At 40.5% G+C, this 122,620-nt stretch overlaps 4 protein-coding genes across 6 annotated transcripts; all 4 read right to left on the minus strand.

Moving 5' to 3' along the window:
- Positions 1-26,589: 26,589 nt before the first annotated feature.
- il2rg.L (interleukin 2 receptor subunit gamma L homeolog) lies at positions 26,590-73,791 on the minus strand. Of its 2 annotated transcripts, XM_041572686.1 has the most exons (9): positions 73,215-73,791; positions 66,032-66,125; positions 37,816-37,903; positions 36,816-36,994; positions 35,220-35,365; positions 34,522-34,678; positions 29,520-29,619; positions 28,950-29,034; positions 26,590-27,182 (listed from the first exon to the last, which is right to left on the minus strand). In XM_041572686.1, the coding sequence occupies exons 3-9, from the start codon at positions 37,872-37,874 to the stop codon at positions 27,057-27,059; spliced, it is 852 nt and encodes a 283-aa protein (XP_041428620.1). In that variant the 5' UTR covers positions 37,875-37,903; positions 66,032-66,125; positions 73,215-73,791; the 3' UTR covers positions 26,590-27,056. The 2 variants fall into 2 exon arrangements, with proteins under 2 accessions (XP_041428620.1, XP_018085229.1); XM_018229740.2 differs by lacking the exons at positions 66,032-66,125; positions 73,215-73,791 and adding an exon at positions 48,053-48,247.
- An 8,655-nt stretch (positions 73,792-82,446) lies between these two features.
- On the minus strand, positions 82,447-95,133 carry foxo4.L (forkhead box O4 L homeolog). Of its 2 annotated transcripts, none has more exons than XM_018228569.2 (3): positions 94,405-95,133; positions 84,618-85,647; positions 82,447-84,421 (listed from the first exon to the last, which is right to left on the minus strand). In XM_018228569.2, the coding sequence occupies exons 1-3, from the start codon at positions 94,825-94,827 to the stop codon at positions 84,402-84,404; spliced, it is 1,473 nt and encodes a 490-aa protein (XP_018084058.1). In that variant the 5' UTR covers positions 94,828-95,133; the 3' UTR covers positions 82,447-84,401.
- Positions 95,134-102,988: 7,855 nt separating this feature from the next.
- Positions 102,989-103,590, minus strand: LOC121397012 (serine/threonine-protein kinase N2-like). The gene is made up of 3 exons (XM_041572687.1): positions 103,505-103,590; positions 103,331-103,411; positions 102,989-103,189 (listed from the first exon to the last, which is right to left on the minus strand). The coding sequence occupies exons 1-3, from the start codon at positions 103,565-103,567 to the stop codon at positions 102,989-102,991; spliced, it is 345 nt and encodes a 114-aa protein (XP_041428621.1). The 5' UTR covers positions 103,568-103,590.
- Positions 103,591-105,739: 2,149 nt separating this feature from the next.
- Positions 105,740-106,610, minus strand: LOC121397013 (serine/threonine-protein kinase N2-like). Its single transcript, XM_041572688.1, has 2 exons — positions 106,558-106,610; positions 105,740-106,330 (listed from the first exon to the last, which is right to left on the minus strand). Exons 1-2 carry the CDS (start codon positions 106,603-106,605, stop codon positions 106,040-106,042), a joined length of 339 nt encoding a protein of 112 aa, XP_041428622.1. The 5' UTR covers positions 106,606-106,610; the 3' UTR covers positions 105,740-106,039.
- Positions 106,611-122,620: the final 16,010 nt, after the last annotated feature.

A 122,620-nucleotide genomic window follows, 5' to 3' on the forward strand; every position in this document is an offset into this window, starting at 1 on the left:
GAGCCTTACATCATTAGTCACATTGGATATACAACCTAATGAATATTACAGTTTCTCAATAACACCAGTGGTTTGTTCAGCATACCGCAAATCAGCCTGGTAGGCTTCCTCTTATGCTGGTAGGGATTTGTGCATTGATTTATTATGCTTTTAACAAAAATGGCATTAGGCTGTAAATTCCCAATATACATGTCACTTCCTTATTGTGAACCTGGCCTTTTAATACATTAATTAATTGCATGCATTTCCCATAGATTGCTTTGATATGCTTTGTGAGTTCATTGTGGCGGTTTAGGTCTCCTTAATAAGTACCACATTTGCTGTAGTAGTGAAGAATACTCATGGGGTCAACTCATATACCAACACTGCATGTGAATATGTGGCCTATATGTAGCGTAGCAATTCTCAGCTATTTTCTGTCACAGGCAACACCCATCTAAAGATGCCATAAAAGAATGAGAATAAAATTCTGTGTATGCAGATTTCCACCTGACTTGGATGGATTCTGTTCTCAAGCTAGCCTTGGTCACTAGTACCCTGGTCTTGAGGCAGTACCACCTGTTTGGCTCTAAGAGCAGTTCTTTGTTTTTTGTGTGCCATGGAGTGATATCTCTATGCTCTCCCACTGGTAACTCCCTTTCATCCCCATATGTGTATGTTCTCACGTCATACTTTCCCAAGTCAATCTCTATGATTCTTGTGTTCAGGGTTGTGACTCTTTGTGATTTCAGAATCCACGGAGCTCATGTCAAATAAGCTACATATTTTACCTTAAGGGGTCTCCAGTAACTGAAATTCCATGATAACATCAATGCTGAAATCACAATTAAGTATAGAGGTGACTGCAGAGATCATGGGAATTGAGTATGAGTGCATTAGCTCAGTAAACTCAGCTCAGAGAAGAAGATGTCAGTTACAGGGAGCAAGGAGTCAAGTCAAGCCTCGGTGGATCTAATAGTGTGCTTGCAAGTGACAATTGCCTCGCAGTATGAGAAAGACTGTCAGCATTTATTAAAGACAGACAGGTCTTTGGGGATGCTCCATGTCTCACACTCCCCTTTCTCCTTGAACTGTTATGTCAATGCAGTCATCAAATTTCCAGTGGTTCTCCATTGCAAATCCTTCCTGCTTGAAAATATTAGCACCTTGACCGGGGGCCACAAATTGTGTATACTTGTTTTGTGGTTCCTTTATATTTTACTCATACATTCAGTCTTACTCCATCCATACTAATGCCTCTCCCCTGGATTTACTCCAATTGATGTATATCAAGGTTTCAATCATATCACTTCTCTCATGTCTACGCTGTATATATTCATGTCTCAAAGGCTTTCCGGTTGTGTTTTGGTGATTATACCATGCACCATTTCAGAAGTTCTCCTCCTGCTGTTTTATTAATGTCCTTATGTAGATCAGGCCTGTAGAAATGAATATATTATTCACAGCAAGGATTCGCCAGTGACCTGTGAAGTTATACAGTATAATCTCGCTATTTATGATAGTGACACAATGAAGCCTAATACTAATTTTACTTTTCTTACAGTATCTTAACACCTGCATCAAATTTTTTTGTCTCTAATGTCCATGGTTGCGGCAGGTCCTGGGACAAAACCAATAGCCAGGGCTCATTATATAGTGAATAAACTCCCCCCCTCTTGTAAAATATAAGGATATAATACACAAAAGCCATGAATATCTTGTAAATTATATCCTTATAAACGGTGAGTTCTGATGTCATCGGTTATAAACGGTGAGTTCTGATGTCATTTCTGTCACATGACTCACTGAAACTTGTGTATTATAATAAATAAAGTACCCCCAGTTGCAAAATATGAGGATATTAGAAGTTACCTCAGAGTTCCATGACCTGTATAAAAACACTCAGCCTTCGGCCTTGTGTTTTTATATGGTCATGAAACTCCTCGGTAACTTATAATATCCTTATATTTTACAAAAGGTGGTACTTTATTCACTATATTATAAGTCACTGAGGAGTTTCACAACCATATAAAAACATGAGGCCAAAAGCCGAGTGTTTTTATCCAGGTCATGGAATTCCGAGGTGACATCTAATATCCTCATATTTTGCAAAATGGGGTACTTTATTTATTATAATACACAAGTTTAAGTGAGTCATGTGACTAAAATGACATCACTACTCAACGTTTATAACTGATGACATCACTAGTCACTGTTTAGAAGGATATAATTTACAAGATATTCATGGCTTTTGTGTATATATATATATATAGCGTCCATGTTGGGCCGGCACTACTCGTAAGAAAAGTGTTTGGTGTCTGGGTGCTATCAGCAAAGTGAGTAAGAAAAAAAAAGGTGAGCACTCACAGGTCTTAAAATGCAAATAATCTGTGAAATTTATTACAAATAAATAATATATATATATATATATATATAGTGAATAAAGTACCCCCTTTTGTAAAATGTAAGGATATTATAAGTTACTGAGGAACTGGAAGTGACAATATCGGAAGTAGACGTGATCAGAAAAAAGGAGTAAATATCGCTATTGAAAAGACCCGCAGCCCGACCCGCAAACCCGCAGAACTGCCGACTCATCTCTTTACCCGAACCCGGAACTTCTACCCGCAACCTGCAGGGTACCGCAGGTTTGTACGGGTAACCCGTGGGTACCCGACCTGCTACAGGATCTGCCTGTGCACACCAGAACTCCAAAATTTGGCCATTGGGGCAATTTTATTATAGTTTGAAAGGTAAATTTGAATTTTCAAGTTGGATTTTTGGTCAAAACTCACAAAATTGAGTTGGGAAAAATCCAAATTTGGATTCAAATTTGAGATTTATCATACGTTGGCCCTGGGAAAAAAGAATTTGTACTCTACCTAAAACCTGCCGAGTTCGTATAGAAGTCTATGGCAGAGGTCCAGTGACCCATTTTAAGATGTTAATAGCCTTCCTGACATTGGAAATTTTTTTATGGGAGTTCCATTCGAATTCGAGTTTTCAGGTTGCTAATATTCGTTCGAGTTGTAGACGTTCAAGTTTTAGACGTTCAAGTTTTTTCTTAAAGGAGAATTCAACCCGTAACTAAAAAAAAACCTTCCCCCCAACCCTACTTAGACCACCCTCCCTCCTCCCCCCCAGCCTAGCTCCCCCCCCACCCGGGGAAATGCCCCAAACTTTTTACTAACCCCTCGGTGCAGATTCAGGGATCGCTGTTCACCGCAGCCATCTTCCGGGTCTTCGGCCGGCGCTTCTGAAATTTCCATCCATTTTGGCGCATTCGCAGTTGTAGCAAACTGGTACATTGCTCCTACTGCTCATGCGCCGCTTCACTCAGTCTCAGCTTATCAAAGTCCCGGAAGGTGGCTGCGGTGAACTGCAATCCCTGAAGATTTTGATTGACAACCTGGACCTTCCTTTAAGCTGGCCATAGATGTTGAGATTTTTAAAAGATCAGATCCTGATCATGAGACCACGATCTTCTCAGAACGATCGTACGATCGTACGAATTTACCATCAACTAAAAAGACCAATTTACCAGGAAAATAAAGGGGAGCTGCCTGCTTGGCCCTGCAAACATAGAGAGATTGCACTGGGACCGACAAAGATTTTTTGACCTGGCCGATCAATTTCCCGACAGATGTCGGCCGAAAAATCGTAAGATGTACGATCGTTCGAATACCGCTAACCACACGATAATTGGTCGGGCTTCCCTAAAATCGGTCGTTCGGCAAGAAGAATCGTCGCGTCTATGGGGAGCTTAAGTTCTATTCCCATCTGTCTGCCTCCTGGGGGTCCTGACCTCATAATGGCCAAATACTTTAGATACTCTATGCAAGGAAAAACTTTGCCATGCACTGGCTGGGTCCTCTTCTACCATCTGTTAAAACATGGCAACAACTGGTTAATAAAGCAATCCCTGTAATTAGACTCACAACAGAAGTAAGAGGGACACGTGAAAAGATCGGGACTCCATTGCTTGAAGCAGGACTGGACTCCACTCTATCTAGTTATTGTGATACCTGATGCATTTCAGTTAGTTAAGGGTAAGGTCACACAGGGAGATTCGGGGAGATTTAGTCGCTCTTCTTTGGGGCGACATCTCCCCGAACTGCTTTCCCCTGCCTTCCGCCTGCTAGAATGGAAAATCGCCAGCGGCATGGCACTTGTGGCGCTTCATTTTCCGAAGTCGTCTGAAGTTTCCTCATGAGGCAATGTGGCAACCCCAGTCACAGGACAAAACAAATTCTAGTAAAAAGGGGGCTCTTTACATTTTTTATGGGACTCTTTACATTTTTCATGGGACAGTCCCAATTTTGACAGCTTGCTCTGACGCCAGAAAAAGATACAAAGTTTCTGAAACGATATTAAATGAGTGGCTTTTTGGCAGCGAGCCCACAATACTCAGCACCTGCACTTAGATACAATTGTAACTATTCCAGACAAGTAGGTCTCTTGGGAGAACTTTGACTCACAACTTAAAGGGGTGCTTCACCTTTAAGTTAACTTTTAGTATGTTGTGGAATGGCTAATTCTAAGCAACTTTTCAATTGGCCTTTATTTTTTATTTTGTATTGTTTTTTAATTATTTGCCTTCATTTTTCTGATTGGTTCCAGTTTTCACTGGCCCCAGTTAATAAACAAATCTCTGCAAGGCTACAAATGTATTGATATTGCTACTTTTGTTACACGTTTTTCAGTTCAGGCCTCTCCAATTTATATTCCTGTCTCTTATTCTTATTCAGTTGGTGGTCACTGGGGCACATGAGCCTTTAGCTACACACCATTTGCTCTACAATTCAGAATTAAATCTCCCAGCATTCCTTTATTGTATATTTGGTTGTTGCAGTTGTATGCCCTCCTAATTTGGTGTCCAAGGGAAATATAAGGGAAAAAAAGTTGTTTTTTTTAAAAAAATAAACGTTACATTTCCCCTTTAGCTTGTCCTTTAAGGACATCATTCCCCTTGCTTATAAAAAACATTTTGCAGACATTTCTAATAGTTTGGCATGTGTCCATTAAAGATAGATAGTAATGTGTTGCACTTGCCAGTGGGAATGGTGTAATATAAATTGCTCGCTGTAAGGATGTGTGAAGAACATTTTTCCTGACAGGCCAAGCGCACATCAGGGAGTACTCTCTCATACAAATGCATATTCCCCACGTCACTCTCCCTGTGGATTGCAAGCTCTGCGTTTATCTTATACACAATCCTTTCAGTGCAATTTTTTTCCTTAAAATTCACCCTTTTCACTTTAGTCCAGTTGTATTAGTCTGTGTAAGGTGTTATCCTCTCCTCCATTCATCATTTTAGATTGTAAGCTCTTTGGGGTAGGGCCCTCTTTAACTCTTCTATTGGTTATTAGTTGTATTTTGTATGTAAATCTGTATGCTAATGCTTTATTTACCAGTAGGTCTTTCCAGCTGACACGAGGTCACCCATTCCGTTTAGAAGAAAAGAGGTTCCGCCTAAATATTCGGAAGGGGTTTTTTACAGTGAGAGCTGTGAAGATGTGGAATTCTCTCCCTGAATCAGTGGTACAGGCTGATACATTAGATAGCTTTAAGAAGGGGTTGGATAGCTTTTTAGCAAGTGAGGGAATACAGGGTTATGGGAGATAGCTCATAGTACAAGTTGATCCAGGGACTGGTCCCATTGCCATTTTGGAGTCAGGAAGGATTTTTTTCCCCCTCTGAGGCAAATTGGAGAGGCTTCAGATGTTTTTTGCCTTCCTCTGGATCAACTAGCAGGCAGATTAAAAAAAAAACTAAAAGGTTGAATTATATGTACGTGTTGGGGGGAGGGCGGCCAGTTGGACAGCCCTGCTTTACAACATCCTAACTGAAAAATTGAGTTTGGTTCAAGATTTGCTGATTATGAAACATCTGATGCTTTCTGTTCAAAACTGCTGGACTGTGATTCCAAAACCCAAACAAAATTTTACAGCTTGGACCCATCTCTTACTTCACTGCCTGGCCCCTAATGTCATTGTCCCATCCCCTTACATCATGCCTGCTCCCTTTATTTCATCCATCGGTGCAATGTATAATATAAAGGGAGCAGGCATTTTTGTTTACAAAAATCACGTGAAAAGTCATGCTTTTTTTTGGATTATTCACGACAAAAAACCTAACCTGGAAAATTAGAGGTTTAATAAATGTGCCCATAAGTATTCTGCATAATAGATACCATTACTGTATTTACCCACCTGCTTAGAAGAGAATCTCAATCTTCTTGCATCACCCAGGCCCCCCCTAATTATCTAAGCAGTGACAGTGCTAATCCTCAGTTCCACTGTCACTCATGCGACTTCAGGTGGAGACCTTGCATGGGACTATATAGTAGGTAATATGTTTTAATTGAGCAGTAAGAGATTAGAAACCCTGCTTATCCAGCAGACATTTGAGCAGTTTGATCTGCAATACTTATGCTTTATCAAAATGATGTCTTTGAGCAGTTGAGTTTGGCTTTAGGGGTGGTAGTGCTGGGTGCTGCTCAACAGCATGACTGAGCACTATCACCTGTCCTAATCCTTGTTCTCCAGCCCAAGAGAAAGGGTTTGGACAATTATTTTCCACACTTGAACTAATAATTCCAGTGCAGAAGCATCACACACAGCCACAACCCTTTTAACATGAGTGGCACTTTTTGTACTGGATGCATCAATACATTCTGCTCCCTCTATGCTTAAAACGAAGGTGTGGTTTTCTGAACCTTAAACTGTGTGACAAACCGACATCTGATTATTATTGTGTCTTTCCTGAAGTCCACCTGCTTTGTGAATGAAGAATCCCTCTGTGTGATGTTTTAGAATGTCATTAAGCCAGCACACTTTGCATATATCTATATATTCACATAGCAGGCTGCTGAGAATGATCTGACAGTAATCTCTCATGTTAATATGCTGTGTATCATATTATGCCTTCTGCTTCTAACTCCCACCAGGAGATGTAGAGCCGCATATTAATACATTTTCCTATTAGTCTTTGCACATCCTCGGTCTATGATAATAAATGCTACATGGAATAACTGCTTTTTCTGCTGTTCAGCTGGACCAAATAGAACACTGTTTGTGCCTCCTCCCCCCGATCATCACAATGTGGCTTCTGATTTATAAAATACCCCAAGTAGAAACAGCAGAAATACAGATGGAGCATATAAAAAACACATGTGATACATACAGACACCCTTCTTTTTTATTATAATGAACTTTGTGCTCCATTTGTAGTCTTTTGCTGCTAGTAAATGTAAGAGGGTTGGGTAAGAGGGTAAGGGGTCGGGTGTTCACCCTTAAATCAAATTTTAGTATGATATAGACAGTGATATTCTGAGACAATTTGCAATTGGTTTTAAAGTTTTATTATGTGTGTTTTTCAGGTTCAGCAATCAGGTTGCTAGGGTCTAAATTACCCTAGCAACCATGCATTGATTTGCATAAGAGACTGGAACATGAATAGGAAAGACAAGTAATAAAAAGGAGCAATAACAATACAATTGTAGCCTCAGAGAGCATTTGTTTTGTAGATGGGTCAGTGACCCCCCATTTGAAAGCTGGAAATAGTCAGAAGAAGAAGGTAAATAATTCAAAAAACGAATGTAGACCAACTGAAAAGTTGCTTAGAATTAGTCATTCTATAACATCCTAAAATTAAACTTAAAGGTGAACCATCCCTTTCATTTTTACTTAGGGGATGTCCTACCTGCATGAATTCCAAAGATGGTGGGATTGGTGGTTCAACAAGAGTTGGAGAGCCACAGGCATGTTGTCAATGGTTTAAATGAATGTCTTTCTACTCAAGCCCTGAATTCTTTCTTCAGTAACTCAGAATCAGACTCCTCCCTATTAATCTATAAAAGCTTGTGTCCTTGGTTATTGAACATAATGATGTGATGTACAAGTACTGAGGAAAGATGAGAACAAGACATTCACATCTGATGATTCTTTCCTACAGTGGCAAGAAGAACTGTCAAAACACAATGTTTCAATTAGATTTCAGTGGGAGCAGCAGATGGGACTCCTGTCTAATCTCACAAGGTGGAGGTAGGACAAATGAGCTTTTAGGTGAGACCTATAACCGATGAGGGTGTTTACCTTTGTTATCTTACTCCATACCAATGTGTTCAGTCTGTAAAGGGCAGGCCCGGATTTCGGGCTAGGGTGCCCCTAGGGCTCTGGGTCCTAGAGCCCGGCACCCTCGTGAGTGCACCCCCCCTCCTGCATGTGCATGCACTGGAGCACTGGGGATTACGCATACAGGAGTACACATCCCCTGTGCTCCTTACGCAGGGTCGGACTGGGGTGCTTGGGGCCCTACGCTGCTACAGAGTGCAGCGTTTGTCCATACGCGCACTGAGCTGGGTTATGCGCGCACTGTGACGTCAGTGTGCACACGCAAAAATTTTATTTGATCAGCGGGGCCCACAAGAGCCGGCCCAGTCCGACACTGTCCTTAGGTTGCAGCTGGGTAGCATGGCACCCCTAAAAACTTGCTGCCCTAGGCCCGGCCCTTTGTAGCTTCTCCACAAATCCAGGGCTGGATTTACATAGCAGGAGTTATGTTTTGGTAGCCGAGGATGAGAAGAGAATAACAGTGTTTTATTAGCAGTTTCATTGCAGCCATTACACAACATAAGCAACTCTAACACCACAAGCTGTATAGAAAGTATGCACAGTATAAGTCTTGAGCACGGTGACATCTACAGGCCATTTGTATAAACACCACACTAGGCCCGCTGTTGCTCGTCGCCCCTCCCTTTTATTTGCTCAAATTTTCATCCTTCATCATCATTCATCGTTTTCATCAGAGCAATAGGGATTCGTGGCCGCTCCACAAATCCAGGCCTGGCAAAGGGTAACTTATATTAGTGCCTTTACTTCTGACATATTTCAAAGTCTACTGCTAACACCTTTCAGAAATCAAAATAAGTTCATTTTGATCAATCCCCATGAGATTGGCGTAGTACTAGAACCCCAAGCTATATCTGGCAACTACCTCCTCCCAAACCTATGCCAATGTAAACACAAGAGGTGGTTCACCTTTAAGTTAACTTTTAGTATGTTATAGTATGTTTGTCTTCTTTGTTTTTTTTATAGTGTTTTAATTATTTGCCCTTTTCTTCTGATTCTTTCCAGCTTTCAAATGGGGGTCACTGACCCTATATTAAAAACAAATGCTCTTTAAGGCTACAAATGTATTGTTATTGCTACTTTTTATTACTCATCGTTCTATCCAGGCCTCTCCTATTCATATTCCAGTCTCCTATTCAAATCAGTGCATGGTTGCTAGGGTCATTTGGACCCTAGCAACCAGATTGCTAAATTGCAAATTGAAGAGCATCTGAATTAAAAGCTTAATAACTCAAAAAGCACAAATAATAAAAAATTAAAACCAATCGCAAATTAATAACGACACTTTTAAAAGGCGATAAACTTTATAGGATTAAATCTTAGGTTAATGCATTTGAAAGCACTTTGAGCATTATGTTTAAAAAAGTACAGATCAGGGGGTGAAGAACTGGAAGGGGTATGGTACCATCAAACTCCAGCTCAATTCAAGGCATCCCTTTTAGCAAAGAGTTGACTGATCCTGTTGTACAGAGTGAATATGTTGGCACTATTTAAATACGTTAAAGGAGATGTTCATCTTCAAATGCTCCTAACGTCTTACTTACCCCTAGTTGCAGATTCAGGCATCAGAGTTCACAGGCTCCATCTTCAGCTGCTTTGGTAATCTACAAATTGAGACCGGAGCTTTGGCAATTTTTGTGAGTTTCAGCGCCACAGAAAATTGCTCCAACTGCGCATGCGCCGCTACTCCTGTCTAATTCCAAAGATAACAGAAGAGAAGAAGATGCCACCTGAATTACTGTGCTGCCTGACTCAAACACCTGAGACAGGAACATTAGAGTTTAAATCCTCAATTTTGGAAAAGCTGCAAAAAAATAAAACATGGAAAGCAAATAAATTATATATATCTATATAATACACAAAAGCTATGAATATCTTGTAAATTATATCCTTATAAACGGTGAGTTCTGATGTCATCATGTATAAACGGTGAGTTCTGATGTCATTTCTGTCACATGACTCACTGAAACGTGTGTATTATAATAAATAAAGTACCCCCAGTTGCAAAATATGAGGATATTTGAAGTTACCTCGGAGTTCCATGACCTGTATAAAAACACTCGGCCTTCGGCCTCGTGTTTTTATATGGTCATGAAACTCCTCGGTAACTTATAATATCCTTATATTTTACAAGAGGGGGTACTTTATTCACTATATATATATATTTTTTTTTTTTTTTTTTCCCCAGGCCCCCAGCAACGAGGGGCTTAATTCTGACCATTGTTTTATACATTTCCAACACTGTGCATGTTTTCATCTTTATGCCCTGTTAAATACCTATGAAATATTTCAGTTTTATGCACTTTTTATTATGGTCGAGCAGATTTCATATACATACTGTAGGTATTTTTTTTTTAAAATCACCGTGAACTTGTTTGGTTTCCATTGCTAAGCTTCTTCTTACCTCAATCATTCTGCAAATGCTGGGTAGGAAGTGTTATGAATTTTAGCTTCAAGCTCTCCTTTGAGAGACAACATTTCTATAGGGTCAGAGCAATGACGTAACTATAGTGCACCGGGCCCCCCTGCAGAAATAATGTTCAGAGGAGCCTGGCACAGCCTCCCACCCTTCCTCCCCTTGCATCCCGGATATCTGCCAGGGAGGGGAATTTTTCTTAAACTATAGAGGACTCAGAACCCGCAGTTGTGCCACCTGTTCCTCAGGCCCCCAGCAACTGCAGGGTCTGCTTCCTCTATAGTTACTCCACTGGGTCAGAGGCATAACTACCTGGAGGGGGTGCAACTTCACCAGTGTCCACCCCTCAATGGTCCCCAGCAGTGCTGTGTGATATCAATAAGGGGATGGAGGATGGTGTGTGCTTTGTGGAGGTCACTGTACTTGGGCCCATTGGTTTTAGTTCCACTCTGGTTACACTATCCTTCATTTATAACAACAGATGTATATGATAATGTAGTCAGCATGGCTGATTAATAATAGTAATAGAATGACAAGAGATCAGCTGGCTATAACACTAAACCCCATACATTGTATTTAGTCACAAATGCTACCTTTGCCTCCAACATTCCATAAAACATCCAGGCAGATTTACTGGCTCCTGGTGTAATTGACCCCAGTGTGTGTTGTGAGATAGGGACATTAGACTGTAAGCTCACTGGGGCAGGGTCTGACGTGAATGATGCATAATATCTGCATAAATGTTTTTGTGCTGTGTATACAAAGCATAATATTTATCATATATGAGTTCAGACTATAGCATGAGGAGCAGTAAAGGATAATGAAAGTATCATGCAGCACCCACCCAGGTGCACTGAAAACCTACTTTGGCCTTTTTTTTTTTTTTTTTTTAAGGCATTGGCACAGGTTGATCAGACGTGAGATAATTTGATCTGACAGATCCAAGTGCGCTCACATTGTGATGTTGTTCAAACCTGGAAGAGGTGTGAGGGTTGAAGTTGAGAATTGATTCTCTGGTGCATTCCCTACTACCCTCGAGTCATGACCTCAATTTGCAACTATTTATAACAGTCCCTTCATACTGGGAGAACTTTCTGGCAGCTCTTTGCTTTAAGGAGGTTTTACACTCAAAGCCATAAGGAAGTTTTACACTCAAAGCAATGTGTTTCTCCCTGCGCTGTCTGCATTATCAGATGTTAGCTACATCCTTATTCCTTATGTTTTAATATTATCATACCTCTGACTCTCCCCTCCTAATAGAAGGACCCATACTGGAGTGTTGGAGGGAGGGGGCTCATCAAAAGATATTGGAATCCCAGCATCCAGTGGGGTAGGGGTGGGTCACAGGATGGACTCTAAACTTACTCTTTCTTAAATGTGTGTTCGTAGAACCCTCTGCCTTAGTTAAACAAAGCGTTAAGTCCTCATTACACCTAAAAAATCATGAGGGAGAATTTATTAATGTAGTGTGCAATGTACAATTATGTCTATACACAAGTATAAATTGTGCCAATATGTTTCATTCCATTGAGTCCACTTTAGAAAATAGCTGTCATGAGTGCTCCGGTGATGAATCCAAGATGACAGTGATGTCAAAACGTGACAACATCGTGCCTCAGTTTGGCAAAAAATTTAAATAACAAGATGCCACAGACCCAGGTTCAATACCAGAATATAAGTCTCTCTTCTGTGAGTTCCTGGGTGTGCAATATTTTGCTACTTGACTGGTTCCTAACCCTTTTGCTTTGTTGCTGATTCCTGCCTGCTTCTGACTTTTGCCTAGAAATTTACTTTGAGCTTCTTAACCCCTTGTGCACCACAAATTGGCCTGTTCTACCTGTCTGTATTGCTGCCATCAGGCCTGGACAATACCCTATAGTGTGCTTTAAAAAATACTAATAAATGTTGTTAAAGGAGAACTAAACCCTAAAAATGAATATGGCTCAAAATGCTATATTTTATATACTGAATTTATTGCACCAGCCTAAAGTTTCAGCTTCACAATAGCAGCAATGATCCAGGACTTCAAGTTTGTCACAGGGGGTCACCATCTTGGAAAGTGTCTGTGACACTCACATGCTCAGTGGGCTCTGAGCAGCTGTTGAGAAGCTAAGCTTAGGGGTCGTCACTAATTATCAAGCAGAAAATGAGGTTGGTCTGTAATATAAGCTGATGCTAAAGGGCTGATTATTAAATTTTGATGCTAATTGCACTGGTTTCTGTGCTGCCATGTAGTAATTATCTGTATTAATTACTCATCAGCCTTATACTGTGATATTTCTACCCTATGTGTACTGTATATTGTGAGTGGGTCCCTAAGAGCAGTAACTGACATCAGCACAGAGCATGTGCAGTGAATCAGCAGAAAAGAAATTTGGGAGCTACTGGGGCATCTTTGAAGACACAGATATTTACTGCTAAAATGTGGTGATTGCCTTGGGCTGGTACAGAAGCCCAAAACATAATGTACAGTATTTGTAGCGACTTCTTTAGTTACACTTTAGTTCTCCTTTAAACGTGATGCTACCGAAAAATACCGATCCTGTGTTTGGCTGGAAGTGTTTGTGAATTCCCTTTTAACCTTATGTCTTCTAAGAGCTAATCTTTAGTTGAGCAGAGATCTGATTGTTTAGATATCTTAAACAATGTGTATGTGTGTGTGTACAGGCCCGGACTGAGAATTCAAATAGGCCCTGGCATTTCAGGTACACAGAGGCCCAAACAGCCCCCACCAGCCCACTAAATACTGACTTTCTATGGGACCTTATAGCAGCCCCTCTGGCATTTGCCAGAACCCACAGATTGCCAGTCCGGGCCTGTGTGTGTATGTGTTGTGGGTTAAATAATAAGCACCTAAGGATAAACTTGTCTCAATGGGACCTCAGAGGAAGTCGTCAACCTTTGGCCCTGCTATTTCCTGTTCTCTCCCTAAATACAAGATGCTGCAATGGCTACACAAAGAGATAGCATTATATGAGATCTTTTGAGGACAGCAATTAAGTGCAGAAGTCTGTGGTGGTATGAGCCCCCGCTTCAGTAATTGCTACTGTTCATGTTCATCCTGCAGTGTAGCACCAATTACTGGCGCTGAACAGAGAAGCACTAGGCACACTGTCCCTGAATAACAGGTGTGCTAACATGTGTCTCTGTCACTAGAACTCAATAGGAAAAACAACCTAAAGGCAAAGAATAACTATTATGGTTTCACTGAGTGTCAAAACTCAGGATGAAAACATTTTACTCTCAGGCTAGTTACATGCCCTGTGCTTTTCTAAAAGGCAATATAAAAATATGACAAATATTCTTGTTAACAGCTGAAACTGGCTGTTTTTATATTCAGCGGTCTCTGTAACGGCCTATTTCTTACAATCATAATCCTCGTTTTCTACTTCCAGGGTCAGACTGGGCAGCCAGGACACATGGGCCCTTGCGACCCAACCTGCTCCCCCACCCAGAAAATAGCATCTCTTCCACCCAGAACATAGCTTCTCCCCCACCCACAACATAGCCTCTCCTCCACCCAGAACACAGCCTCTCTCAGAACACAGCCTCTCTCAGAACATAGCCTCTCCCCCATCCAGAAAATAGAATGTGACTGAACTTGGCAATGCATCTATTCCCAGCTAAAGTGGATGGATAATGCTACTATACGGGAGTAGGTTACACCAGACAGGGCTGACTTAGACACCTGTGTAACAATGGCCTTAAAGGACATGTAAAAACCCTCCACAAAAATGTAATTAGTGAACAGCATCTTTGAAATCTTTAGATACCTGACACCTGGTTGTTAAAAGGTCAACAGTAAGGCTGCAGCACCCCCTTAATCAAATAGAAATCCTTCTCCTCCTCTAACCCACTCTGCCTCCTCCTTCAGAAATTTACTTTGGCTGTTGGCTAATGAGCATGCTCAGTTCTTCTCAGCTCAGATTACTAAACACACTTTCCAGTCTAACAGCCAATGAAGAGATAGCATTGCTGGTTCCCATAAAAACTCAGCTCTAGCTGTCTGATCCTATTTTTATCTCATAACCACCTCTCCTGAGCTCAGCTTAACCATTACAGTGCTCAACCCCAGCAGAACTTTCTATCAAAGTTGTGCCTGTGTAACCCTCTGCATTGCATGAACTTTACAGCATACATGTTACTGATGATGTGTCAGAGGAAAATGGCCGCTGGGTGAAAGCCACTATTTGTTTTAAGGAAATGTGATGACACTGGCAAGTGGAGGGGGTGTATGCAGTACAAATGATGTGGCTTGGTGAAGAAGATATGCCCAACTTATATACATGGTAGGAAAATGTAGGCTTTATTTGTCCTTTAAGGTGTCTATACACTGACAAATAAAATTGTATGAAGCCATACAGGGCTGGAACTAGGCGTAGGCAGGGACCTCTTCTTCCGCCTTCCCCTAGCTCAGACCCTTGTGTCTCACATCTCGGGCAGCTCCTCTTGTATTTTTAGTGTGTGCCTGAGTCCTTCCGTGCACGCACACATCGGAACTCGTGTCCCGTAGTGGAAGAAGACTTGGTCCATCTGAGTTATAAGCCATTTTACCTGAGAAATTCAAAAGGCTCCACCTTCCCCTGCTGTCCTAAATGCAAAGATAAGAATGTTTCTATGCTCCACTAGTGTGCGAGTGCCCTATCATATTTGCACTATGGGGAAAACATAGGTGTTTTCTTAATGAAAAAACTGCATATTGACCTTAAGTTATCTCTTGAATTTGCTTTGCTTGAATTTCAAATGAACTCTACAACTAATCTTATCCCTAAGAATATGAGTAGTGTCACATGGGGAGATTTGTCTCCTGCGTTTTTTAAAAGCGAGTTTCTGCAAAAGAAACTCGGCTATTCAGAAGTAATTGCTAGCAAAAAAAACACAAGGAGATTAGTAGTCGCAATAGTATGCAAATTCTTGTGTGCGCGCGGTATGTAAGAACGTATGGACGTAATTTTTAGGGTGGCAATTTCGCATTCTTTGTTCCAGTGACCACACGCTCACTCATTATTCGCATACGAAGATACACACAATACTCGTGCGACAATGCCTTTATTAAAGCATTTCTTTGACACAGATAGGCTGTGTGGGCGGAGAAAGCCCATGTGGGTGGAGAAAGCCCTGCGCTGCACAATGCGATAAAAATCGCTCCTATGCTGAAGTTGCCTGAAATCTTTGCTTGTGATCACCTTGCTTTTTAAAAATTGTGGACGACAAATCTCCCCAGTGTGTCACTACCCTAAGCGTTTTGACAAAAACAAACATTTTATTCACTTGGTCACTGCACAACCCATTGTTTTGGATTCCGGAGAACTCTCCAGACTTAAAAGTCCTATCTTAAATCTCACTGGGGCAAATTCACTAAACGCCGAAGCGCCTAACGCTAGCGTGAATGCGCCAGCGCATTTTCGTTAATTCACCAATTCACTAACGGACGCTGGTGTAATTTTGCTACTGTTACTTCGCACCCTTACGCCTGGCGAATTTGCGCAACAGACGTAACTACGCAAATTCACTAAAGTTCGCATTTTTCTGAACGCTACCTTTTACGCCAGACTTTCTTCGCCACCTCAGACCAGGCGAAGTGCAATAGAGTAGATAGGGATTGCTTCAAAAAAAGTTAAAAAAGTCCCAAAAAACGCTGGCGTTCTTTCATTTTTTATGGGTGATAGGCTGAAATTTTGGGGGCTCCCCTCCTTCCCCCCTACATTTCCTAACTCATGGCAACTTAACTATACAAAGGGCACATGTGTAGGGCAAAATAAAAATTTTATTTGCTGTTTTGAAGGTTTCCCAGGCTTGTGTAGTGATGCTACATATACCTCCATTGTAACTTCAATTTGGCGCTGTATGCAAATTAACGATCGCTAGCGTAACTTTGCTTTGCTTGGCGAATTAATGCTAGCGCAACTTCGCAACCTTACGCTTCCCCTGAGCGCCACTTCGGATTTTAGTGAATTTGTGTATCGCTGGCGAAAATACACCTGGCGAAGTGCAGCGAAGTGCGGCGAAGCGCGGCGAAGCGGACGCTGGCGCAACAACGAATCTTAGTGAATGTCCCACTTTGTCTGCCAGATGCAGATATGGTTTGAAATATTTTATTTGGTTTTCACAACAAACCATAAAAATCAAATAGTATGCAGAATAAGAAGATTAATACAATGACATATTAAACAGAATGTATAATTTTCATTATAGATATGGGAGCATTGGTTTTAGGAAAAATGTTTTGAAACAGTGGTCCCCTAATTTTTTTTTCCTTTTTTGAATAATTGTAGTCTGTAACTTATTCTTTCTTATGTTTTATTTTTCACTGGACTGCAATGTAATGGTCTTTCCCTTTTTCTCACATAAGCGGACAGACTTTTGGTGCAATGTTATCGTTTTGTCAATTCTTGTCATACTGTGTCTATAAAATGCCAAACTGAAAAAGAAAGGAGCACTCTGATCTCCCTGCTACCTGAGGTGACAGACTGAGGTGACTAGAGCAGAGAGCACATCTAAAAGAGAAACATTTCCAAACTGTAAAAAGTTTTAATTTTAGCTCTTCCAGTTTCTGCCCCTGGTAAAGTCCTACGTGAGAGTTCTTGTCTCGTTGCAGAAGCAGCTCTGAGGCGGTTGGGGGGGAAGGTATGACGTTTTAGTGTAAAATGAGGTCAAATAAGTCAGAATTTTTCCAGAAAGTCTGAATTGGGCAAATAAGAGTTGGGCTAGAGGGTTCTTTTTTGACTGTCAGATCCTCAGCTTCTGTAGTTGGAGGGGAGGGGGGAAGAAAAGAAAAAACACAGGCTCTGAGAACAGAATGTGGAAAAGTAAATGACCTATTTTTATTTTTAGGCATTCTCACCTTGCAGCCTTTGTCTCCACACGGCTGGTACATGCTTAATGGCAGGGCTGATGCTGAACTTGCTAAGGATGATGGGAGAAGTTGTTTGGCCACAGCTGCGGGGCTGCAGTTTTGTTCGGCTGGTGGCTGCTTTTTCTTTGCGTATCATCATCAGCCGCAGAGCAGGAGACATTCCGGCAGTCACCCACAATCCTTGTAATGTTTCTGTCAATGCGGAGACTTCGCACAACCCTCGTTGGCAGCACCAGTGCAAGTGTTTGCAGAGCTATGTGTCAGGTCACATTTTCTCACTGATGGGATTTCTGACTCAATGTATGCCTTAAGCACTTGAGCTTTTCCTTTTAAGCTTTGCTTTTCTTGCCAGAGTTCTCCATGGTATTGCTCTAATCATATTCCTTTCTGCCTCCATACATGCTTTATAATTAATAGAATGAACAGTGCCCTGAGCACATTGTAATTCTTTCATTTCTAGTTTTGTTTTGCTAAACTGCACCTAGAGGAACCGTCTCTCTTGTGCTGAAATAGAGAAATATTCCATATGTATTTTCTTTGCATGGCTAAGCCAATTAATAAAGGACATGGAAATCCCTTTTGCAATTTATATTGTTTGGTTTTGCAGATATTAGTCAGCTGCATCTCCCCCTGCCCCTAGTTCCAGCCCTGAACTTGTAAATTAAAGGGTAATCACCTGCTCAATATCCAAATATTTCTAACTATTTAAATAAATTCTTTAACTTCTTTAAGTCACATCATCCTTCCTATTTGTTTTCCTTTATTTCCTGCATTACTAGTACCACTCTTACTTTTTGTTTGCTTTGATGTTGGAGTCTCCTTTTTCCTATACTGTATTTTCCTTTTCCCTGTTCCCCACTGCACAGCTCTTACTCATACAGTATGCTTTCCTTCCCTATGCTCTATAGCATGAACCAATGTGCCTAATGGCTAAAAAAATACAAACTGTAGATTGAATATCTGCTATCTTCTTAAACTTCACCCTTTCTGTATATTTCCTTCGGGTTCCCAGCTGTGCTGCTTTCTTACATGCCAAAAACCACCAATGGTATCCTAGTGTTCTTCAGATCTGCCCTTTTGGTGCATTTGTGGCCCTCACTTTCCAGCCCCGTATTAACCCGTTCCTTAGTTCTGCTACATTCTGAATCTCTTTACAAAGGCAACACAGTATGGCAAGGGTGCAACTCTTAGAGCCAAACTGTGTCTTTGCAAAATGAACTACAGGTATGTTGCCCATTTAAAAAGCTGTAGTCCTCTCTGCACCACCAAACTCACAGTTACTTTATTGTGCAAAATGGAGTTAACGTTTCGGTCCTGCACAGAGGACCTTTATCATGGGTGCAGGACCTAAACGCTGACTTACACCATTAAAGCTTTGCACATAAATTATGTCCCATGTGTTCTCTATACTGATATTACTTTTTGCGGCAGCACCTAAGCTTTTTTTGCCTTTTTCTAGGGGTAAGTGCACTGCTGGGACCTGTTATCCAGAATGCTCGGCATCTGGGGTTTTCCGGATAATGGATCTTTCCATAATCTGGATCTTCATACCTTAAGTCTAATAGAAAATAATTTAAACATGAAATACACCCAATAGGCTGATTTTGCTTCCAATAACGTTTAATTATACAGTTAATTAACAGTACAAGCTACTGTTTTATTATGACAGTGAAAACAGCTGTCATTTTCAAAATTGTGGATTATTTGGATACAATGGGTCCATGGAAGAATGTCTTTCCATAATTTGGAGCTTTCTGGAAAACGGGTTTCCGGATAACGGATCCCATATATATATATATATATATATATATATATATATATATATATATATATACTGAAGGAATACCAGCAATACTTATACATTTTACAGCTGTTGCTCTGAGGGACCTCACTATATGCCTATAGTAATTGCCTTTCCTTGGAATCTCATAATTATCAGTCTGGGAGCAGTTCTAGTTCATCCCCTGAAGGTCTGGTGTAACTTCATGAGACTTGGCATCGGCATTACTGAATTCGATTTTCAGAAATGAGCTACTTGTCCTAACTGAGACTACAGGTACTTCATAAAATCATTATTAAACTTCTCTGATTGTTAATTAAGGGTAAAAGGAAAAATATTAAGAGTGATTCCTCACTTATTCTCTGCTGTTTAGTGACACTACTTCAGACCCAAGAAGAATCCTAGAAGGATAGTAAAAGTCCCTCTTCTTCAGTACCAACATGGATTCTAAGTTGTTCATCTGTTCTTCTTCCCTGATCTTCCAAGTCGCAGACCCACTCCTCAACCATCCGGCAGAGGGAGTCCATCCTACTTGTTCTGTCCTCTGTTAAAGTTGTAATATGTGGGCTCTCTATGTGATCTCTCTAACCCAATTTATTCAAAGTTATAACATCAGTTACACAGATATAAATTATATAGGGAATAATATACCCCCTATTATAAAATATAAGGATATTGTAAGTCACAGAGGCGTTCAAAAACCTTATAAACCACAAGGCCCGAGGAGCCTTCTGAAAGTGATGCAGTAAAAATGGAGCACATTTCGGGTTGAAGCAACTTCTAGCATGGTTGCAATAACACTGGAGTTCTGGGAGGGGGGAACATTGCATTGTGAGAAAAAAGCTGAGACCCACAGTAAAATACTTTTAGGGCCACCAAACATCAAGAGGTCGTCCTGTTTTACCGATATACATGAAAATTACCCATTAATTAGGGCCTCCTATACCTCCTGTGCCCCCCTGCAGCTGCAGGGTCTGCTTCCTCTCTAGTTACGCCCCTGTTCATATGTTGGATTTATATATCTAGAAAATCAGCTTAGAGCAGGCTTTTTTTGCGATTAATAAAAACACTGAGAAGCGGCCTGGAGGGATTTCCCATTAATCAGAGATTAGATAATTGTGTCTTAATTTGATAGTTATGGGGTGGGCCCTTCCTTAGTCTAACTTTCAATTCTTCTCAACTGAAGGAAAATAATGACATCTTTTAAGTATTTTTCTCTGTGACCCACTTTCACTTGCGAGGCATTGTAACCTTAAAGGATGTCTAATCAGAGGATGGATGACTCTTTATTATATAGAAGGGAATAAACACAGCCACTCCAGAGATTGGCCCAGTGTGTTGCAGAAAGTTTATTACGTTTAGGAAATAAGAACTGAATTAAATATTTGTTCTGCTGTCTGTAAGATTAGAGTGTTTTAGAGCTGCTTCTTTCAGAGGGGAAAACTGAGTACATTTAGTTCTTTTCTAGAGGACTAATAGTCTTACAACAGGACACTGATGGTTATATAAGGAATATTGTACATTATAAGGAATATATTAGAAATCACAGAGAAGTTCCATGGCCATATAAAAACCGCCAAGTGTTTTTATACAGGTCATAGGGTTCTAATTACATTATTTTTTTATAATACACACATTTCAGCACTAAGCCTTGATTATAATTGCTGACATCTTTAAGCACTGTTAATAAGATATATGTTCCAGGATATTCATAACAATATAATGCACAAGGGCCAGAATATATCCTTCTACATGTTGCCATGTAATGCCATGTAATGGCACTGAAATTTGTTTATTATAAGAAAGGTACCATCTCATGTAAAATACGAATTAACTTGATTGAACTCTCAGCTCAAATGGTTTCTTATTTAAGAAAAAACTTGAATGGCAAAAACCCGATTCTGCGAGTTCGAGGTGCCAAACCCAAAAAACTTGAATTAATCAAATTATTCCAGTTTTCAATGAGAACCCTCCAAAAAAACCCAAACATCATGAAGGCTAAAATCTTCAAACGGTTCAAGGGGCCATTGACTCCTATGTAACCTCCTATATGATGGTGGATTTTTGGATTCAAGCTATTTCCAGGGTTGGGGTATTATAAATCTCAATAAATTGTAGGTTTTTTTTAACCCGAAAATGTGAGTTTTGACCAAAAAAAATCAACTCCAAAACTCGAATTTTCGTGGAAAAAAACAACTCAAACCTTAAAGGCGACCCGTCACCCAAAAAAAATTATTCTTAATTCTATTTTTTCATGTTAGTCAAGCAAAATGAACTTTAATTACACTGTATAAATTATTTGAATCTTGTTTCCATCAGTCTGGGAATTCATAATTATAGCAAGCAGGCAGGAGCCATTTTGTGGACACTGTTATTAAGGCATGTCTTGTATCATCTCAGAATCTTGTTTGTACACCAGAATGGGGGACCTGATGTCCATCCCCATGCCCTGGCTACACAATTAAATGGTGAAGAGAACTGGGGGAATGTGTGGAGAGCAGTGACATCTAGGAAGTGCTGAATGGAAAGTGAAAGTAATTGCTTGCCCGGCCCCTTCTCTATGCCTTAAGCTGGCCATAGACACAACGATCCAATCGTACAAATTGAGGATTCATAGGATTTTCGGACTGTGTGTGGAGAGTCCCGACATTTTTCGTCCGGCGGAGATCGGTCGTTTGGTCGATCGGACAGGTTAGAAAATTTCTGTCGTCTGCTGATAATATCTCTGCGTGTATTGCTGATCGTACGATTTTCAGTGGGAGACTGTCACTAGCTTTGTCAGATTGCTGTCAGAGGTAGAACATTGATCTGTTCTTCTACTACTTTATTTGATCGGAATGGTAAGACTTTGATCTGAATGGTTAGAGGTGGGTCGGGAGATGGGAAAGTCCATCGTACGTTGATTCGTACGATCGGATCTTTGCGTCTATGGTCAGCTTAAGACATAGAGGAGGGGCAAGCAATATTTGATTGACAGCTGAGATTTTTAAATGAGCTTATAACAGTTATGGATGTTTTAATTAAAAAAAAAGAATTTGGATTTTATGTTTAATTTGAAAAGGACTTTTATTATACAGCTTTTTATGTCTGGGTGACAGGTCCACTTTAGTAAATAACCTGCTAGAAGTTTTCTTGGATATCTGCGACTTGTATAAAAGTCCTTAGCCGGTAGCCGCGTGCCTTTATATAATTATGAGACAAAATATTTGCCAATGCAGTTGTGGCCACGTAAGAATGGATGTAAATGTTGCTTATTGCAATTCTTTAATGAAACTTCTATACAAACATGCTTCTTGCACTCCTGTATAGCTGTCCAAGCCTCACTGCAGCCATCCTGATCAAAGTCATCTGAGGTTTCTCATGTCTTTCCCTAACAGAGCAGCAACAGAACAATCCTCTAGTTTTTGTCTATGTTCTCCCACCTGAATCACAGTTGGAAGGCCTGGCCAGCAGGTAGTGTTTTAAGTAGCTTACCTTTTTCTTTACTTATATCTTGGAATCTTCAAAAAAATAAATATAATTTGCAAAAGTACTTAGAAGAGTACTACAAGGATTTTTTCATTAATTTCATTTTCAAGATTTAAGAGCGTCTTTCAATATATACACAGTATGTGTGTGTATATAAATATATATATATATAAATATATACATATATATATATATATATATATATATATATATATATATATATATATATATATATATATATATATAGTATGTCATGTTTTTCAGAATTCCATGTTGAATGCAGGAGACTAGTCCCATCCAGTCACTGCATTTCCAATCACTGAACAGAAGAGGGCAGGCAAGTGACACCAACCATCACATGATCTCACCCAGTTCATCTTATTACTGTCATCTTAATAATGGCAGCTTTGGAGAAAATATCATTTGAAAAGATATCAAGCCAAGGGAAAAGCTGGGCTAATTTTATTTCCTTATTTAAATAAAGAAAGGAAAGAAAATCATTCATGACGGAGGTGTGAGACATAAACCTGAATTAAAGTTCAGCAGCAGGATATATATATTTATTTTGGTACCCACAAAATAATGACGGTGATCGGCGTTATTACCAAAAATCTACTTATGTTTCTGCGGATCTGGGTTGACATATATGTTTTATTGGGTGTGTGGGGGACTGTTTGGACAAAACAGTGGGCAGAGCAGTGATGCAGTTGTGGGTGAATTTTGGAAAGATCAGGGAAGAGAAAGGGTAAGATTGGGGTGGGTTTGGCCTTCAGTAAGCAGGCCAGGGGCACAACCAAATTACACATTTACTGATTGCTCATTAGCTATTGAGCACTCACACATGATTCCCACCAATCCCCAGTATTTCAAGCTGCTCCTGAGCCTTGGGCACACTTCAATGCCTCTACCAAGGGTATTCCATAAGAAAATGCATCCTAGGCCTCATTTGGGGGTACTGGGCAAAGCAAACTAGACCTGCCCATGTTAAAAATACCCCAAGAGCAGGGTGTTTTGGCTCATCCTTTTAGGTGCCTGCACCTTTTATTTCCTGAGGGCTCCAGCTCTGCTCTCTACACTACATGGGTCTCAATATTTCCAAACTATATGTCAAGCTCACAGGCTCTAATCGCCTGAAGCAGGCAGCAACACCGAGGGACCAGTCCTATTCTGAATATAAAAATACATGAATATTATGTCACACAAATTCAGTGCATATTATGTGTCTTTATTAATAAATCTTACTGCCAAAGATACAATATAATCATCACTTTGATTCAAACAAGATTGTCAGAAAATCAGCTGATGAGAAAGAGATTTGTGGGATCATGTAATGAAATTTTTGGGCTTGTGCGAAGGGCCACAGATATTCATTAAAGGAATTGTTCAGTGTAAAAATAAAAAACTGGGTAAATAGATAGGCCGTGCAAAATAAAAAATATTTCTAATATAGTTAGTTAGCCAAAAATGTAATGTATAAAGGCTAAAGTGAGACTGGATGTCTAATATAATAGTCAGAACATTACTTCCTGCTTTTCAGCTCTCTTGGTTTTCACTGATTGGTTACCAGGCAGTAACCAGAGACTTGAGGGGGCCATAACTGCTGCTTTTGAATCTGAGCTGAATGCTGAGGATCAACTGCAAACTCACTGAACAGAAATGTACCATGTGGCCACCCTTCAAGTCGCTGACTAACTCAGAGTTATAGAGCTGAAAAGCAGGAATTAGTGTTGTGGCTATTATGTTACACATCCAGTCACTCCAGCCTTTATACATTACATTTTTGGCTAACTAACTATATTAGAAACTGTTTTTTATTTTGCACAGCCTATCTATTTACCCAGTTTTTATTGTCACACTGAACTGTTCCTTTAATGACCTGTCACAATGTACACTGTGCTGTGTCGTGAGTACTGAGCGTTACTCATCTCACCCCAAGCAAAATATCTGTTCCTGGAATTCATTCAAGAACTGAATCATAACAAGAGAAATGTATGCACCCGCTCGAATATCAGCCCATTATTGATATCCATCTAAGATGTAAATATGTACGGGGGAAGAACCGTTAACCTTATGTAGGAGGAAAAAAAGCCCCGCCTAGATTCTGCTGATGTCACCAGCACCCACTCCATCTAGTAAAGAAGTTCCTGTGGAACAGTGAGTGTAAAAATAACACAGGCCTACGCTTTTCTGTTAATGCTAATATTGTCTTCTCTGCACATTTTTCTGTGTTTATTTCTTTTTTTTTTTACAGCAAATATTCAGTTTATCACTAACTGGTGCTGATGTGACATTTTTAAGGCTGTGACAGGCTGTGAATGGCAACACCACGAGACTAATAACATAATAACTTGCAACTAAGGAATGTTATACCCACTGATTCAAGGCTTCCCTCCTTAATAGGCACAGTATCTAGGGGAAAGTATTATAGCATTATTAGAAATGTAGGGTCATATGTCAGCTTGGGAATTCTCCATAAAATTCACTTGGGTTACTATCCACTGGTTTGGGTACCCGTGCAAGGGGGTCCAACTCCCAGCAACTCCCAGTAGGCACGATATAATTAGACTCTTTATCTTCAGGTGGGGCCCCTGCTTATGGTATAAAGGAAGGGATTACCACTTGGCATAAGCACACACACAGTATTCACTCTTGATCAAATAAAGTTTGGGCGCCAGTGGTTCTTTAGAACACTAGAACATTTATTGAACTGATGATACACTTCTCAATACTCAGTCACATATTCAAGATGTGTGCTCAGAGGATACACTCCATGTAGTGGCAGCAGGTTATTTACATACAATATGTAAAGGATCTCTCTGTCCCTGAGCTTAACCACTTAAATCCCTAACCTGGCGGCAATGTCACCGCAGGGTGCTAACCCTTCACTAAACTCCTCATTGGAGCCTTGGCTGCTCACTAACTTTCCTGAACTTATCTGTCACTCCTATAGTGACCTATTACATTTGTTGACCTGACACTGGCTTGCTCCTTTACTGAGGCCTACCTCCACCTCAGGCCCTCCCAGACACACACCACCTCCTCCAGCGAGTGGGTGCACTAGAAAGAGAGGGAACACATGGCAACATCCCTTTTAATAACCTCTGGGGAACTACTCCGCCTCCCGTATGGGAAAAAGGATCCAGCCTAGCTGGCTAATACATTTCCTGGGGTGGAGGAAAACCTTACAATCCTACATTAGTTTGTTTAATTCGTGCATCATTTCCACCGTTTTCTCTTCTGCCATTTTTCTGACTGTAATTTTAAAAGCTGAAAACTCAAGCAATTCTAAATAAATCCTTGAATCTATAGGGGGTTGCTCTGGGACATCCAGTGCCAAATATTCCTTAAAAATGTTTGAATTTAAATTTTTGCCACGATTCAAAAAAAAAATGTTTGTTATTTATTAGGGATGCACTGAATCCAGAATTCGGCCTTTTTCAGCAGGATTCGGATTCGGCCGAATCCTTCTGCCAGGCCGAACCTAATCCTAATTTGCATATGCAAATTAGGGACAGGGAGGTAAATCCCGTGACTTTTTGTCACAAAACAAGGAAGTAAAAAATATTTTCCCCTTTCCACCCCTAATTTGCATATGCAAATTAGGATTCGGTCTGTATTCGCCCAAATCTTTCGCCAAGGATTCGGGGGTTCGGCCGAATCCAAAAAAGTGGATTCAGTGCATCCCTAGTATTTATTAAGCACAGAAAAACTGAAATGTAAAACTTTGGCATTTAAAAGCTTGGAAGTTCATGTAGTCAATGGTAGTCGTCATAGGCAAAACTCAAGCCATTTTTTTTTTTTTTTAATTTGAGATTTTCAAGGTTTTTTTGAGCATGTAAACCTGCATGTGCTTATAAACTTACAAATTCGAGGTATCAGTTTTTTTTTTTTTTTTCAAGATTGCATTCAATTGAGTTTTTTCTACTTGGATTTTTTAATAAATAAGCAAGCATTCAAGTTTTCTTAAATTGTAAGTTTATTCATAGTAGAAAAAAAATTCTAAAACCTCACAAATTTGACTATTGACAAATCAACGACACAAACATTTTGACACCTGTGTAAAATCTCCCCTCGGTTTCCTCAATTGTATTTTTGGGGTGATTTGCTGTAGGGAGGTACACAGTGAGCACTTTGTAAAATGTGTATTTGCATCATTGAGGTGCCATTGTTTCAACGCAACAAATGCTAAATAAAAGGTCCCTTTAATACAGCCAGCCATACACTAAATTCAATATAATAGTAGCACAGAGCAGCTGATTTATAGATAAGGCTAAAATATAATATAGATATTTAAGCTGGAAGAAAAGCAAAACACATTCCCCTTTAGTTGCCATTGTTTTATTGCCATGCAGCCATTGCATACTGTACGTCTTTCTAGAGAAAATCGAACATTTTGCTCAATCTCCGTCCCAAATCCCAGTTGATTTAGGTGGGTGGAGGCTTCTTGTTCTCTACCACTGGGCATTCTGTGTCCTCGCAAACGCTGCATAAAGGCTCCGTATAATTATGGTTCAAACTCTTCACAACATCTTTGGAAACTCCAATCCATTCCTAGATGGAAGATAAGATGGAAATGTTTCAGGCAACAGCAGAAATTGTTATAATTTACACATACTGGCCATGTATTTGGCAAATAACTTTTATGTCAGCATTCATCTTGATGCTTCTGTGATTGGCACATGACAAAATCACCCGGGGGGGGGGAGGGGAATTGTGTTGACTGCTTTTGTCACACCATACACACACTGGTATTTGTCACAGCTACTACTGGCACTGCCTGGGCGGCTCTAGTCAGATGTTTGTGAGGGGGCACAGTATTCAGTAAAACCTCTGCTTGGACAACATAATGAAGTGTGTGTGATTGGGTTTCCATGCTATGATCGCCTAAAAAGTGATGTCACAAGTGCCTGTCAGGCACTGTACATTAAAGGGGTTGTACACCTTTCAATAAAGTTTTATTATGATGTAGAGAGTGATATTTCTAGACAATTTGCAATTGGTTTTCATTTTTTATGATTTGGGGGTTTTGAGTTATTTAGCTTCTTATTCAGCAGCGCTCAAGTTTGCAATTTCAACGGTCTGGTTGCTAGGGCCCAAATTACCCTAGCAATCATGCACTGAATGTGAACAAGAGACTGGATTATGAATAGGAGAGGGCCTAAATAGAAAGATGAGTAATACAAAGTAGGAATAGCAATACATTTGTAGACTTACAGAGCATTTGTTTTTTTAAATGGGGTCAGTGACCCCCCATTTAAGGCTGGAAAGAGTCAGAAGAAGAAGACAAATAATTCCAATATATATAAATTAGAATCAGTTAACAATTCGATTAGTACAAAAATAGAAACAAATGGCACACTCACTTCAATGCTCCTGCATCAATTCAAACTGTTGACATTTTTATTTCGGTGAAATCTCAGCTGAGATTTCACCGAAATAAAAATGTCAACAGTTTGAATTGATGCAGGAGCATTGAAGTGAGTGTGCCATTTGTTTCTATTTTTGTACCATTTGATGAAAGCTCTTTTTTGGCAGCAGAGCTAACATTTGAGCACCTCTTATCGATTTACCCACATATAAGAAGTATAAAAGTTCTATCAGAAGAAAGTTGTGATACTTTGTACTAACAATTCGATTAGTCCAATTTGGCCATGCACATGGGCAGATCTACATGTATGACCAACTTTAAAGGAACAGTAACACCAAAAAATGAAAGTGTTTTAAAGTAATGAAAATATCATGTAGTGTTGTCCTGCACTGGTAAAACTGATCTGTTTGCTTGAGAAACACTACTATAGTTCATATAAACAAGCTGCTGTTTAGCAATGGTGGAAACTGAAAAAAGGCTACTGTATATGGCACAGGTTAAATAGTGGATAACACCATAATGTTCTACAGAGCTTATCTGCTGTGTAACCAGAGCCTTTTCTCCTTTAAATAGCTGCCCCCATTGGTACACAGCTGCTTATTTATATAAACAATATAAATGTTTCTGAAGCAAACACACCAGTTTACCAGTACAGGGCAACACTGCATTATATTTTTATTACTTTAAAACACTTTAATTTTTTGAAGTTACTGTTTCCTTTAATTTTAGGTGCAATGCAATAACAAGTGCAAAGATTGCAGCAATTCTTGCAACCTCTAGTAACCAATCAGCAGGTAGCATTTTCTGGTTTCTGATTGGTTGTTGTGAGCAACTAATGGGTCTGAAATTGGATTGCATGACTTTGTGCCTAGGTATCAGCAAGCTTTTAGGTGAGCTAAAAGGATAACTACATTGGGAATATGGAGGAGTCGAGTCCACTCTCTACTCACCTGGAAGTCCCCGTCGTACATTTTGTAAAGATCCTGAAGACCCTTCTCAGGGTTTGGAATCTGAGGCACTAGAATCACCCAGATCCTGAAGGGAAACAGCAGGAAAATAAGGGGTCAGGCAGAAAATTAGAGATGGGAAAACTTCAGAAGGAAAGGTGGAAAACACAATATAATACAGAAAACTGACATTATCAGGATTATAGCAGGAAGAGAATCAACCGTAAGATGTGCTGCCGACTGCACTGAAAGTCATGGGGCTCATTTATAAACACTGGGCAGAATTGCACCCAGGTAGTAGGCCATAGCAACCACTGGCTTTTTCAGCCACCTGCAGGTTGAATAATGAAAGCAAACCTTTGTTGGTTGCTATGGGTTACTGCCCAGGTGCAAATTTGCCCAGTGTTTATAGAGGAGCCCCAGAGTGTTTATAACCTGGTTTCTAGTCAGCCACACAGCAGAGGTTGTTCATATTGTAGCCAATATTTAGGGGATGTTGCAGGAGTTCTATTGGAGGGTTGCAGCTCACTCCTGCCTGCTGTAGAGCCATGACACTACAGGGGGGAATCTCACCTCTCCGTGCGAATAAGCATAGCCAGTACACAGAAAAACGCAATGGAGAATCCAACGCTGATGATGGCTATGATCGGAAGTGACGTCTCTGTGATGGGAACTCAATGAGAAAAAGCATAATGGAGAGAAATGAATAGAAAGTGTAAAATGGAGAACAATAAAGAGGTTAACGGTCACTATTATAAATAGAAACACCCCATAACTCAGGATGTTTAATAAAGCTGTTTCAGGAATAGTTGTACCCCTCTTTCTTTAAAGGGGAGCAATCGCAAAAACGAAAATTTAATATAAGCTTCATAATAATGAAGTAAGAAACTTTCTAAATGCAATCGATTTCAAATTCTACATTGTTTCTGAAATAATCAAGTTTATCTTCACTATCCCTCTCTTCGCATCTGTATCTCTTCATTCTGTCTTCATGTAGGAGTAGGGTGTCAGACGAATGATCCAATATATCTTCCTTTTCTAGCAGATGAATTAGAGCTCACTCAAATAACTGATTCCAGTACAAACAAAATCTAACAAAATAACTGCCTTTTGCACAAATCCTGCATATAGAGAGACATGATGGCTGGTGATTTTAATAGAGTGAGCTCTAATACATCTTCTAGGCAAAAGGAGTCCCCCCCTATAAGATATATTGGATTATTCCAGCTCCTAAATGAAGACAGAATGAGAAGAAACAGATGCTGAGAGATGAATAGTGAAGATTAACTTGATTATTTCAGAAACAGTACAGAATTTTTGATTGATTGTATTTAGAAAGTTTCTTATTTTAGTTTGCTGAAGCTTATATTAAATTTTCATTTTCACAAGTTCCCCTTTAAGCCATTTGTACATTAAAAGGGGATATAAAGTCCAATATAAAAATGTGGGCTAATGAAAGTAAATGTAATTCCAAGCAACATTTCCGTATGCGTTAGTTAGAAATGATCAGTGGTTTTAAAGTTCTTTGTCAATGTACTTTCAGCAACTGTCTGTCCCTTTGTGACTCGTAAAACAATAAAGCTGTCCTCCGGCCACCATGCAATTCCTGCAATTCCTCCTGCAAAGCTCTCTGTTAATCAGCTGGCTTCGGCTACATCGTTTCAATAGTCAGGAACAGCAATGTAGAGAATTGCAATGAACAGACAGGTACATGAATAGCTATTACATTTTAATATAACTTGTAATGTGCAATGGACAAAAAATGGGAAAATTGCTTAGGATTATATAGTCTTTCATTCTGTAAAATTAATTTTTTTTTAGGATAAGATCCCCTTAATCCAATGACCCACAACCAGTAGCTCGTGAGCAACATGTTGGCTCTCCAACCCCTTGGATGTTGCTCCCAGTGGCCTCCCAGTTTTGGTTTCATAAAAGCCAGGTGCACTGCCAAACACAGCCTCAATGTAGGCGGACAATCCACATAGGGGCTATGAAACAGCCAATCACAGACCTTATTTGGCATCCCAAGAACATTTTTCATGCTAGTGTTGCTCCCCAACTCCATACCTCCCAGCATTTTGGAAATAAATAGAGGGACAAAGAAGTTGCCACGTACAATGCTGCAACAGTTTTTTTTATCACGCCCATTTTTGTGACCACACCCCCTAATTATGTTCATTTTACAAAATGTCAGGTTATGAAAGTTTGAACATATTTCTGTGTTTTTTTCAGTTATTACAGTTTTGCTAATGAAGGTGAATTGCCCTTTACAATTACTTATTTGCTTATCTTGAAAGTATCTTTTCTGCTGCTGTGGCTGTTCTTGCCAAAAGCCAATTAAGTTAGAAACTTTGTTTCTTTTTCTGGCTGTTCAGTGCAGAGAAAAACGGGACTTTCCAGTACAAACGAAGGACTACGGGTTGAGCTGTCAAAAGAGGGACTGTCCCTCTAAAAACGAGACAGTTGGAAGGTATGCCCAACTCCTTTTACTTCTGAATGTTGCTCACAGGTTCTAAAGGTTGAGGATCCCTGCCTTAATCTAATGTAATGACTATTTTAAAAAGGCAAAGTAGCATTTGTATTAGAGTCAATGGGAATGCAGAATCCCATGCATTTTTTACTTCGTAAACCGATACACATTACCACAACATGGTGGATAAAATAAGGCTCCCATGCTGCTAAGGTGATTTTTGACACTGGTGGACTGATAATGGTAACTATATTGCTGTTTACCCAAAATGTTCCATTTAGATTTCTTTTTTTTTTTTTTCAAAAAGCTTTATTGTAAATTATCAGCGATACAAAGCTGTAAATGCATTAACAGTACCATGTAACATACATCTATAACAGTTGAGCAAACATCTACAGTGTCTCATACAAGTTCGCTTATGATTAGGGTTTGCAAAATGACAAACTTATAAGTACGAGTCAACAGTGTTTCACATCGTAACAGCCAGAAATTAATATAATCCAAAATAGAAAGAGTCATACACAAACGAAACAACAGTAGAAGTGTAATTAGAAAAGAAGGTTAAGGTGGGGGGGGGGAAAGAGAGGGGGGTGCAGAGGGGTGGTATTGGGTCCACAACTCATGAAAGGTAGGTTTTGTAAAGATCAGTTTCCTTAAATAGGAACCATCTTATCCAAGTAGTAGAGAATTTTGTGAATTGATCAGGGGTATGGGATGACATTTCCTCAAATCTGCATATTTCCGTAATTTTGTTGAACCAATCTTTAACAGTAGGCACATATGTAGTTTCCATTTAGATTTTATTAAATATATTAATAGTTTACAATCTAACAAAAAATAAATCTGTTCCCAACAGAGTAATCTCTGGGCACCCTGTATCCCAAATGGAATGGAAAGGAATGTATCATACACCTTTATGTGTGAGTATACTGAATCTGAAATACTATGTAATGCAGGGTTGGACTGGCCCACCGGGGCTGCTGCCTATGGGCCACCCTCTGCCGTGCTGCGCCGCGCGTCTTCTGCCTCCAGCTTCCACTCTGGCCCTGCTGCTGCCATGCGTGTGCTCATGCGTGCACGCGCACTGTGTTTTTCCGGTTGTGGCAGGAGGAACTGCAGAAGTGCTAGAAAAATTCTAGAAAATAGTGGATATTTCCACTATATTTGGTCATGTCCTATTATCAAGACTTTTTGGGAGAACATACCGGAATTTACAAAGAAAACTAAATTTAAAATTAAACTTGTCCCACGGTTCGCTCTTCTTGATCTTAGAGACTATTTCAAAGTATATAATGTTTCTGCTGAAATGATTCATTTTTGTTTATTGATTACTGCAGCAGCACGTAAGACAATTTTTTGGATTAAAGATACTGCTCCTGTTTTGGAAGTTATTTTTCAATGTATTTACAATCTCTTTTCTAGTTTTCACTGGTTTTTACTAGTATTGGTTAATATACTTCTATTAATTTATCAATTATTTATTTAATTTGCTTTGAAATTGTCATGTCAATTTACTAAATGAATTATTTATTGATGTATAATTATTGTTATAAAATTCAATAAAAAGAAATTGCAAAGAAAGAAAGAGAAACCACTATGGAGGAGAAGGAGGAGGGTTGGCCAAGCGTGCCAATATCTCTTTCATGTGTGCCATTCACTGTTCCATGTCCTTCATCTCCAGCAGCATCTCTATGGCCCCGTTTCTCCTTGGTTCATGTACATGCATGCTGAACTGCAGGTGGTGCTTGCGGCAGGGGTGGGCCGGGTGATGAAGGGGGTGGGAAGGTCGTTCAGACAACAAAGCAGTAGATGCCGGTGCCTACGGTGGGGACAGTGCTAGTGTAGCTGTCTTCTGGTTATCGCTCCATAATCCTTCTCTTGCTGTACCCCTTGGGTCTAAAAGAGGAATTCATCATAATCTGCCCTGAGCAGGAATGGGAGCAGGTAGCATAGGCTCAGAAAAAAATTATACAAGTCATTTTCACTGGAAAATGTTTTCCACTCTAACATTCTAGGCTGGGCATCAGCTATTTAACCGGATGACAAGCCAATTGATGCTTGCGTCACACTATCAGGGGTGCTTCTATAATGAGGCAAAATCGTAGCAGTCAGAAGGGGCGGCAGTTGAGCTGCTGTAGTATCTCCAAATTATAGCAAACAAGTATAGTGTGCGTCAAAATTTTTTTCACATACTGCTTGCAAGTGTGCCTCCATCTGCCTCCAGGGGCGACTGTCCAACTTTATCCAGTCAGCTTGTTGGCAAAGGAGAAATTGAGCCAATCAGAGAGCCCAGTTTGAGTATGTGTAATGCTGCGCAGCCCTCCGTTCAGCATACATTGCAGCAAGAGGGACAGATTGTAGTGCAGGGTGTGTGGCGGCACCCAACCCGCCCCAGCAAGAAAACACTTGTGTGGGAAAGCAAAGGGGTAGGCAACAATTTGGCTGCATTAAAACTCTGAAACACCCCTGTACATTGTGCATTTTTATTTACTTTATTTATTTACTTATTATTTTTATTTAGGTTTGCCTTCATCTACACTGGTGGCAAAACATGGAAATTCACAGAGAAACCATGAAAAAATGTGCTCATCACTCAATAACTGGCATTCAGTGCACTCCCCCCGTCAAATGTAGCACTACTGCACCATTACTTGGTGACTGTCAGTTAGTGGACTGACAGACTAAATTAGACAGGAAGTAAGAGGAGAGACAAGGAACTTAACTCTGCTGCCTACCCCTAGTAGGTAACCAACACACTCATGCTATAAGTCGCTGACTGATTTCACCTGCTTTAATTGGCTGGTTCCAGGATGAGGCAACAATTTGCAGGTTAGGTTCTTCTTAGTAGGAAAAGGGGAATTCTTACAAAAGTGATGCACTCTCTTTCAAATTAAAATATGTGTGTCTGTGTTGATTTATTTGCCTGTAAACATGTATATGTTACAAAGTGTTATGTTATGTACAAAATAATTCAACCCATAAACCATGAATGGAAAGGTGCACCTTATCTCTGCCTCTTTTTACGCTGGCTTCAGTGTTTACTGCATGAAAACGAATGTGCCCTTTACTCTCACAAATAGAAATATATACATTTTTGTCTCTTACTTGTATCATTTCTGCCCCAGGATACTCCTACGCTCCACTCGCTCCATAATACAGCGGAGGCACACAAATCGCTCAGCTTGCTTCTCACATGAAATGTGTAGAGCTTGTCACGGCTATAGCTGGGCAAGGAAAACTGGGTGCTAGTGACATTCTTTACCTGGGCAGAAAGGAGAAAGCTGCCATTAGAACGGGAGAGGGTGGCATGGCTGTATAGGCTAGGGCACAAAACAGGGAATAGTTGTAAGAGAAGGAAAGGTAAAGAAATCATCCTTACTTTAGCATAAAGTTCTCTATAAAATAGAAATGAGGAGAAAAAAGCAAAACGGGTGGAAGTCAAAAGTTTGTGTTTAATATTTCTGTGAACGTGAGGTTAATAAACAGAAGTAGGAACATTGCGATCAACCCGGATCCCGAGATAGGAATCCTTAGGGATTCTGGACAGAGGTGATTGAGCGACACATTGGTGATCATTTTTTAACTGAAGCTTTATTCTGCTGGTTAGCAGGGCCCACCACCCAGGAAACCTGAGTAAATAATGGTCTATTAAGCAGGACCCCCTGGAGTAAATAATAAATAACTTTTAGATTGTAAGCTTTGTTTGGGCAGGACCCTCTGTACCTCTTTGTATCAGTTTTGTTGTACAATTTAATCATGTATTCCGCCTGACACAGTGAACAATACAGTTTTATTGTTATTACCGTCCACGAGTCACTGGCCAGGCTGCGATATTTCACTTGATAAGTGAAACAGAGCAGCCTGAAGCCACGGGATGGCTCCCAGCTCAGGAGGAGTTCCAAGTCACTTGTGTTCTCTACGTGCAGCTTAACAGGAGGCTCCAGCTTGACTGAAATATAAATAACATAATGCACATTGCTGTAAGTAGTCACAAAGAAAGGGAGTGTTATTTTGTAGTAGCATGTGATGTATACCTGGTTTTGTGACATTTTAAAGGAGTGATTAATAGAGGGGACTCAAAATGAGCTTCATTACCTGTATCAGGGAACTCGACCTATGGCTTTGTGCCTTTATATAGTCATGGAACTAATTGAGCTTTCTAATATCCACCAGGATATAATATTATTCCTACCCTGTCAGCACCCATACTGCCACTTCTTTATAACCTCAGCTTGATTGCCCATGTTTTTGCCAACTCCCTTCCTTTTCCCATACCAATTCCAGTGTAGGCACCTCTGGCCCATAGTATAACTGAGACTAAGAGAGAAAGCCAACGAAGGACTGGAAGATTGTTCATAAATTTTCTTCTCCTTCTTTGAGCATTAAATCCATTTTTTTTGCAACTGCTCATCACTTTTTATCATTCTGAATTATTTTGTCTTCTAATTGGCTTTCTTAAAGGAGAATGAAAGGATAAATCACTGGGGAGGTGCCAAATGTTAGGCCTCCCCTTAAAACTCATGCCCTAGGCATAGGCCCCCAGTTCCTATATGGTAAATACAGCCCTGGTCACCCCTCCTGTCCTTTCCTTGTCTCTTAAATCCAATGGCAAATTGTACTGCAAGTAGATTAGGAATGACTAGAAACTTGATTTTAGGGGGTTATTTATCAAAGGTCAAATTTTGAATTTATGTGAATTTTTTTTTACATATAAATAAATTCGAACATACTCACAATTGGACTGGGTAGTTTATTTATGAAAAAAAATTGATCATCTAAAATTTGATTGAATGGGAATGACCCGAAAATTTGAATTCTGCTGGTTTTATGTGGTGAATATTCGATTTATAATTGTTTCCATGGTCACGGTTTGATAAATCTCATATTCAAATTTACATTCAAACCGGGGGATTAAAATCGAATGTGTGAATTTTGACACATATTTTTTGAAAATTCGAGTTTACTTTTTGATCCTTAATAAATCTACCCCTAAATGTCATGATATTGATAGCCAAATCTTTTTCAAAATGTGGCATCACACTTTATGCAGCATCCCCCAAATCTTGTGAGCCAGTCTGTATTACAGAAGTCATATAAACAGGGCCGGTTTTCTGGGGCTGGCGCCCCAAGGCCACGCGGTCCAAATGCCCGCACTACCGCCCACGCATATGCTAGCGCACGCGTGTAAGAGCCGGCAGAATGGGGGCGCACAGCCAGCTTCCCAAAAAGAGGCTAGGCAGCATGCCGCCCCTAATTTTCTGTCACCCTTTGTGGCCTTGCCACAAATCTGGGCCTGCATATAAATCTCCCCTTTATTCAGCATTACAAGAATGTAACTGTAAAGTTTCTTGAACGCATTTTTGCAGAAATGTAAAGTAGTTGAAAATTATGGGATGTACCTAAGTCTTGTAGGTTTCGAAACAGTTGTTTGTGCTCCTGTTTGCTGCTGTTTAATCTCACATTGAATGTACTAAAGGTTCGGACAGCGGACGAGTTGAACCAGCAGCCTATGTTGATCCCACGTTCCTGTAGGTAGTGAGCACAAGGGGCAGCTGCCTTCACACCATCCGAATTGTACCTGAAATACGTGGAGATAACACATAGGGGCAAATTTACTAAAGGACAAAGTGGCCAACGCTAGCGAAAATTCAGCAGCGTGACATAATTTCGTTACTTTGCCGATTTACTAACAGGTGCTGGCGTAAATTCGCTAGCGAAGTGGACCTACTCTAGCGCTACTTCGCACCCTTACGCCAGGTGAAGTTGCGCTATGGTGAAGGGAAGTAACTACTCTAATTCACTAACTTGCGCATTTTACTGAACGTTACATCTTGCGCCAGACTTGCCGTCGCCACCTCAGACCAGGTGAAGTGCAATAGAGTAGATAGGGCTTGCTTCAAAAAAAGTTGACATTTTTTCTAAGTCCTAAAAAACGCTGGCGTTTTAAGAAAAATATCGTAAATTTCCTAACATATGGCACCTAAACTAAACAGTGGGCACATGTATAGGGAAAAATAACAACTCTATTTTATGAAGCTTTCCCGGGCTCGTGTAGTGTAATGTATTTGCTGCTACATATACGTCCATTGTACTTTAACTTGGCGCCGTATGCAAATTAGGCATCGCTAGCATAACTTTACTTTGCTTGACGAATTAACGGTAGCGCAACTTCGCTACCTTTCACCTCCCTGAGCGCAACTTTGGATTTTAGTGAATTAGCGGCGCCCTGGTGAAACTTCGCCTGACAAAGTGCGGCAAAGCCAACGCCGGCGCAACATGGAAGGTAAGAAAATTTGCCTCATACACTTTAGTGATAGAAATGTTACACAGTGTATCAGTGTGGAGTATCAGTGTGTATCATTTGTCCTCTCTTTGCATGAAGTGTCATTAATTGCTTACCAGTAGTACAGGGAGTAGTTCTCAAAGGACAGTCCATCTTTGTTCCACATGCAGGTCATGTCTTTGTCCTGAGTCACAATGCAATTTACTGTAACACAAACACATATAATTATGCTGTTGTATAAGTAACATTTGTTGCCGTATGTTTGTGCTGGTTCACCATTGCTGGCAATCTATAATCAATATTTAACAAAGTACAGTATGATACACGGGCAACAAATGTTATACTTGAATGTGTTCCCAATGGGGAACTGAGGTTTTTGATTGCAGCTCTGCCAGCAGTCATGATTTGTTGCATGTTATCTATATTAAATAACATGACATCTCAGTTTTAGAAGGGGCCCTGCCAGGTCCCCTCATGTAGTGCATCATTGACAGCTGCCAAAATGTAATGTGGTTCTGTAGAGAGAGATACACAGAGCTGCATGAATGCCATGTTGGTGAATGCCATGCTTCTGTTACCTGTTTGGATCTCTGGGACTAGAATGACAGGCCATGGGGCCCATATTATTTATCTTACGCTGCTGCTTCTCCAAGACCCCACAAAACCGCAACTGGTGACCCCACAAAAAGTACTGCTAACTTAACAGCGCTACAGACTCTCGCTTGCTGCATCTGCTGTGGGTTTTTGACATTTCTTTTATTCCAGGGGGCAGAAAAGCCACAACACGAAAAGGTCAATGTGGTCATATAGGTTGCACTCACCAACAGGTTCAAATAGGATGACATACATATCCTTTGTGTTTCAGCGCATATTGCTATAGGAAACAAAGTTGACAAGATACAAGTGAACCTGCGACTTCCACAGCAACAAGAGACATGAAACAAAGGTCGGTTTTAGGGGTGTATTTATCAAAAAGTGACGTTAGAGATCACCACAGTCCTCTAGAGTGAAATTCCGCCTCTCTCCATTCATTTCTATGGGATTTTTAAAGGCGTATTTGTCAAAGTGTGGACTTTCACTTTCATTCCTTGATAAATAGGCTTTTAAAAATCCCATAGAAATGAATGGAGAGTGGCGGAATTTCACTCTAGCGGACTATGGTGATGTCTAACTTCACTCTTTGATAAATATACCCCCATGGAGTTTGTTACTGGGCTGCAGGTGCTACACTCCCAGACACTGCAAATGGATTAAATGGGTTCTCTCAAAGCCCTTAAAGGGATACTGTCATGGGAAAAAAAATTTTTTTCAAAACGAAACAGTTAATAGTGCTGCTCCAGCAGAATTCTGCGCTGAAATCCATTTCTCAAAAGAGCAAACCGATTTTTTTATATTCAATTTTGAAATCTGACATGGGGCTAGACATTTTGTCAATTTCCCAGCTGCCCCCAGTCATGTGACTTGTGCTCTGATATACTTCAATCACTCTTTACTGCAGTACTGCAAGTTGGAGTGATATCTCCCCCCCTCCCTTTCCCCCCAGCAGCCTAACAACAGAACAATGGGAAGGTAACCAGATAGCAGCTCCCTAACACAAGATAACAGCTGCCTGGTAGGTCTAAGAACAACACTCAATAGTAAAAACCCATGTCTCACTGAGACACATTCAGTTACATTGAGAAGAAAAAACAGCAGCCTGCCAGAAAGCATTTCTCTCCTAAAGTGCAGGCACAAGTCACATGACCTGGGGCAACTGGGAAATTGACAAAATGTCTAGCCCCATGTCAGATTTCAAAATTGAATATAAAAAAATCTGTTCGCTCTTTTGAGAAATGGATTTCAGTGCAGAATTCTACTGGAACAGCAATATTAACTGTTTCGTTTTGAATTAAACATGTTTTCCGATGACAGGATCCCTTTAAACATAGCCAAATATTATACAGTATATAGTTTTTGGGTATGTCTAAGGGTTTTGAGTTGCTCTAAAAAAAAAAAAAAAGATTGTGCAAAGGGCCCAGTAACTCGCTTCATTCGCAAATGAATACCTTTGACATCACAGTGAAGAACACAGAACCGCTTAACTGAAAAACCACAGGTACATTTCCCTGAGGCTCTGATGATGAGGTTTGGTTGATCACTGTGCAGCATCATCATCTTGGCTTGAAAACGCTCACCGATGTTTATCGACTCGAATGAAATCAAGCTATTAGTCACGAGGGGGAAAATGCAGTAATCCACCAAATGTCAACCAGATTAGAAATTTGTTTTTAATTTAGTCACATACCTGATGAACTTGTATCCTCTAATAATTACCTTTATTTTAGTGGGTTAAAACAACTGAAATGTTTGCCCCAGGTCTTGTTACCCATAGCAACCTAAGAAGCGGTTGCTTTTAAACAAGTGGCCAGTGAATTACGCCTGTTTATACATGGCTATGGGATTATAGATCTGAAGAAAACTGTAGCATTACCCTTAAGTTTACTAATTTGATGCTTGTTTTCAAGGTTTAGTTAGGAAAACTATGGGGGGGTCATTTACTACCTGCAAGAAAAATTAGAAACAGGTGCAATCTGCCAGGCTTTTGTACTTTGCTCCCTGCCTTGCAGGTAGCAGAATTGAAGCAGGTCTCAGAAACCTAGTTCTCGGCTATCAGCATGTATATAATTCTGCCTGCATTCCTGAGCACAACGTTCTTGAGGAGCGGGTGCTTTTGTAGCCCTTAGAGCTCTTGCACTTTTGTCCTAGGTCCAGGCCCGGACTGGCAATCTGTTGGTTCTGGCAAATGCCAGAGGGGCTGCTGTATGGTTCCATAGAAAGTTACCATATAGTGGGCTGTTTGGGCCTCTGTGGTCTTGGAATGGCAGCGCCTATTTTGACTCCCAGTCCAGGCCTGCCTAGGTCTAAGTAAATGACCCCCTTATACATTGATATTTTTTTCAGGACAACTAAATCTGAGTTTTTGTATAACTCTCACTTTATTAACAAGATATATGTCAAGAAATAGCTAAAAAAAATATCAGTTTTTTACAGTTATAGAAAAACATACCAAAGGTTTTTTGGGAAGACTTGTCTCTTTTAAGTGTGGGCCTATATATGAATATGTATAAATCAAAACCTCATAGCAGTACAATACTGAATTTTCAAAGCACTGCTTCAGATAATCAAACAGATTATAAGATCAAAAACACCTCTACTAATAAGTTGACCCTGGAAAAATGAGTCTTTCTACTTGAACTTAAATTCTATGTGGGGTAAAAGCCCCCTAACAGTAAGTTGACACCAAAACCAACATATTCTGTTTATATCATCATATGGGTAGCATTCCGCTGTTGGATGCATGGTAAATAGATTCGATAATGAAGAAATGAACAGCAACACCGACATATCTTGTGAAATACTCAAAGGTGTAGCTGACGTGACGTTTCAGTCCACACAAGGACCTTTCTCAAGGAAACCATGTTTAACCCCACACATTTATTACGCATAATCCCATAGATCTATCAACAGGAAGTGACATCAACATCATTGGAGATACTTGTATTCATTAGTGCCAACATTTCAGCATAAATAATTAAAGGGATTGTTCACCTTTGAGATAACTTTTAGTATGATGTAGAGATTGATCTTCTGAGATCATTGGCAATTGGTTTTCATTTTGTATTATTGAAGGTTTTTAACTTATTTAGCTTTTTATTCAGCAGCTCTTCAATTTGCAGTTTAAGCAATCTGGTAACTAGGGCCCAAATTACCCTAGCAACCAAGCACTGATTTGAATAAGAGACTGGAATATGAATAGAAGAGGGTCTGAATAGAAGGATCAGCAATAAAAAGTAGCAATAAAAATACATTTGTAGCCTTACAGAGCATTTGTTTGTTTTTTTAGAAGGGGACAGCAACACCCATTTGAAAGCTGCAGCGAATCAGAAGAAAAAGACAAATAACTATAAAAAATAAATAATGAAAATCAATTGAAAAGTTGCTTAGAATTGGCCATTCTATAACATACTAAAAGTTACTTTTAAAGGCGAACCACCCCTTTAAAGTGACCAAGTGCCATAATAGATCTATCGTTATGTGCTAAAATTTGTACAGTAAGATTATACATTAAAATCATTTTTTTTCTATGTTATGTGTATTTGTTTGGTTATGCATTATTAAAGTGCTACAATGCTATAACATTTTTATAGCACTGTGGCACTTTATTAATGCATAACCAAACAAATACACATAAAAGAAAAAAAAAATCATTTTTAAGGTATAATTTTACTGTACAAATTTTAGCGCATAACGATAGCTATATTATGGCACTTGGTCACTTTAATTATTTATGCAGAGATTTTGGAACTAATGAATACAATTATCTCCAATGATGTTGATGTCACTTCCTGTTGATGGATCTATGGGATTATGGGTATAAAGATGAGTGTGGGGTTACACATGGTTGCCTTGAGAAAGGTCCCTGTGTGGGCCAAAACGTCACGTCAGCTTTGCGTGTAATTTTTTTTAATAGAGTGAGTATATCACAAGATATCTCGGTGTTGCTGGTTATTTCTTCATTATATACATATCTATATCATATAAAACAGCCCATATGTATGACATAGTTTCATATAAAAAAAAATGCCTTCTCATGAAATATAATTTTCTAGTAGGATGTGAGATCTGATAATCCCATTATAAAACACTGGTACTAAAGCTTTTATAGAAACCAAGGGCACACTAGGTTAAATCAACCAATGAATAGAGAAGGCTGTGAACTTCAGTCCACAATACTTTACTTTTTACATTTTAAATTCACTAGTGGATGAAAATTTCCCAAACTCAGTGGATTATTATTATTTTTTGGCTGAAGACTGCCTGTCACCTTTGGCAACAGGCAATTTCCTTTAACAATAATAATTAAAAAACACCAATGGAAACATGTCCCGATGGCACAAGCCTTATAGACAAGCTTAACCGAAGATGAAAGGAGATAAGTCAGTGTTCCTAACGTTAAAATCAAGACTCCAGATGTCAACAGTGAATTCCTTATAGCTAATGGCACACAGAGCAGTTTCATGTATATTGTGTTTTTAGCCGTCTATGACTCAAAAAGGTCGGTATAGGCAGTGTAGATCAGATAGGAAAATCAAACTTCCCACCTCAATCTAAAAAAATCTTGTTAGTAGATACTTATTAGGCTTGGACTTAGATTCAAAATAGGCCCTGGCATTTCAAGTACACAGAGGCCCATACAGCCCAATAAATAGTGACTGTCTACGGCATTTTACAGCAGCCCCTCTGGCATTTGCCAGAACCCAGATTGTCAGTCAGGGCCTGATTAGCAGGTCCGGACTGGTAATCTGTGGGTTTTGGCAAATGCCAGAGGGGCTGCTGTAAATTACCATAGACAGTCACTATATATTGGGCTGGTGGGGGTCTGTTTGGGCTGCTGTGTGGCTTGTTTGGACCTCTGTATACCTGAAATGCCAGGGCCTATTTTGAATCTCAGTCCTTTCCTGCTTATTAGAGTTGCCAACTGGCCGGTAACAATGATGGTTGATCCCAATGTTATTAAAAGATAAAAAAGATAAATATATAGGAAGGCTGGTAAATTTTTTCCAGAAAAGGTGGCAACCCTAGGCCTCTTTAAATGTATCCTGCAACTGCTCAAACATGTTATCCCCAGTTGACTCATACTTATCCTTATCTGTGTTTGGCCACATAATCTGGACAACCTTCTGAATTGGAAAAGACGGGAATTTATTTAAAAAAAAGTGCAGTATGCAAAGTACAATTTTAGATGGGATTCACCATGATTTTTATCCTGAATGCAGTGGAGGAAAAAAAACCACTACATTCAGGATAAAAATCATGGCGGATTCCATCTAAAATTGTACTATGCATACTGCACTTTTTTTTTTAAATAAATGACCCGTAATATTTTTATTATAATGAGCTCACATATTGGATGGGAAGTCATGTGAAGCATAGGTGCTTGATGGTGTTCAATCTATAAATTCAAGTCTAAGTGAGACTCACTTCTCTTTAAGGAATAACTAAACTAAAACCATTGGTCTAAGGTATAGAAATGTAACATAGTTCTGTTCTTTGGTCTAAAAATGTCTATATCACTTCTATGAGTTTAAATTACAGAGACATGGGTGGAGTTACACTTATACTGGGCCCCCTTTAGTTACTCCATGGCACTTTCCTTGCCATGGATTCTCCTTTAACCACTGTGCATAGGCACATCACCTACACAATGCTCCCCTTTTAAAAATATTGATAGTCTTTATAATTATATTTCCCTAATTATCTTCATTTTTCATAAAATTATATATTTTGCAAAATATAATGCCAATTGCATGCTTAGATATGTGTGCAAATTACCAGTTGGGGTGTTTTTTCGGTGTTAAACAAAACAAGCAAAGCAGAATCATATAAATTCACCAGCATCTCCTTTCAAGAATCCAGTGCCCACTAAACATGTTAACACTCAAGGAGCTGAGTGCCAGTAAAGTAGAATTGATGTTGTTGGATCCTAATAAATCAAATGCAGTGTGTTTACACGGCAACACCAAGTGCATATCTGCATTAAACAGCTGCCCTTCAATGGTTATTGCTTATATACAGTCAGGGGGCAGTTATTGTAGCCTTAAACAGGGGATTAACTATAGAGGAAGTAGACCCTGTGGCTGCAGGGGGCCCCAGAGATATTGGGAGCCCCATGAGGCCCTTCTTAATGAGCAATTTCAACATATATTGGTAAAACAGGACACTCTCTGGATATGTTGTGGGCCCTAAAATTAATTTGCTGTGGGGCCCAGTAACATCTATTTACGCCGCTGGCCTAGCAATGGATCCATAAACTGATTCTGAAAATGTTATTCAGTTAGGACTTTATTTGGTATTCTATACTGCTGGGTGCCCCATCAGCCTCTGGGTATATTTTCTCCTGTACTTATGCACCTGTTTTAAGCCCTACTGTGCATATGTGGCTAATATTAACAGACTCCAGGCTTTATCTCACTGCACTCACTTTTGGAAGATATACGAGATTGTTGTGGTTCTTTAAAAAAACTTCTGCTTTTCTTACAAATCACATTTCCCCTTTTATTAAAAAGAAACTTGGTAGCCAACACAGCTACTTGGGGCAGATTGCTGTACCACTAATCAGTGGGTCTGCTCCCTCTATAGCAAACAAGAACCCCCCCTTCACCAGCCGCTCTCAACGGGAAGTAGAGCTCGTTGGCACAGGGCGGGTCTGGACGGAGTCCAGGCAGGAAGTGGGCGGAGGCGGGAAGGATGGGGATCGGAGTGCGCTGGGTCCCTCTGAAGATTATTTTGCATGGGGGGCCAGAGCACTCTAGTTACACCATTGATATAAGGTTTGCAGTGGATATTCCAGGAGCACCGGCTGGTAATCCCACCAGCACAGTATAGTACAGGGGTGCAGCTGGGTAAGGAATGCCAGATCTGACCACAATAGCCCCTGAATTCTTACACATTAAATATAAAAGCAATTCTAATAATAGAAACGTTAATTCTTGCACCTATATATATATATATATATATATATATATATATTTGTAGCTTCAACCGTGCCCCTTGCCTGAAGTGTAAGGTGTGTGTGTCTGAAGCCCTTTATTATCTGCAGAAAAGGAACCTGCACAGACACAAACAATGAAATGTGTAGGCTACAAATGTCTCACTTCCTGCAGTTTTCATTGTACAGAGCCAAAATACAGGTAAAATAAATGTACAATCACGGGCTCTAGAATGCCAGGCCTCAGTAGTCTGTTGTTTCCAGTAAATGTCACATACACATCAGTTTAGCCACAATGTATAAGCAACTGGCAGTTTTTTTCTACTAAGCAAGATGACGTTCAGGAGAATAACATCTGGAACAAAAATACTGTAACGTCATGGAATCTATTATTCTGTCATCCCAAAAACTCAGAAATATGACAATGCCATTTGCCATAGTGTCCCAAATAAACATTTTTTTTCTAAATTATGCATAGATCCCTAATCAGGAAAACCCCAGGTCCCATGCATTCCAGATAATTAATCCCATACCTATAACCTAATGGCAATAATTATTCTAGTGAATGAAAGCAAACTTTTAGCCACTGCATGCTCAGTGTATTTATATAAAACAAAGAGAGACTACAATGTTCAGAAAGTGCCTGCTGTATAGGGGCACAAGACAATTCCTAACTGAATCGCTACAGTATAAAACCGCAACCACTGCACAAATACAGTTTTATTGGAGTTCTCAAAACGCTAACTTTTCAGGAATCGATCCTTGCTTCTCTCTCTCTTTTCTTTTTAAGGAAAGCTTTTTAATATTGTTTTTTAAAGAACGTTTTGATAAAAAAAAGCATTTGCAACAGATGCTCAATGCTCATTCAGTTGTGCCTATTTTATTTGAACACGTATACAGTAGTGTGGATTGACCCGAAACCGTCCTCCACGCCTCCAACTAGTATAACTTGATATACTGGGTGTCACAGCAAATTAATTTTAGGGCCCCCAACATATCCACAGGTTGTCCAGTTTTACCAATATATATTGAAATTGCTCATTAATTAGGGCCCTATAGGGCCCCCTACACCTCCAGCCTCAGGATCTGCTTCCTCTGTAGTTACTCCCCAGCGTAACAATTTGCAGGTTAGGGTCGAATTAGTGTTGAGTTTTTCCTGACACCCACATCAGTAATATACAAGTATGGGACCTGTTTTCCAGAATGCTAGGGACCTTGTGCTTTCCTGATATGGGATCTTTTTGTAATTTGGATCTCCATAAAAATCATTAAACCCAATAGGATTGTTTTGCCTCCATTAAGGATTGACTACATTTTAGTTGGGATCAACCTACCAATGTTACTTTCTCTCTCTCTGTATCATATATATAAGCGAACAAAGGATGGGAAGGTTGTATTTATTGGCTCACATTTATTCCTTCAACAATTGTTGTTCCCCCAATGAGTCATTTATTACTCACGCAAAAGGGTGCAAAGTTTCCACCCTGCCCTGTAGGTGAGCACCCTGGAGCGAAAGGTCCTGTACTTTTTGCATGGCCGCCTGAATTCAGCAGGGCTGTAATCTTGACGGACAGGCGGATGGTAGCACAGGGCTGCCTTGTGTTTGCCAATACTGTGCATTGTAAATTGTGTCGGATTTATAACCTGAGCTGCAGTGCATTGCATGACCCAGAACCTGTTGGGCGCAATTTTCACCCCTTAGTACTCTACAGTCATCGTAAATCCTTTTACCCCAACTCATTTCTTTCAGAACGCTTTTTATCTCATGATTAACAAGAAAGAATAGCTCTGGCAAACTGACAGAAAATTATGGGTAAAAAAAAAATAAACAGAGGATACATAAAGGCAAAGCAAAACCGCTAATTTCAGACACCATTTTAGCAGCTAAGAACTGCCCAATATTAGGAACAAAAGTTCTTAATATTTCCATCAGACAAAAAAATTAAAAAACATAGTATTAAGGTGGCAAATATGGGAAACCAAGCTGCCCTAGGGTCATGTTAAAACAAAGACACATATAATGAAGTGTCTCATGTGTGTCGGATCTGTATTTCACAAATGGGTATGAAAATGATACTATATGCTGCTTTACTCATCATGTTACTCTCTTTTAAACACTAGCTTTGACCTCTGATCTAATCAGGTGCTCTATAGGAAATACCAGTATGGAATAAATTATCCGGAATCACATTATTTAGAAAACCCTGAATTACAGGTTGGCAATCTCCCATAGACTCCATTTTATCCAAATTATTAAAATTTTTAATAACAATTTCCTTTTTCTCTGTAATAATAAAACAGTACTACTTGATTCAGAATAAGATATAATGAATCTTCATTGGAGCAACAATGCTATTGGGTTTAATTAATTTTTAAATTATTTTTTATCTTTTTAGTAGACTTAAGGTATGGAGATCCAAGTTACAGAAAGATCCCTTAAAACCCCAAGTCCTGAGCATTCTGGATAACCAGTCCCATACCTGTATTGTCCTAGAATCTAATACTCTACTGACCAGAATCTGCAGCCTCCAGACATCTAAACTCTAAATTAAAGACGACTTTTTAAAAGTAATATATTTTAGGGCACCCAGAATAACTGTGTCAAGTGCACGTTTGGATGATCTACCTCCCTCCACCAAAAGGGTGCTCAAAACGGGCAAAACAAGATGCAGATGAAATTAGAAAGGACAAACCTCATCCACAGATCTAGTTAAAATGGCACAGTGTTGAACACTGAACTCCATTAACGTGTTCGCCCTTGAAAATCAAAAATGCCCTTAAATAAAATGGCCCAGCAGGAAGCAGTTTGTTATGTAGCTGGGTACCTGTTATGGAGTTGGCCTGAATACAGCAGTTGAGAAGTAAGAGGGTGATGAAGATCAGCGAAGGTCCCATTTTTGTCATGTTTCTGTAGCACAAACTCGACACTTTGAGTAACTGGAGGTGTCTGCTCTTGAATGCTGCGTGTGTCTCTCTTTCAGTTTCTAAATCTAACATCCGCTCCCTCGCTCCTTATCTGCCAATCAAGCATGGTAAGCTGCTTGTTTCCTGTGCACTGCTTCTCTCTCTACAACTAGCAGGCTCATTGCTTTTCTGTGGGTCTGACGCAGACTTTAGAGAAGGTGAAAAAAACATTTAGAGTGAGAAGGACTAAAGGGAGCCAAAGAGCCACCCTACGCAATGCCAGACATGCAGTGTAAAATTCTGAAAACAGAAGGTATTTGCACACATATTGCTGTCTTAAACCCAACTACTGGCTTTAGCTCTCACTCAAGGAATCATGAGCATGTACATGAAAATCACTCCTTGAAATGATACTGACATGAAAAATGTACATAAAAAGTTCCCTATAGGTCATGTTGACTATTTTTGACTGATAAGTCCAGTGGCATAACTAGATGTTACTGGGCCCACAGCAAATTTATTTTAGTGACCCCAACATATGCAGAGTTTGTCCTGTTTTAACAATATATTTTGAAATGAATCATTAATTAGGGCCTCATGGGGACCCCTATAGGCGCACGGGTCTGCTTCCTCTGTAGTTATAACCCTGGATAGGTCTGCTTTTGTAAGTACAGGTATAGGACATGCTATCCAGAATTCTCGGGACCTGGAGTTTTCCAGATAAGGGGTAACGCTAAACATTTAGACTACTAAAATCATTTAAAGATAAATGAAACCCAGGACTTCGTGGAAATCCCTCACAGTTTCACTACAATGTGGGGGTCTAAGCTTTCCCAACCTATGGTTTGACTACTTAGCAGCACAATTATCCCACTTACACTACTGATTCATTCCTAATCCTGAAGATCCCAATATGTTATTACATACCCTTATGTTAGTCTCCATCGAGTCCCTCATCCTCTGCCCTATAAGGAAATTAAAAGACTCCAATCTGTTGCCTCCAGTTCTAATGGCATCATATGAGGCATGGCAAGTCACACTGTGTTTAAAACAACTGGAACCTCATCTGTTATTGCCACATATTCCATTATAGGGTAATTCCCACCTGCCCCACTTCCGATACCTTTCAGACTTTATTTATTGGCCTAAACCCAAAATAAAACACTAGGAGATCTTCTGGAACAAGGAACCATTCCACAGCTACAACAAAAAAAATTCACCAAATCAATTAGACCCCTTCAGCTATATACAATTAAAACATGCCTTTAAAGCACAAATCTACCATAACTTTGTCTTTGAGAAGATACTTAGAGCAGATGAACCTTAGAAGATAATCACAAAACTGTATAGAGCTCTACAAAATCTACTGCCATCTCCAAGCTCACCGTAATTGGCAAGCAATCCTGCCCGAAATTCTAGACAATATATATGAAGAAGCCACAGGCATAATGTACAGTTTTCTTATCTTTTAAGATCCTTCACCTCTACTACTTTATGTCATCAGATTACATTTTTATGAGTGGCAACATGCAGTTTATTAAGTTCAGTCAGTAGGTGATTCATTTTGGTTTTGGTTGAAGCCAGTGTAGAAAAATTTACTTTTTAGCATGGAATAAGAGAGTATGATAAAGTATTCTGACATGAGCTTATGGAATCAGGTCATCAACTACTCCTAGCACACACGCTTCGGGAGTAGATTCAGATTACATAGGATCTATCTAAACCTCCCTCCTGCCCCAGGTGCCAGTATCCCACAGCCAACTTTCTGCATGTAATATGGTCTTGTCCAAGAATTGGAAAATTCTGGCAGAAAGTTGGTAAATGCCTCAGTAATAACCTGCCGTTGCCTCAAGTCATCTCTCCCAAAGCATGTCTGCTAGTAGTTGATGACCTGATTCCATAAGCTCATGTCATACTCTCTTATTCTACGGTAAAAAATACATTTTTCAACACTGGCTTCAACCAAAACCTAAATGAATCACCTACTGGCTGAATTTAATAAACCGCATGTTGCCACTCATAAAACTTACATACGAAGCATGTGGCTCCTCACCTAAATTTGATAAGATATGGGAGAGCTGCTTGAGGTATACCCTATATCCACAGACCTATAAATGTTTGCTATTTGATCAATCTTGTGCACATAAGTAGTATTAAATGCGAGCCTATTCTTACTTACGTGAAGACTGTACACGGCTAAATGTAAAGTGTGATTCTGTTACTTTACCAACTGTTAAATAAAATCTTTAAAAAAAAAAAACCCAATAGGATTGTTTTGCCTCCAATAATTAGTTGGCATAAATAACAATGTAATGTTTTATTATTACAGAGAAAAAGGAAATACTTTTTAAATGTGAATTATTTGATTAAAATGGAGTCTATGGAAGATGGCCTTCATCGTCAGAGCTTTCTGGATCACAGGTCCGATACATGTACTTGAAGTTCCTGTTTCAGCAACCTGACTGTCCCTTCTCAACCTGTCAGTAGAGTTTTTAACATTAACAGACTACTGCTGCACAAATATGGTAGCCCCCTCATAGAGGAATATTGGGGGATCTGATAGACAATGTAAAAGCACCAGGCAAAAATCAAAACTCATGCATAGATCACTAATGGGGACCCCTATAGGCGCACGGGTCTGCTTCCTCTGTAGTTATAACCCTGGATAGGTCTGCTTTTGTAAGTACAGGTATAGGACATGCTATCCAGAATTCTCGGGACCTGGAGTTTTCCAGATAAGGGGTAACGCTAAACATTTAGACTACTAAAATCATTTAAAGATAAATGAAACCCAGGACTTCGTGGAAATCCCTCACAGTTTCACTACAATGTGGGGGTCTAAGCTTTCCCAACCTATGGTTTGACTACTTAGCAGCACAATTATCCCACTTACACTACTGATTCATTCCTAATCCTGAAGATCCCAATATGTTATTACATACCCTTATGTTAGTCTCCATCGAGTCCCTCATCCTCTGCCCTATAAGGAAATTAAAAGACTCCAATCTGTTGCCTCCAGTTCTAATGGCATCATATGAGGCATGGCAAGTCACACTGTGTTTAAAACAACTGGAACCTCATCTGTTATTGCCACATATTCCATTATAGGGTAATTCCCACCTGCCCCACTTCCGATACCTTTCAGACTTTATTTATTGGCCTAAACCCAAAATAAAACACTAGGAGATCTTCTGGAACAAGGAACCATTCCACAGCTACAACAAAAAAAATTCACCAAATCAATTAGACCCCTTCAGCTATATACAATTAAAACATGCCTTTAAAGCACAAATCTACCATAACTTTGTCTTTGAGAAGATACTTAGAGCAGATGAACCTTAGAAGATAATCACAAAACTGTATAGAGCTCTACAAAATCTACTGCCATCTCCAAGCTCACCGTAATTGGCAAGCAATCCTGCCCGAAATTCTAGACAATATATATGAAGAAGCCACAGGCATAATGTACAGTTTTCTTATCTTTTAAGATCCTTCACCTCTACTACTTTATGTCATCAGATTACATTTTTATGAGTGGCAACATGCAGTTTATTAAGTTCAGTCAGTAGGTGATTCATTTTGGTTTTGGTTGAAGCCAGTGTAGAAAAATTTACTTTTTAGCATGGAATAAGAGAGTATGATAAAGTATTCTGACATGAGCTTATGGAATCAGGTCATCAACTACTCCTAGCACACACGCTTCGGGAGTAGATTCAGATTACATAGGATCTATCTAAACCTCCCTCCTGCCCCAGGTGCCAGTATCCCACAGCCAACTTTCTGCATGTAATATGGTCTTGTCCAAGAATTGGAAATTCTGGCAGAAAGTTGGTAAATGCCTCAGTAATAACCTGCCGTTGCCTCAAGTCATCTCTCCCAAAGCATGTCTGCTAGTAGTTGATGACCTGATTCCATAAGCTCATGTCATACTCTCTTATTCTACGGTAAAAAATACATTTTTCAACACTGGCTTCAACCAAAACCTAAATGAATCACCTACTGGCTGAATTTAATAAACCGCATGTTGCCACTCATAAAACTTACATACGAAGCATGTGGCTCCTCACCTAAATTTGATAAGATATGGGAGAGCTGCTTGAGGTATACCCTATATCCACAGACCTATAAATGTTTGCTATTTGATCAATCTTGTGCACATAAGTAGTATTAAATGCGAGCCTATTCTTACTTACGTGAAGACTGTACACGGCTAAATGTAAAGTGTGATTCTGTTACTTTACCAACTGTTAAATAAAATCTTTAAAAAAAAAAAACCCAATAGGATTGTTTTGCCTCCAATAATTAGTTGGCATAAATAACAATGTAATGTTTTATTATTACAGAGAAAAAGGAAATACTTTTTAAATGTGAATTATTTGATTAAAATGGAGTCTATGGAAGATGGCCTTCATCGTCAGAGCTTTCTGGATCACAGGTCCGATACATGTACTTGAAGTTCCTGTTTCAGCAACCTGACTGTCCCTTCTCAACCTGTCAGTAGAGTTTTTAACATTAACAGACTACTGCTGCACAAATATGGTAGCCCCCTCATAGAGGAATATTGGGGGATCTGATAGACAATGTAAAAGCACCAGGCAAAAATCAAAACTCATGCATAGATCACTAACGGAACCTTCCTCATTTGCCTAGCCTTGGTTCCATACCTAATATTATCTACCAATGCAGAATACGCATATTGGGCATTCAACACAACAGATCTGAAAACATTTAGGGTTTATTTATAAAGTAGTACTGTACATTACTTGAAGCCGTTCCTTGCCCTTGCACCAATGCCTGAGTCTGTTCTAATGAATTACATGCAGTGTTCCTTTGAACATCAGGGTTACTTCAAGCTACCACCACCTCAGATGGTCCTACAGCAGCTTGCATCAATAGACGCAGTGTACTTGGATCTAAATATTTGGGAGAAGACATAATTTTGACACAGAGCTCAGGATAATGTACCATTTCTTTGACACAGTCCAAACCATCAGCACAGACTGCAGCCTGGAAATACACAAGGCTTCTGGATTTACTTCTTCTTTACACAAAAGTGTTATCATTTGCGTGGTACGACGAGTTTATAAAATATTCCAAAGTACTGGAAATACTATTTCTAATACTAATTTTATTTTCTTCTCCCCTACTGATTCAGTTTTAGTGCACCTTGCCCGGTTTATATAAGACGTCCCTTATATCTATACCGTGTGACACATTCTGTCAGAAGGTTCCATTAGTTAACGGAGTCTGTTTCTGAGAACACATGGAGACAAACATTTGGAATGATTGTCATTTAACTTGTGATTTCTTAGTTTCAGTCTTTTTATGCCCTGAATAAAAGACTTGTATTATGATAAAATAGATTGTTAGAATAATGAGAACATCACACTGGGGTTTATTAAGTCCGAATTTATCTCAATATTTTCTGCTATAAACTCTGATCAAATCCGCTCAGGGTTTCCACGCTTATTTATTATTACATTTTCTAGAAAATTTGCTTTTCTTTTCACGATTTTTTCGGATTTCTAATAAGATTTTCAAAATTTTTTTTGATTTTTCACCAGAAAACTCAGATTTTTGCCTGAAAACTTCCGGGTATTGCACGAAACCCAGCGCACATCAAAAAATCATTGGGACTTCTCCTATTGACTTATATGTGTGGGTATATATATATATATATATATATATATATATATATATATATATATATATATATATATATATACACATATATATTTTGCCTTGATAAAGGTCCCTGTGTGGACCGAAACGTCACGTCGGCTTGCATGTGATTTCACAACATAAATTGACTATATCACAAGAGATCTCGGTGTTGCTGGTCTTCTTTTTGCATATATATATATATATATATATATATATATATATATATATATATATATATATATATATATATATATATGACTTTTCCATCCTTGGGGGTTTCATAAATTGCAAAAAAAATTGTGATTTTTTTTAAAAGTCCAATTTGATTAAAAAAAAAAAATCACAAATTATTCGTGATTTTTGCATTCAGAGTTTAGTAAATAACCCTTTAAGATTAGCAAGATGTGAAACAAGATGCAAGCAGGGATTATGGCTCTGCAAGAAGAATGTCCAAGAGTATTCATGGGTAATATACAGCTCTGGGTAAGTATTTATGTAAGGAAGATCATGGTAGTTTGGGATAAGGTAGCCGGTGAATGGTGATGGCTTTATTGGTTAAAATCAGAATGTAATTTGAGAATGAAGTCATTTTATGGATTTCCATAGTAGTGCAACATTAGACTATCAACAGGAAAGCAAGGGGAGTCTTGTAGAAGAATTTTAAATGCACTTTATATGGAATGGGAGTGTAACTGGGTAGCCAAAAAGGACTGACTGGTGTAATCTAACTAGTGAGTATATGGATATTTTGCTGGTTTACTTTGCTAGCAAGGGGCAAATATATTATGAGAGATTGCAGATGAGGAGTTATAGTAGTGTATATATCAATTGAGGTTCTGGTTTTTTTTTTTTACACAGATTTTACAGAAATAATACAGTACCATAGATATAAATAGATAGAAAGATAAAAAGAAGATAAGAATAAATAAAATAAATTGAGGTTCTGTTTTCACTAGGTTGCATTTGAGATCTTAAGTGGAAACAGATCAAGAAAAGAGAAGTAAATTCTACTTTCCACCACATAATGATGATGATGATACTGGAAAGCAAAGCGTTTGATGGTCTTGCCAAAATATGGTGTATATAGAGAGATGAGCTCATTTTTAACAACAGAGTGAGGAGTGTGCAAATAAATAGAAAATAAATATAAAAGCAATGGCTAAAAAGGAATGACACAAAAGAGCAGAGTTTTGTGTCTTGCAACTGTATTACAAACAGTGGAGAAATACATTTTAATTGTGATTAGCAGAAGCTCGCTTCATTGTGGTTTCTAGTTGGAAAACACAAAGCCCAGATAGTCCAGTAGATAGCTGTTATAGAGACACTGGGAGAGAAATAAGGACAGGTTATCGAGTAGTTAGAAACGTGTTTGAGTGGTTTGGAGGGGTAGGAAAAGTCAGAGACAGATGGGGCATAGGAGATGATTGGTACTGGATTTTTGAACCCTTGATAATATGATAGCGTAGGCTGAAACTTTTAATACAGAAAAAACTGGGTCAAGTATGGCTGAGCACTAGTGTTTACTGTACCTCTCCTCTAGTGTGGGCTTTTAGGTTGATGGGATGCAAGCTGTCCTGTCCTAAGTTCCAGCATCTTCAACAGTAACGCTAAAAGGAGGTGGTTATATTCTCAGGCAGAGATGGACAGCCCATGGCTGGTCTACTGATGAGAAAGATTGTCTCTAGTGATTCTGTGCCACATATAGACCCGTGTGTTTCAATCCTTTTTGCCCAAAGCTGCATTCATTGTGACACTTTGCACTGCACATTTGTATTTCTAGTTATCTCCCTTTGCACATATCATTTATTTAAGGACCTTTATTCCCACAAACATGAACCCAGTGGTACAGGTAGCAATTCTAGGACAAATTAGGTGACTTTATTATTGCTTTGATAAGAGCCTAGTGATATGTTTCTGTTTAATTCAACATATGGCGCGTATGCCTCTGCTTGCTAAAGAAAAATTAGTGGAATCTTTTGCAACTTGAGGCATTAGAGGGTGTATTTGTAAATGTACTGAAACCACTGTATGTCCTGCTTAAATGGGCACTGATCTTATCTACAACATGTGTGAAATGACTTCCTTTGTTATATTTTTTTAACTTCAGTGGGTCATGCACACTCGAGATACACCAATGCAAGAATAACTGCACTAGATTTTTTACTGAAAAAATATACTTTTATAATACAGGCAGTCCCGGGTTATGTACGAGATAGGGTCTGTAGGTTTGTTCTTAAGTTGAATTTCTATTTAAGTTGAAACATATACATTTACTTATGAAATGCAACAAGACAGATGTTTGTCTTGAGTGTCTGTGTATATGTATTGTAGACAACACATGCTAGAGGGGATTGGGGCAGGTGGTTTATTAAAGCTAAATGCTAATAAAGGCCAAGCAAACCACAATAAATTACTATTACAGCCTCTGTATGTTAGTATGAGTTGTATGTAAGTCGAATGTATGTAACTCGAGGACTCCCTGTATTTTTGCACCTTCTACATGGATGCCTTGAAGGCATGGAGCTGTCTGCAGAGTCCTTGTCAATAGGTGGGGGTCACCTGAATCTCATCAAGTAGGAAGTAATAATTTGTGGCTGTGGCAATTTTAGCAGATGCCAGATTCCTAACCGATGTACCCAGTAACAATTATGGAGACTTTAAAATGTCACTCATCCACTTAAACTGAAATCCTAATCAAAAAAATGAATGGTAATCTCACTAATGGAATACAGAGAGCATTTGGGGGCAAATTTACTAACAGGTGCTAACGAAGTGGACCTACTCTAGCGCTACTTCGCACCTTACGCCAGGTGAAGTTACGCTATGACGAAGGGACGTAACTACGCAAATTCACTAACTTGTGGATTTTACTGAACGTTACCTCTTGTGCCAGACTTGCCTACGCCACCTCAGACCAGGCGAAGTGCAATAGAGTAGAAAGGGCTTGCTTCAAAAAAAGTTAACATTTTTTCTAAGTCTCAAAAAACACTGGCGTCTTTTACTTTTTCAAGGGTGATAGGCTGAAAAAGATTGTACATTTTTTTGGGGGTACCCTCCTTCCCCCCTACGTTTCCTAACATATGGCACATAAACTATACAGTGGGCACATGTATAGGGCAAAATAACAACTCTATTTTATTTTATGCAGCTTTCCCAGGCTTGTGTAGTGTAATGTATTTGCAGCTACATATACGTCCATTGTACTTGGCGCCTTATGCAAATTAGGCATCGCTAGCGCAACTTCGCTACCTTTCGCCTCCCTGGGCACAATTTAGGATTTTAGTGAATTTGAGCAGCCCTGGCAAAACTACGCCAGGCGAAGTGCGGCAAAGCCGTCGCTAGCGCATTTTCGGTGCTTAGTGAATTTGCCCCATGGAGTTGCCTCTAGGCTGTTTAGGAGGAGATGCTTGTCCTGGAAGTCATCAGTGTACTGGTATTAGTGGTCTCATTTAGAAAAGCTGCAGGTGCATGGGCTGGAGCACTAAGAAGCACAACATTGAACTCCTTTAGGACCAACCATAAATCACTTGCTGCTGTAGCAGCTGGAACTGCAATATGCAGATTGTATCAGTCACTGGATAAAATCTGGCACAAGCTGCAACTTGCTAGTTTACACACAAGCTAATGGGCATTGCAAGGGACACCCATGGCACACAGTGGTTGCTGCGCATGTGCACTTCTTCAAAAAATCAGGGAAACTTAAAAACACGGGGATTTACATATAGTTATGGGAGTCTTGAGAGAGTGGTTCTTAAACTAGGTAACTCCTGGTGGAGTTGAAAGTTATGAGGTTAGAGAGTGCCAGCCGGGTGAAAGCCACAGCTCAAAAGAACAGGGCTGCCTTGTTGTGATGTGCGGGTTGACCTGGAACTCTCAGGTTGAATTTTTCCTGACTTGCACATAACTAGTGACTTGTGCCCGCTAGTACTGGGTACAGCTAGACCCCAAATGCAATTGCTTCATGAGCACTAAGGAGTGTGATACTGATTTCTACATTTTGATGCACTCAGCATGCATTTCATAAGATGCAAATTCATCCCCCTTGTGCAAGGGCCATTGTGATAGCTCTTTACCTTTTCATATTTTCCTAGTCTATAAAACAATAAGTGATTTTGGTCAGAATTGACCCAAGCTAATTGTTTCTTATACGGAGAGAATGCTATGTATAGAAAACATCTGGATAAAACAATACTGTATGTATATGCAACTACAAGTGCACTTTTGTGCATATGTTTTTATTTTTTTTTTTTAATGCTGTGTTTTCTACGCACAGTTCCAAAGTGATTGTGGCCGCAAGGTGATGCATCTAATGTTCTAAAATGCATTAAATTGTGAGCGCAAATCGGATGCGATTATGCTGAAAATGTCGGGATATTGTTATTTCCGGGGGAAGTATGCTGCTGTGGGTTACACTGCCTCGATAAGTTCACTACATATTATTCATTGGAAGAGCTAACAAAATAAGAGCATTAAATGTAGGGTGATTGAATAGAGTTGTTTTTGATCCAAATATTGCAGTAGTGCCAGCAGCAGTGACAGAGAGCAAAGGAAGTAACGAGAAAGGAAGGAAGGTGTGGGAGTTAATGAGAGAGCGAGAGCATTTATTCTTCCTGCTGTATCCATAACCTGCATTTTCAGGTACAAGTATTGTAAGAAACATGCTGCATAGTAGCACCATATAAATACAAATACACAGACACTCATTTAAGAGGTTTGATTACCTTGCTGCACGTCACTATGGAGTGATGTTTATATTGTGCTTGCATCCTGTTTAGCTGCCAAGAATGGCTTTGTGACTGGGGATCAGTTCGGATAGGACTATTAGGCCAAAAATCTTCCCATAATTCCAAGGCACTAGGACTGCCCGGACTGGCAATCTGTAAATTCTGTTAAATGCCAGCAGAAGGGGAAGATAGGTACTCGCTATTTATTGGGCCTGTCTGGAGTTGTATCTTGGGATAGACCTGCTAGATATAGTTCTGCCAGGTCCCCCTGGCTGGGGTGTGCTGAGCATGATTAACATATAACAGGTCCTGTACAGACATGTCAACTCCCCTGTATTTGGCAGGAGTCTCCCAATTTAAGTCCATTTTCCCCATTCTGCTGAAGTACCAGGTTTGTCTCCAGCTGTAAGTAAATTACCCCAAAAACCTAAATTACTGCACTGAAATGAATAAAAGTGTCACCGAAGTCCTCCAATATCATCAGAAACAGTGGAGCTGGGAGCATGGCAGGGGGCGTGACCAATGTTCCCTTAATTCCTTCTTTGCTTTGTATGCAAAAAAAAATATTTTATGCGCACATTTTAAACTTGTGTGCGCATTTTTAAAAACTGTGTACGCAGATCAGAATAAATGCAACATTTTGTGTTTTCACAATTGTGTGCACCACATTTGTTGTACAAGCTTGCGCACAGCATAGAAGGAACATTGGGGTGTGCCATGCCTGGGTCCAGGTTGACATTTAACATGGCAGGTGTGAAAGAGGGTAGGACAGTTGCAGGAGGCCTTTACACAGGGAAAAGGGCAGCAGAGTCTTTGTAGTTTAAGCTCCTTCCTTGGCAATTTGTAACCACCTGCTGGGCTACTGTAAGATGCAATAATCAGTCTCTATATTGGGCTGTTTGAGCATCTGGGTAACTGAAATACCGGGGTCTACTTAGAATCTCACTCTGAACTTGGTCCTGCAAAATGTACCCTTCAACTGCCAGCCCAATACAGCAATCATGGCACAGCACAGGGGGGATATGGAGAGCACTAATCTTCCTCTATCCTCTCCTTACTGCTCCTTTATTGTGTCCACATCCTCCCCTTTTCCCCACTCATTCCCTCTTCTCCTACCTACCCAAGGACGGCCTTATGGTAAATAGCACTTTGTAAAGTTGTTACAATCACTGAACGCATCCACCTTCCTTTATAAACAAGCCAATATCTTGCAGATTCTGCTTCTTTGTATGAGAACAAAGAAGAGTAATGGACAGAAGGCCAGATGATAGTATGTAGAGAGAGAGGAGACAAGGAGGATAAGGAAGCTAAGTGAGAAAAGTAAAAAAATAACATGGAGAGTTGGCTTATGGTTTTTTTGTGGGCCCTTGGCTTCCCAGTCCACTAACTCCACCTCTAATTTCAGGCTAATGTTGCTTTTGTTAATATACCCCCCTAATTTAGCTGATACTAAGCTAGTCCATATCTGCGCTAATTGCAAAACAATCCTAAGGGGCTTTTCATTGATTAAATGTTTGGATGCAGCTAAGGTCCCCGTTTTCCTGTTTATAGATCCTACACCTGATTGTATATGTTATCTCTAATTCATCATCTGATATGTAACTGGTATGTTGGAAAAGCCAAGTAGGCAGAAAACATTTCCTATCCAGGCCTGGGGACTGATTTCAGAGGGGGCAGCATGGAACCTGTGTCCTAGTGCTGCTGTTAGACCTGGCCACTACTATTCATCTGAAACTTAATGCATTACTGTCCTTAAATCTTCCACGGGTATGGGATCTGTTATCTGGATATCTGTTATCTGGATATCTGTTATCCAGATATCTGTTATCCAGATATCTGTTATCCAGAAAGCTCAGAATTATGGAAGGGCCGTCTCCCATAGACTCCCATTTTTTTTTCAAAATAATCAATTTTTAAAATTGATTTGCTTTTTCTCTGTAATAATAAAACAGTACAGGTATTGGACCTATTATCCAGCACCTGGGGTTTTCCGGATAAGAGATCTTTAATCCATAATTTGGATCTCTATGCCTTAAGTCTACTAACAAATAATGTAAACATTAAATAAACCCAATAGGATTGTTTTGCTTCTAATATCTATTAAGCCTATTGGGTTTATTTAATGTTCACATGATTTTTCTAGTAGACAAAAGTATAAAGATCCAAATTACAGAAAGATCCATTATCCAGAAAACCCCCAGGTCCCACGCGTCTGACAGATCCTATACATGTTCATTGTATAAACCCTTCTATTCTACACGGCTGTGGAATATGTTGGCGCTTTATTATTAAGCTTATTAAGACATCATAAGTGCGATTATTTTGGCACAGTGGTGTCTACTCAAGCAGTTTGCTGTGGAAACCCTGGAACTACCATCACTTATACATACTGTAATTGTGTGCCACTTGCATCAGAACCTACCCTGACTGTGCTTTGACCTATAGGGAATTCCATGAAAATAGAAAATGTAGGTGCACATAGGTGGGGCTTTCAAATGTAAAATCATAACCACAATACTGGAACCCACACTTATCACACACAGGATTTACACTCACACTGATCGGTATAACAACAGTATTGTATACACCCCTTTGTTTTGTGCCCTTAGTACAACTAGGCCTCATTCTAAATGGGCCTTACTAACTGGGAGCCCAATGCACATACACCGTTCACTGTAGCCCCTGGATTTGGCTTTGGATTTACCTCTTCCTTGTGGTGGATGAAAGAGATTAACTTAATGGTCCAGCCATTCCTTTATAAACATTAAAGGGGGTTTCTGCCATGTCACATTTGCAAAAGGACTTTAATATTGTTATTTAGCAAATATGAAATACTATGGTCCCCTGCAAGTTGTGGGAAGTTAAGTGACCAGCTACTTCTAGCACTTCCCTTACACACAAGGCAAGCTCAGTTCTCAGAACAGGAAGCAGAGGTGAGAACAGCACAAGAAGTGTTTGCAGGATTTAGTTGTGACCTGCATGCTTTCATTTCTATGGTCACAGTCCCAGTGGCCGCCAGCCACCCCCATGTCTCGTGCAAAAAGACACCGCAGAGTTCGAGGCCTGCCCACACCTTCCCGAGCCTCACAGCAAAGGCGGACAGGGAATGAGTTCCTTTTACTTCTAAAGCAAATAAAATGTATTATTAATCTGAAGCCAGGTGGTTTGCACAATTTTTCTGACCAGTCTTTCACGGCTGTTTACAGGACCAGTAACATCAAAAAAAATTTAAAAAAAATTTGTTAGTACACATCGAAAAAACAAAAAACACCAAAAAAAAAACACCAACACAAATTATACTTTAAAATCACAAAGCCTTTATTAAGAAATAACTTACAGAAACTGCACTTCCTGTCCTGTACAGAAAAGGCGACCATCGATCCTGCTGGGCTCGATTTCTCCTCCTGGCTACTCTACTGACAGCGTGAGAAGGAGCAACATGGATGCCTCATGGATGCGATGTAGTGACTGCCCGGGCCCCCTTCCTCCACCCATACTCCTCCTGCACGATAGATGATGTCAATGATGATGAGAAGCGGCAGCCAGCGCCTGGAGATTAACCATTTCACGGAAATAGCAATGAGCAGCTGCAGGTACAACGGCAGGATCATCTGACCCCTCAGCATCCCGAAGGAACCTGCATGAACTTTACAGCCGGTGTCTAGTGGCAGCGCTGCCCCAAGCCTGAGCACAACTCCCACAGTTAGGCCCTGTATGGCTCAGGCGATCGGTCTAGTGGGTCTAAGTCCGGGAAGAAGAATTCTTGCGAGTCTGCGCTGTATCTTGTTACGAATGCCACACAAAGCTTTTACACTCTACCTGACGTCGTTAGTGCTATTGATGAGAAACAGTGGTATAGGACAGTAGCGCTAATGGTACAGGATACAGCGCAGACTCGCAAGAATTCTTGGTATGCAGTCTAATTGAGTATTTGCAAAGTAAGCCTGGCAGTGATAGGGGTTGGTCTCTTTTCGGTCACAGTGAGAACCTCTCAATGATCCTGCTCTTGCTGCCCAGGAGCGGAATGGGACCAAGGACCTTCTTTTATCTGGGGTTAGTCCCTAATGCTCTGCTCTCGCTAAAGTTCAGCTTGGGTTTCCCATCTGTGTCCATGGTTTGCATCTTTATGTGGCTGATAAGGTTCCTCTGCTGGGCGAACTTGCCCCCACACACCTGACGCTCATAAGGTTTCTCCCCCAGTGGATGCGCATTTGCTCAGTCGGGTGATACTGGCGAGTAAATCGCATGCAGCACGCGTCGCAGGTGAAGGGCTCCTCATATGTCGGGTCATTGTCCCTCTCTGTGAGAGCAGTGCATTAGGGACTAACCCCAGAGAAAGCAGCAGAGGTCCTTGGTCCCATTCCGCTCCTGGGCAGCAACAGCAGGATCATTGAGAGGTTCTCCTTGCCATGACCGAAAAGAGACAAACCCCTATCACTGCCAAAGACCAGGTTCCCTTTGCAAATACTCAATTAGACTGCATACCAAGAATTCTTGCGAGTCTGCGCTGTATCCTGTACCATTAGCGCTACTGTCCTGTACCAGCGTTTCTCATCAGTAGCACTAACGACGTCAGGTAGAGTGTAAATGTTTTGTGTGGCATTAGTAACAAAATACAGCGCAGACTCGCAAGAATTCTTCTTCCGGGACTTAGACCCACTAGACCAATCGCCAGAGCCATATGGGGCCTGACTCCCGGTGCTGGCTGCCACTTCTCATCATAATTGACATATCTATCGTGCAGGAGGAGTATAGGAGGAGGAAGGGGGCCCGGGCAGTCACTGCATCGCATCCATGAGGCATCCATGTTGCTCCTTCACACACTGTCAGTAGAGTAGCCAGGAGGAGAAATCGAGCCCAGCAGGATCGATGGTCGCCCTGTCGCCTTTTCTGTACAGGACAGGAAGTGCAGTTTCTGTAAGTTATTTCTTAATAAAGGTTTTGTGATTTTAAACAAATACACCAATTAGACCGCTCCCAGCTTGCCCCTCCTGCGCTGCTCCGTGTATTCCTTGCTGGGTGCTCTGTCTGCAGCATCCCCACCGCTTGTCAGACACCAAACCAAAAGAATGACGGCACTCCATTCAAGGATAAGGCATGCCTATGATTAAGGGATTGAGTTCCGAAACGCGTAGGGCTTGAGATCCCTGTGGGGTTTGTAATAAACCTGCCTTATCCTTGAATGGAGTGCCGTCATTCATTTGGTTTGGTTTGCGATTTTAAAGTATAATTTGTGTTGGTGTTTTTTTTTGATGTGTACTAATGAATTTTTTTTTGATGTTACTGTCCTTTAACTGCTTGACAATCGTTATGTGTAGGTGACTAAATCCAACATGGCAGCAGCCACAGGTCTTAAGATGTTGGCAAGTAAAGGGGAGAGGCAGGGACTGAGGGAGCCCAGGCTTTTATTCTAAGGAGTTAGAATGTTGACAGGAAGCTTTGTTATACTGAAATGTTCCCTTTTCATGGCAGTCACATAATATCTCTGTATCTCTCAGGATGGTTTAGATCAGGGGTCCCCAACCTCTTTTACCCCTGAGCCACATTCAAATGTAAAAAACATTTGGACAGCGACGCAAGCAAGCATAGAAAAAGGGTGTGAACTGGCAGCCTATAGGAGGCTATGTTTGGCAGAACACCTGCTTTTTATGCAACCAAACATTGCCTCCAAACCAGGAATTCAAAAATAAGCACCTGCTTTGAGGCCACTGGGAGCAACTTGCAAGGGGTTGCCGAGCAACATGTTCCCCCTGAGCCATTGGTTGGAGATCTCTGGTTTAGATGCTTTTTTGCTTTGTGTTGCTTTTTCAGCTGTTGGTGAACTGCAAGTCCTATAGCACACCTAGAAACCTCCTACTAAAAAGCTTGATAGTACAACATAAATATTGTCAGGTATTGACAGTGTGATGGGCAGCAAGTGAAAGGCTACATGTGAGTCAGTACAGACTCTGTGACTTCCAATAAATACAGTAACAATCGGATACGGATGCCCTCTAATGTATATGTGACACAGTGCTGTGTTTGTATAAAATGGTATTCCACAGTGACATCTAGTGATAAACTTGCATATTGCATTGTCATTTACTATACTTGCTTTCAAACTTACAGCTCTTGATTACATGGAAATAAATAACGGTCACCTTGTAATTAATGGAGCTGAGGAGGATATTTCTGAAATATTCAGCCCATCAAGTAAATGATGTCTGTCTCTCTGTAACGGACCTTCAAGATGGACTTCTGGGTGTATGAAGACCAGCAGATTTTTCCAAATATTATGGTGAGCAGCCACACATATCCTATGAACTGGCCCGGATTTACAAATGGGGCGCCACCAGGGCTGTCTCCGCTCATTGTGCCCCCCCCGTCCGCATCCCTTTCCCAAACAGCGTCTTTCTTCCCCTCCCCTTACTTTCCTTTGCCGTCTGCGTCGTCCTCCCTGTCTGCTTGTGCTTATGCGCACATCTTGAAAATGCATAGATGCGCACATGCACAACTTGCTTGAATGCAGCTGGGCGGCATGCCGCCCTTGAATTTCTTCTGCCCTAGGCCTGGGCCTTTGTGGCCTTGCCACAAATCCGGGTCTGCCTATGAACCCAATATACTAAAATATACAAGGAAATACTATAGCCATGCTGGATAATATATGGATACTAAATGTCACATGACACAAGACTGCCGATTAGGGTTTATGATTCTTGTGTATTAGCCATGAATATATCGTACTAAGGGAGGCCTTTGGGTGTGAGCAGGATAAATAAGACCAACGGACACCATTTACTTATTGACACTTACGTCTAAGGACTTGCAAAAGGATGTTATACTTGGCCATGCAACAGGCAGATAGAGACTGATTGACAGATAAATACGAAGATGTCCATACACATATGCGGTGTTTGCATTGACTTTGTTTTTTACTTTTTTATTCTACATTTTTTGTGATTTTAAATTTTGGGCATGTTACTATTTTGTATATCTTTCTTTCCCTTTTTTGCATTGATGCACATATTGTTTAGCGAATTTGATTGGGGGGGTCTCACAATAGATATGATTCAGGGTTAACATGAATTTTTTAGATTGGATGACATCTATACTATAAATTGCACATTTTGTATTAATATAGGGGTATTCTATAGACATGATAAGTTATAAGTGGGGACAAAAGAAAGTCCACCTCGGGCGGCCTCTGCCTAAGTGTGCGGCCTCTGGGGCCCTAAGATGAAGACTTCGCATATGATAGATCATTTCTGCTATTGCAAAATCAACACATGCACTACATCTTATGTGGGGTAAAGCCAACAAAGAATGTAAGTTCACCCAAAAAGCCATATATTTTTGGAAAGTATGCATATTCCCAATAAGTAAATTAGTAACCATGTCCATCTACTTCAAAGCACCAAGCCACAAAGCTTTACTAAAGCTGTTGATTTTGATGACATGGTCGAAAATCAGAATAAGCAATAAAAAGCAATAAAGAGCAAGTCTATTTTGGGTTTCCTTGTCCTTTAAACTCACCAGTGGTGGCTGTTTGCTGCTCCTGATAATCGCCTCAGGCAAGGTTCTCACATCTCATGGAAGAAGAATCACTGGGAGTTTCTGTGTCCTTCTTCTGTATGGGTGTGTAAAACAACAATTTACTGATGTCACATTATGGAAGAACACTAGAACACAATATAGAATGTGAATTCTAGAACATGGTAACGATCTGACTGATTACTATGTGACCTTACAGATTGCACTGGAGACTGATCCCACAAAAAATAAAGCAAAAAATGGACTCAGTGTAAGGGTAATGGCACAGGGGGAGATCGGTAGATCTCTGTATTACAGTATCACTTGACCAGCCTACTGTCCACCTGTCAATGTACAAAGTACAAATGCAGAGCACTACTCAGAATGTTATATAATAGCAAATTCCCTGTCTTAAACACCAAGTTTTATTATATAGGAGAAAAAAATAAAGAAAATCATCATCATCAATTTATATATATAGCGCTGTCAAGATACGCAGTGCTTTACTGCAGTTATAGCAAACAGGGAATAAATGGTGGATAACAAACAAGGATTACAGAGTACAATAGGGTTAGAAGGACCTAGAGATTAGAGTTTACAAACTAAAAGGTTAGGGTACAATTGAGACATTAGGATTATATAAACACTTTGTCATTTTTGATACAGCAATGATTAATTAAGGTACATCGAATAAGCCTCTTTAAACAGATGGGTCTTTAAGGAGCGCTTGAAAGTTTGGAAAGAAGGAGAAAGTCTGACAGCTTGTGGCAGAGAGTTCCAGAGAAAAGCAGAAGCCAGAGAGAAGTCTTGTAGACGAGAATGGGCAGAAGTGATCAGAGGAGAAGTGAGGCGAAGATCAGGAGCAGAGCGTAGGTTTCGTGAAGGAGTGTATTTGGAGATTAGAGATGAAATATAGGGAGGGGTTTCATTATTAAGGGCCTTGAATGTGAGTGTAAGTAATTTGAATTTGATTCTAGAAAAGATTGGGAGCCAGTGAAGGGACATACATATGGGAGCAGCTGATGTTGAGCGGCGAGCTAGATGAATGAGTCTAGCGGCCGCGTTTAGAACAGATTGGAGTTGTGAAAGGTGACTTGTTGGAATACCTGCGAGGAGTAGGTTGCAGTAATCAAGGCGGGAGATGATGAGAGACTGAATCAGTGTTTTAGTTGATTCTGAACTGAGATAGGGTCGTATTCGAGCAATGTTGCGCAGTTGAATACGGCAAGATTTTGCAAGTGTTTGAATGTGTGGTGAAAAAGACAGATGAGAGTCTAAGATAACTCCTAGGCAGCGTGCCTGTGTGGTGGAATGAAAGGTGGTGTTGTTTACAGTGAGTGATATCTGAGGGACAGTAGTGTCACTACCTGCTCGACTTTAATTTGTTCTATGTAATAGGGAGAAAAAAAAAAGGAGATTTTGTGTACTCGCCGTTAAATCTCTTTCTCTTCAGTCGCTTGGGGGACACAGGGACAGTGGGGTATAGCTGGTACATCCAGGAGGCAGGACACAACTAAGAAAAAACTGGCTCCTCCTCCACTGGCTATACCCCCAGTAGGCGGAGTTTTGCTCAGTTTGTAACAAAGTCAACAGGATATAAAAATCTCTAGAACGTAAAAACTTGAATGGACAATATAAAAGGTAACATGTCTGACAGAAAAGAGAGAGCCTCAATCTAGGGAGGGAAGCCCTGTCCCCCCCAATCGACTGAAGAGAAAGAGATTTAACGGTGAGTACACAAAATCTCCTTTTCTCCAAGTCTGCTTGGGGGACACAGGGACAGTGGGGACGTACCAAAGCTGTCCCCTAAAAAATCCCTGGTGGGAGAGTGAGGCCTATGTGGAATCAACCACTGCGGCTTGAAGAACCTTTCTGCCAAAGTGAGTGTCAGAAGCCGCAAAGGTATCAAAATGGCAAAATTTGCAAAAGGAGTGGACTGAGGTCCACATAGCTGCTATGCACAGCTGTTCTGCAGAAGCCCGATTTCTGAACGCCCAGGACGTACTCATCCCTCTGGTAGAGTGGGCAGTAATCCTAGATGGGGGCATTTGTCCTTGTGCCGTGTAAGCTCGCTGAAAGTTTGCTTAATCCAACGGGAAATGGCAGGCTTAGAGGCAGGTGAGCCTTTATGAGGTCCAGAAGGCAGAATGAGAAGAGCATCAGTCTTACGGACCTCTGTGACGGTAAAATTTTAGAGCCTGAACAGGATCCAGAGCGTGTAGAGCAACCTCATTGGAATCGTTATTTCTTGATTTAGGTGGAACGCTGAAACGACCTTGGGAAGGAAGGAATAGTTCAGAGAACCGCTCTGTCGTGATGGAAAACCAGGAAGGACGGGTTGCATGATAAGGCATTGAGTTCAGAAACACGTCTTGCTGAGGCAATCGTCAAAAGAAATACGGTCTTCCAGGTGAGCCACTGATCCGAGAGGTTCAAAGGGTTATGTTGAAGAGCTCTTAGTACTAAGGAGAGGTTCCAGAGTGGAATTGGTGGTCGTACCGGAGGAGCCACATGGGCAACTCCCTGCATAAAGGTTTTGACGTCAGGCAATAGAGCTAGGCGCTTCTGGAAGAGGACAGAAAGAGCAGAAATCTGGGACCTGAGAGATCCCAGCAACAGACCCTTGGATAACCCCTCCTGGAGGAACTCTAGGATATTAGGGATTGAAAAGGTCCTGAAAACTGCCTTGCTTAGGTTGCAGCACTGACGGTAAATTGACCAAACACGATGATATGTCTTGGCTGAGACTGGTTTTCTTGCAGCGCACATTGTGCGCGCTACGGCTTTGGAAAACCCCTTCTTAGTCAGGATCTGCGTCTCAAGAGCCAAGCCATCAAGTTCGGGTATGCTGGGTTTGGATGTTGGATTGGACCCTGCAAAAGAAGATCTGGTAGAGGAGGCAGAGTCCAGGGTTCTGCTGCTGACAGATTGATGAGATCTGTGAACCAGGAGCGTCGAGGCCACCTTGGAGCTATGAGAATGAGGGTTGTCTGTTCTGTCTTCAGCATTCTGATTATCCTTGGCAGGAGAGGAAGGGGTGGAAAGGCGTATGCCAGATGAAAGTGCCAATCTGCCGTGAGAGCGTCGACGTCTAAGACTAGGGGATCTCTGTATTGAGCTAGAAAGGTTTCCACCTTTCGATTGTGACAAGTCGCCGAAAGGTCCACCTCTGGCATGCCCCACCTCTGTGTTATCTTGTGGAACACTTTGTCGTTTAGCGACCATTCGCCGGGGTCTATTGCCTGTCTGCTTAGGAAGTCTGCTTCCCAGTTCAGGAGACCTGGAATGTATATGGTTGAGAGAATGACCCAATGGCTTTCTGCCCACTGGTGGTTGATGTAAGCAACAGCCGTGGCGTTGTCCGACTGAATCTTCACAGCCTGATCTGTTAGAAGCCAATGGAGGAGACCTAGACAGATCGCACGAATCTCTAGGAGATTGATCTGTAATTTATTTTCCTCCGAGCTCCAGACTCCCTGTGTTGGTTGGCCCTCGAGAACAGCTCCCAGCCGAACAGGCTTGCGTCTGTCGTGAAAACTCGCCAGTGCGGGTCTCCCAGCAGTCTGCCTGATGTAAGATGGTTGATTCTTAGCCAGCAGTGCAGAGAAAGTCTCGTTTTGTGAGAAAGACGGATCTTTTGGAGAAGGGATCGTCGTTTCCACGTTGTCAGAATGTTCCATTGAAGATCTCGGAGATGGAATTGAGTGAACGGTACTGCTTCTATGGTGGAGACCATGACTCCCAGTATCTTCATGCAAAACTTGACAGTGTGTTGTCGTTTCTGCAAAAGTGATTTCACCAGCAGTTGAAGATGGAGGGCCTTCTCCAGGGGGAGAGATTTTCTCTGTGTCTGAGTATTGAATTGCATGCCCAGGAACACCATGGATTGACTGGGTGTCAATGAAGACTTGGTTAGGTTCAGAACCCAACCTAACTCCTGCAACTTGGTCAGGGTGATCGAGAGAGTGATGACCTTCCTGAAGGGATAGAGCCTTGATCAACAGATCGTCCAGGTATGGTGTGATGGAGACGCCTAAACTGTGAATCTCCGCCATGGCTGCGGCCATGATCTTGGTGAAAACCCGGGGGGCTGATGTAAGCCCGAAGGGGAGGCTTGTAAATTGGAAGTGATGATTTTGAAAGGCAAATCTCAAGAATTTCTGATGGTGATGGAAAATTGGAACATGCAGATAGGCGTCCTTTATGTCGAGAGAAACCAGAAACTGCCCCAGAGTCATCGCTGCAATGACCGATCTGAGGAACTCCATCTTGAAACGCCTGTGGCGAATGAGTTTGTTCAGTTCCTTTAGATCGAGGATGGGACGAACTGACCCGTCCTTTTTAGGGACCACAAATAGGTTTGAATAGTAACCCTTGAAACATTCTTTTGGGTGTACGGGAGTGATCACCTTGGAGAGAAAAAGGTTGGAAATGACCTCCAGGAAGGCTGCACGCTTGTTTGGCTCTATCGGGAGTCTGGACATGAAGAAACGATGAGGTGATGAAAACTCGAGATGGTATCCTCGAGTCACCACTTCTTGGATCCAGGCGTCTGGAATGAGTGTGAGTCAAGCGTCGGTGAACAGACTTAACCTCCCTCCAATTGCTGATGAGGCTGGAGGTGTAATGACACCGTCATGCCGAGGTAGACTTGTCCCCGGACTTAGGAGTGTGCTTTTTGTTCTGCCAGGAAGGTCTTTGCTTACTAGTGAAGCGTCCGCATGCCATAAAGGATTGCCTTAGAGGTGAGGATCTCGCATTTTTTGTTTGGGGCCACGAAAAAATCTTCCCTTTCGAAATGTAGGACGTGCCTTAGGTTGTGGTAGGAGGGTGCTCTTACCCCCTGTAGCTTGGCTAATAATCTTTTCCAAGTCAGGGCCAAAAAGAAGTTTACCCTTGAACGGTATGGCAGTTAGGGATTTCTTTGAAGAAAAATCAGCCGACCATAGTTTCATCCATAAGGACTTGCGGGCTCCGACCACCAATCCCGAGGATCTACTGATAACCTGGGCTGCGTCTAGGGAAGCATCGGAAATGAAATTATTAGCCTCCTTAATCTGCGAGGCCCATTGGGAAAGTTCGTGGCGTGGAGCCCCAATTGAGATATCGTTGAGAAGCGAATCAGACCAGGATTGAATGGCTCTGCTCACCCAGGCCATTGCCAAAATGGGGCGCAGGGATGTGCCCAAGGCTGTAAAGAGGGCACAGAGAAGCCGCTCAAGCTTCTTGTCCATAGAGTCCTTGAAGGAGGAGGTATCAGGGACTGGTAGTGCTGGGACACGGAAATGGATAGAGCTTCTGAAAGCAGCGGTTAGTTTGAAAACGCCTTTCGGGTCCCACTCCTGTTGAATGAAAACTGGAGAGGTTTTACTATGACGTTTGAATAGTGCCTTAGAGGAATCGGTGGAAACTTCTGCTTCTTGAAGGTGAAGAGTCTCTAAAACTGAGGAAATTAGAGAGTCAATGGAATCAGAGGAATGTTTAAGGGATTCTTCCACATCCTGGTCAGAGTTGGAAGCAATCTCTCCATCAGATCAGTCACCGTCCCCCACTGGTGATTTTCACACAAAATAAGAAATTCCTTTCACGTGATCCCCATTACTAGCAAGGCAGAGCATTTTCAGACAGTTTTCTTTAGCAAGGAGAAGAAAGGCAGTGGGAAGATGCATGTAATTTTACCATGTGTTGTGGGTCTAAGGGTACAAAAACTATTTTTAGTGTGGGATCTAGCAGTAAAGCTGAAGGCATGGGACCTGCAGTACAGGAAATGTGTATGTAAAGTCATGCTGTTAAGGACTAAAAGCCAATGTATATCTTCCTGTTGTAAGAACCTATCCATACAATATCTGCTGGGCTGGTTATGGACACACAAGACATATGCACAGCTGATTTTTGTGCATTAAAATCACAATATGAAAATGACTCTAAAATGCACCTGGGATATCAAAACAGAGTAGTCCCATGGATGAACTTCATCTCTGCTACTTTTATTTGTAGGCTACTTGTGTGTTGGCCCTTGGGGCGACTCTACCCAAGGGCCAACTAATGGATCACATGGGCCTAGGCCCCCAAGAACAGAAGGATTTCCTGAATGTGTGGAGAAAAATAGCGCAGAGGAATTAACTGAATAATGGCTGCATATAAACTTTAGCAGGGAGGGTTCTCCTTAACCTTTGCCATAAAGTGGGTCAACCAAATCCCCACCAAGCCCCCCCCTCAAGTAAATAGATCTTTCCTTCTCCTTACACCATCATTTGCCAATTATTAAATCATAAAGTAAATACTGTGGCACCAGTCTGCAGATTGTTCATTTAATGGAAAGACTGTGATAGATGCCACTTGCTTCTCACCTCATCCCACAGCATTATATTGGGGGACACATTTGCCTGTGGAAGATTAGTGTTACCTCATTAAAGTGGATGTTAATTATTCTCATTCCCATAGTATATGTCATGATAACTGGCAAAGTTGGTTTTGTGGATTATATAGAACATTTTATGAAGTTCGATTTTCTGTGCTGATAGTAGCTCAAGCTCCGTTTTTCATACTCTGAAAGTAAAAGTGTGGGGGGGAAATCCTCTCGCAAAGCAGCAGTAATGGAATAAAAATAGTAACCAATAGGAAACAAGAAAGGGCCGTCACATCATTCTGCCCTGCACATATGTGCCTGAAGCCACGTATGCCCACAGTGCCACTACAATCACCATGACATTGGGGATAGCATCAATGAGGCGACAGCGGTCGGGGACCCCCACTGGCACTTCGGACGGGGTGCATTTATCGATTGAGAATTAATCTAAACATTATTGCTGCAGTCTACTATGTTGTGATCAGCATAATTGCCCGTGATTTGCCAATAAGCAAGCTAATTATAACAGTTCAGAGTGACAATAGCATTAATTACAGTGTGCAGTGGTAATAATGACATTAGAGCATGCAATTTTACTTGCAATTATATGCGCTTGCATATAATTTATCAGAGCAGGCTGAACAGATGCATTGGCATCTACTCACAAGTGCAAGACACATGTATAATTCACATGTACCTCTTATATATGGTATGCACTCCCAGTTTAGTGCTCTAAAAATCATAAAACAGCCTCATTATCCATTTTAAGCCCCAGGTCAGGCTGTAGTCCTGACTCCCATCAGAGAGCACTTAAGTTTAGGGCACATTGGGCTGTACCTTGGTGTGGATTCACTGCCATCCGCTCCTTCCATTCCCTGCGCTGACAGCCTCAGTCTGTGTTCAGGAACAAGGAGTGGAACATCTGCAAACAGACCAATACCTGTCAGTGCAGAGAAAAGAAACTGATGGGAGCATGTGCAGGAGGATGAATAAGGGCATAGTGTACAATAGGATTAGTAAAAGCATGGTGTACAGGAGAGTGAATATGGGCATGTGTATAATTGGATTAGTAAAGGCATGGTATACAGGTGAGTGAATAAGGGCACAGTGTACAATTGGGTTAGTAAGGACATTGTGTACAGGAGAGTGAATATGGGCATGTGTATAATTGGATTAGTAAAGGCATGGTGTACAGGTGAGTGAAAAGGGCATAGTGTACATTTGGATTAGTAAAGCCATGTGCAGGTGGGTGAATAAGGGCACAGTGTACAATTTCGTTACTAAGGACATGGTGTACAGGAGGATGAATAAGGGCACAGTGTACAATTGGATTAATAAAAGCATTGTGTGAAGGTTGTTGAATAAAGTTATAAGAAGTAATTTACAACCCTGTCTTATCAAAGGGATTCAAAGGTCTCTGTGCCTATTTGCACAATGCCCCATGCAATGGGCACAGCTGATTTTTGCACTTTGCATTGCAAATTAGGTGTAAAATGTACAGGTGGATGAATACTGCATAATGTACAATTGGATTAATAAGGGCACAGGGAACAGATGGATAAATAAGGCCATAGAGTAAAAGTGGATGAATTTGTGCATAGTAAAAAAAATTGGATGAATAAGGGTAGAATGAAGTGAATGAAAAAGGGCACAGTGTAAAGGTGGGTAAATAATGTCATAGGAAACAGGTAGAATAAGGGCATAATAAACAGGTGGATGAATAAGGGCATAGTGACAAAGTGGATGAATATGGGTATAATGTACAATCTGATGTATAAGGGCACAGTGATTTGGTGGATGAATAAGGGCATAATGAACAACTAAATGAATAAGGGCATAGTGTGCAGTGAATAAATGACCCAATATATATGGAAACAGTTGAATGGGACTGCACTAGATAAACATACCTTGCAATCGTACCATTTATCACGAGGCAGTCCAGAATCTCAAACCTAAAATGGTTAACTAGCCATGGTTGGATTGGGAGGTATGGATTACTAAAGTCATAACCCCACGTTACTAGTATCTCCAGCCATTCAGTTATCACACAGTATAGCAATATTGATGAATATAGAGTAGTGATGTGCGGGTTTAACTGAAACCCGCAGGGACCCTCTGCTTGACCATCAGTTGGGGTGGGGGTTCAGACTAAAATCTGCCCAACCATTGCAGATCAGACTTAAGAAGTACACTCCTCCACTGCTCCCAAATAATCTGTGTCTTGGAACCAGAGGAGCCATATAAATACTGGTGTGTGGCTCCATTCTTTCACAAAGGTCAAAAAGTAGAAAAAAAACATAAAAATCAAACAATAAAAGTTCTTAAAAGATGTTCTTACCAAGGTAACTCCCAGTCCAAGGGTTTGCCAATTTTTTTTTGGGAAAATATGGAGCATTCAAATGTAGTAAGAGGTAAAGCAGTAGCCAAAGGTATTTTATGAAAGTAAAAAAAGTCTTTATTAGGACATAAGTAAGCCTAAAGCATTTTGTGCCTGAAGTAGCGTCCTGCAGCGGGTTGGGTACCCGCGGGTTACCCGCAAAAACCTGCGGGTTGCCTTTAGAAGTTCCAGGTGCGGATATACCCGCGGATCGGCGGTTCTGCGGGTCGGGCCGCGAGTCTTCTCAATATCGATATTCTCTGCTTTCTTCTGGTCATGTCTACTTCCGGTTTACAATGACAGCACTTCCTGTTTTACTCCTTTTTTTCTGATCATGTCTACTTCCGATGATGTCACTTCCGGTTTACAATGACAGCACTTCATGGTTCTTGATGGTCAGCGCGTCACGGGTTGCGGATAAGGTACTTGCGGGTAGGGTCGCGTAGCGGGTAAGAATGCGGGTTGCGGATTGCAGGTCGGGTCCCATAAAATGGACCCGCGCAGGACTCTAGCCTGAAGTGGGCACTTACTCATAGGCTAGTGGAACCAGAGTTGCGCACGTAAGTAGTGTACAGAACGAGATGACGCAGGTAAGGGTCGGGTTTGGGCCCTACAATGGCAACATTTTGCAGGTTAGGATCAGGGGCGGGTTGAGATAAAAATAAATAAATATAAAGAAACCGTAAGAGAAGCATTAAGTTTCTGTACAAACAAAAGTCACATCACTCACATACACTAAATCAGCAAGATATTTATTAAAGTATAAACAACAGTTTCAGACTACAGTCCTTCGTCAAATGCATATGGTTTATGGACCAACATATAGTTGAAAATGTAGGCGTTACAGCAGTGGTAGTCAGTCAGCGGCTGCTGAACTAGGACTACAAGAATGGGCTTCATTTACTAACCTGTTTAAAGGTGTGGGCATTAGGGAGATCACCTTAACATTTTCCTTGTCTATGGAAGTTATGAAATAAACTGTGCATTTGGTCTTTACGTTTTTATTCTTACTAGGCTTCCTATTCTGCTTATTCCCAACCTGGTTCTATTACAAAAAATCAAGTATTGGGTAAATGGATTATGAGGTTACATTATTCTACCCTACATAGACCCTCCCTCCTCCTGCCAGCCTAAGTGTTACCCCGGGCAAATGCCCCTAGCGTTTTACTTACCCCTCAGTGCAGATTCAGGCATCGGAGTTCACGGGCGCCATCTTCTTTTTGGAAATATTCATAATGAGACCGGCGTGGTGCAGATTTGGAGCAATTTTCTGTTTTGCCACAACTGCCCATGCGCTGAAACTCATGAAAATTGCCAAAGCTCCAGTCTCATTTAGAAGATTACCGAAGCAGCAGAAGATGGCGCCCGTGAACGCCGATTCCTGAATCTGCACCCGAGGGGTAAAAAAAAAAACGTTAGAGGCATTTGCCCGGGGTTTTTTCAACTTTATGGTTGAATTCTCCTTTAATGGCCAGTCTATAAGGTTGCAGAAAACCATGTGGTTTTCTGCATAATGCCGGCAATAGTGATACACAGGCTGGCCCAATACTGACTGGATCTGGACTGAGGGTTGCATGTGTGGTAGTGATGAGAGGGTCAGAAAATGTTAAACCCAAACCCAATTGTAACCCACTACTTCCCAACCCACACACAAACCAGCCTGCAGGTCCCTTCTACTTTATGGTTTGCACCTTACAAATTCCTTTCTGAAAATTAAAATAAGAATGGTATCAGACACCAAGGGGGAGGAGAACAGCTTAAAGTTTGTCCTGCCTGAACTTTGGACTCATCTTGTTGCCCCAAACCTGCAGATCCCACAGGTTTCAGCTGAACCCGATCTTCACTAGTGTGTGGGTTACTGTGGACAAACTACATGGCACAGGAATTCTGTGTTTATCCGCAGCCTGAGAATGAGCACAGTGTGCCCTGGCATAAGAGTGTGATGCACTTAGTCTCCCTGTCCTACTGCCAATCAATTGTGGCATAGCGTTGTGCCAAGGCCACCCCCTTCTGATGGTGCAGGTAGAAATGTCCCTAGGTTTGACCTGGATTGAGAGGGGCCAGGTTGGGAAATTCATGGCCTGCACATTACTACACAATATCCCCAAAAAAATCCAAACTGTCATTCACACAACTACCTAGTTGCTAGTTGGCAACCAAAACATTTCAGTTTCCAAACTTAAAAGCTGCAGTAGAAAATATTTTTAGGAACCCAAGGAACAAAAAAAATAAAGACCAAATGGAGAAACTCTCTACATCATACTAACAGATCAATGGCAAATGCAGTGTCTTAGAACACCACTAATAAAATATCAATTTAAGGTGAACTCCTCATTTGTAAAACACCAAACATATGGAAACAGTAAAAAAAAAAAAAAAATGTCCTGCAACAAAAAATCTGCATAAGTTGCTTTCCCTGCCTGCAATATTTCCCCATATGTTAAAGATAGGTTAGTGTATTATAAGGTTTCACAGCCTGGATTATCAACTATATAGGCCAGTAAATAAGATACAGGCTATTTCGTATTATTAAGTCAACCATAAGAGGAGGGCAAAACTCCACTCCATTTAATGACAAAAAAAACCTGTTCCTTGCTCACCCTTCATAACCTACTGGAATTCCTCAGCTCTGTATATATTTCTCTATCTACATTTTCTGCATATCTACCTGTACATATCCATTTACTGAAATGCATCTCATTATATAGGCATTATACATTTTATTATATATTGTTACCTATAGCTATGTATATCTAACCATATGTTAAAATATTTATATGTACATCTACCTATAATCCATCTCTCTATATTCCTATCTCGCTCTGTATTAACTCACTCTTTACACACACTGTGACCTCTGGTGTAGGAAAAGGTTAAAGGGGAACGGTCATAGTTATAAACAAGCACCATATCAGTCTATATACGATTTACCTGCATTCAGATTCCTTTGCCTGATAACTTTGCCAGAGTGAATCTTTAGGTATGGGCAGCTTAAGCAGTTTGCAGCAGGAATATATTGTTTTTTCGAGAAACAAATAAAGAATTCAATGTGATAAACAGCAAATGAGAAAGACAAAAGGGCATATTTATCCACTGGTCAAAAGGAGAACTCTTTTTTTTTTTATCAAGTTCTCCTCTGCCTTTACTCCTCCAATGAATAGTTGAAATAATCACCCCCTAGTATAATGAAGCTGTTACTGTATTAACAATTCCCCTTTATGTATATACTATTTACTCAAGTTTGCCCTGTCCTTGGTCCTGCAGAACTGGATAGGAGCTGTATTATGGTCTTACATTAAAGGAAAACTATACCCCCAAAATGAATACTTAAGCAACAGATAGTTTATATTAAATTGAATGACATATTAAAGAATCTTACCAAACTGGAATATACATTTACATAAATATTGCCCTTTTACATCTCTTGCCTTGAACCACCATTTCCTAACTCTATCTGTGCTGCCTCAGAGATCACCTGACCAGAAATACTACAACACTAACTGTAACAGGAAGAAGTGAGGAAGCAAAAGGCAGAACTCTGTCTGTTAATTGGCTCATGTGACCTTACATGTGGTTTGTATGTGTACACAGTGAATCTTATGATCTCAGGGGGCGGCCCTTATTTTTTAAAATGGCAATTTTCTATTTATGATTACCCAATGGCACATACTACTAAAAAAACATATTATTATGATAATTGTTCATTTACATGAAGCAGGGTTTTACACATGAGCTGTTTTACTCAGTATCTTTTACTAGAGACCTACATTGTTTGGGGGGTATAGTTTTCCTTTAACCAAAAAAAACACAGAAAATCCAATAAACTTTCAAATATCACCCCATATTATTCAAACTCACAGTCTTTACAAGATCCGTTGTTTAATAAGGTATGAGTCTCTGTTACATGTTGTTTGTCAAATATCCTGTTTGCAATAGAAGCATTAAACACCTTCACAGATAAGAACTTAAATAATCTTCATTTTTCTGGGGGAATAATATGAGACAGATTTCTCCTTTAGGAAGGGCTATGGTTTTATGTTTATGTTAGAACTACATGTAATTATGATCGAGATACTGATATTTTTGGTGGATTTATAATGATTTCCATTTCTATTCTGCCTCTCTTTCACCTGAAACCTGCAATGCTACTGGGCTGCTGTAGCCAACAAAGTCAGGGATCCCCAACATTCTCAGGCTGGATTCAGATTCAATATTTGTATTAACGTCCTCCCCTATTTATTTCCCAATCTGTCAATTGAACCCCTGCCTGTTGCTCTGTTCAGACCCTAGCAACCAAACCGATGCTGTAAAAAACTAGCGAACTACAGGGCAATAGGTTAAACAGTTAAAAAACACACAAAATAAAAATGTATTTGTTATAGAATTCCATACTTAATAATAAATGTTACGGTCAACATGATTATAATGGGATTGTTTAGCCCTAAATTTACTCACTACAAATTGTGGTCACTAAATGCAGAGCCTATGCTTTGTATATTCAATTATACTGAATATGCAGTAGAGGCTAACTGCCATTGCTAAACATTCCCGACTTCTATTACCAAATCATAATGTGCTGAGAATTCCTGGTAAGAAGGTTGGGAAAATATATATATACTATATTACTATATTTCTCATCTCTCCAAAATGTCGACTGTGTTGGCCACAAGGAGAAAAAAAAAAGCATCAACTTCGGGTACTTTGCTACACACTGGAATTATCTTGTTAATAATCTATTTAAAAGGCGACTACCACACCAATCAAAACAAAGGTGTTTTATGACAAGGGCAGCAGAACAATGTGAATGTAGAGGCTGCGTGAAGTAACCTGACTTTACTTGACATTTTTGGAAATATTGTGTACTGTAACTACTACAGCATATTGCCATGAGCTTGACTGAATAAAAAAAACACAGAGGATGCAATTATAATGGAATTATGCAGGCTTATATCACGGACTAGCACTGCTGCTTGGTAATAGATGTGCAGTATCATATAGCCCCTCGCAGATTATTATTCCCCAGTTATAATCATCATCTATATACCTGAGGAAAATGATGGATCTATAGATGGGTAGTTCCCTTTATGGCTCTGATTATTCATTCATTAAAGCCAGGAATAAAACAAACAATCCCATAAATTCTGCAATAGAGCAATAGTCACAATAAGAATAGAACAACAGCTGATATACTCACTGTAGAAGCCAGTTTCCTTTACATCTCTCACCAAACTATTCTGAAATTATGGAAGACTTCAGCAAAGAGAGCAAATTCACACACCAATTCACAAGGCCGTTCATTATTTAAAGGTTCAGTAGCCTGACCATGCTTCAGAGAGTGAGTAAAAAAAAAAAAAAAATGGACAGATTGAAATGATCATATGTACTAAAGTGTAACCTGTTCTAAACACAAGTGAACTTTTACACGCTGATGCTGAAGTACCAAACAAAATTCAATGGAAGAAAATAGAAATCCTATCTTTAGTTTATGACTTTGATTAACTCAATGTGCTATGCTGTGTTATGCTTACTTTACCCTTTCTACGACCCAAATGGATGATGCATGTGGAGTATGCAACCAGGAGCAACTTAGAATACTGTACATAAAGCGGTTTGTGATCTATTATATTAATGCCAAGGCGTTACAATGCTTCCCACAATGCTGTGATGCCACTATCTGTGGGCAGTTATCTCGATGGGAAGAATGATAATGCTTCTAACACAACATGTTATTGAAAGGAATACAATAAAAAATGAAAAATGTAACTATGAGAATGTGTATAATGCAGCTAGCTGTGTTCAAGCAAAGCTATAGTCATATGAAAAAGTTTGGGAACCCCCTCTCAGCCTGCATAATAATTTACTCCACTTTCAACGAAAAGGATAACATAGGGTGATATAGGAAATAGGGTGTTTTCGGAACAAAGATTTTTAGTGAAGCAGTATTCAGTTGTATGAAATCAAATCAAATGTGAAAAAATATCAAGAAATTCTTCAGGATAATGTTCAAGCATTAGTCACAAAGTTGAAGTTGTGCAGGGGCTGAATATTTCAACTAGACAATCACCCTAAACACACTTCAACATCTACAAAGGCATTTATGCAGAGGGAGAAGTACAATATTTTGGAATGGCTGTCACAGTCCCCCAACTTGAATATCATGGAAAATCTATGGGATGATTTGAAGCAGGCTGTCCATGCTCAGCAGCCATCAAATTTAACTGAACTGGAGAGAATTAGTATGGATGCATGGTCAAAAATACCACCATCCAGAATCCAGACACTCATCAAAAGCTATAGGAGGCGTCTAGAGGCTGTTACATTTGCAAAAGGAGGTTCAACTAAATATTGATGCAATATCTCTGTTGGGGTTTCCATAAGGCATGTTATATATATTAAAAGAAAAGTTGCGACTTTGAAAGCTCAGTCAATGATAAACAAAACTCCAAAGAATTAAGAGGGGTTCCCAAACTTTTTCATATCACTATATATAACTGGGTATCTGGAAAGGGATTAGATCGCTGGGAGAATTTTTTATGGGAAATTATTTTCTTAATTTCCTCAAATTCAAAAAAAACAGCACATTTCTCTCCTTATTGTCATAATTTCTCCTAATTACATAGTAGCTATGTATACAGTACTGTGGAGAAGCTTATGCCTTCCCGGAAACCTTTCTCAAAACTTTGGAACCAGTTGCAATAGCTTTGACGCTTGCTGATGAGACCTCCCACCTTGCACAGAGGCAATACAACTGTAGCACACATTGTGTTAGAGAGCACACTGGTATCAGCCAAAACACTTTGTGTCACAGTTAGAGCGGCACTAGCAAATGGGGTTTCCATGAAACTGAAATATGCAGAGAAACTATTAGACTTGTACGTAGTATAATGTGTAATGACTCCGCATCCCCTTTCAGGCGAGAAAGATTTCCATTTCAATATTAATGCTCCTTAAAAGAAACACTACAAATATATATATTTATATATATATATATATATATATATATATATATATATATATATATATATATATATATATATATATATATATATATATATATATATAGAGTCTTTGTGGGAATACTGTGTGGATAGTTGGGTGGCTATGGGCTGCACTATAGGTCCTTAGGCCAATATGGTATGTGTATAACCACTATATCCATTGCTAGGGAGTGAAGAGGTGCTGCAGCTCCTCTTTCCGTCCTGCCAACTTACAAAAATTCTCAGTAAGGACTGATAAACCTTCATCCACTGGATTATCTGAAAAATGGCTCCCCAATTACTATACATTTTAAGATGGTCAAAATCGACAGTTTGATAAAAATTCTTACAATATCGACATGTTTCTGTGTTGCTTTTGGCCCAGGTTTTGCAGAAAAGTATACTTAACTCTTGCACTGGCAGCACGGAAACTTTCTAATGCTACAGCACTCTCCTCTAATCAATGCTCAACTATAGGTGCTGCCACTCCTCTGTATACCACTTGCTGCCTGACATCACTAAGTGCAGACTGCACGTTGTGAAGGAAAGCAACACTGACTGTTGCAAGTGTTAGGCAGCATTAGGCAGCATACTCTGCAAAAACAAGGGCAAAATGAATAGTTAATCGATATTAATTTAAAATGAATAAAAGGAAATACAGACAGCCATCATCTTAGTGATACTAAAGCCTTCCATTACAAGAAATATCGGGAAATAAAATAGAAAATATATTTTTACCAGTCTGATTATTGGTCTTTCATACAGCAGCACAAAATAAAAAATGCATATAGTATATACATTAATGAACCTAAACACTCTATAAGTGACTATGGTCTTAGATTATGAACCTGTTCATATGATTTTGACAATTACTTTGTTACATAGGAGTTGAAAGCTTATTTAGGCTTGCTTGTGGGCAAACATCCAGGTTTCCTTTATTTCCTAGTGAAGTATGAGAGCACTGCAGAAAACATTCCCTCTGCATATCTGCATTTCCATATATGAGAAGGAGTGGTTTCCATAGACAGCTATAAACCAGTGTTGAACCGAGTACTAATGAGTAGGGATCAAATTCGCCCAAGCCTACTAATGAGGTGGTGTTTTCTTTGTTTATCTATAGAGAAGGTCTCTGAAAAAAATTGGCAACTCAGAGAAATAGCATTAGCTCATACAATAAGCTTGTTCCTCATACTTCACTATTTTACTAGTAAAATAAATGGAAGACAATTTGTGTGTACCTATATAGGGTACATATTTCACTTGAACTTCTGCACCATTTTAACTTTCGTATAATAGGCATATTGAAAATCTCACAAGCGTACACCACAATTTATGCATGGAGCTGCTGTATAAAAGACTCCCATCTTACAAGAACCTATAAATAGAAGCTACTTATGGGGGAAAAGTAACGTTTCAACATTTAAAAATTCTATGTTATATAATATAATGTAAAATTCAGAAAAACAAACAATTAAGAACCGCTTAAACAGCCAGTAACAACAAAATAATTAAAATGCCCTTTATGTTTTTATAAAAAAAAATTCACAAAGGCTCCATCATTTCCAGAATGCATGATATATTATTTAAAATACCTTTATTTAATGCTGTAGGACTCTTTGGCCAAATCATGAATGTGTATTACCCAATGCTTTACAATGAAGCCTACGCCAAATTAGTTGGGGTAGTGAATGCAACATTTCTTCAGACACGAGAGCACAAACATTCATGGTTATCAAAATATTCTTACATTTATTGGACTTAAAGATCTTGTTTAATATAGAACATTCATTATTTTGGTGTTACTGGTCCTTTAAGCTTAACAACCCAATTTACAGCTGTGTGCATCACATACTGTAGATGTTTCTAAGGTTTAAGGTAAAGCTACACAGTACAAAGCACCGGGTATATCTCTGATTAATTCGCTGTTCCTAATGAAGTGGGCTATGCACTTCCTCACCCTCACAAAGTCATATCCTTAGTGTTTTAGAATATTAGAAAGTACCCTCTTCTGAGAACTATCAAAATGAGTTCTATGTTCCTAAAATGTATCTCACGTAATAATAATATGTTCTCAGGCTTGGAGAGGTGTGGATTGGTGACCGCACCTTTCTGTACATAGCTCATTACAAAACTTCAAAAAAAAGTGTTATGTTCATAAGAAAACGGGTCAAGTGCCAGGACCTGGTACAGGCCAAGAGATTCATCTTCTGATGCTGGTGAAACCTCCATACGGAGTGCAGCAGTTTTGTTATTCCATGGGGATATTATGATCTGCTTACACACTCTTGATGGTTCAGAACACAGTGTTCCAATCTGGAAAAAGATCCGTTACCAAATTCATTTCATTGCGGTTTGCTTGTGTAAATAAAGTTCCAAACACCAGATACTGCCCTTTAGACTGGATGCCATATGACCAGAATGTGTTTATTCAGAGTAAAGGAACCACTCCTATTTTACTGCCATAACAATGCTATTTCATTGTGTTGTACTCTGAAGCTGCATCCCATGAAGAAAGGTAAGCCTTTTAAGATGGGAAGCAAAACATGGTTTAGTGAGTCAGATGAAGTAACACTGTGCTGTACTGTATCCTGGAGACTATGCAGAGCATGATGCAGTGTATGGTTCTGTGTTGAAGAAGTCATCACATTCAGAGGAGGCCAGAAATAAATCTCAAGGTTTTCCCAAGAAATCTAGAAATCAAGAAATGCATAAAAACAGAAGGTCAGGTTATATGAAATGAAAACTGTCCCACCTAAAAACTACACTGATTTTATTTTCTACCATTAATTCAATGTGCTTAAGGCTTACTTAATATTTTTCCTGCCACAAGCTAAATTATGAATCATGATTTATCTTTCTATGCTCCCCCTAAGAAATGTACCTAACTGGGGACCCAGCTGTGGTTGTTACTCTGGTTGGTGCCAGGAAGTGAAGGTTCAAAGATGAAATCAAGGCCGCCCTCGTCCATCAGCTCATTGTTGATGATGTATTCCATGTCACACTCAAGGTTCTCAAGGATCATGTCCATGTCTAAGTCTATTGGAAGCCTGTCTGGGGTTCCACCAAGTGGGCTTGACTTAGAAGCTGGTACAGACGGGGCTGCAGGAAGTCCTAGCATACTAAGTTTGTTGGAGGTTACAACAGTATTCAGTGAAACAGTAGGCTTATCTGGTGTCCTTCCTTTATTCTGTCCACCCATAAGTAGAGAGAGACTTTGTCCACCACTTTGTGGTAATACTGGGTCGACTTGAGTCATTAAGACATTGCTTGGTGGAGGAGAGTCTGAGGTCAGCAGGGCTTCAAGAGTTTGAGGCCTTGGAAATGAAGATCCCTGCACATCCAAGGGGCTGAAGAGGGAGTTACCATAGTTGATAGTCTGGGAAGAACGCATGGAAAAACTGGAGGCTCCTTGCAAAAGAGGTTGGGATGCAGGGGGACCAGATGACAACATAGTAAGACCATCAATCAGCTCCAACTCTTCAGTAACAGTAGGGGGGACACTGTTTGAAAAAGAGATAGAATGGAGCTCTTCATCTACTAGATCTTCCTGTTCAGGCAAAATGGGGGACAGCCGAAGACTGAGATTACTGGCATTGGATCCTGTACGGGGTCGGAAGCTAGTCCATACATCAGATTCCTCAGCACTTTGTGAGGAGGGACTTCCAGGCCACTTCGGTGGCTGTGAACCAGGGCTGCCAACAGAAGGTTCCCCTGGACCTGCTGCTTTCTTCTTGGCTACCTTGCTCCTCACTTTGGCTAATTTGCTACTATTGTCCATGGAGGCTGCTCTTCGACGGGGAGCTTTTCCACTCTTTCCTCCCTCTGGGTTCAACATCCACCAGGAACTCTTTCCGGTGGCTTCATTGTGAACTTTAATAAACTTACTGTGCAGTGACAGATTGTGACGGATAGAATTCTGTGGAGATACAAAAAAAAACAAAGCTATAACACGTTATTACAGTTTCCACATAAGCTAATTTGATTGTATAATATCTTTGTCGTACACAAGCTTTGATTTTGTCTGTATGAAGTTATAAATACAAAATGTCAACAACAAATTTTTTTTTTTTTTTGCAACTTGTAGAAGCAGTATATCTTGTGTGCTGCAATGTGAATTATTTTGCATTATGAGAATGCATTCTAGGAGTGTAAAGCAGCTGTAAGCTGCCAAAGTTTTAAAGTGTGTGTTTTTTTTTCAGTGATAATTTTCCTCACTGCATATGTGGTCTACTTGCTAACAAGCAACAAAGATATGAACTGTATTTGTAAAACATGTATTATTGCCATGTTCTGATATCAGAAGCTGCCAGATACACATTACAGCTGTTTCAGACATGTAACTAAAACTGCAGTTTAGAGCACTGCTTTGATCAAAAGCTTTTCCGGACAACCATACAACTCCAGCCACAGGCTGTGGGGAAATAAAGTTGGCAATATATCCCCTGATTTCCAGTTTAACTGATTTCAACAAATTTGGCGGGAGCAATTTTGGGTCTGGAGTCAGATTCGCCAAAAATGTACCGACTCCGACTGCTAATAACTTTATTTATTGATACAAGCAGTGAATATAATCAAATCAGATTTAAAAGCTTCTATGAAGGAGGATTTGGCAGAAGAAATTATGTTTCTATACTTAAGTTCATTTTGGATTGTATTTAACAGCTATATACCAGGTTCAATTAATATGTAAGTTGTTTTAGGTTTTCCAATTGTTTTTTGGTTGGTGTAGTTTAACTTTGATTTTGTTTTAGAATTACCAAAGGATATGGTTTGGATTTTTGAGCTTTGACGGTGATAAAATTCCTTGTATGTCGTGTACCTGTATTAATAGATAGGGTGCATCAGCAAAAGAGCTAGAGAAGAGGAACTGCACTTCTCTGCACAGCTCCCTACCTCCTCACCAGCTGTTAGTTTTACACAAACTGATGAAGAGTGCGAGAACTGCTCAGAAAAGTGTGGGAAGAGAGAACCTGCACTAGTCATTTAAGCCAGTTCAGCTGTGAAGATGTGCTGCTGCAAATAATGATAGCTCCCAATAAAAATGACAAGGATATTAGCCCCCCTACAGATCCATGCCCTTTACAAAAGCCATCATATACCTTTAAATGATCACATAATTATTGTGACTTAGAATACCTTACAACTTAATACAGGCTCTACATTATCCCATAAATCTTGAATTGCAAAATAATCATAAAAATCCAAACATTTCAAGCTCACATTAAAAAGACAGAAATTAGGTGTCATGGTTTAGAAGTATTTATTTTTCCCCATGTGGTCCAACAATCAGACAGGCCCCCCACAACTCAACACAAGACATCATCATTACTGCTATAGTATTTACAACCAAATCTTATCCTATTTGGCCTTCGAATTAGCACCCACTTCAACTGATCTGAGCACCCCTAGTGTGTGCCAACCTAGTTATTTGGGATTTTTCTCATCATAGAGAAAAAAGATGCTATTTATCAGGGATGCAATAAATCCAGGATTTGGTTCGGGATTCAGCAATTTTTAGCAGGATTCGGCAAATCCTTCTGCCCGGCCGAAGCGAATTCGAATCCTTTTGGGTTTTATTAATGTTTACATGATTTTTTCAGTAGACTTTAGGCACCATGCCAAATTACTGAATGACCCCTTATCTAGAAAACTACAGGTCCCCAGCATTGTGGGCAAAAGGTCCCATATCTGTACTATGTTGCATATTCAGGTGGTAAAGCAGGTGGCGCATCCCTATATCGCCCTGGTGTCATGTCTTTTTGACCGTGGGCTATTGTGGGCAGTATACTGTTTGTTCACTCTAATAGTAGACATAATCAGATATACCAATTTATTTTTAATATGTGGATGGACTTGTTAATGAGGACATTATGGCAGGATTGGGCTGGTACATTAAAGGACAATGAAAGCCTAATAAACATTTAAGCTCACTGGACAGGCACAGCGCCATTTGTTCTGCAGTGCTATTGAATATGCTTCATTTACATCCATTTAGCGGCTTAAACATAGCATGCGTGTTTGGTAGTATCAGGAAGCAGTGCATGCGTATAAATTAAAGGGGACCCGTCACCCAAAAAAATTATTCCAAATCCTATTTTATCAGATTAGTAAAGGAAAATGAACGTTAATTACACTATATAAATTATTTGAATCTTGTTTCCTTCAGTCTGGGATTTCAAAATTATAGCAAGCAGGCAGCAGCCATTTTGTGGACACTGTTATTAAGACAAGCCTTGCATCATCTCAGAATTTTGTTTGTGCACCAGAATGGGGGACCCGATGTCCATCCCCATGCCCTGGCCACACAGTTATATGGTAAAGAGAACTGGGGAAATGTGTGAGGAGCAGTGACATCTAAGAAGTGCTAAATTGAAAGTGAAAGTAATTGTCTGCCCCGCCTCTATGCCACGGGCATAGAGGAGGGGCAGACAATATTTGATTGACAGCTGAGATTTTTAAATGAGCTTACAACAGCTATGAATGCTTAGATAAAAAATAGAAATTGGATTTCATGTTTAATTTGAAAAGGACTTTTATTATACAGATTTTTGTGTCTGAGTGACAGGTCCACTTTAAGATCGTGAGCGAGCTTTTAACTGTGAACAGTAGCGTTTGCAAACCAGGACTCCTGCTAAACCTGCCCCCTCTTCACCACGCACCAATAGCAAAAGAGTTTTATGGATGCTATGGTGACTCGGGCTGAAAGCCGGAGGATGTCCGTGTGCCTGCTCTTTCTGCATCCTCTCCTGCAAGGGTCAGCGGACTGAGAAATATGCCCAGAAAACAAACAAAAATGGCGCCTGCAATGGAGCATTCTAAGATTCAATTAGGAGATAGGATTAAGAAGTAGTGTGAAAAAAAAGAGAGATTAGGTACAGTAAGGGGGACACAATAACATGTCTAAAAGTTCATGCAAAGGCTTTCCTTGTCCTTTAAATTATCTGCAATGTGTTGTGTTCATGTTGCGATTACACTGCGGTAGCTATTGACTGCAATAGCTGTATTATATGGCCCCTATATGTTCAGTTTATGGATGCCAATATGGTGAAATAATACTTTACCTTCTTGTGTACCCTAGTGGATGGGAAACTGCATAACCCTTGTATTTATCTAAGTGGAAATTATACTAAGCTAAGTCTTTAAAGGAGAATTCAACCCTACACCTACACCCCACCCCACATAGACTCCCCTCTCCGCGCAGAACTGCCCCTAAATTTTTTACTTACCCCTCGGTGCAGATTCAGGTATCGGAGTTCCACGAAGCCATCTTCCAGGTCTTCGTGATGCTGAGACGGAGACAGGCGCATGTGCAGTTGGAGCAATTTACCGGTTTGCAACAACTGCGCATGCGCCGAAATGGACTGAAATTGCCAAAGCGCCGTAAGAAGACACGAAGACCCGGAAGATGGCTGCAGTGAACTCAGATGCCTGAATCTGCGCCAAAGGGTAAGTAAAAAGTTAGGGGCAATTCCACGAAGCCATCTTCCAGGTCTTCGTGATGCTGAGACGGAGACAGGCGCATGTGCAGTTGGAGCAATTTACCGGTTTGCAACAACTGCGCATGCGCCGAAATGGACTGAAATTGCCAAAGCGCCGTAAGAAGACACGAAGACCCGGAAGATGGCTGCAGTGAACTCAGATGCCTGAATCTGCGCCAAAGGGTAAGTAAAAAGTTAGGGGCAATTCCCCTGGGGGGGACGAGAGGAGGGTCTATGTGGGGTGGGGAGTACGGGTTTTTTTGCTAAAGGGTTGAATTCTCCTTTAAAAGCGCTCTAGACTCCTACACCAAATAACTGGAACAATAAAAGTACCTCCACCAATAATGAACCCAAGGTTGAACACTAGTGTGGCAAAAACTAGAGCTGTAGTAAACTACAATTTCCGGGTGCAGCCGTCACTCACTGGATGTGGAGAGTGGTCGTTTGTCTCAGCCTGAAGGTCATATATTTTTTTTTACAAACATTTTCTACAAACATTTCACGATCATCCACAGTTAGCATGACACAAACTGACAAAAATACAATTCTATTGGGTTTATTTAAAGGGATACTGTCATGGGAAAAAAATCTTTTTTTCAAAATGAATCAATTAATAGTGCTGCTCCAGCAGAATTCTGCACTGAAATCCATTTCTCAAAAGAGCAAACAGATTTTTTTATATTCAATTTTGAAATCTGACATGGGGCTAGACATTTGTCAATTTCCCAGCTGCCCCTGGTCATGTGACTTGTGCCTGCACTTTAGGAGAGAAATGCTTTCTGGCAGGCTGCTGTTTTTCCTTTTCAATGTAACTGAATGTGTCTCAGTGGGACATGGGTTTTTACTATTGAGTTCTGTTCTTAGATCTACCAGGCAGCTGTTATCTTGTGTTAGGGAGCTGTTATCTGTCTACCTTTCCATTGTTCTTTTGTTTGGCTGCTGAGGGGGAAAAGGGAGGGGTTCATATCACTCCAACTTGCAGTACAGCAGTAAAGAGTGATTGAAGTTTATCAGAGCACAAGTCACATGACTTGGGGCAGCTGGGAAATTGACAATATGTCTAGCCCCATGTCAGATTTCAAAATTGAATATAAAAAAATCTATTTGCTCTTTTGAGAAATGGATTTCAGTGCAAAATTCTGCTGGAGCAGCACTATTAACTGATTCATTTTGAAAAAATGTTTTTTTCCCATGACAGTATCCCTTTAATGTTTACATTTTTTTTAGTAGACTTAAGGTATGGAGATCTAAATTACTGAAAGATCCCTTATTTAGAAAAACCCATGTTTCAAGCACTCCAGATAATAGATGGCATAACTGCACTGGATTGAATAAACAGCTTCAAATCCTGTATCCAGAAAAGCCCAGGTGCCAGGAATACCAAGTACAGGTATAGGACCTGTTAATCAGAATGTTATCCAGGGACCCAGTGATTTCCGGATAACAGATCCTTTACGTAATTTGGATCTTCATACCTTAAGTCTACTAGAAAATCATTAAAACATTAAACACATCTAATAGGCTGGTATTACTTTCAATAAGGATTTTAGATTTTCATTTGGATCAAGTACAAGCTTCTGTTTTATTATTTCAGAGAAAAAGAAAATCATTTTTAAAAATTTGATTATAATAGAGTCTATGGGAGATGGCCTTCCCGTAATTTGGAGCTTTCTTGATAACTGGTTTCCATATAACGAATCCCATACCTGTAATAGACCCACACCTGTATTTGCACATTTTCTGTACAGTTAAAAAGGCACATTATCGTTTGGAAAAAAAAGAAATTAAAATAACTGATTTAAAAAAGTGCACAGACACACATACATGAACAGAATCCAATATATACTAAAAACCAACTTTAACCAGGGCTCTGTGCCAAATTCCAAAAGCACTAAAAAATGACATTGCAAGCTATACCCAACATGTAGAAAAGAACAGAGATACCACTATAATTGCTTCAATCATTGTCACAACTCCACGTAAAGGAAAGGGCTAAAATAAAAAGTAATACAGGTATGGGGCCTGTTATCCTGAAAGCTTCGGACCAGCGGTTTTCGGATAGCAGATCTTTCGGTAATTTGGATCTCCGTACCTTAAGTCTACTAGAAAATTTTATAAACATTAAATAAACCCAAAAGAACTTTTTATACATGTTCAGTGGTTATAAAAAAAGCAATAACATGTTTTTACAAACTGTATTAAACATCCCATCTCCTAAACAACATTGAGTTGACTGAGCAACAATAAGAAACCTAGATTGCAGATATTAGATATGTATAGCATCAATCACATTGTACCTACGATTTTGATGTAAGGGAAATGTATGCAATATTGTAAAAATTAAACTTTATCATTATGCAAAAGGCAAAATCGTGTATGCATATTGCTCAAATAAAAATTAATTATTTTTGGAAAAAAAAAAAAAACAGGCTGGTTTTGCCTCCAATAAGGATTAATTATATCTTAGTGCAGGTAAAGGATCCGTTATCCGGAAACCCGCTATCCAGAAAGTTCTGAATTAAGGAAAGGCGGTCTTCCATAGACTCCATTTTATCCAATAATCCAAATTTTTAAAAATTATTTGTTTTTTCTCTGTAATCATAAAACAGTACCTTGTATATGATCCCAACTAAAATATGATTAATTTAAAGCAAAACCTGCCTATTGGGTTTATTTAATGTTTACATGATTTTCTAGTAGACTTAAGGTATGAAGGTATGAAGATCCAAATTACGGAAAGATCCGTTATCTGGAAAGTCTCAGGTCCCGAGCATTCTGGATAACAGGTCCCATACCTGTACAAGGTAATGTTTTATCATTAAAGAGAAAAGTGAAATAGCTTTTAAAAATTTGAATTATTTGGATAAAATGGAGTCTATGGGAGATGGTCTTCCTGTAATTCAGAGCTTTCTGGATAACAGAATAGGTTATGGTATGGGATGTATTATCTAGAATTAGGGATGCACTGCACCGAATCCAGGATTCGGTTCGGGATTCTGCCTTTTTAAGCAGGATTCGGATTTGCCTGAATCCTTCTGCCTGTTCGAACCGAATCCGAATGCTAATTTGCATAAGTAAATTAGGGGTGGGGAGAGAAAACAGGTGACTTTTTGTCACAAAACAAGGAAGTAAAAAATGTTTTCCCCTTCCAACCCCTAATTTGCATATGCAAATGAGGGATCGGATTCGGTGTTGCCGAATCTTTCGCAAAGGAGGTTCGGCCGAATCCAAAAAAGTGGATTCGGTGCATCCCTATCTAGAATGCTTGGGACCGGGGATTCCACATATTGGATCTTTCTGCAATTTGGAACTTTATTACTTAAGGTTTCTAAATAATTTAAATATAATAAAGAAACCAAATACTGTAGGATTGTTTTGCCACTAACATGGATTTATGCAGCTTAGTTACCATCAAGTACAAGATAGGGTCTTACTATTACAGCGAGTAGTTCAATCATTAAGAATAAAATAAGAATTGTATTAAATAGGGCACTATGGGAAGCAGCACTGACATGTTTCTGAGCTTTCCAGGTACTATATAGATCACATATTTGTTTAAGGCTGTTAAAGAACACACACAATGTGATAGTGTAGTCATTAAGATTAGGGACATGCTGTACAAATCCACGCTGGATATATGTGGAGCTAACCCTTGAACCATTAATCATTACACTGCGATTATGCTGCACTGTGGCTCTAAACATAGCCGCTCGTATCTGGAATGTACAGAATAAAGTGCACAAATAAAACACACTACAGGAAAGTTAACTGGGTACTTACAGTGACAAAGCCAACCCACCATATGGTCCCATGTCGCTAATCTTGGCTGAGACAGTCTACATACTTAACCACATGACACACGTTAAGCACCAAACACAACAAGAGCACGCACGCATTTATTTCTACAGAAACCGGCTGCTGGGGCAATATCTAATTAAAGGGGTGGTTCACCTTCAGGTTAACTTTTACTATGTTATAGAATGCCCAATTGTAAGCAACTTTTCAATTGGTCTTCATTATTTATAGTTTATTAATTAATTGCCTTCTTCTCCTGACTATTCCTAGCTTCCAAAAGGGGGGGTCGTTGACCCAGTCTAAAAACAAATGCTCTGTAAAGCTACAAATTTATTGATTTTGCTACTTTGCATTACTACTCTTTCTGTTCCGATCCTCCTCTATGAACATTTCACATTCTCGTTCAAATCAATGCATGGTTGCTAGGGTAGGTTTAAACCCTAGCAACCAGATTGCCGACATTGCAAACTGGAATGCTGCTGAATAAAAAGCTAAATAACTCAAAAACCACAAATAAAAAAAATTAAATCCAACTGCAAATTGTCTCAGAATATCACTCTCTACGTAGTAAAAGTTAACCCAAAGGTGAACAACCCCTGTAAAGGGATACCGTCATGGGAAAACATGTTTTTTTCAAAACGCATCAGTTAATAGTGCTACTCAAGCAGAATTCTGCACTGAAATCCAATTCTCACAAGAGCAAACTGTTGTTTTATATTTCATTTTGAAATCTGACATGGGGCTAGACATATTGTCAGTTTCCCAGCTGCCCCAGTCATGTGACATGTGCCTGCACTTTAGGATGGAACTACTTTCTGGCAAGCTGTTATTTCTCCTACTTAATGTAACTGTATCAGTCTCAGTGGGACTTGGCTTTTACTATTGAGTGTTGTTCTTATATCTACCAGGCAGCTGTTATCTTGTGTTAGGGAGCTGTTATCTGGTTACCTTCCCATTGTTCTGTTGTTAGGCTACTGGGGGGGCAGGAAGGTGGGTGATATCACTCCAACTTGCAGTACAGCAGTAAAGAGTGACTAAAGTTAATGAGAGCACAAGTCACATGACTGGGGACAGCTGGGAAACTGACAATATGTCTAGCCCCATATCAGATTTCAAAATTGAATATAAAAATATCCGTCTGCTCTTTTGAGAAATGGATTTCAGTGCAGAATTCTACTGGAGGAGCACTATTAACTGATGTGTTTTTTTTAAAAAAAAAAAAAAAAAAAAACAACATGTTTTCCCATGACAGTATCCCTTTAAGCTTAACTTGTATGTTAAAAGTAGACAAGGCTTTTGTTTATCAGTTGTAGCAAGACTGCTGCCTTTTGCAGATCTAACCCAGGAATAATTATCTTGCGGCTCCACCACGTGCAACAAAACAGTGCTGATGCCATTACCTTCCAGCCAGCAGAGCTGTTACTGTCGCCCTTGTCTTTGAAGTAGGGGATAGATTTGACCATCCAGTCATAAATCTGAGACAGGGTGAGCCGCTTTTCAGGGGAGCTCTCTATCGCTTGGCTGATCAGTTCTGCATAAGACTGGTTCCCCCAAGCATTTCTCCTTGATCCCCCTTTCCTTGGCGTTACCCCACCACCACCTCCTCCAACTCCAACAGGCCCATCCGCTAAGGAGCCGTCTTCCCCTTCTGTGGGCAGCAAGGGGGGAACATCTGGAGTGTCTGTTCTACTTTCCTCGCTGGAAACTGTAGGAGGGACAACAGAGAGTTCAGGTCTGGGAAGGGGCCACGTGCAAGATCTGGGCCGAGCTTGAGGCTGGAAATCGGGATCAATTTCCACGGGGACAGGTTCAGTTCCTTCCATGGCTGGGACTGCTGGTGCCTGCCCGGGGTTCCCTGTTTTCCTTCTGGGTGACGTCAGTCCGCTTTCTTCCCGGTAGTGTATTTGCACCCGCAGAGGTGCTGCTGGGATAGATTTGCACCCGCTGCTGTCTATGAAGGAAACCTCATACCTGTTGCTAATTTGGGTTTTATCTCATATACGAGTCCCGGTACCGGTCCGGTACGCTAAATGACACTTTTCCTTTTGTTTTGGACGCCACAAAACTTCTCGCTGACGTCTCTGTTTACTTGCTGCTCTGGGGAGTGAAGAGCGCAAGCGCCGCGTGACGTAACCAGGGCCGCAGCCATTCAACACGCGGTGCAGGGCGGGAGTAAGAGTGCCGGACCAAACCAGCTGCGCCGCTTGGGGGGAAATCGGGGACTACAAGTTCCATCAGGCGTGTCCCGTGAGGCCGCGCGGCTGGGCTGGATTTCCCATTTACTAGTTATATAATGGTAGCTGCTAGTTCCGCTCCTCGGAAAAGACCTGACGTCACGGCCATGTGATCCTACCATGTGACCGCGCCACCTATTAGTTAGCGGCAAATGTAAACATGGGAAAGCGGTAATGGTTTTTAGTGGCCACTACTGACTCTTGTCAGGACCTGCAACTTAAACCTCGGGCTTGCCTACTTCTATTGTAGGTTTTGTACAGGTTGAAACTTCCACCTGGGGTTTAAACCAGTTCATTGTGTTGCTGGATGTTTGTAAGGGGTGGGCCTCTGAGTTTCTGTGGGCTATGGGGGAGTCACTGGGCCTCTGAATTTTGGTGGGCTATGGGGGGGAGACACTGTGCCTCAATATTTGTGGGCTATGAGGGGAGTCACTGGGCCTCTGAATTTTTGGGGGCTACAGGGTGAGACACTGGGCCTCTGAATTTTGGTGGGCTATGGGGGGGGGGACACTGTGCCTCTGAATATTTGTGGGCTATGAGGGGAGTCACTGGGCCTCTGGATTTTTGTTGGCTACAAGTGGAGTCACTGTGCCTCTGAATTTTGGTGGGCTATGGGGGGGAGACACTGGGCCTCTGAATTTTTGTGGGCTATGAGGGGAGTCACTGGGCCTCTGAATTTTTGTGGGCTACAGGGGCAGTCACTGTGCCTCTGAATTTTGGTGGGCTATGAGGGGAGTCACTGTGCCTCTGAATTTTGGTGGGCTATGAGGGGAGTCACTGGGCCTCTGAATTTTGGTGGGCTATGGGGGGGAGACACTGGGCCTCTGAATTTTTGTGGGCTATGAGGGGAGTCACTGTGCCTCTGGATTTTTGTTGGCTACAGGTGGAGTCACTGTGCCTCTGAATTTTGGTGGGCTATGGGGGGAGTCACTGGGCCTCTGCATTTTGGTGGGCTATGGGGGGGAGACACTGGGCCTCTGAATTTTTGTGGGCTATGAGGGGAGTCATTGTGCCTCTGGATTTTTGTTGGCTACAGGTGGAGTCACTGGGCCTCTGAATTTTGGTGGGCTATGGGGGGGGGAGACACTGGGCCTCTGAATTTTTGTGGACTATGAGGGGAGTCACTGTGCCTCTGGATTTTTGTTGGCTACAGGTGGAGTCACTGTGCCTCTGAATTTTGGTGGCCTAGGGGGGGAGACACTGGGCCTCTGAATTTTTGTGGGCTACGGGGGAGTCACTGTGCCTCTGAATTTTTGTGGGCTACGGGGGGAGTCACTGGGTCTCTGAATTTTTGTGGGCTACGAGGGGAGTCACTGTGCCTCTGAATTTTTGTGGGCTATGGGGGGAGACACTGGGCCTCTGAATTTCTGTGGGGGGATCACTGTGCCTCTGAATTTCTCTGTTTTTTTTTCTGATCATAATCTCACCATCTGTACAACTGGAAAACTGGCCACTAGATGGCGCGATTGTTAAATTTATTATTTAAATAGCTTTTGAAACAAACAAAATATTATAAACTCCCCTGCATTTGATCAAGGACCTTACTTCATGAAATATATATGGTGCAAGATTGGAAATCTTTAAGGCATGTTTACATTATAAATTCCCCGTTGTTTCAGGATTGCTGTACTGTAACGGTTGTGATGCCATTTGTCCTGCTTGGTTCCCTGCCAGAGTAGAGCCCAGTACAATTGAGCACAGATTCACTTGGCATTGTAACACTGCATATTCCCCCATGGGATTATTCAATGATAGAGCAAAGTTATATTTATTCATTCCGGGAACATGTAAGGACTTTTTAGTATTGCTTGCAGGGGGACAGGGCTTTTTTCCTCTTTACCTATATACACTGATGTCGTATATGTAATTACATCTATGTTATCATTTTGTCTCTGCATTGGCAGCATCCTACTCAGTCAGGTTTTTACCTATTCCAGAATCTGTAGAAAACAATACCCTGTTCTTGTTCCCAGTAATGGAAAAGTGAGACTGTTTGCTGTCAGGAAATTTTGTAGTTACAATTTTTCACTGATCAGTAAAGAAAAGTGTATTTATTATTTTACTACTGCCAGTTACATCATGGTAGCCATTTGTAACCTCTCTATTTAACTCAGGCAAGGTTTTGTTGAGACATTGGGCATTACAAGAATAAATCCTTGGTATTCATTTACATTCCATTTAGGTGACAATGACATAGATACAAAGTGCATAGTGATGAGAGAGATTTGAATGTGGGTTTAGTACATGAATAATAAACCTTGCTTTATGTTTGCACTAGACATTTGTGGGTAACCAGAATTTCCAGGTATATTTCTGCCGAGGGAATCCGTCCATTTGTGTATACCTTTCTAGTGCACATTGGCTATCTATATTGACACAATATATACACAAATTGCAGCACTCCAATTTTGGCATTAAAACCACTTTTATTTCAACAATAGCATAGCGATGTTTTGGATACAACAGATCCTTTTTCAAGCTTGAATTCGTGTATATATTGAATGGAGGAAGGTGAACATATTTTGTTGCGTGCACCCAAGAAAGCCAAAAGACTATTTAGCATATAGAGTGCTGGATAACTGCTGTGAAAGGCTTATCTATATTGACACACCAGGCTTCAGTTTAATAAAATATGCCTGTGGGCTAGAAAGGGGCTTTGGAGAGAACGTTTACTTTGTCTGCTGGAGGGAGCTGTTGGTAAGGCATAGTGTTTAACAGACATAGTTTGGCGCAGGGTCGATCCCGTTCTACCGGTAGACTGCGACCGTCCATAGAGGAGGGGACGTAGAACACTAATAGCGTAGACCGCATACCTCCCAACTGTCCCATGACCCAATTTTTGGTGCCTGTCCCACTGTCCCAAATAGTTGTAGAGATGTCCCGCAGTGTCCTGGTCATCTTTGCTTATTTACTGTTTTTTTTCCGGAGATCTTCTGGTCTTCCGCTCTTTCCGGCACTTCAGGTTAGCGCAACGCTATCCAAAGTGTTCAAGTGTTTTCTGACCCCAGATCTGGTGTGATGGTTTACACTTTGAAGTAGTCAGTGAGACAGAAGATCGGATGCCACTGTGCTTGTGCTGTCCTGGCTTCTGCTGCTGTAGTGTAGGCTTGGGTGAACAAACGCTGCTGCTGGCTGCAAAACTTCTCTGCTAGACAACTGAACTCTGCACTTGTTCTCTACTTGGTGTGTGACACCCCTAAAGCTGCCTTTAGGTGCTTTTATAGAAAGTATGGCACCGTGTGACACTAAATGCCAGTTAGCTAGCTGTATGGAGCGTGTATAGCAAATTAACTGTGTGAAAACTTTTCAAGAATGCTTTTTCTAGAACTTATATTTGTAAATGTGCCAACCTAGACTGAAATCTGCCTATGCCGGCCACACTGAGAATCATTCATGACTTTGATAAGTAGTAGACAGACTGATGTACAGCACTTTGAGAACAAACTTTCTTCAAGCAAAGCACGGAAAGTATAATTGTAAACAGGGGTAGGTTAGTAATATAAATTAATAAGGATTATATTGATTCCTTTCCTCTTAAGTTCCCTTTTGGAATTAAATTAGATTAGTTAAATTTAATTAAATTAAACAGTTCAATTATATTAGTTAGATCTGAGTGACCATCCAGAATGGTGTATATTTGGTGATCAGTACGGACACTCCTGATGAGACGGGAGAACATGTATTGTAGTAACACAAGCCCACCCAAGGGCACTTGAGCACAACACCTAATTTCCTTGTAGGTGGGTCTTGTGCAATAAATATAGTTTTGGTACTGGATTTTTTATCATATCCAGAACTTTTGACATTGTCATTTAACACTGCACGTTCCATGTAACCGTTTTGTACACATCGCTTACGTAGGGTATAATAGTGCATCAGGTTCTCTCTTAACCATGTCTGACACTTACCTGACTCTTATAAGGAGACCGCTCATGCTTAAAAATTTTGCCACTTTGGTAAGAAACCCAAACCACCATTCTTTCCTTGTCCCAAAGACTTTCTTTTCTAGAGTACATGGGTAAAGGTATGAGCTGGGCTCCGAGTGAGTTTAACCTTTTTTTTTCTTTTTGGGCTACAGCAATCAGACTGCTTATAGGCATAACCCTTTTGCAGGAGGGCATGTCTGAGAACACTTACCTGACTCTTACAAGGAGACAGCTCATACTTGTTCTATCATTTGGGACCCTGTTGGACACTGGATCACACCTTTTTGATTAGCCAGGCCCTATTTTCTATATAGACTCCAGTGGGCTGCAGCTCTACTACATGTGCAACACAGTTTTTGTCATCATGTGCCAGTCCAACAACAAGGAAGATGGGGGTGTCACTTTTTTATGCTTAGGGAACATCCCTCAAAATGCAGTTCTGAGTAACAGATCATTGTAAAAATCAGGGACATTTCTAAATATATGTAAGTGTATGGGCTGCATTGATTGCAAACATATTCTATTTAAAAATAATCAGTGCAGCCTGTATAGCTATAAGATTTCCTGAGATTTCACATTATATAAAAACAGTAGAGTTCCAGTCCTACAGTAAATTACTGCTTTGGTTTTTCCAGCTCAGCTGATAGAAGTAAATGCTTGTGGTGATGACTGGTCCCAAAGCTGCCCTGAGGTGGCTTTCACTATGCTGCCCCCTCACCCTTTTTGTGTTACATTTACAGAACTTATCTGCTAATGTTCTGTTTCCCCAAGAAAGATGGCTGCATAGTAACCCTACACGGACAGTTATGAACTTTGTACACACAGGCATCTTCTTATCAGCCCAATGAATAGTATGTTGTGCATTTTATCCTTCACTGATTTCGTCTCAGGGTTTGAGAGCAAGGGAAGATGAGCCATTTTGCTCATGTGAATTATTTCCTAACATGTGGTACCTGATAAGCCAGACTATGAAGGGAAAATTAGTTTTGTTCCTCAAATATGGCTACTGGATTTCTTAATATCCCTTTGCACTGATTTTTTTTTTTTTCTTCCTTTTTAATAGAATTTCTCTTACTTCATCATCATTTATTTATATAGCGCTGTCAAGATACGCAATGCTTTATACTTGTGAATGTTGAAGTGTCCGTATTCTATTAAACTCTGGTTTTGGGTTTATATTATTAACAATTTTTTTCTTTCCCTCTAGCTTTGTGATGTGTTTTCCAGCGGGTGCACTTGGTGTACATGACATGATGGGGAATAGTGTTAAGAATAACCATTATACACAGAATCTCCAGTCTATTAGCCCAGGGTGAGTACGTTTGTTGGAGAAGCCATTCCCGCAGAAGGACTGTGTTTCTTACCCACAGGTACTGAACCTTTCCGTGTATCTTTATTGCAGATTTGATTCATCCTCTCACTCCCTCTATATGTTACCACTGCCAAATGAGACAATTACCCAGAATAAAAACACACACACAGTGGCTTTGTTGTTAATCTGTGAAGTCACAGTTTTATTAGTAATAGAAATTTAGCTTTTTGATCCTGAGGAAGGCAAAAACCCTTTTCAAAAGCATGGTTCGATCTGCTTCACTTCAGGGAAAAATTCCTTCCTGACTCCTTAACGGCAATCGGATTTGCTCCCAGGATCAATGTGCCATATTGAATCAAGGGAAGCAGGGTGAGGGAAACAGAATGGAATATGGCACCATACACAGGAGCGCCATTAAGCTGCTAGGTGGATACTGCATTCCACTTCATTCCATGGGACCTCAGGCAACCTGCAGACCCGGCTTCTACAGTCTGAGTGATGGCGTGAAAAGGAATGCAGGATCTACAGAGTGGCTTAAAGGTGCACCAGTGTATAAAACCATATTTTGGGAGAAAGAGAAGGCATCACTGGTGGAAATACAGCAAAAGCAATGGAAATTAAAAGCAATATGGAGGCAGACACAGGAGTGCCTTAAGCTGCTAGGTGAATACTGCATTCCACTTCATTCCATGGAACCTCAGGCAGCCTGCAGACCCGGCTTCTACAGTCTGAGGGATGGCGTGAAAAGGAATGCAGGATCTACAGAGTGGCTTAAAGGTGCACCAGTGTATAAAAGCATACTTTGGGAGAAAAAGACACTGCTTGGGGTAAATGCAGTAAAAACAAGGGAAATAGAAAGCAACATGGAGGCATACACAGGAGCGCCTTAAGCTGCTAGGTGAATACTGTATTCCTCTTCATTCCATTGGACCTCAGGCAGCCTGCAGACCCGGCTTCTACAGTATGAGGGATGGAGTGAAAAGGAATGTAGGATCTACAGAGTGGCTTGAAGGTGCACCAGAGTATAAAACCATATTTTAAGAGAAGGCATAACTGGTGGAAATACAGCAAAAGCAAGGAAAATTAAAAGCAATATGGATGCAGACACAGGACCGCCTTGAGCTGCTAGGTGAATACTGCTTTCCACTTTATTCCATGGGACCCCAGGCAGCCTTCAGACCCGGCTTCTACTGTCTTAGGAATGCATTGAAAAGGAATGCAGCATTTACAGAGTGGCTTAAAGGTGCAACTGTGTATAAAACATATTTTGGGAAAAAAAGAAGACACCGCTGGGGGAAATACAGTTAAAACAAGGGGTATAAAAAGCAATAATGCAAGCATACACAGGAGTGCCTTAAGCTGCTAGGTGAATACTGCATTCCTCTTCATTCCATTTTGACCCCAGGCAGCCTGCAGACCCGGCTTCTACATTCAGAGGGATGGAGTGAAAAGGAATGCAGGATTTACATAGTGGCTTAAAGGTTTTCCTGGTTATGATGCCATATTTTGGTAGAAAGTGGAGTTACCTCTAATGAACTGCATTTAGTATAGGTGGGGCACTGCTGATGATATTGCAGTGGAGTAAAAAAGAGGCACTGCTGGTTAGGGAAACAGAAAAGATATGGCTGCATACACATAAGCACCGTAAGACTGCTTGGTAATAGCTGCATTCCATTAGATCCCAGGCAGCTTACAGATCCCGGCTTCTGCAGGCCGATGGATGGAATGAAAAGGAATGCATTATCTACTGAGTGACTTAAGGTTGCTTCTGTTTATGATGCCATATTTTGGTTGATGGAGGAAGTACCACAGGAGGATCTGCAATGCCAGGGGAGGCACTGTTGGAGGAACTGTGGTGGGTGGCAGGAGACACACTGCTGGTAGTATTGCAGTGTAATAAGAGGAGGTCCTGCTGGTATAATTAGAGTAGAAGGAAGGGCATACATTGCTGATGAAATTTGAGGCATCACTGTTGTAATTATGGTGGATAGAAGGAGATGCATTGTTACTGAAACTGCAGTAGCATAAATGGAAGGAAGGCAATAGTGATGGAAACATAAGGGATAGAGAAGAAGGCACTGGTGGAATTGGATTATTCTTACTTGAAAACACAATTGATGGAGCTGTCGGTTGGTGCAGCCTGTAAAAGCAAAATAAAATAACTTCAAACTCAATGCACATTTTTCTCATTTTAACTAGTGGTATTCTTGTAGAAACCATATAACACTTATTGGCGCATTAATCATAATTTTAGAACTGTTCTACTCAGTGCCCCTTCACCCATAACACAAGGAATTCTAATACAGAATTACAGTCGTCTCGGGAATCAATATTCCCATAGAATCCTCTTCTCCCTGCATATACCCAGTGTACTGTCTTCTCATAACCAGCTCTGCTCTGACCCGTACTCCTGCAACCATAATGCAAGGAATCCTAATGCTAGACATTTCTTCTGATTTGTGCTACTTGTCTTTCTACTCAGGCCTTTTCTTACCCATCATCCCAGTAGGACTTAAAATGCTGAATAGTCAAAGTCCTGAAAGGCTTCGTCGATCTCTCTCGCCATTTCAGCAGGGGGTCCTTTGGGCTGCGTCAGATTCGCCGGCAGGTTGGTATAGGTCTCTTCAAAATATTTCACATCCTCTGGTCCGTCCAGGCTGGGAATAAATGGAGCCATTACCTTCCTCTCAATTATGTCATCCCAGTCCATGTCCTGCAAAGTAACAAATGCTCGTTATTAGAGGTTCTTAAGAAAATTGGACTTTACGGCCATCATTAGAAGCTTAGGATAATATCTAAAGGTATAGCCGAGCAGATCCTAGAATTATTTGGACAATAGAGACAGGGGACTTACATGGAAGAAAGGATGTTCTGCTACATCTGCAGCATCTCCCGGGGTAGAACCCAGTCTCTCCTCTGCATTCTTCTTCAACAGCTACAAGAACAAAAAATAGCATTTACATGTACAAAAGATTTAGGCAAACTCACGAGAATTAGAAAGTGGTCATTATAATAAACATAAGCTTACCTCTGATATAAAGCTTAATGCTCCAGAGTCCATGGATGCGGGATAGCATGGTTCATCCTCCATGATGGAATCATAGATGAAGTCCCTGTCATATCCAGTGAAGGGTCTCTAAAATGGTTTATGGGAATTTATTAGGAGGCCAGGTTTTTTTAATACAGAGTGTTTTATGAGGTTAGATAAATAACAGCAAATATATTTCTTTCTGTGTACTTCCAGCATAACTGGGCATTGGTGCTTTTTGCTTACCATCCCGAGGAGCATTTCGTATACCATGACTCCAAGAGCCCACCAGTCGACGGCTCTTGTATACTCCTCCTCCATCACTACTTCCGGCGCCATATAAGCGGGACTCCCGACCATGGTGTTGGTGCGGTCTCCGTATCCGATGCCTTGATTAAAAAGACAAATTGTAAGTGTTTTTTTGAAGGTGTTTAGGCCAGAGTATGCCCTAAATGAGTCCCCTTTTCTCTGGGTAAATATACAATGCCCTCCTTACCGGTTTTGCCCATTCCAAAATCTGCGATTTTTATGTATCCATCTTGGTCCATTAGGAGATTTCCCGGTTTTAAATCTCTGTTTTGAAACAAAAGTAAGATATTATGACACATTAAAACTGCTGTGATAAGCCAAGCACAACAAATCCTTTCTTCCCTCAGATGTCCAAGTAGTGGCTTTCAACCTGAAGCTGTCCTGCTACTAAATTGCACAAGCTACAAACCCCAGGTTGTACTCACTACTAAAGGTACCTACCCCTTTATTGACGCTTACCTGTGGATGACATCCTTGGTGTGTATGCCTTCAAGACCGAGCATTATACATGCAGCATAGAACCTGCAAAGATAAGGAAAATAGTACATTTGGTCATTATATGCTGCATTCATATAGGAATCTTAATATTTAGTGTAGCATAACAATCTCCCAGTTCTATCATCCTCCCCAAGTCTTCAGTCTCCTGTAACTCTGGGATGTTATGTATAAAAGTAATTTATTCATACTTGGTTGTTGCCAGGTCGAAGTGGCCACTCTTCTGCAGGTGACTTCTTAGGCTGCCTCCTGGCACAAACTCCATGAGAAAGAACAGCAGGTAGTTGGTGTTGAAAGTTGCATATAAATCCACTATGAAGTTGTGTGGATTCACCAATTGCCCGATTTCCTTCTCTGCTAAAATGCTGAAAGATGAAAGAGAAAGTTCAGCATAGTTTAAAATAGTAACAACGGTGAAAGGAGGAGAAGTGAGAAAGAAAAGTATAGAAAAGATTGTGAGACAGAAAGTGCTAAATAAAAGGCCTATCACTCACTCTTCTATTTCTTTGGTGGAGTTTATGTTCTCCTTCTTCAGCACTTTCAGGGCACAGTACATCTTTGCTGGTAGATACTCTACAAGAAGAACCTGAAATAAGAGAGAGTGGATTTAGTGTCATTGTTACCCTATATGTGCAGCTAAATATCCAAGTCCTAATTAAAGACTGAATCAATTACCTTTCCAAAACTTCCCCTGCCTAAAACATTAATCCGCCGATAGTCTCTTGGTGCGAAACTGCTGAACTGTAGCACCCTGAAAGGAAATAAACAGGAAAATATATATGTGTGTGTGTGTGTGTGTGTGTGTGTGTGTGTGTGTGTGTGTGTATATACATACATACATACATACATACATATATATATATATATATATATATATATATATATATATATATATATATATATATATATATATATATATATATATATATATATACATATAATGTCTGTATCAATTTATAGTGTCTTACTGTGTACTTTCAGCCTCCTCTGATGGTGTCTCTTCTTCCTTGCAGCAGTCTGGTTTTGGAATATAATCCTCAGGGCCCTGGGATGTTTCATCTTCATTCGCTGGAACATCGCTATTGGGATTAGTTAATTGAGGTAAAAGATCATTATAATGCAATTGTACAGTTAATAGTAGAAAGCAGGCTAAACTGTGGCCTCATATATAAAATGCCATCTTACTTTTCCTCCTCTCTCTCAGGCTGTTGTAGCACAGGGTTGACAGATTCTGCCTCTTCAGCTGCAGGTAAGTCACTATAAAAATGTATTAAATGTATTTATTAAAATGTTATTGCTCTTTCTTGATGAAAGTATGGGGCAGGGATTTAATCTGGCCTCTGAGAAACTTACCTGTCTGATGGTACCTGTGGCTGTTCTACCTCTGGCACAGGTTCTTCAGCAGAATCATCCTGTTGATGCTGCATCAAATAAGGGAGAAATATGCAATTAATGAATGTGGTAATGAAAAGGGCAATGATTATGTTCAGCCCAAGAAATGAATGACAGTGTAATGTACTCACTTGGGAGGAATCACTGGCGGGTTCTGAAATAACTTGAACCTCAGGCTCAGTGACCTCTGTTGGGAATTCTACACCAATGTCTCCAGCATTCTCTGTTGTCTCCTGTACTGCTTCTGAAAAAAGAAAAAATTTGAGAGATATAAGGATGTGATGTTATGATGACACACAGGTTCCCACATTATGGCAATAGGAAAGAGGTCAGAGACTGTTATATCTTACCCGGAGCATTCTCTTCTTCCCTCCACTGCGCAATCTCCTCATTCAGCTTGTGGAGAGAGGTGTAAAGGTCTTTCACCTTTTTCTCGCTGCTGCTCCTCAGCTCCTTTACCCGGGCTCTAGTCTTCCTGTCCTTGGTGACACAGAACAGCTTTTCCGCCCCTGCTGCTATCCGCATTTCTTTCTGTATGTTAATTAGCAGCTCCTGCTTCATAACTAAAAAATACTTACCCATACTTACCGAGGGCCCCAAAAATTCAAAAGACTGACTGATGTCAACAGTCTATAGAGAATGGAAAAAATTTAGAAAAAAATATTAAGCTCTTGAAATTCTACCAAACTATAATTAGTATTGTACAACTAAACTAAAATTATATTTGTGAAGAACGTCAGAGAAATGTGATAAAAATATTTATTGTAACCTGAGGCAATTCTCTTTGCATTGACAGTTCCCTTTTATTTTATCGGGTATGAAACAGGAGAACAGCTTTATATTTCCATCTGCCTTACCTCAGTATGCCGGTGCCGACATGAGATGCCACACACTTTGGCGCCCATCTTGAAACTCCTGTACAAGAAAAGAAAGGTTGGTATAAGTCACTGCTTTAGTGGCGATAAAGAATACAAATGTGTGTAGCTGCTGGTAAATGACAACCTGAAGACAAGCACCTCTCTATAACCTCATAGCTATACACCTGAGCAGGTAGGGAAATGAAAGCTGATATGGGAAAAGTGCTAATTATGATCATTCTTCTTATCCCTATTTGTTTAAACCGGACTAGTCATAGCAACCAATCATTTCACATCTGCCATTGTTAATGTTAGAAATGTATGTTTAAATGTTATACATTACTGCAATTGGCAATGCATGCCAGTGTATGAGCTCCTCATTGATTAACTTTGGAGTTAGAATGATTAGCATTGCTATTTTAAAAGTATAATGTAAATATGGAACTCCCACTGCCAATAGTGATACCTTACACATGTTATAGAGGGGGGAATGATGTCAATAAAAGGTAGTTAGAATTGTATTGCTTATAATGTCATGATTATGGCTGACTTGACAACAGATCCCATCATGCACCACAGTCATATTAAAGAAGGGATCATCTTTATGCTCCCATAGAAGCCTCTTCTCCCTGCATGTACCCAATGTGCCTGCTTCCCATAAGCAGCTCTGTTCTGATTAACGTCCCTGCACCATAACATAAGACATAGCAAATGGAGTTAATAAAACAGACAGAAAGTAGTTTTTTTACTTGCATAATATTGGATTAGTGGGTTTAATATTGGAAAGTGTCTGTTAAACCTGTTAAAGGTATGCTTACATATCAAGAAAGAATGAGTGATAATAGGAATCCTCTAATTAAAAAACTGTTGTTTTACATCACTTTAGGGCTGTGGAACACGGGGCATTTGTCCCCTAACTAAACCATTGATTTGTGGGCAATCTGGCCTAAACACTAGAAGTACAGAAGCAGAAGGCAGTTTCCAGAGATAATGGTGGATCCCCTCATGTGTTTTACATGCAGAATTCTACAGGTTAGTTAAGAGAGACATTTTTGGGAAATATTAAAAAATACTAGAATCCGTTATTGCACACTTATTGCGAGTGGCGGTGAGTCAAATGAAGAGACATAAAATATCTAATAAAGTTTGCCTTAAGGACCAAGGATTGTGTTAAATAATATGCATCAAGTACAATGAGATAAAATGCTTCTGTGCAATAAATATTTCAGAAACTTTACCATAATTATTAAGTAAAACGACACCATGAAAAAATGACAGATTTTCAGTTAGTAAAAAAGAACTGTGTTTAAATATTCTCTTTTTAATAAAGCCATACAACCCAAACAAATGGGGATTAAGGCACTAGTTTGTTTCTAACAATAGTATTTGTCCCCCCCCAAATGGACACTTACTTAAGGCAAGATTTCGGTACAAAGTGGTGCTATCATTTTCACATTGTGATCTTGTTACTGGGTTCATTATTTATTTTCAGACCATTTACTATTCATCTCCCAATGTTATTTCCAAACTGCTTTGTGGTTGTTATGGTAATTAAGCCCTAGCAACCAAACAGCTATCACTCCAAGTGAGTGATCATACAAAATATCAAGAAATTAGTCAATTTTTAAACTCTTTTGAATTCCCATGTCCCTTTCTGTTTTAATTTTGCCCCTAGATGGCCAGTTAGAAAACTACCCTGGGTAGGTGCACTTAATTTTTTTTTAAAGAAGACGAGCACAGGCCTGGGAAAGAGATGTTATAAACATTATCAATTGGATTTGCAAGAATACCTCTTACCTCAGTTGTTGTTGATGATGATAAAAAAAAAAAAAAAAAAGCAAAAAAAAGCAAAAAAAAAAACAAAACCAAATGCCTGAGATGTTCTTGGCTTTTGGCCAAAATAGAGGGGCCGGCACAAGGCCGGGGTACCCCAGAGGGTCTCCCTCTTTAGATACTGGCTCTCCTTATATCTGATCAGAAAAGAATATTAAAATCTGAACTAAGTAGATGCCAGTATAAAAATAATCCAAAGAGCGCTGGTAATTTGCCAAAAAAGTAGCAATCCGCCCACTGTAGCAATCTGTATAGGGAAGAGAATAAATTGACAAATTAGTTTCAAGAAAAAATGCATTTAACATGTAATATTTCCTATAAAATACAGAGAAAAGCAGAGATCTGCCCATTTTACCCTACACAGGCACTTTATACAATACAGTACCTCACAGCAGCCAATCAGAAATGAGCATTGGTATAGTGAGAATTAATACATAGTACATAAGATCACTGGCCAGGTGCAGATTTCCCAGTGTTCATCTTTGCCTACCCCCTGCTAGGAAGCATTTAAGGAATAGCAATTATTATTCTAATCAATACTGTGCCTACCATGTACCCTGTTGCCCCCCACAGCCGGGACATTTGAAGGGAAAGGGCATGAGACATGAAAGGAAGAAACATTGCTATGTATTCCATTAAATTCATGTTAAGGTTGTTATATCAGAACAGGTTAGATACCTGGGGCAGAAGGGCAAAATTCTAAGGAGTTAATACTGGGCATACAAATATAGTATTTATAGTGAGACACAGGGGTCCCCATATGTTATCTGGGCTCCAATTGGGAAAAAGTTTATATTTCCTATCAGCCCCTGTATAACTGCCAAATCCAGGGTCTGTGTCTCCCAATCAGCACTAAGATTCACGGCTTCTCCAAAGCCCATTTTAGGGGAAAATTCTGTAAAATCAGTAAGAGGAACAACATCCACTAGTCTGGATGGACATCACCCAACTATTTTCCCCCCCTTTTTTTTACTAAAAATAAGGGTTATTGGTCAAAAAATCTCTCACATTTACCACTCTGACCAAACCAACTGTCAAATTGCTAGGGGCAAAGTCACCTCTCATCTCTGTACTAAGATTAAAGGCATCTCCAAATCCCATTTTAGGGGAAAAGTCTCTAAAATCAGTAAGAGAATCAACATCCGCTTGTCTGTCCCCCCAACTATTCCCCCCCCCCATTATTTTACTAAAATAAGGGTTATTGGTCAAGAAATTTCTCACATTTACCACTCCAACCAACCAACGGACCAAACCAACTGTCAAATCCCTATGGGTAAAGTCTCCTCTCATCTCTGCTCTCAAACCATGAGACTTATAAATAAATGTTTTTGTGTGAAAGGAAGAAGCATTGCTATTTATTCCATTAAATTCAGTTACATGTTAAGGCTGGTACATAAGAGCAGGGCAGATACCCAAGGGGCTGTGGTGCAAAACTCTTAAGGAGCTTCTTAATACTGGGCATAAAAATAAGTATTTTATCATGAGGCACAGGGGTCCCCAAGTGCTACCTTCTTATGGGGTTACTGTAGAAAACATGTAAACTTGCTGTCAGCCCTGTATAGCTGCCAAATCCTGAGTCTGTGTCTCCCAACCAGCACAAAGATTAAAGGCGTCTCCAAAGCCCATTTTAGGGGAAAATTTTCTAAATTGACTAAAATCAGTGAGAGGATCAATATCTGTTAGTCTGGGGATGTCACCCAACTATTTCCCCTCTTTTCTGATTAAAATAAGCATTATTTGGCAAAGAATATCTCCCAGAGGGAATATACACTTACCACTCACCACGATGGAAACCAACGGACTGAACCAACTGCCACAGCCCTGGAGTGAAGTCAACTCTGTTCCCTGCTCTTAAAGGGGAAGTGTACCCTGTAAGGAAGGTTCATAAGAGTAAGGTTCATATGGCTTTTTTTTTTTTGCTTAGATGTGCAGTAAATACATAGCTTATTAGGTACACAGAGCATTGCTTTGTATGTGGGGCCTATTGAGTCAGTGCAGTTACTGTGCTGCCATATCTTTTTGATCTATGAATTCTTCGGCCATGGATTCAATCACTGCTGCTGCTCCAGTTGTTTTTGATTCATAAAACTTTATTTCCCTTTTAATTGTGCCCTGCAGAGGCTCATTGGTCAGACAACAGAACCATGGGGACACAGGAAAGTACAGAGGGCATGGGAGAGATTAGTTTGTGAACCTTCCTTTATGTGCCATCTTGCTCCCCATAAACTGTTTCTATTACCGTGATCCATAAGAATTTATGGAAGGTTCACAGAATGGCAGTAAAAATTATTTGGGAAGGGATGATGTCTGAGGAGGACTTTGTGGAGGAGGCCAAGATGCTTCTATAAATAGGACTGATCATTTATATAATCTGATAATTTGCCCAAGGCCTGTAACCCATAGCAACTAGTGATGTATTTGTGACCATCACCTGTCCATATCCTGCCTTTTTAATACCTTCAGAACCTATAAAACAAGCCTCACTTGAAGGTTCATCCTCTGGCCAGGGTCCCCTTTAGCTCATGAAATTGTTACAGGAATCGGAAAATATTGGTGTATTGTTGTTTCATCATGTCATGGTTTCAAGAATATGAAGTAAAATGTGGGTCAGTGTTTAGCCCAGCTCTCTGGTGGATCAGTCTAATCACACATTGCCTTTCTTTTCTCTCTACTTTAGGAGTATTCGTGTGGGAGGTGTTCAGCAAGGGCAAGATACCATTTGAACATTTTTTTTCAAAATCTCAGCTGGACTGAGGCTCTTCAAACACAAGATGTCTTCCTAAAGAGTGTACATGCTGATGAACAACTGCCGGTAAGAGGTACGAGGGATTAGGTTTATGTACACTTGTAACATAATGAAAAAAAGCAGTGACGGAGATTCTGGTCCAATACAGAGAACTATTGTCAGAATGATTGTATCTATATTCTAATATCTATGCAACATCCTTCTATGTGATTACAATCCATGGACAGATTCTAGCAGCATGTACTGATATATAAGGGTATGTTATTGTTGTGTATAATTGTTGTTATTGTCCTATGCAACGAGCTGGGCGATCAGAAAAGGGGAGGCACCTGCATGCTGCCCGCACTTCCACCTCCCCCTCCAATGATGACCCCCGACCTGGATCTTCATAGGACAACTTACTGCAGTGCCTCCTGGCACCTGCAATAGTTTTGTTATGTTGTGTCTGATATTACAAGGAACTACAGTGCTGTGCTGTTCTTTATTATCTCCGAATCATCTTGATGGGTGCTGGGCCTCTATGACCACAGCTTCAATGCCAAATAGTGTATATTCTGCAACTCACTTGGGGGAGAAGTGACTAACGTGGGCGAAATTTTGCCAGCATTACGTAATTTCGGTACTTCATGCATTTACCAATGGTCGCTGGCGTAACTTTGCTAGTGAAGGAGATAGACTCTAGCGGTACTTCGCTCCCTAATGCCTGGCGAATTTGCTCTCTGGCGAATATGCTCTCTGGTGAATGGACGTAACAACGCAAATTCACTAAGATGCGGATTTTACTGAACGTTACCTCTTGGGCCAGACTTGCCTTCGCCACCTGAGACCAGGCGAAGTGCAATAAAGTAGATAGGAGCTCCTTAAAAAATAGTTGAAAATTATCCCAAAAAACGCTAGCGTCTTTTCCTTTTTCAGGGTGATTGGCTGAAAAATAACGTAATTTTTTTTAAGGGTAACCGGCTTCCCCCCTACATTTCCTAACATATGGCACATAAACTATACACTGGGCTCATGTGTAAGGGCAATATAACAACTTTATTTTATTTTATTAAGGTTTCCTGGGCTTATGTAGTGTAATGTATTGGCTGCAACATATACGTCCATTCAACTTTAACTTCCCGCCATTTGCTAATGCGGCAACTTCTATGGCAACTTCACTTTGCTTGCCCCAGTAACTCTAGTTCAACTTTGCCAGTGTTCGGCGCCCTGGATGCAACTTCGGATTTTAGTGAATTGGCGTTGTCCTGCCGAAGTGTTGCGATGTGAGCGAAGCCGTCGCTGGTGAATTTTCGGATAGTAAATTTGCCCCTAGGAGAGTGATGAAGAACTCAATAGTATTGGCTTTGGCTCTCCCATGTGAAGTTATGTATCGTCAAGGGCCAGTAGTCTATGACAGGCTGTTGCATAAATTGGGGAAAAGCAATGTAGGCCTGTTGTATGTACAGGAATAGGGTTGTGCAATTGTTTGAGATGCTACCCATGCAAGCATCCAGCTTCTTTGAGCCTACTGGGCTTTTGGAAGTGACATCCCAAAGGCTTCCCCCTCTGCCCAGAATTGTCTTGCACACCAGCTACAATAGACAGCTATTCTATTGCACAGTCTTACCCATTGTGGATAATAAACAGTATTTCTATAGAATTAGGTAGACAAGGTTTAGGTAATACATTTCCAAACATATTTGATGTCTTGCCAAGATGCTGCAAGTCCATAGACCATAAATTTCACTGCACTGGAGTGATTAGCAATCACATTGAGGATAATGGTTGCCACTTGTCAGTGTATATTGGCTAACCAAAGTCACCTGAGTCTCCCGAGCATTAGGATCAGTGATATTGACATTATGGATGCACCAAATCTGGGAATTGGCCAGGATTCTGCCTTTATCAGCAAGATTAGGATTCGGCCGAATCCTTCTGCCCAGTTGAACTGAATCCTAACTTGCAATATGCAAATTAGTGGAGGGAAATCACGTGACTTTTTGTCACAAAACAAGAAAGTAAAAAACGGTTTCCCCTTCCCACCCCTAATTTGCATATACAAACTCGGATTCGGTTTGGTATTCGCCCGAATCTTTTGCCAAGGGTTCGGGCAAATTCAAAATAGTGGATTCAGTGCGTCCCTAATTTACATTCTTACATATGAAGCTGGAGGCCTATAGAAACAGCAGTGTTTTGATCTATATATCCAGCATGGGCAGTGAGGCAGCTGATCACTGTCAGGATAGGGATGGACATTGCTGAATTAATATTCAGAACAGGGAAAGTGGCAATGGGTATTCTCAGACCATGAAGACAATACCTTCTGATGAGTATTATACCCCACATCCATTGCCCAATAACAGAAGCTTAAAGGGGAAGGAAACCTAGTCGGCGCAACAAAAAGGAGCAAAAGCTTTCCGACACCAGTGCAACATGGCAGATGACTTGTTACAAGTTTTGCATTGTTGTAATTACACCTGGCAAAAAGAAGCAAACGGCCATCAGTAAGAATTTAATTTGCTCTTATGTCTCCTCTCTCATCTAACTAAGTTGTCGTTGCAAGAGATCATCAAATTTCATCATAAACTGCACACTTTAGTAAAGGATGGAGGATGGGGATCTGAGTGCGCTCAACCCCTCAAGATTTTTTTTTGCAGGGGGCTGGCGCACTCTAGTAACGCCATTGCTTCTAAGCTAGTGTTTGTCCTCTCTTTGCTTACACAATTGAAGCTGAAGGGAAGTGCCAGAGATCCTCACTCAAGGTGATACTACTGAGGTGGCAAATAGTTGTACCCCACTGGTCCCATCTCACTGAGTACAGAAGAGCAGGTAGTGGGGCAGGTAGGGAGCGCTTACATATCAGGTCCTTTAGTCATATTCTAAGAAATTCATTAGGAAGAAGTACTAATCCTGATACATAATACATACATAATGTATTCACTAAAATATTTGTCAATACTACAACTCTGTCACCTACTATGGTTATGATAATAATATAATCAAAGCATTACCAAATGAGAGCCACTATAAAGGCAGTGTGCTGTTGGGCATCACTCTAGTGTCTCTCAGACTGATGCCAACCTCTCGTATCTCGGCTGGACCCCTCGCTCCCTGTACATGGCAGTTGCAAAATACTGCATTGCATTCCCCTTGTTTTGATAATAGGGCAAGATGGTCTCCATGATTGTTGCTGTAACTGTGGGATAGTGTTAGGGAAGATGGTCTCTGGGATTGTAGCTTTTCCTGCGGGATAGTGTTTAGCAATGTAAGATGGTCTCTGGGATTGTTGCTGTTACTTTGGGATAGTGTGTATAGCAAGACAATATGGTTTATGGGATTGTTGCCATAACGATGAGATAGTATGTAAAGTAGAGAAACATAGCGTGCCCAGACGTGCTAAGGGCTGCCCGCTCGTCGGGTTTCGTGGTTTCCCGCCACTTCATCGGAAGCTACTGACCGCCATCCCCCATCCTCATTAAATCCAGGACGGATCCAACCCCTCCCATAAAATCAAATTTAACCCCAAAAAAATGGGAAAGAAGAAAGCAAAAAACGCAGGAAACTCCAAAAAACGCACATCGATCACCTAAAGATCCCTGTGGCAGGGAAACCCCCCCCATTCCTTATTCATACCCCATGGGATTTCGTAGTTTTTGCTGGTCATAATATCAAATGCTAAAGCCTCCCGGCATAAGAGCATTACCTGAAATAAAGGTCTCCCGACCTGGGCATTGGTTTCAATCATAGGGCTTAGTCCTCCCCCGCCATTAGCTTTCAAAGGGGAGAGACAACCTAGACCCCAGCATTGGTTCCATGAGATTAATCCTCCCTCGCTTGTGGCTTTAGCATTTGATATTATGACTAGAGGTAAATTGTTAGGGACCGCCATATGGGTTTTACCTTGATGTGGTATGTTGGCTTATCAATCTTATCATCATAATTTTGTAACTAAAAAACCCCCTGTCTTTGTAAATACATGCATCTGCATAGATTACTGATATGATGGGGGACCAGGGAATGTGCATTGATCAATTTCTCTTCTTTTTCTCTGTCTGTACCCCAATTCATCAGGGCGGTAAGTATCCTTGCAGATTGCTTGTATGGGGTGTCTACATTTTGGGACCCCAATTTGCAGCATACTTAAGTAAACCCATGCACATTGGGCATCAAACTGTTCAGTGGACTCCTGGCATTCATATTTAGTGTTTTACCTTGGTAGTTAATATGTGGGATATATGATCAGGGGCCATCCTGGTCATTTTGCTGTGTGAGACGACCTTCCTTTTGCCGCCCCCTTCCCCACGGCACTCACCTCTTCAGCGCCAGAGGGGGTCGGGGTGGTCCACGTCGCATTGGAGGGGTCAGGGCGGGCAATTGTGCTCTCTGCACTAGAAGAGCCAAATTTCCGTGTTAAAAATCGGAAATTTGGCTCTTAAGTTACCAGGAGCGGCATTTTTGCTGCCCCTGGCAACCAGGGGGCGGCTGCCGCCTGAGGCGAGTGCCTTAACTCGCCTCATTGGTGGAGCGCCCCTGCCAACAGTGGGAGTTATCCCAAGATTTGTTAAAGCTCTCTTTAGAGAAATTGAGTACAGGCCTGATTGGATTTAAAAATCTCTTACTTGGAGGTGAGTGAAAAGTTTACAATGACCCTTTGGATCTTTTTGCATTAGATGGCATAACTCTTTACATATACTGTGCATGTCATTTTTAATTTCTTTATTATTTTTAGATCTATAGTGAAGAAATCCTAGATTTATTGTATATGGCTCGTGATAAGAAAAAGTACAATCTGCATTCGGGAAGACCCCAAAGAAAGATTAAGGTACTGCTGATGCTGAGACATAAGATCTGTATTCTGCTCCTGTGTCTTGTCTGCGTTGTTTGAAATTGTATTTCTTGCAGATTTGTGGTTTGACGGAGCGGGGTATAAAGACTGTCTTGAACACTGTGTCTTGGGAAACAGCTCACTTACTGTGGCATCCACTGCCTTCAATTCCCAGTCCTCTCTGTCACATGCCATCTTTACCATCTCTATTGAGCAGAGGAAGGAAGGGGACAAGTATGTAAAGCAGAATTACTTATTTTGAATAGCTTCCCTTCCATATTGATATGTAAAACATAAAAATGCCAAAATGACCAATATGCCATTGGTCTGTGATCTTTCTATGAGTGTTGAGTAAAAAAACAAGCAGCATAAATCAGAGAAACCTGGTGCCAATGAACAATACAGCATTAGCACAATGGAACTTCTAGTCCAGCGCCATACATTCTATAGCCTGTGGCACATAAAGGGATAATCATTTTTGTTCTGCTTAAATAGTCCCCTAGAATAACCTACCTTAAGCTGGCCATAGACGCAACGATTTTCGGAACGTGTGTGGAGAGTCCCGACATTTTTTGTCCGGCGGAGATCGGTCGTTTGGTCGATCAGACAGGTTAGAAAATTTCTGTCGGCTGCCGATTATATCTCTGCGTGTATTGCCGATCGTACGAATTACAGAGGGAGACTGTCACTAGCTTTGTCTATCATACGATTGCTGTCAGGGGCAGAACATCGGCTTATGGTAAGACTTTGAGCTGAATGGTTAGTGGCAGGTCGGGAGATGAGAAAGTCCGATCTTAAAGGACCAGTAACACAATTTTTAAAAATAAAAAAAAACAAATGCATACATATTACTTACCTCAAATATGCTGATCTTTCCTGCTGTTTGGATAAGACATAGGAAAAAACTCAAACCGGCACTGTCCCACGGTGTCCAAGGGGTCTCCGCCATCTTCTTGCTGGTTCTCCTTCTCTTCTCCCCTACGTGCGCGCTGCTGTGTCTCTCTTCCTGGACTGACGTCACTTCTGGTCACTTTTCTCAGCTCACGCTCACAGCTGACAGCCGTCCTGTTACATTATCTCCCTGCTCTTTTGCCCAGCAGTTATGTGCATTCCTCCAGCATGTCTCTCTCCCCTCCAGAATATTTTTGTCAAGATAATTTATCTCTTTTCCCCCGCACCCTTTATCTCCCCTCTCCCGGCACCCGTTCCTCCTCCTCAGGCTTTTGTAACTCTGCAGCGTTTGTGTCCCCGCAGTGTTTCCCTCCCCTCTGCCGGCAGCTTTTCTGTCTCCTAAACTTTTCTCCCCGCAGTCTTTCCTACCTGAGCATTTCTCCCCGCATCCTCTCTGCCGGCAGCTTTTCTGTCCCAGCCTCTCTCTCCACGCAGCGTTTAAGTCCCTGCAGCATTCTGTCCTCTCAGCCTCTCTCTATCTGTGTGTGCAGCGCTTAAAATCCTCAGTCTTTCTCTTCGCGCAGCAGTTCACTCACCACTGCCTGCTTGGATGTTACCGGCTGCTCTGTGTTTTGACTTCCGGTTTCCCTACTTTCGGTTGTGTGTACAGCGTCGGGAGTGCGCACTGGTCGCCTTTTCGCCGTTTTCCATGTAATGGAGGAAAGGTATTTTGATTTATTTTTTAAAAAAAGCGCTAGGTGTGTTATATTAACTTATTAGGGCATGCCCATTATTTTTAACATGTAGAATGTATTTCTCAAATAAAAATTTTTGACGTTACTGGTCCTTTAAATTGATTCGTATGATCGGATCTTTGCGTCTGTGGCCAGCTTTAGTCCCAGCATTCAGCCTGCTGAGGTTTCTGCATAATCAGTTGAGATCTAATCTCCAGCTCATTTTACTTACTTCAACTCTGAGAGTAGTTAGAGAGGAGCAGTTGCACCTACAATAACAGAGCAGGAGCCAGAAATTTCACTTGAGACGGGCTTGGGTGGCAGATCCGATGGCTTTAGTACACAGGGAAGGGGATAGAGAGCACCCAGAAGGATAATATAAACTGTCAGAATGAGGTATTTCAGTACTGCAAGAGTAGGAGGAGAGAGAGAAAATTAGTTCAAATATAAAATATATTTCATCTTAAAATTTTAAGGCAGAACAGGGCATTGTGCATTTATTTTTCTATGTCACTTTTTAAAGTGTGTCTCTATTCTCACTCCTTTTCAAGGCACCTGCCCCTTACCCCCGGTTTTTGTTCTCCAGTAATACCCAGCAAGGACCCAGGCCAGAGCAGATACCCCAATCACAGCTCCAATGTGCAGAAATGGTAGTGTTGCCTGAAAAGTTATGAATGGAGAAAGAATGGAGATTTAATCTCAACTGAAATCCCCCACTATCCTTTTCCTTCTCTCATTTCACTTTGCAAAACCTTTTCCTCTCTCCAGAGCGGATACTGACACAAATGTGAAACTATTCATTTTTGTGTTGCTCTCTACTCCACCTGTCTACACAGCACATTGGTTGCTCACCACTTGCGTATCTTTCCACTGAGGTGCAGCCCAGTATATTTTATTGGCCTTAGCTGGAAATCGAAATATTTTTCTCGCATTGGGGATGGGCCAATTTCGTTTTCTGGCTGTATCTTATCGTACTGTCCTGCTCAGGCCCTCTCCTGTTCAGCTTCCAAGTTTTATTATTTAACCCAAATACCTGGTAGCTAGGTTGAGTGGATCCACAGCAACCAGATAAGTGTAAATTCCAAACCAAGAGACCTAGTGCATTGTAAGACTAGGAATGCCTTCATAATATAAAAATATGAATGTAGTTCTATCTCCAGAAGAAATGCATCAGTGCCATTTGGCTTCTAGAGCAAGCTAATAAAATTTTGTAAAATTTTGCCCAAGTGGACAGCATGGGTTCCTGCATTACTAAATGACTTTCTAGGAGAGATCCACTAACCCTCACTGATTTTGATATCTATCTATCTATCTATCATCTATCTATCTATCTTATTACCTTATGGCACCAGTGCAGCTGGAGTTTCAGGCCACAAAGAACAATGACAGCAGCTATAAAATGAGATGTTAGAATAGTTTTACATTTCTCATATGGACCCAGGAGATGGCAGTGTTACAGTAGCTTACTGCAAGCTAAAGGGACACTAATGCCTAGAAGCACATGACAATACAGCAGCTACTAACCTTACTATGTCAGGCCTGTCTATAGTGTGGTAGAAGTAGGTGTGTCCCCTTGTATACCTTCATGTGGTAATGGATTAGTCACTGTCATGTTCTCCAGCCACTTCTTCATACACATCCCCACCCAATTGTAAATCCAATAATCTCAAACCACAGTTTAGAGAGAGAGAGAGAGAGGCCTTGCCACAAATCCTGGCCTGGTTATCCCATGGGGTATTCTGTGTTAATACCCCAATTAAATCAATCAGAAGAAAAGTGCAGGACAAATCCATGGCAGTAGTCTTAGGGTAGGGGCACACTGGACGATTCAGGAAGATTTAGTCGCCTGGCGACTAATCGCCTCATCTTTGTGGCGATCAATATCCCTGAATGCCTTCCCTCTGTGAGGAAACTTCGGGCAACTTTGGAATACGAAGTATATGAATAGCAATAGGCCAGTGCTCCACTTCTCCAAAATGTAAACTGTCCTTGTGCACTTTATGATGGGGTAAGCAGCCGCCATCTTTTCCTTGTTCCCAGCAATCGTCCTCACTAGGTCAGGCATGGTGCATGTGAAGACATTGAAAAGTTTGGGTCTGCTCATGCTCCGAGCCTGACCAGCCACAAAGGATTGCTGGGATGAGAAGAAGATGATAGCTGTCTGTGCTGCCATAAACCAGCCTGGCCTTGTGCCATTTTGTCTTGTGTTTTTTAAAGGGATATAGACTGACCAGTTATTGATTTAGGCAGTGATATATGTTTTGCATTTCTTTTCTCATTGCCTTTGTTCTAAACATTTGAAAGAGAATGTAACAAACAGTATATTACAAAGAACGGGCAATGTGATAAAAAAAATTGAAGGAAAAACGTTTACAAGAGGTTGCTCTAACGGAGGCAACTGCTACTAATCCATAAATGTTTGCTTTCGGGTTTTGGTCACATTTTCCCATTTTCTTGCCATACTTATATGAGTGTGTGTTAGACATCATTAGTGTCAGATACCGAGACCATTTAGAGGTTGGTGTTTTCTTAGTTCCAGACCCAACATTTTTCTGCAGATCAGTCCAATTTGGCCACACCACATATAGAGAACAAGGTTTATTAACATCTTACCTCTTTGTTCTGCTGAAAGGGTCGCTGACACAGACTTTCGGGTGCACATGACAAAGCTTGTATGTCTGTGTAATCTATTCTACCTTCTAGGGAGGCTTGAATGGGTCCTTAAGTAAAGTTATCTGCTCAGAAAACCCAAGAAATTTCTGTTTTACAATATATATATATATATATATATATATATATATATAATATATATATATATATATATATATATATATATATATATTTTCCTTGAAAAAGATCCCTATTGGGATCGAAACGTTGGAATAAGATACCATGTCACAATAAAAGATTGTTGATTTTCACCAAAAGGGAGTGCTGGTCTGGAAACTTTTGATATATATATATATATATATATATATATATATATATATATATATATAGCTTTATTAGCTTGTTAAAATGTATCCAAAAATGGCATTCTTCACAACATAGTAGCAGCGTCATTTGTATCAAGACACTTATCTGTTAAAAGTCCAGCATAAACGCTATATTCATCCACACTCACGCGACGTTTCGGGACACATCCGTTCCCTTTCTCAAGCGTATGTATCGTGTAGTAGCGTGTAGGACTCCATTGCACACACTTTCTGCTTCCTCGTTAGGCGGGGCATACGTGGTAAGTAACTGTGATGATGCTTCCTCACCTGGAGGCCGGATCTGCACGTCAGTCACCACATATCTCCACCCTCCCGTTACTATGCAAAGTCCATAGTTACCAAAGAAAAGAAATATATCAGTAACAGCAAATTACATGGGCATTTTTCACTATATCTGATAATTGTAGTTGTTTGAGCAAATTATGCCAAAATGAAAAGCAAAAGTTGACAGATGAAATGGCAAAAAAGAAAAATATTTTTTTTTTTTTTTTTTTTTAAAAATACAAAAGTACTTATAAAGAAAAAATATACACAAAATAATATTAGTTGCCCAAAATATTACTACTCACCCTAAATGGGTACTTTACAGAAATAAATGCAAGTCAAAATCACGATTTAGACCCCTTGGACTGAGAGTCCCTAGCCTGTCAATCCATTTAACTTCTGCTCTTTTTAATGCTAGAACACGATCTCCTCCTCTTTTCAGAGGTGGGACGTGTTGGATAACTCTGAATTTCAGCTCCTCTGATGTATGTCCTTGTTCTAAACAATGTCTAGAGACTGGCAATGATCTGTTGCCCACGTGTATAGTTGATCTATGCTGAGAAAACCTATCCTTCACCCTCTGGGTGGTTTCTCCAACATAGACCAACCCACATGGGCACACCAGCATATATACAACAAAATTGGTATCACACGTATTGTAACCCCTAATTTGATACTTCTGATCCCTATGTGGATGGTCAAAATCAGGACCTACCATACAAATCGACACTGGGCACAACCCTTACATCTATACATGCCCTCTTTCTTGGGACCCCAAAACATTGCCTTATTAGGTGGTTTCCGTATGTCTGCATTCACTAATCTACTCTCTATGGTTGCTCCTTCTGCGATAGGACATCATAGGGCCTTGTTGAAACTCTGGAATTGAGGGATATGCATCTTTTAATAAGTGCCAATGTTTATCTAGTATGCATTTAAATTTGGAACTGGCAGAATTATACTGGGATACATAAGCTAATCTGTTACCTGTAGTACGCCGATCTCTTGATGTACATCCAAGAATCCCTTCCATAGCAGCCTGTTGATTTTTTTGTATTAGCTGATTCGGATATCCCCTATCTGTAAGTTTCCTAGACATTATTTCTAAGTCTTGTTCAGCTGTCATCGTGAATTTAATTAATGGAGCCCATAATGACATTAAATTCACGATGACAGCTGATCTCCAAGTAGTTACTTTCTTAGATGTATTGGTTACACGAACCGAGACAGGGTTTGATACTCGTATCTATACAAAACCCACTGATCGAAATCAACTTCTTTCTTATGACAGCTTCCATCCCCCCTCAGTTAAGAGATCGATTCCTATCAGCCAGTTTACCAGAGTGAGTAGAATTACAAATAATCCGGTGGTCTTGGAACAAGACTTAGAAATAATGTCTAGGAAACTTACAGATAGGGGATATCCGAATCAGCTAATACAAAAAAATCAACAGGCTGCTATGGAAGGGATTCTTGGATGTACATCAAGAGATCGGCGTACTACAGGTAACAGATTAGCTTATGTATCCCAGTATAATTCTGCCAGTTCCAAATTTAAATGCATACTAGATAAACATTGGCACTTATTAAAAGATGCATATCCCTCAATTCCAGAGTTTCAACAAGGCCCTATGATGTCCTATCGCAGAGGAGCAACCATAGAGAGTAGATTAGTGAATGCAGACATACGGAAACCACCTAATAAGGCAATGTTTTGGGGTCCCAAGAAAGAGGGCATGTATAGATGTAAGGGTTGTGCCCAGTGTCGATTTGTATTGGTAGGTCCTGATTTTGA

Source organism: Xenopus laevis, chromosome 8L, assembly GCF_017654675.1.
Source record: "Xenopus laevis strain J_2021 chromosome 8L, Xenopus_laevis_v10.1, whole genome shotgun sequence".
Classification (NCBI taxonomy): Eukaryota; Metazoa; Chordata; class Amphibia; order Anura; family Pipidae; genus Xenopus; species Xenopus laevis.

Excerpts from the sequence above, each read along its gene's own strand:
- il2rg.L (XM_018229740.2), bottom strand. The coding sequence starts at position 48,224 with ATGTTAGATTTAGAAACTGAAAGAGAGACACACGCAGCATTCAAGAGC. Across the intron at positions 36,995-37,815 it reads AACTACTCCCTGTACTACTG|GTACAATTCGGATGGTGTGA; the intron begins GTAAGCAATTAA and ends CACGTATTTCAG. Across the intron at positions 29,035-29,519 it reads ATGCTTATTCGCACGGAGAG|GATCTGGGTGATTCTAGTGC; the intron begins GTGAGATTCCCC and ends GTTTCCCTTCAG.
- foxo4.L (XM_018228569.2), bottom strand. The coding sequence starts at position 94,827 with ATGGAAGGAACTGAACCTGTCCCCGTGGAAATTGATCCCGATTTCCAG. Across the intron at positions 85,648-94,404 it reads ACAGCTCTGCTGGCTGGAAG|AATTCTATCCGTCACAATCT; the intron begins GTAATGGCATCA and ends GTATCTCCACAG. Across the intron at positions 84,422-84,617 it reads CAACCACAGCTGGGTCCCCA|ATTTCTTGGGAAAACCTTGA; the intron begins GTTAGGTACATT and ends CTTGATTTCTAG.
- LOC121397013 (XM_041572688.1), bottom strand. The coding sequence starts at position 106,605 with ATGGGCGCCAAAGTGTGTGGCATCTCATGTCGGCACCGGCATACTGAG. Across the intron at positions 106,331-106,557 it reads GTCGGCACCGGCATACTGAG|ACTGTTGACATCAGTCAGTC; the intron begins GTAAGGCAGATG and ends CATTCTCTATAG.
- LOC121397012 (XM_041572687.1), bottom strand. The coding sequence starts at position 103,567 with ATGGAGGATGAACCATGCTATCCCGCATCCATGGACTCTGGAGCATTA. Across the intron at positions 103,412-103,504 it reads CATTAAGCTTTATATCAGAG|CTGTTGAAGAAGAATGCAGA; the intron begins GTAAGCTTATGT and ends TTGTTCTTGTAG. Across the intron at positions 103,190-103,330 it reads CAGAACATCCTTTCTTCCAT|GACATGGACTGGGATGACAT; the intron begins GTAAGTCCCCTG and ends GTTACTTTGCAG.